This window comes from Misgurnus anguillicaudatus, chromosome 17, assembly GCF_027580225.2.
Source record: "Misgurnus anguillicaudatus chromosome 17, ASM2758022v2, whole genome shotgun sequence".
In the NCBI taxonomy this organism is placed as follows: Eukaryota; Metazoa; Chordata; class Actinopteri; order Cypriniformes; family Cobitidae; genus Misgurnus; species Misgurnus anguillicaudatus.
Genome location: NC_073353.2, coordinates 28309318 through 28430213, shown reverse-complemented (window position 1 = coordinate 28430213; position 120896 = coordinate 28309318). Strand labels below are relative to the sequence as shown.

Below are 120896 nucleotides of genomic sequence, written 5' to 3'. Positions count from 1 at the left end.
TCTGTAGGTTTTTCTGTTGCCATCTGCACAAAGAGCAAGCATTGTTGGGTGTACATGCCGGGCAGGTGAAGTGCTCTACACTGGATGTTTGCATGATCACAAGTGCAGAAATGTGGAGGTCTCACTGTAGGCAATAAACAGACTGAAAACAGAAGTTCAATAATTTGTGAGAAAGCATTAACAATGGGCACAGTAATATAGCTTAGAAAAAATGAGGCTGACAAATCACAAATAATCTGGTAGAACATGGATACCTGTAGCTGAAGCTTTGTATCTCTTCACTTCTGCTGCTTTTTAGTAGTGGACGTCCTTCAGCATTTTCTCCACCTATCGGACATTAAATGTACTCCCTTTAATGGCTGTTGCTTTGCCCTTGGGTTCCTCTGCCTTGCATAAAAGAAATTGTGCCTTGTATGGTAATACTGAAATACAGTTAACTCTTGGGCAGTTCACACAATTATTGCACTCTAAATCGCACACTTTAGAATTATCACAATACTGCAAGAACACAATCTCAACAAATATACTCACCTTGATTTGAGCAAGAAGCATGTCTGATATGAAAATAACACCCTTTGCTCTCCCTCTGTCTTGCTCAGCAGCCATTTCAACAATACTACATTGGTCAGACAAAGAGGCATAGGATAAGTGTTTTGGACAGTGAGAGAGAGAGTAAAATGAATAAAATTACAATACTTGAAAACAGAGAAGCTTGCGAAAGAGTGAGTGAGTGAGTGACCCTTTTACTGTTTGTACACAATGATGACGTGGCAACGTATGCGCACGCAGTTTGGCAACGGAAGCACGGCAAGAATCAGCAGTGAAGCAACACAGACAGAGAAAGTTAGTTTAAAAAGTTGACTTATCTTCTACACAGTTACCAAATCCGTGTACTATAGTGGAGTGGATAGAAGACGTTAGAAGATGGCCAAATACTAAACATATATTATATTAGTGCAACCAAATGCTACAACCAGACGTTTTGATGTGGGGAAATCGTTTTAATAAACTTTCTGAGTTGCTTACACGTTAGAACCACTGGGAAATAACATCACTTCCGTTGCCAAAATGCACACGCAGGCTATTTGATCACGTGGGCTGTAAAAGGGTCTATTGAAATGGCTCTTAAAAGAGCCGTTGGTTTTCTAAGAATAAGTATAAACTGTGGGTGATGTTAACAGGGAAGGGTGGTGGGTCCTGACCGGACCTGAGAAAAGAAAACAAAAACATGATTAATTCTCTTACAGCAAAGTCTCCTAGGTTTGTCATATTATATATGCAGAACTGTAAACAAAAAGGTAACAGTTATGCTACCTATAAATAAAGCATAAACTGCATAAATGAACAGTTGATCTGATGAGAAATAATTGAAATAATTATCTTGGTACATGAAGCTTGGTTAGATATGGTTACTGTAGTCAAACTTTTACACACTTTCTTCTGACAGATTTATTAACAACAATTACAGAACATAACACAATCAATTTTAATCCCTTCTAACGCTCAATTGACATAAATGTAACTGCACAAACTAGCCTTATTATATAAATAATATTAAATAATTAAATAAATCTATTCTGCTCACCAAGGCTGCATTTATTTGATATAAAAACACTTATAATGTGAAATATTATGGTAATCTGAATGTAATAATGTGAAATATTATTGTAATCTGAATGTAAGTGCTGCTGACGGTGTCAGCAGCGATCGCTCTCTGTGATCGATTGGTTCCGCCTTGTATGTTTAGATGAGCAGATTTACAATGAACACAATTATTCACTTAAAACGGTTATTTTTTTCATTTAGAGCTTATTTCATGAACTGTATTCCGCGCGAAATTAATAAAACTACTGGTTTAAAAACGCTAGAACAACTGTTTAGCAACATAATATAATGCAGTCACTGCAGCTTTCTGTGATTAATACATTAGCTGATTATCAAACAGTCATCCAATAATGTTTCTGACCTTAGTAACGTAAAAACCACTATAGATAACTCCATAGTCCACACACGCAAATTAAATGTTATGCTGCACCAACTTTAGGATTTCTTAAATGACCGCACCTGAACAAACAATTATGTCCTAAATATGAGCCAATTGGATTCTGACCAAACGCGTGCACTGACTTGTCTGTTGCCTTAGCGGTGATATTATATTGCTAACGTTGCAACAAAGACTTAACATAAACACAGGATTTACTCAATTTTAGTAACATTAATCACCAAATTTCCAAGAAAGCCTTACCCATGGAGCTCCAGAGCTCCAGAGAACGCATACACTGCGTCGCTTCTCTTGTTGAAGTTGTTGGCAATAAGAAATTATCGCCCCCTATTGGTTATCATCCTTATAAATGCGTGTCATTTTCACGCCTAGAGGAGGCAAAGCGTGACATTGACACGCATCCTCTAGTGGACCAGCGTGTCTATTACACGCTTTAGCGTGATACTGGGTTGGTATGGATGGAAGTTTCTTAAACGATAATCAAAACTTATAATTGGAGGGCCAAATTGCTATATTGCTTGAAAGTCATACACCTCAGCAACTTAGTTACTTGAAAGAATTATTAATATTAATACATCTAACACTTGCAATTGATATCACTTTTAAAAGCAGCAAGCAATAACAGGCAATCCATTAGTGATTTCAACACAGTTATATAAGTTTGTAACACACATTGCTCATTGCTTTAGTATGTTCAACATCAACATGTTTCACTGCCATAGTTCGGTCTCAGATTATCTCTAATGTCCAATTCCATCTGACTGTTAGGTCATCTTTCTCCAAACAGTAAAAACTGGCTTTGAAAAGCCTCCAGGCTTTCATTTACCATCTGTGTTTATAGAGGAGAGAAACAGCTCTCCGAATTCAGAGAGGGGAGCTGTTATTGGACCCCAGTTTTAGCTTCCAAAGTGCCCACATAACTTTTTCATTACTGGCACACACTGACTTTAGTATATCTGCCCAGGCTCAATGTACTGTAAAGGGATATGCCTCCATGGAGGTCCGAATTCAACGCTACATGTGATACGTGTGGACGGTTTAATATATGCACAAACCAAAACACATATGGCCATCTTGTCCTCTTGCATGCACAGTCACAAATTCATAAACAGCAGAACTAGCAAGAGGGATCAACAATGTCAGAGGACAGGATTTTACACAGAGCTGTGGAATTAAGTGGATTTGCCGGTGCTTTAACAAAGTCACAAATGCAACAGTCTCTCTCTCTCTTTTTCTCTCTCTGTTATGCAAGTTTAGCTCAGTGGTTCTATGGGTGGGGCAGAAAGATGCTGCCGCTTTATAAATTTCAAATTGCCCTGAGGATGTTGACTGTCAAGCCTCAGGTTTGTTTTTGTGTTTATGTGTGTGTGGAAATGTTTTGGGATTTATATTGCTGTTGTTTTTTACTGTAACTGGCTCAGTGTATGTTAAGCTTGCAAGGACTAAAATAAAAAAGCATGAGAAATAAGGAAAGAAAACTTTAGATTACAGAAGGGAGTAAACAAACGCTTTGTCAAAGCATTATTCTGAAAAGGGAACATTTTTTTAAAGAATGAACATCTGAATTTTTCAACATGACAGTTGTTTAGCTGCTCCGAGATTTCTGGACTTTCATGATGGATATAGGACAGCCAGGTCAACATATGCAGCAAAATGGACTCATGATGAAGCAGCCAGACTGTGTGAAACCACCAGTAAACATCACAGAAGAAGGTAAGAGTACACTCTTAAAATGCAAGGTTATTTTCAACCCAGCTGGGTCAGAAAATGACAAACCCAGCTATTAGAAAATGTTTACACACTGAAAAAAGTGAAAGGTGGATCTACTTAAAATAAAATACTTCAAATGGTAGACCAATTAAAAATATTTTTTTCAACTTAAATGTTCTCACTTTAAATGAAACATTTAAAGTAAAAACTTTTACAAAATTACTTAAATTGGCACATTTGTCACTTAAAAAATTTAAGTAAAGAAAAAAATCTAAGGTGTTGCCAATTAGAGTATTTTATTTTTGTTAATCCAACTTTTACTTTTTACAGTGCATTTGAGCCAACAATGGGTTAAAACAACCCTACATAGGGGTATATTACACTTCATTGGGTTCGGTTTTGGTACACAATCCTGGGTAACACTATAATAAGGGTCATAAATCATGATGAACTAATAACTAAATTAATTCTTACTATGAACTAGTGATGAGTTCAGGCATGCACTAATCATAATGAAGAGTCATCATTAAGTACACATTTTGTTAAAAAAAAAAAGTGGTTTCCTTCATCTCAGAGAAATACAATTTTGTGACTTTTCCTACATTATCTATCTAAACGTAACAAAAAAAAATGGGCTTGATTCGGATGTTCTGAAGGTATGTAATTTTTTTATCAATCTGGTCTTTGGGGTAAATGTGACCCCAATTGAAAATGAATGGGAAATGAAAAAAAAAATTCAATTTGTCAAAAACAAAATCAATACATTTTTCAGCATAAATCGGAGCGCACCAAAATACATTGTATCATTTTTCAGTTAGTGCGGTCTGTGTTCACATATATATATTTTTTACTTTACTCGAAATGCCGCACCGTACGCCACGTGACAACGGTCAGCGCTGTCATTGGTCTCTGACAGCTCTTACCGTCTCATGACCACCCCCACGTTTCCACGACAACCAGCCTGACAGGGAGAGCGCAGCTATCAAGATGTGGAGATAAACGATGCACGTCTTTGCGAAGTTTCTTTGCAAAATTGCGTAGCTGTTCTATTAAAGCCTTTCTCATGGAGCCGTTTGCTAAAAAGCCCGTAATGTCACTATTTGTGTGTGGAGGACAGCTATGCATTTATAAAATCATCAGCTCAAACGTAAAGGAGACAGCGAATCTCTCTGCAACGGACCAGATTGGCTTGTTTGTTGTTAACCCACAATATAACACCCGGCTCACGTCACAACGGAAGCCCAGTGGCTCAAACATGTGGAGAACTTCCTGTATTTGGTTCGGTCCGAGGTCCGGCAGTGTTCACACCACAGGTGGGTCGCCCCAGAGTTCGGCAACAGCCGCTCCGAGACCACCTGTTTAGAGCGGTCTCGGAGCGGCCGTTTAGTGCGCACCCGAGTGCGGCTGTTGTGTTCACACTGACCCAAACACACCGTACTCGGAGCGACACGTCATTTGGGCCGACCTAAACAGTGTATATGTGAAAACACCCTAAAACAGTAATTCCTTTAGGTTTATCTCTAACCAGCAAAAGGTGGAATTCTACACCTAACACCTAGATCAATATGGAGAAACAATTTAAATTAAATTTAGATAATCATCTAAGTGATTTTTTTTTCATAAAAAATCTATATTTCACATGCAAGCTAACTTTTGTGGTAACAAAAGTACTTCAAATCTCTCAAAACACAGCTTTATTGTATAGATGAAATGTAAACACAAAAATATATATTATTTGTATTATTGAAAATAATCATAATCGGGAACAAGGACCAACAGGAAACAAGGACCACTTGAGGGTTAAGTAATCTAGGTCTCAATTCATTATGATTCATGGACCCTTATTATAAAGTGTAACCCAATCCTAAATATTTTTCTTTCATTTTGTTATATTGTTTTTTTAACATCTTAAAAGGTTATTTCTGGGATTAAATCCTGATTTTCAATGCTTTTTTTAAACCCAGATGTATTCAGGTAAAGATTTACATTCATGCAGGTGTTCAACAAATTGCATTATCATTGCTGTTTTACTGGCTGATGTTTAATTTTCAGAGGACATGGAGAATGAAGATATGGAGAAAGAGACACCGGACAGGCGATACGCTTGGGAGCCCAGCATCTTCTATTCTCCTGGGAACGAGACCTTTTTCTTCACTGGGCAGGAGATCAGCATCCGAGAATCACTTGACTCTTTTGGTGCCGTCATCTGGCCAGGCGTAAGAAATCTTGTTGGCTTTTGTACAAGTATGTTTGAGAAAGGGAGCTTCTTTGGCTTACGTACTGATTTCATGTGTTTGCACGTGTGCGCAGGCTGTGGCTCTTTGCCGGTACTTGGAGAAGAACCGGGAACAGGTTGACCTGATGGATAAGGCGGTGCTTGAACTTGGAGCGGGAACAGGCTTGGTGTCCATTGTAGCAACTTTACTAGGTAAGATATGAAAAATATGTTGATTTTATTATTGACCTTTAAAGGGATAGTTCACCCAAAAATGAAAATTCTGTCATCATTTACTCATCCTCATGTTGTTTTAAAACTGTATGAATTTCTTTTTTCTGATGAACACAAAAGATATTTTGAGAAATGATGGTAAACACACGCATATAGGGCCTCATTTATAAAGCGTGCGTACGCACAGATTTGATCGTAAAGTGTGCGTAGGCAAAAATCCACGGCAAAGTCTATATTTATAAAAACCGTCTTTGACGTGGAAAAGTGCTTAGCGCCACGTCAGGGTCTGAGCAGACGTACGCACTTTTGCTTGTCTGATTGCTGCAGGTTTTTGGAAAATAAGCCATTCTTGCTGTTTGAAATTGTGTTTAAACCTTGACAAGCGCTTTTTTATATGTCTGACATTAATTACGCATCGTTTAAAAGCGGAGATCTGAAACTGCTCCTCTGCGCGCAGAAGTTCAAGTTAATTTGCCATTTCTAGATTTGAAAGGGGTACGTGCGTTTTCTGTGCGTACGTTCGGTTTATGAATCACACGTACGCATTTTTGATAAATGATCGTAAGATATAAAGTAGGAGGGTTTCTACGCAGCTTTTTATAAATGAGGCCCATAGTGTCCATTAATTTACATAGTAGGAAAAAATATTTTGGAAGTATTGTGATAAATGAAGAAGAAAATGTTTTGATAAATGATGGAAAGCACACAGTTGACGGTACACATTAAATGCCTTCATAGTTTTTATTCCTACTATGGAAGTCAATGGACACTATATGCTCTGTGTTTACCATTTCTCAAAATAGCTTTTGTGTTCATCATAAAAAAGAAATTCATACAGGTTTAAAACAACATGAGGATAAGTAAACGATGACAGAATTTTCATTTTTGGGTAAACTATCCCTTTAATGATGTATTTGACCAGTTTTAACCTCACTAACATTTATAAAGTTTCATCCATCCTTTGTTACACAAAGGTGCCTGGGTCACGGCCACAGATCTCCCCGATGTCCTGAGCAACCTAAACTTCAATCTTTCCCGTAACACACGGGGACGTTGCAGGTACACACCTCAGGTGTCACCACTGAAATGGGGTCGGGACGTTTCACGTCATTTTCCCAGCTCTGTCTACCATTACGACTACGTGATGTGTGCAGACGTGGTCTATCATCACGACTATCTGGAAGATCTACTTATCACCTTGCAACACTTCTGCAAGCCTGGCACCACCCTGCTGTGGGCGAATAAGGTCAGACTCGGTGTCTATAGGAGTACAGCACACCCTGAAGTGATATATAGCACAATATAAATCACACATGCTTCCCTCTGTAAATGGATACGACCACGTGTCGGTCATGTTATTTCAATTAACTTATATTTTTAGCTAACATACTAGTTTTATGAGAGCTGCCATAGCCTCTGTATAGTCACATAAACTATAAGTCAAAAGCTTGGACATGCTTCTATGAATTTAGACCCTTTAGATGTAAATATCTGAATAGACAAAATGTAAATTGAGCCTGCAAAGGAATTTCTATGAAAAACTAAAATTTTAGAAATTATAAAAAAAAGTGTTTGTGTGTGTGAAAGATAACTTATTTCCCATTCTTTCAATTGGCCTATGATGACTTTTAATATTATTCTAATTGAAATCAAATAGGAGATAGTAATAAGGTGTTTCTAAACAGATGCCTGGTATAGTATTAAAGGAATAGTTCATGCAAAAATAAAAATTACAATTATTTTTAATTATCATCCTCATGTTGTTATAAACCTGTATGAATGTATTTTTTTCTAATGAACACAAAAGAAGATATTTTGATAAATTATGGTATACAGCTAACCATTGACTTCCATAGTAGGAAAAACAAATACGATGGAATTCAATGGGTACCGTCAACTATGTGCTTAACATCAATTAACATAAATATCATCTTTTGTGTTTATCGGAAAAAAGAAATTCATACAGGTTTAGAACAACAGAATTTTCATTTTTGGTAACTATCCCTTTAAAGACTTGGCTGTCCATGTTTCATTTGCAATATAGGTACGATTTCAGTCTGACCTGTGCTTCACTGAAAACTTCAAAAATGCATTTGACACCACATTGCTGGAAGACATCCCACAGGAGGAGGTCAGGATCTACCAGGCCACAGCAAAGAAGTGAACAAAATCAAGCGAGAAAGAGAGAACCTAAAACAGAGAGAATTTAAAGGGGCAGTTCACCCAAAATGAACATTCTGTAGGCATTTCGTCACTCTCATTTTGCTACAAACCTGTATAAATGTATTTGCTCGGCTGAACACAAAGGAAGATATTTTGAGGAATGTTTGTAACCGAACTAATCAAAGGCTCCATTGACTTCCATAGTAGAAAAAACAGAATACTATGGAAGTCAACAGAGCCTCTGATATATTCCTCAAAATATCGTTGTGTTCATCAGAAAAAAAGAAATGAATACAGGTTTGTAACAACATGAAAGTGAGTAAATGATAACAGTTTTAATTTTTGGGTGAACTATCCATTTAAAATCCCATTTAAGATCCCAGCAACACTGAAGTGACGATGCTCCACCTGTGGGCTGGGATGCAAAATTACAATCAATGAAGACAACTGTTGAGCTTTATCACTTTTACTAAAGAAGATACCAAATGTACAATAACCATGATTCCTATGTATTTTTGTGTTTGATAACTTTAAAAATCCATGTAATTTAAGTCTATTTATTTATTAAACATTACTTGCATGTTTGATTTTAAATCTTATGTAAGTATCATACATACTTTCTTCTTTTTATTAAATAACTTCTTGCAACATGGTTTATGTAAGATGCTCAAGTTTTTTTAGCCTAAACCACTGCATTCATAAAAGGAAATAAAACAAATTCAAATGATAAAGAAAGCAACTGCAAATATTATGTATACATTAGGCTAGTCTAAACAGCCAAAACAGACAAGCCCATGGGAGAGGCCATTCAGGAAGTAAGGCGGCTTGTTTACACGATTTACATTGGAATAATGCAGAAATGAGAGCCGAAATCCTGAAGTAAACTATTGAAATGCTTATGACTGTGCACACTACCAAATAAGCTTTTCAGCATTTTAAATAAACTTTAGTTTATTAATACTTATTTGATGTGACTTTTTATTGCATCTGGCTGCAGTGATTTAGGTTAAAAATCTCCTGCTTAAATAATTATTTGCTTCTTTCAAGGGCCATTTCCATGGAAAAGGGAAAGCGTGTGTTCCCAGTTTTATAAAGCTGCTTTAAAGCAATGCAAAAAAAAAACGCAATAAATATGTGACTTGATAAAGGTTTTTCAAAAGGTTGAAAACTTTGTATATTTTAAACTTTGTATATTTAAAATTTTTAAATGTTTTTAAATGTTGTTAAAAATCCCACGTCCAACACAAATGTCCTAATTCAATAAGAAATGTGTGACTCTGTACCACAAATCCAGTTATAAGGTTTGTTTGGATAAGACATTGGCTGAGATACTATTTGAAAATCAGGAATCTGAGGGTGCAAAGTATTTAAATATTGAGAAAATCGTCTTTAAAGTTGTCCAAATTAAGTCCTTAGCAACACATATTACCAATGGTTAATACATTTTTATATACATTTATAGTAGGAAATGTATAAAATATCTTCATGGAACATGATCTTTACTTAAAGGTGCAGTGTGTAATTTTTAAAAGGATCTCTTGACAGAAATGCAAAATAATATACAAAACTATATGATCAGGGGTGTATAAAGACCTTTCATTATGAACCATTATGTTTTTATTACCTTAGAATGAGATGTTTTTATCTACATACACAGAGGGTCCCCTTACATGGAAGTCACCATTTTTGTGTCACCATGTTTCTACAGAAGCCCTTAAAGCAACACTAAAGAACTCTGGCTCTTTGCTCCCCCTACAGGTTAGAAGCGTAATTGTTCATTACCACTGTCGTAAATACTGCAGCATAGCTGGCTCTGATTGGATTGTAGGTCTGCCGTAAAGCAAGTTTTTGTAGTTTTCACTCGAACTACAGGACCGCTACCCGACGGTTGGAAACTTCTTTAGTGCGGTTTTGGCCGATAGAGGGCTGCAAAGCTAATGTGAAAGTGCCATTCACCCTGTTTTGTATAGATGAACCACTGAAACTTTTTTGGAAACGTTATTTTAAGGTAAAAAAACCTCTTTGGTGTTGCTTTAACGGACAAACTTTGTTGTCTCCAACAATGGCATGTTTGTCCGGTGGCGGCTAACGTAGCTTCTCTATGCGTTGTAAAGCCAAGGAGTGAGCAGTGGACTAAGCCGTTGGTTGCAATGCGCAACCTCACCACTAGATGCCACAAAAATTTACACACTGCACCTTTAAAGAGCATCTATTGTCCGATTCACATTTTAAAACTTCTTTTGGTGGTTAAGTGTGTATAAGTAGATGTTAACAATATGCAAAAGGTACAAACCCCAAAGTAAACAATGACGCGACTTATCGTCTCCATTTACTCCAAAGTAAATCTCTTTCCTTAAAATAAAACAAACACCCGGATTGTAGGCAACAGTTTACTTCCTGGGATTGGTAATGTAGACAAGACCGACATTATCATAATTTCTTCCGCTTCGGACTCACAGCCTGTAATTTAACTCCTGTTAGCAATCGAATCTTTTAAACATGGTAAGGAGCGTCATGTTTCCGGCTGACGTCAGAGGTATTCAGGCCAATCACAACATACGGATTAGCTGGCCAATCAGAGACACAGAGCTTTTCATATCCATGCGTTTCAGGAAGAGAGTGAAATCTGGAGCTACAAAAATGTACGTATGTGAAAAACAATGCGTTTTTTAACCATAAACCACACAAACACATTGTATTATACCAAATAAACGAAATAACAGGTTTTTTGCAATGAAATAGGTGCCCTTTAATATCCTAAAGATTTTTGGCATAAAAAACTATAATTTTGACCCATAAAATGTATTGTTGACTATTGCTAGAATACCTGTGCAACTTATGACTGGTTTTGTGGACCAGGGACACATATGTCAGCAGGTCAATTAAAAGCAAACTGGAAAAAACGGTTTTAATGCTGGTTAACTGTCCAAATATAAACCTAGTCAGACACAAGGCAAATATATAAAATAAAGTTTAATGAAATTAGTAGTATTACATTAGTGTCGCAAATAAACACATCGAGATCGAGTTCTTAAAACATTCTATATATTTAAATTTGAAACTTATATTAGATTACAGAAAAATTACTCTGAGGAGTCAGTACAAGGATTCAGTTTTTAAAGGAAATTCTGAAAGGGAAAACCAGAGACCTAAAGCCCATATCTTTTTAATATAGAACAATAATCTTACACGCTCCAAGATATAACTGACACAGGAAGGACACTAGACACAAATTCAGAAGATTTGTTGCATTTTTCCTATAACTGCTCGTAGGTACTGAAGTTGTCCTCTGGTGTCCCGAAGACAGGTTGGCTTATGAAGCTCAGAAAACAAACAAAGAAAAAGACTGACTTCTCAGAGTCCTCCAAAAAGAGGGAGCCAAACACACATAAGAGGAGATTCTACAAAAAATCATCAGGTTAGCATACGAAAGAGTCCACACATCCAAAGACCTGCCCTCAATGGGGCAAAAAATAGCAGCCGGCTTGGTAAGTTCTTCGAGTCGTCAGTCTGCCAAGCAGACACCAATCCCGAACCATCAGAATGCAAATGCAAGCCAGCACATTCAAAAACAAAATGATCATTCAAAAGAAGAAGAGAACTATTTCACACAGATATCACACAACACTTTCCAACAGGGTTTTCCATGGCTGTACGCGGGAGGAGGGAAGGTTTCGGAGCGTCACACACGGATAACATCCGACAGGAGGCGTCGCAACAGGAACAGCAACGCCTCTTTAGCAAAGTCCTTCGGCTAAAAACTAGAATTCCTAGCAGGCAAAGCACACAGCCAATGATGTGCCCGTCCTGAGCTCAGAAAGAAGGGGATGAAAACAACTCATCCCTTTAAAGCCTGTGTTCTTCAATGCCCTTCTCATGTAAAGAGTGAAATAAACTGAGTTGCAGAAGAGCGAAAAGGACAGTGTGGTTGATCGATCCTCGGACATGGCAGCTGGAAGAACTTGTGCACGATGGACAGGCGAATGAGGGGCGGGTTTAATCATCGTCGTCTTCGTCAAACTCGTCATCGTCGTCGTCATCCTCCCCCATGTAAGAGACGGGGGTCTCGACGCGAGAGCCGCTGTAGTGGGAGTCATTAGAACTAGAGGCCATTGTGGCATCTGCTCCAATATCACTACCAGAAAAAAGCAGTAAAATAAACGTTGAAAAGGAAAAACAGGCTTCCATTGAACACAATTAAGCCTAGTTAAAGAGCACATATTATGCTTATTTTTACTCTAATGTGTCTGAAGTTTTAGCTGAAAATACCCCACAGATCATTTTTATTGCATGTCCAAAATGCCCATATATGGCATTATATTTAAGCAATATCGCTCGAGTAGGAGTGTGATATAGCTCTATATCATCACGGCTGTGATTAGGCCAGAGGCACGAGGCCGTAGGCAATCACAGCCGTGATGATATAGAGCTATATCACACGACTCCGAGAGCGATATTGCTTTTATACAACAGTTTGACGGCACACGTTTGAAAAAAGAACTAGAAAACTAGAAAACAACAACGGAGTTATTTTAAAAGCCTCTTTGTTTGAGAACTACTTCTTCCACCACGGATTTGAGGGTGGCCAGAATGACAGGTAACACTTTCAGCTGCTTTGAATCTCATAACAACTCAATGGACGGAAAAGCCGTTTCTTTATATTACCGTTTCTTGGTTACAAAGTGTAGTTTTAAGATTAGTTCAGTCGAGAATGTATATGTATTATATTTAAATCTACAGTCGATTAGTAAAGATAGCGCCTGTTTGAACATTTGCTTAGTGAGATTCGGTACGTATGAGAACCAAAGCATGAGCGGACGTCAGTGTTCACTCGCCCCACTGACCACCGTGCTCTCTGGGCTACATCTCTGACAGGGATTCCCTGGCTCTCATGTCGACCTTGTTTGTTTTTGATGGTCAAAAATGAGATCAAATCAGCAGTATTTGGTGTCATGATCAAACTATTACTTGTTTTTTTATTCATATTTAGTGTATTTTGTGTTGTTATTGTTTTGGCGCGAGGTAAAAGTGAATAAAACTATACTTGTATAATGTTACTATTGCGTTCCCATTTACGCTTAACGCGATACGAGCACTCGATTATTATTAAACTTTGTTCTTGTCAGTACTATATAAAACGTTTTTTTATAAGTGTCAGAGAGATGTTTTTGCATGCTGCTTATAAATATATCAGTGGCGATATCTCATAACATGTTTTAATAGTCAGGTCACGATAAAATAAATGATCAATGTCCACATTTAAAAGCTGCGGTGCTTAAATGCAGTTCCACTGTGTTTTCGCGTTCTGATAAGAGATATTGCTCCAGAAAAAAATAGTTTACATTCCTCTTTCCAAGTGTTAATCGTCCACACGATGTGACAAGACATTACTCCCATTAAGTTTAACGTAGCATCCAAGAGCGCTGATCTTTGACGGAATAATAACTTCCGATTGAGATTCACACACCGATTCACGAGCTAGTGAACTAATGAGACACACGGAGAGTGATTCAAAACAGCGCGTTTGTGTGTGTCCGTGTGTGTGGGCAGTCTTTCCATTCAGAGATGAGCCTGTTTAGAGGACCTCCATTCACTAGGTGGCGGAATGATACGTAAGGTGAAGCGGTTACTGTGCCGTTATCAGTAGAATATTGCACGCCTCTTAGCCAATCAGATTCGAGAACCAGAAAGAACTGTTGTATAATATATTATATATAAGTTATAACCATTTTATATAATATTATATATGGCATTATATTATATTATATATAACCAATAGACAGTGAGCGCTTTCATTTAAAACAAATCTGCACTCTAAAAATGGCTGGGTTATTATTGACCCATAATGGGTCAATATTGGACAGAACACACCACTGGGTTTAAATTGACACAATGCTGGATTGTTTTAACCCAACTGCTGGGTTATTATACCTCATAGTTGCATAACAACAACCCAGCATGGGGTCATTTTTAGGGATAGTGCTCCCCAAAAAGTGATAAAACTGTCATTTATGGCGTTTTTTTCCATTGCATAGGACCCCACGGTTTGGGTCAGGTCAGCTCACCTCACTTTGACTTGGTTAGCTTTTCCATCAATTTTAGTTAATACTTCAAAGTGGGAGGGATTATAGGCGTGTCATTAAATTTGTCCCACCTACTGCTGTGACATCATACAAGTGAGAGCATCGTTGTACATTCCCATACATAATAATTTATTTCTCAGTCCAACACAAAATTAAAACTGACCACCACAAATAGATGTTTGCACATCGCGTTATTCACTACCTCTGTCTCACATGACAGTTTTTGTACAAACACCCGTGGCGTCAGTTGACATGCTCCCCTGAGCCTCATTTAAGTTGCATTTAAGCATATATGCGAATGTGCCGCCACAAACTGCAAGTCTGGAAAAAACAATTATGGTGTTCCTGATTCTCAACCTGTGGATGAATTTTATCGCTAAAGTTAGCAAACCACAGATGACAACAGGTTTACTCAAGATGCATAAAGGTAAAGATAATCTTTTACATTATAGCGACGACGCTGGTAGTGGTGATTCTTTCAGACCAATCAGTGATCTAGTGTTTTCACATTACGTTTTGGTATCAGCTCAAGTCGCTTGGAGCCCTGACCTAGGTGGTACTAAAAAAAGTATTGGGTACTACGTACTGCACCCAGTGGACAACCCCCCAAAAGTAAGCTGACGCGACCAATGGAAAAGCGCCATTAGTCACTCTCACACCTTTTCAAACTATTACTTTTTTGTTAAATTTTTCCTCATGCTTGCAGACAGTCTAGTTTTGAAGAAAATAAATAAATAATTTGTAATTGAATAGCCAGATTTCATATTTTTGTACACCTTGACATCCCCAACAAATAGTCTGACATTGGACAGTTGTTGGTATTTTGTGCAGGTGCACTCACTTTTTCCCCACTTTCTCAGCCCAAATGTGCATACTGATCATGTAGCTCAATTGGTAGAACTGCGCTTGCAACAAAAACATTATGGTTTTGATTTCCAGGGAATACACATAGTGATAAAAGTAATGCATGGATAGCTTAAAGGCACTATAAGTCACTTTGGAGAAGTGTGCCAAATGTGTTAATGTGCAATAAATGCATAACAGAAAGTAACTCACCTCCCGACATGATAGCGACCTCCATTAGTCGATGATGACCCTGTCATGTAGACATTACTGATGGGTCCCTGTGCCATTTCTGCGTGCAAACAAATAATGTTTAACCCTTTAAAAAAGTTTACCGTGAGAGGGACACTACATTATTTGACAGAAATCTTCATCAAATAGAACTCAAAAACATAAAGCTAAAGATGTCACATATATTTGGAAAGCTGAAATTCTTGTGATTTGAATCATGTAAACCGTTTTAAGATACAATCAACACAGCAGGTCCAATTTGTGTTTTTTAGGCATTTTTTTTAAAGCCTTTTTGAGGCATGCTAAGGGGTTTCTATATCACAGAATAGTAGTATATGTGACCATGGACCACAAAACCATTAGGGGGCATGCACACTAAAGCTTTTATTGGCCCCAGCCAGCGCATGTTTTCAATTGTTTCCAATTGTGTTTAATGGAAGCTAAGTGTTTTTCAAAAAAGCCAGCAGGCTAGCGGTTTTCTTTCGCGCTGAAAACTGGCATGTTTTGAAAAAATATTCAACTTTGGGTGAAAAGCTCCGCTCGTCAATGTCAGTTCTCACACGACCATCCAATCACAATGGAGGAGGGGCGGGACAATTATCACAACAACCAACTGGTTCACAGCTGAAGTATCACAGCTACCAAAGCGCTCAGCTGAAGAAAGCTGGTGAACAGCTGAAAAACAGTTGACATTCGGAGTCCTCCAGGTGTTTTCAGCCGCGTTTAAAAGTTTTGGTGTACACAACCCCTAAGGGTCTTTTTTTATTTGAGATTTATACATAATCTGAAAGCTAAATAAATAAGCTTTCGATTAATGTATGGCGTGTTGATCTATAGGACAATATTTGGCAGAGGGTGCAAATTTTCCAAATAAAGTGGTTTTGTGGTCCAGGGGCAAATAGTGTCCTATATGCTGTAATAATTGCTAGCATTTGGATTATCATTGTAGTATCTCTGTATTTTATAAGCAAGGTGGCACTAACCCGTGACATAGGGTTCTAGTGCTTTGGGCACCAAGCTCCTGGCAGTCTTCAGGTCCTCTGCAGAGCACTTGCCATCCTCAAGACCACAGGCCATGCCCATGCGCTTCAATACCTCAACATCATCGTGAATCTCAAACATGCTGTCGAAGTTAAAGAGGTACTCAAACCTGACCAGAAAAACAGAGGACAGGTAATCAGAAAGCTGGTGTGGAGTGAGGTGCGTGCTGACTATACTTCATACACAAGTCTACAGCAAGTGATTGGTTCCTGTCATGGTTTGACTTTTGCTCGTACTTGTCATTGGAGATGCTGCAGTCAATGACTGTTTTCTTGCTGGTGTTGACAATGATAAATGGCAGGTGGATGACCGAGTTGGCAGGTGGGGGCCTTTTCGTCTGTTGTTCTCTTTGGCGGTTTCGCTGTACAAGGTTCTTGAAGGCAATTTGCTGCAATTAAAAGAACGCATTAAATTTCAATAGCTTTTTCAAATGCAGGATCATAAAATATATATATAATAATAAATAAAAGGCCTACCTGTAAAATGAGCTCTTGGAGTTGTGACTGTTTTTGTTTGATTCTCTCCAAACGTCTTTGCCTCTCCACCTTAAGAAAAGAACATGCATTAAAACGACTGGTCTGAAAGGACGCCTCCAAACCAAACACAGGTGCAGACCACCCACCTCAAGGTTCTGACACTCCTGAGCAGAATTTGTGGGCAGGCCAATCCACTTTATCTCCTTTTTCTCTTTGGAGATAATGTTCATGGCCATCAGCACATTTAGTGCATCGTACACACGCCGTCGAATGTTCTTTTGGTCATAGACATGCTAAAAATGGACAAACATGAAAACTAAAGCATCATGTTCTGCACGAACTAGAAAGGTCTGAATCAATAGCTTACCGAATCATTCGGGGAAATATGATTATCACCAGAACTGAACTCGGCCACAAGCTCATCAGCAACCTCATTGTAAGTCGTGACCCCCTTCCTCTGGACCTTCTCGCAAACCTTCATGGAGAAATGTCTGAGTCCTTTACCGTTCTTCTCCCCCTTCTTACCCCTCTTCCTGAAGATAGCAAAGACCAAATGCAAATAAATACATTAATATGCTTGTATTCAAATTAATACAACACATGCATTGCTGCTGTTGTGCAGGCGCCTTCCTAACAAAGTATTAAAAGTGACAGTCTGGTACAGTGAGTGTACCAAATGTCCAAAAACACGATTTTTTTTGTGTGTAAATTTATAATGCCCCACAATATTTTATCATTTAATTCTGAGGTTCTGGTAGAAAAACCCAAAGCATTTAAAGACACAGAAAAAGCACCTGGTTACACCAGTGTTAATTTTATTGACAAATAATTTCCATCATAGTTTCGTTAATTATGTTTTTCACTAAAGAGAATTAGATGATAACTAAATAAAAACGAATCCATGATGACGACAACTATGACAAAAATCTATTGACATTTTCATCAACGAATATAAACTAGACGAAAGTGTCAGTGAGTGATAGGGCTGTGTATCGCCAACAATTTCCCGATACGATATGTATCCCGATACAATGCAACGATGCAATACACATCACGATACAAGATAATTTTGATTAACAATTTTGTTTAGAATTGAGTAACATTATTATTATTATTATTATCTGTTTATTGTACATTGAAGATTGAATAAGTGTTGTAACAGTCGTGATTTTGACATTCATTTATTATTTTTGGGGGAACTCATAGGAAGACATAAAATCTTAGAGCTACAGTACTTAACTGATGTTGTTTCAAAGCAGTTTTACAAAGATAGTGCCTTACTGTGGATTTACAACAGACGCGAGTTCAATGATTTGCGCAAGTAGATTACATACAAAGTTAATGCAAAAACGCGATCAGACACGTCCTCGCGTGGGGCGATGCGAATGACGCAATATGGCCGTCGCGTTTACCGCGAAAACACGTGCTATTCGCCTCAAACGTGTCTTTGCCCGAGTTGAAAATATTCAACTCAAGCGAAAAATTAGCATGACACGAAGATAAATCCTGCGAGTAATCTAGAGCGAGTAACGCAATGCCCCGCATTTGGTGTGTACGTAGCATTACTCTAAGCATTCTTCTTCTCTCATATTATTATTTTATATTTATGAATATATGTATAAACATGCATTCAGAATAAATACTATTTCTCTATAGAAATCAGATTATTAATGTGACAGCTAGTTAGCTTAAGTAGCTCTATATCTCTTCCCCTAACTAGACACATGCTTTTTTTACCTGCAGCTATTTTCGTGTTTCTTCCCAAATGCGTGACTATATTATAAGAGAGCAGGTAAAGCAGCCTGCGCTATATTGATTTTAAAATGCGCACAATCGCTTTATTATGGATTGCTTAGTCTTTTTTGAGCAACGCTACTATAACTTCATGACTCGCCCCTTTGCAGCAGTTTAGCTTTAGATATCTGCGCTTTCATACTGAACTGATTGAGAGGGGAAAAGAAAGAGAGAGAGAGAGAGAGAGTACATGGCGCGTTTATGCAAGGCGTGCAGACGCGTGCGCGCGGGAGAATGACACGGAAAGTCAAGTATACCCCTCTACCCATTACTCTACATACATGGGGTCACATGCATTCTTTCCATACAGATCAGGGATCAACTGCGATTCGTCGAGCTACCTTCAAAAGTGCATTCGAATCGATAGAGAAGGTGCTATCCATGCGCACATCGTCAGGAGTTCGTGACGATGTATTGTCGTATCGATATTTTGAACACAGCACTAGTGAGCAAGGGATAAAATCTCTGTGTGGTCACTGGTTTGGAGGTTAGGCACACACACACACACAAAATGAGGGACTTTATGCGGCGCTACGCAGGTCGATCAGATGAAATCAAAGTATTGCGAGAGCGAATAAAAAGCATATGGAGAAGAGTGGTCTCACTGTATTTTGATGTCAAGTTAGGGTTATGCTACTTTATCAGCTAACCTGAGCTGGCACATAACTTGATTTAAGCCGAAAATAAACCAGCAATGCCCTTTACTTATTGCCCAAGTAAGATGGTACATTATAAGAATGATTCACATGAAGATATTAAGTGTTTCACTGTCCACACATTTAATCAAGTATGCTATGTACTATAAAGAGGGATGCATGAGTGAAGAAATGTAGTGCACTTAATGTAAGATAGTGGTGTTAGGTACTACATGTGTTTTTAAGAACGGTAAAGAACTTAGATGTGGTGTTCGACAGCAATTTATCCTTTGATAGTCATATCTCCAACGTCTGCTGCACAGCCACAGCATTATTTCATCTTAGAAATATCTCGAAAATACGCCATATGCTGTCTGCATCAGATTCTGTCATCTTTACACTGACTACCAGTCAAATATCACATATAATTTAAAATACTATTAATCACCTACAAAGCCTTAAATGGCCTAGCACCCTCGTATCTTAAGAGAATTACTATCAGAATACAATCCATCACGTACACTGCGGTCACAAAATTCTGGTCTCTTAACTATCCCTACAATATCAAGTGTCTAAAGGTGGTAGATCCTTTTCCTACCTAAGGTGTGGAATGATTTGCCAACTGATGTCCGTGAATTAGACACAGTCAAACACAACTTTAGACTTTTTTGTTTAACAAAGCATTAACATAATTTGTCTAGTAAATGTACTTATCTCGCAATAGTTAGTCTGTACTAGTGATGCAACAATACACTTAGTTCACGGTTCAATACATATTTCGGTTCTTGTCCACGGTTTTCGATTTGGTTTCGGTTCTAATGCCTTGGACTATTAAAGTGACTTTTAATTATTCTATGCTTAGGTAACAGGAACAGTGAGATGTTAAGAAAAAAAAACTGGTTTTAATTGCAGTTCTCTTCATTTTATGTAAATGCAAAAATCATCTTACATGTTTCTAGTGTATTAATACAATAATATAGGATAATTAAATAAAGACATATAAAAATGATATCCTATTCAAACTGGGGAACATGTGAATTCACTACATTACATAAATTGGCCATTTTGTATACCTGTACCTGTAAATTGGCTTAGCACCCTCTTGTATACGATACATTATTAACACGCTCGCTTGTAACGTTTATCCAAAGCCGCTGTATTTTGCTACTTATGTTGTCTGTCGATTTTTCTGTGTTTATTTCTCTGCTTCTATTAATGTAAAGCTGCTTTGAAACAATTACCAATTGTGAAAAGGGCTATATAAATAGTTGAATTTAATTAAATGAATCTTTCAAATGAACAACTTTGTGTTTAAATATGCATTACCTCATATTTCTCGTTCACTGAATTCTTTCCCTCATTGGCCACGAAAGCTTTAATGATTTGAATAAACTAATACTGTTATTCATAGTCCAGTGTCCCCTGTCTGTCAACCTGAATACAACCTACTGGACTGTAAAACTTTTCTGAAATATTAAGGTTATTGTTGTTTTTGGGGGATATAACAACAGTTACATATTTGTCAGCATGGAACATTCAAGTACACAAAGACACTAAATTACATTTAAACCCATTTAATTTTAGTCAACTAAAATCTCATGGCATTTAGTTGACTAAAACTAGACAAAAACTAAAAACAATTCAAATTACTAAAATATGACTAAAACTAAATTGCATTTTAGTCAAAAGCCTATGAGTAAAACTAAATGTGTTATTATAGTCTGTAATATAACTATCCCTCTGAATTTAAGCTTACCCTGAAGACCATGGAGAGGCTTCTGATGGTTGACTCTGAGTGATAAACTGAGAGCTGGGTGTGTGCGGGCTGTTCATTAGGATCACATTGGAGCCACTGGGCCTTTGAGGTGTGCTAATGATCTAAAACAAAAGACATGATCAGGTTTAGATAAATAAATAATACTGGGTACAGAAATGGTTAATAATATTATGGTAACGTTTGATTTTTAAGCTGGTTATTTCACATTCTTGTATCACTGACATATGGCATCCATGAGTATACAGATGGGTAAACAGCAAGTGACAGTTGAAGAAGCCAGCCATTCCTGTTTACCCAAGGAGTTAAATTCATTTACAACTCGCTTTGAAAAGCTGGTTTCTGACCTTAAATTAAAAACAATCCCTGGTGTCAGATTTTCACTATGTGTGATCCTGTCTGTGAAATCCAGACTAAAGTCTTACAATCTAATTTTGAGATTTGGACCATGAATTTTTTTATTTCAGTTATTGATTTCAATCTATGACATGACCTTACTCAGACAATATTAAAGATATCAAGATTATATTTTCACAGAATGATCATGTAGGCCGATTGTATGTAAAAAAAAAAAACATGAAATCACAAAAAACACTTTACCTGGATTTTTACAGGCAGGATCACATTTTTAGGACTATTGGGGATTAATATCTGTTTGTTTTTTTCTTTTTAGTAAAAATCTTATCACACTTATTACATCTTATGATATAATACACATAATTGCTTAATTACATAGCACTATGAATGTAATGATCTAATTTATTTTCACAGTCAGTATTGGTAATATACATATACGATATAAAGACTGCATTCTCTCTCTCTCTTTAAATATTTTAATCATTTTTGGTCTTTTTTATGTCTCTCCCATCTTTACTAATAGGTATTTACTAAAAAGCTGCTTTGCAACAATTCATGAAATTGTGAAAATGCAATGCCAATTGTGAAAAGCACTACAGAAATAAAACTTGGAACTAAATTTGCATGTGGCTAAATTAGTATTTCTTTAGTTTCAGATCTATTACACACTGCCAGATTGTAATTCAAGTAGTACTCTTTCAGGACAGTGTTTTTTTTTTACATTCCACTGATTCTGTCAAATGATTTGTGCTGCGGGCATTAAAAAAAGTTTGTTGAGTATTCGCTAGAGTAAGGAAAAACAACATTCTTTGCAATGTCTATATAAATACAGAAACAAGGTTGATAGTTGGTTGCAAAGCCTGCACACAAAAATCAATAACGGTGTTGGCTGTGTTAACGTAAGTGTTACAACTTAACTGGGAATGCATTGAATGTTCGGCAACCAAAACTATTCTGCAGAAATTTTATTATTTTACTGAACAATGACGTTTTTGATGACATGCTTTATAAAAGCAGTAAACATGTCAGCAGCGTAAAAGCATTTTACTTTTACTGAATAGTTTCGAATGAAGAACATTTGCCACATCCCTAAATTTAGTGTGAGACATTAACCTGACCAAACTCAACATGATCACCGCCTGTTCAAATCTTACCATATGTGGTGTGATGTTCACGTTGGAAGGGCCCAGTGTTTTCGGCAACAGCTGTTTTCCCACTGCCATTGTCTGTGGATGCACTGTTACTAAAGACAGCACACCTGCAGAGGTGATATGTTCACAAAATTCAGAGATAATCCACTGCTGTATAAGTTCAAGCAGGTGTCTGCGTTACATAAAGCATCACTTTAAGACCTAACATCTTTGACCACGTAGCATCATAAATACAGCTGTCAAAGCAGCACATTTGCAATGACGGCAGGAACCTTGCAGATTTCTCTTATAATGTGTTAAACCAGTGTGACAACATCACACACTTATTTTTGTCTCACAGTTCAGAAACTTCTCGTACCTTTGCCAGGGCTCAAGTTCTGATCAATGAAAACCTTCAGCTCCCCATTGGCTTCAATCAGACCAGCCTGTGGAAAAACTCGACCATTAACTCATTGACTTGCACTCGATTTTCATTACACTTAATATAACAATACTCACATCTTTGGCCATGATCCCTGGGGCTGAGGACTAGATGCTTGGTCTAGCTGAAAAACCTGAGCCAAATTTCCACAACAAAATGTCTCTGCAACAGAAATAAAAACTGGTTTGGCAGTGACACAAGAGGCGAAGTTATTTGAGGACTGTAACTAAGGTTACAACAAAAATCTTGTGACTAAAAAGGAACGAATTCGCATGCAACATCCAACACAGGTCACAGTACACTTTCACAGGATGCACAACTGGATTAAATTTGAAACAAGTGGTTTCTTTATATATGATCAGCTCTGGATGGTCACCTCTTCTCTAATGTATGCATCAGGTTTACCCATATGCCTTTCACTAAAAACCCATAAGCAAGACCAAGCACCATCGAAAATGACAAATGTTTATAACTGTACCACAGACATATGCTTTATCAAGAGAAAAAAAATATTTTAGCTAAACATAGCCAACATTTTGGCTTGTTTGACTTATAAACATTTACTATTCGCCTGATGCTCCAAAATGATGTCTTGGTTGGCAGCTTACTGGGTTTTAAAAAAACAGCCATGGTTGATGAAAACGAGGCCCGCCGATTTGCTTCCAGTAGTCAACCAGCTTACATTACCAGACAAAGAGTCCTATCTTTACATCTCTTTAAAATGATATATCCCACTCGTGCATTCAAAAACAGCATCCAATCGCCTAACAATAATCGATATGCAACAGTTTGTGTTATTTTAAGCAACTTTTTTTGCAAAAGCAACGGCCTTTACACATACACTACTTGAACAATTCCTATAGCTGAATAAAAGCATGTAAACACTTGAAGCGGAACGAAAATATCGAGACGACTTTATTACTTCATTATTAGTGTATATTTTTTGTTTAAAAAATAATGCAACAAACCGTAGCCATATGTACTAGTATAAAGCGTGTTAGCTCAGTTAGCTAGCTGCCTTTCAAACACGTTTTGCATCGAAACCCTGTGGTAAATGTGATCAAAATGTGACCGTCCCGCTTATTTGCGACCACATGAAGTCTCGTGCACGTACTCGCATCGTTTTGCGAACGGATCGGACTTAAATGATCACCTGAAAATGAAGTATGTAAACTTTCCTCTCAACTTGCAGTGTTGAAACCCTTTGCCTTCTTAGGTGCTGTTTTTGTTGGCATAGCCAGTTAGCAAGAGGACAGAGGAAGAGGAGGTCTAAGCCCCATCTCTCAAACAGGAAACAAAGATTAATCAAATAATATTAAAGATTAAAACCCATGTGCTATCCTTGATCATGATGCTTTTGCAATGACCATGCACTTAGGATCTGTTTGATTATAAGATCATGGCACATGCATAAAGCCCAAAATGGATGCGGATGTTATAAGCATGCACATAATAATGCATGGCAGCTGCTGATGGTCGTAAAATGTTCCCATTTGGCTTCATACGGGGAATAAAATGATCCATATCTTTCATTAAAAGTTACTGCACGTAAACTTAGATAAAGTAAACCTTAATACAACATATGAAAAGAGACATTATACATAGCCTCACTGTTGACTGTCATAACACTTCTACTGAAGGGTAACAGAATCATCGGCCATTTCACGTCTTTGGGTGACTGAAAAATCACACAACTGAGGTAAATGAACGATAACTAACTGGTTAAAACTAATTTAACAGCCAGAAATGGTTTTGGTTTAATGCCTGGCAGCCATTTTACATGGAAGCTAAAGCAAAGCCATGCAGTTATGCTTTACTAGCTTGTTAGCTAAACTGACAGGTCCTATTCAACAGCTAAACTTGTCATTGTCTAATAAATAAACTACTCACCGTTGTGTATAATTAACAAAAACCTTTTCGTTTTGCAGAAGTATTTTAGGGAATCTCTTGAAAAAATAATTATAGAGCCTTTACAGCAGCCAGGCGAGCTGATAAGCTAACTTCCACTCAAAACGAGGTCATCTTAACAGATTTAAAATAACTCATCTGGATTGTACATTAAATCAACCATTACAAGCTACATGCAATATATATCTTTAAGGTAACGTTAGTGAATTTGTCAACATATAAAGATTCCGAACTATTTACCATTACAACACTGACAGTAGCTTTTGACATAGGTTAGCTAGCTAGCTAACTCAAGCCATTTGAGAGAATCACTTTCAATTTTTAACATAAATGATAACTGATTTAGAGAAATGCTAACAGGCAAAACCATAATGGTTTGTAGATCTATAATAGAATGCAGATTTACAGTAAAGTTGCTGCCTAGTCTTCTAGCAAACATACTTAAAACATTTGCCCGATAATCTTCATTTACAAACTCAGGTACAAAAACGTTGATTTATGATAGATTACACAATAATAGATGGTAAAAATATTTGTAAAAGGTGTAACTGTAGACTAAAAACCCCATGTCTCACTTACTGTCGATTGCATTCGCGTTCTGGCGTCTGCCTTCACTGTCTATCGTTGAATGAATAGGAGCGCAGACAGTAGAAACTGCTCCCTCTCTGGGTCTGTAAAACTGAGCTTGGCGGTGTCTACGCCACGAGGAATCCGATTGGACGATCATACACATGACGTCGAAGACGCGTAATAAGGAAGATACGCCTATAAGGCGTTCTGATTGGTCTGTGTTTTACGGTGACTGGCTACGGGATTTTTTCATTGGTTAATTTAACGGAATCCTTCCTTCACCAAGTCTAGGGGCGGAGCGTGCGTGGAAACGTATGTAAATAAACGGGAAATACATGAGTAAATGTTATATAAAAATATGTTATAAAGACTTAAAACACATAGGAATACTATAATAATCCACAAATATTTGTACTCTCAAGTAAAATGCGCTTTTTTTGGAGAAACTATCAGTAGCTAAATGCACTGTAGTGACCATTAGGTTTCAACCAGTATGCTATGTAGTAAACAAATTGAAATGAAACAAACCACACAAGCAAATTATGAAGGTATGTAATGAAATGCATATTTAGTGAATAAATTGAGTTTTTTTGAGTTAAAACCAGCTCAGATGAGAAAAAGAGAACATAGATATAATAAAGACAGATCACTTATGTGAAAGTATGTTCCATACTACATTTTTTGTGGACAGTAATGTCACATGCATATGTTCTGTTCAAGTTTCTGTAATTGGACTGTGTAATAAATACTAAAATCTTACATTATGTGTAATGAGGTTGCTTTGGGGCTAAGAAACTGTTTATCTGTGTGTATGATGCCAAAACACACAGGACATCAACTGTATGCTTAATACAGATAACAAAATGTTGAAAAAAGGGCGTCAGCATTTTTATGTCTATCATTCTCTAGTTGGGCATAAGCATATTTGAAAATGTTTTTTTGTGTACAAAAATACTCATAAATGTATGCTTTTCACTACTTTCAGTTAGAATTTTACATAAAAGAGAATACAATGTATGTAAAGTTTAAATCTAAACCAAACACTGAATCAATAAATTATATCACTGAAACCATATTCAAAATGCATTGCAACACCATTTACAATCACACACACTGCAGCATCTTAGCTTACCAATAACAGCACACGCTGTTACAACATGTGACACAAGCTGTTTGTGTTTATTTACTAGAGTTATCTGAACACTTTAAGCAGGCAGGTAACTTGAACTAAGTAAGAAAGATCTATAAAATAGGATTAGCAAATAATACAGCAATACCTGCATGTGAAATACACTTTAAAATCAGCTGGTTTTGCTTTACTCAAAACCTTCAACATTCTTATCCACTCAGAGGTTTAGTTATAGGACTGGTCAGCTGAACTTGCTTAAAAGTAGGTCAGCTTACCAGCTATGCTCTGCTTGTTCTGCTTTTGAAACATGCCAATAGTAGTATTAGCCTATAACTAAATTTAATTTTGCACTCATTTTAGATTAGAACCAAAATTTAATTCTCTGTTGGTTTTACAGTATTTATTTAGTGATTCCCATTTGTCTAACACTGTTGTAAATATATCATGTAGATAACGTATTGTAATAAAATACCATATATGTCTTTAATAATGTCAAGATGTGCTTTATAAGATTCCAAACAGTTTAAACTACAAAATGCAAGTGAAAATAAACTACAACCCCCACTTCCTAAGCGTTTTACCGCGCAGACTCGCTTGCGTTCTAGCGCATTCCCTTGATGCCTACACGCATGCGCAGTCGTACATGGGAGCATTGGGTATCAATTTGGTCAAACAGCGGGTGATAAAATGGTAGGTGACACAGAAATTAAAACATCTACTCTTGTTTTCTGCTTCTGTGGTCGATGGAGAAGATCTGACACACGTAAATGTTCCGCTGTTTGTACGAGTTGTTGTCTGTGCGTGTCGCACCGTGAATGCTCATAATTGTGTATATGTTTGTATGGCCAGGAAGGTCAGTTGTTGATATTTAGAGAGCTCAGCATGTATCGTTTATTTGATGATGGAGTTGAATCATATCGTATATAATGCATTTGAGAATCAAAGAACATTTTACTGTGCAATTGCCAGTAGTTTCGGTTAATGCATGCACCCTGCTACTCTGGTTTAGGATTTTTAGAGACAACCAAGCCCCTTCAATTTCGTTACTGACAATTAAAGAATTAGGCTTACATGTATACATTTTAGTAAATTTATTGGACCTGAATATAAACAAGATTTAAACTTCGTTATTTGTTTAAAGTTTAGGGTTTATTTGATAACACAGATATAAACATGCAATCAACTGACTGATACTTGGAAATGGCTATTACTATTTGTACACGTGCAGAATAGGGGTATCTGTGATGCCAAACAACAACACAGTTAGTGTCAGCAGAACAGAAGGGTTAATGACATCTTTACTCAGTCCATGAAATGTCAAACGTCAGTGTTTTAGCCCTGCCCTTATAACCCAGCCCCTAATAGTAGCCTGGTTATTTTCCAGATTACAGATAGGTCATCTGTTTATCTTTTTTAAACATTTGATGTTCAAAAACAAATTTTTAAGGTCGCCTAGTCAAACTGGTTCTTCTAAATTTGTTAAAAGAACTTGAGTAGAAACAGCTTACTGTGCATCGATGGAAATAACTGTCCAGTAACCCGGTTGTTTTGCACTGGCTGCCCTGTGCTTGCCATCTCATGTTACATGCCAAGCACAAGTGGCCTGTCACAGGTCCTCACATGCTTTGAGCTTCAGTCCGACTATTTCAAAGCTTTGCTTTAACCTGTAGAATGCCCTTTTGAGTTGACACATCGAACTGGACGTTTAGTCAACGTTTTGTTTATGGTTGCTCGTTGGATGTCTGAATGTGCGCATTTTCTCTTTGTATATTCGTTTGTGCTACTCTCTGTTTGTACAAACTGCTGAGTGTATTTCTTCGACTGTTTGAGGACATATCTTTTGTGTCCACACAGCATAAACTAAAATCTTCGCAAAAGGACAAGGTACGGCAGTTCATGTCCTTCACTCAAGCAGGAGAGAAGACTGCAGTGTACTGCCTTACACAAAATGACTGGAAACTAGAGGTGGCTACCGACAACTTCTTTCAGAATCCGGATTTGTACCATAAGGAATCCATGAAAAGCTCAGTGGACCGAAAAAAGCTGGAGCAGCTTTACAACCGGTATAAAGGCAAGTCTTTCGTATTCGTCTCCTTTAAAGTGTACGCCGTTCCCATGCTGGTTATTTAAATGTGGATGGTTTAATGTACCACTGTATAACACAGTTTTTACTCTTTAAAAAGTTTTAGTTATGAAGAAATAAATAGCACTTTGACTTTAGATTAATCGCGATTAATTGTATACAAAATAAAAGTTTGTTTATGTGTAATTTGTCTGTGCACTGTATGAAAATAATTACACGCATGCATGCATGTATTTAAGAGACATTTACATGTATATACATATTTATTTATATTTTGATATATTTTATATTATATATAAATTTAAAAAAATTCTTAAATTTATACATTTATATATACATAATAATTTCACACAAATATATTATGCTAACACAAACTTTTATTTTGTATGTGATTAATCGTGATTAATCTTTTAACAGCCCTACTGTGCCGGAAACGATCCGCGGCCTCCAGTCATTTCAGTGGCCTTGAAAAGCTATTTTATTCTACATGGAGCAGGTGTCCTCCTTATGGGGGCCACTATGTTGAGATCACATGACCAGCTGTGTTTTGGAAGTCAACTGTTACTAATAGTAGTAATAACAGCAGCAATAGACCGTTTTAGAGCCTATGTCACAATTATTTCACAGCGTTAGCTGGAGGTGGCCAATGTAAATCTGTATAGAGTTGGCTACACAAGGAACGCAAATTTTATCTTGTTGTGTTAGTACAGGCTCCAAATAAAAAATTTATCGCATACCTGCTGCCACTGACGACAGCTGTGGTGGTAAAACGCAATAAAATGAGCGGACTGGACAGAAACGATCATCAAAAATACTTCCTATCATGCACGTGCCCATTCAGCACATAGTTTATAGACATGTAATGATTTATACTCGTTCAATTTCTCTTTACTAAATGCTCGGTTTTAAGTTCAGGTTTCCCACGGGTCCTCGAAAATTTCTTGAAAGTTTGTGAATCTGGGGGAAATAATTCAAGGCCCTGGGAAGTTTTTGAAAATTTACATACATAGATACAGGTCAGTGAAAGTGCTTGAATCTATTTAGTTTTCTGGAAAAAAATCCATTTAATTCCCTGTGTAGTGTAGGATAATATCATAAAATTTATAGCCTTTTAAGCACACATGCTAAACAGTTCGCTTTAAATGCTTATATCTTCTGTATGCGAATGTTGATTCATACCAAAATGCTTTTTTGCATAGTTGTGTTTGACACATGAAAACGTCTTGGGTTACGTACGTAACTGTTGTTCACTGAGAAGGGAACGAGACGCTTCGTCTCCCTTGCCATACTTCCTGCTTCCCTGTAACGCCGTCTTTGGCAATATTTTAGATAGCGATATACTTCCTGGCTCCCGCGTCCCCCATGTCTTTGTTGTTAAGCCTCACCATTGGTTAAATTTGATATACACATTCAGACGCACTTTCCCCTGGAAGAGTCCCCAAAGTGTCACCGCAGTGACGCAGTGCGAGTTCCCTTGAAAGGGAACTGTAACAGTGTATCTTAAAAGGTAACACAATGTAACCTTGATTTCACTTGAAATGTGTCCCCACATTTAGTGCTTGAATTTGAGGGTATTGGACCTGGAAAGTCCTTGAACGGTCCTTGAATTTGAAGTTAACTAAGGTGTGGGAACCCTGTAAGTTTTCAAATGTATTGTCCTGCACAGTGTGGGACCTTACAATACATAGTCAGAGTTAACCTATACACAAGCATAAACAAATCAAGATGCAAGCAAATCAACCACAACAACAGACAATATACAATTGGCAAGTGTGCCAACCACCAGTCCAAAAAATAGAAGAATTAGTCAAGTTTTATTTATGTGTGTAGTAAGACACAGGAACAGAGAAAACACAAATTTCGTCTGTGCCAATAGGACTCGGTATAAATCCCAAGACACGGTTTAATAAGAGTCATCCATCAATTCCTTGTGCATGTTTTTTATGTTGGGTCACGAGAAATGCCTGAGCTTAAAAATTCAACGCTGGGGCCGGCAGAAAACATACTGCGTGTACTTTAAACGTTTTTGTTTATAGGTTACACAAACTAAAAGTGCTTTTTATTTTCAGATCCACAGGATGAAAATAAGATAGGAATTGATGGAATTCAACAGTTCTGCGATGATCTCAATCTGGATCCAGCAAGCATCAGTGTTCTGGTTGTGGCGTGGAAATTTCGTGCGGCGACACAGTGCGAATTCAGCAAGAAGGAGTTCATCGATGGCATGACAGAGCTGGGGTGAGCCATGTTTAAGTCATGTGCACTGTTGACATGTTTGGCATGTATAACAGCCATATGTAAAGTACATATTTGAGTTTCGTATGAACGAGCGACTAAATGAGGCAGTGTTTGGATAGAAGATGAGAGTGAGCTATTGATCTTTTCTATAGGTGTGATAGTCCAGAGAAGCTCCGAGCTCTTCTGCCCAGATTAGAACAGGATCTGAAAGACATTGGAAAGTTCAAAGACTTTTACCAGTTCACTTTCAACTTTGCCAAGAATCCTGGACAGAAAGGATTAGGTAGCACCATCTTTTTTTTTAGTTTCTTAATCATTACTTTTCGTTGAGGTTGACGTTCAGAGATCCTTAAAGTGAATAAACATAAGCTGCATGATTGTTTCACTTCTCTTTTCCCATTATAGATTTAGAGATGGCAGTAGCTTATTGGAACTTAGTTCTGGCTGGACGTTTTAAGTTCCTAGACCTATGGAACAGATTTTTATTGGTAGGTCCTCTGTCTTTGTAGTGTTTACATTTGGCCCTCCTCAGCACTGAATAAAATTTTTAAGTTATGCCAAGCAACACTTTAACTACATAGCAGAATTATTTCCTTTAGCAGTTAAATAAGATGCCCTTATTTTGAATAGGAGCACCATAAACGATCAATTCCCAAAGACACATGGAACTTGCTTCTGGATTTCGGCAACATGATTGCAGACGACATGTCAAACTACGATGAAGAAGGTAAGACTGTTTTTTATGTTGAAATGTATGCAGAAACTTCACTGAAAAGAATGGTTGCAAAATTTTAGTTCAACACAAAATGGCAAGGCTTTGTGTTCCTGTGTAGCTTAGTGGTAAAGAATTGTGTTAGCAGCACAAAAGAAGACCATGGGTTTGAACCTAGGGAACAGACATACTGATTTTTTTTTAAATGCACTGTAAAGGGGTTCGCACACGGGTTGCGCAGCTCAGCAGTGCGCCGTTCTAAAAAAATCAAACACATTGTTTTCTATGAGTATACGCACACCGGCGCCGCCAGGTGGCGCCTGTCCGCGCTGCCCAGCTTTGACTCAGGAAGTTGCTTAAATCCCTGTCACGCCACACAGCACCACTCACATAGTTTAACATTAAATAACATCATATTTGTCCCAAATCATTAATGATTAACATTGGCTGCTAACGTATATTTTGCATTTTTAAGTAGAATCGCGCTATTTAATGTGCACTTCCGGTTTACGATAGCTCCGAGTTGTCCGGGGCGTGACGCTGAGCTGCACGGCTGGTGTGTGACCCCCTTAAGTCACTTTGGATTAGTGCTGCCTCATGATTAGTCGCGGCTAATCGTTTGCAGAATAAACGTTTTTGTTTACATAATATATGTGTGTGGACTTTGTATAATAATTATTTACAAATACACACACACGCATGTATGTAATTAAGAAACATTTGCATGTGTATATACATGTTTATATTAACATATTTATATTATATATAAATATAAATATTTATTAAATACATATTTTTTTTCTTAAAATTCTCCATGTTTGTGTGTGTATTTATATATACATAATTCTTTTACACAGTACCCACACATATATTATGTAAAAAAACACCTTTTATTCTGCAAACGATTAGTCGCGACTAATCATGAGGCAGCACTACTTTGGATAAACCAAAACACAAATTTCACAATAAAAACAAATTTTTCATAAAATGGCAAGGCTTTTGGATTTATACTTTTAAAAGTATATTGTCACTTTTAAGTATGGTATCTCTGCTTTGTTACAGGAGCATGGCCTGTTCTCATTGATGATTTTGTGGAATACGCTCGGCCAATTGTGACGGGATCAAAGCGCAAAACTGTATAGTAATCCTACAGCTGGGCGAGAACCTACGCCTTGGTCTCCTCATTGACTTTGTAGTTTTTTTTAAAGACTTGTAAACATAATAAGAGAGAACTAGGAGAAACACTTGAAACCGACAAGCTTTGCAAAAGGAAAACAGGACGGAAAGATCAACTCAGACCTCCACGCGGGAAGGACAAGAGTGCGAGACTGCAGATTTCTAATAGAGCCATTAAATGCACATGGCCAGCTATTTGCACTGGCAACTCAAATCTAGCCTAAAAACCCTTGGAGATTTTGGGTGGATCACTTCGAACCTAGTACCTCATCTCCATAGCAACCCGTGTCACTCTAGGAGCAAGTCCTCATTGCCTACCCAATCTTCACGGTCTAAAATTATTGGAATAGTCTCAGAGTTCTCCAGTTTTGTTTTTGATGATGTACCCATTTGTCTGGGTGTGTGTCTCATGCAGGATTTGATGGTCATCGTGTGCACCGTTTAAGCCAGACGTTCATGGGCAGCACAGCATGCAGCTCACAACACCAGCACTATTGTTACAGTTGTAAAGTACTGCATCTACTGCAGCAGTATGTACAGAGAGAAATGTATTATCAGTAATGTTTTATTATATAAAAAAAATATGAGAGAAAAGAAGCGTGGTGAAAGTCGCCTCCATGCCATGTTTTTGTGTGAATTTAGGTCAAATGTGTCATCTGCCCTGTTGCAGAACTTGTAACAACACGGTTCAGTGTTACCCTTTTTGTTTACCAGATTTATGTTAAAAAAATAAATTATTGCTCTTTATGTTCTTTTCAATCTCTAACAGCCCTTTTTTTCTTCAACAGGACACTTACAACATTTTCTTGTGCACATTTGGTAGATGGTTTTATCCAAAGTGACTTACAGTGTGTTATCAGTATGTGTGTTTCCTGGAATCAAACCCACAGCCTTTTGCGCCGCTAACACCTCGCCACTGAGCTACAAGAACACTTACAAATACAGCCTTGCACAACAATTCCAGATCTTGCAAGCTTTCTCTTTCTTTTCTTTTTTAAGTGAAAGTGAAATGAAACTTACAGGTGTCAGTTTGTTTGTTTGACTATATATTCATAATATTTATGAGGTAAGTAATGCAACCATCATTAATTCTTTACGTAATAAAAAATCTACGAGAAATAACTTAATGACAAAACTTTTACATTTTCCTGTTAATCATTGATATATCTCATCAATATCACATTTTTGGCATACTGATGAATCAAGACAAGTGTAAAAGCCCCTAAATGTTTGATTGTCAAAGAAATATATATACAATTTATTAGATTATAATCCATGAGAACAATAAAATTGCAATAATACTATATATACTATATGTTTAATAATTTCCATGTTTTTCTGTTTTTTCCTTCATCTGTCTTGTAAAGCTGCTTTGAAGAAATGCAACATTGTTAAAAAAAGCACTATATCTATACATAAATAAATGTAACTTGATAAAACGATTAGTCAAGAATATACACTTTGCACCTATTAAAGGTGGGGTGCATGATCTTTGAAAGCCAATGTTGATATTTGAAATCACCTAAACAAACACACACCTACCCCAATAGAATCTGGACCTTATTTTGATAGACCCGCACACATATACGCAACCCAGGCAAAGATGTCGGTTGCTGATTGGCTACAAATGTGTTTTGGTACTCAGCCCGACTCCCTTTTTCAAAGTGTTTTTCAAAAATCATGCACCCTGCCTTTAAGTAATCACACAATACATCAAGTTAGCACATTCAGATTCAGGACAGTTGTACTGTCATTAGATCACAACATTATTCTTTCGGTCAGTGGTTCTCAAACTTTTTCGGCGTGCGGGCATCCCTAAGTGGCCCTACCAAAGAAAATTATGGCATAAAACATTACAAAACTTAATATTAAAACAAAACATGAAATTATACAATGTAGTGCTGTTGGTTAGTAGCCTTATTTTTATGAGATTTCATTACAAAGAATTGATGATAAATGTATTTATTTTATAAAATTTAATAAAACCGGGGGCCCCCTGGCACCATCTCAGGGCCCCCCAGGGGACCATGGCCCCTAGTTTGGGAACCACTGCTTTAGATTTTCATATTTGTCACATGAATTCAAGCAAACTGCAGGGATGATGTAATGATGGACGTTTTTAAAAGTAGTGTCCTTCTTGCCAAAGAGTACCAAATCTGGAAATCATGATGAAAATAAAGTGTCCATTGTACATATGTTTTAATTAATCATTGTAGCCTATACATTTTTGTGGGGTGGGGGGTCGGGGTGTATGTGTATGTTTATGTTTTTGGAAAACTACCGTTGGACAATGTCTTCTTGCCTGGCTTAGATTTTAATCCATTTTGTTAAACTGAACCATCACAGGAGCATTAAAAGCTTTGCCAGTAAACCGCCTCTATTCTTTATTGTCGGTTCATTTCAAAGTTACACAGACATCACCGATAGTTCTTGATCTTGTTGGTCATGATGAAGCGACTTCTCAGTTGAGCAAGGCTTGTGGGATTGAATATAGGTCTTCGTATTTTGATTTGTATTGTTATATATTTGCAAAACATCTAAATACCCATTTTAAATCCAATAAAGTTAATAAAAAAGCAGATAAGTATCATTTAAAGATGATTTATTTGACTGAAACATTTTGGAAATGAATGGCAGAACAGATTTTATGCGTGTTTGTGCAGTTAAATTTTACTGCGTGCCACAAGGGGGCAGCTTGTCAGATTTGTTACCGCCTAATGATGATTTCTTTAACCTGTAAAGTAAAATGTTTGATTTGATTTTATTTCTTTGTTTTGTTTTAATTATTTTACCTGTATTGTTTTACATGTTAAAAGTAAATATGTTCAAATAATGTAATTTTTTTTTAAAGATCTAATAAAAGACCCACGCCACTGTGACGTTTTTCTTGCACTGCAGATAAATTATTTACTTCAAAACACATTACTTTCGATATATCACATGGCTTCTTTACATGGGTAACTGTTAGATCAGTATGACTTTTTGTATGTAACGTTAGGCTATTTATGTATTTTTATTATGTTTTAGTTTGTGTGTTTTTTACCAAACATTTCAGTAAACCTGTAACAATTATATATTTTCACTTCAATCTGTTTTTGTTATTTATGTTATTATTAATCTGTAAAAAAAATTCAAAAATCCCCACAGAACCTTTCTCACACGTTCCGTTTTTCAGCACGGCGTGTTATCAGTGTAACACATTTTATGCTAACCGCGGGCTCTTTTCTGAATTCATAGGATCTGCCCTTCAACAATATAACAAACACATTTTTCATCTACCTTATATAATAAGAATGTCATTTTTTTGTATTTGAGAAACTGTACAATCAACATGAATCTTGACAGGCTTCGTAAAAGAGTGAGACACTACATTGATCAGGTAAGAAAAGTCAGTATAGTTAGCATGATCCTTGCTTAAATTTAAACATCAAATAAGCTTTTATTAAGCTTGTCAATATGACTTTTCATTAATGTAAAAATCGCAAAATACAGTTAGAACATTAAAATTTGGGTAATTTTAAGCTTTCATGCTTCCAATGTAAAGGCCTGTGAAGACTCACAAGTATAATTCCACTTTAATAACACAATACTGGGGAATAAATATGTGCCCATGATGCTTTAAAATCAATTCTTAGGAATTTATTGCCGTTATGCTTTGTGCACAATTTACATCTAAATGCAGCTCCAGTTGCAAAGTACAATTTTACCACCAAAGTATATCAAAATATTTATAAAGTTTCCAACTTTTGTTTGATCTGTTTTGCAGCAACAGTATCAAAGCGCTCTGTTTTGGGCTGACAAAGTAGCATCATTATCAGGTAAAAAGGCTTTTGTACCGTTATGTAAACATTGTTGTGAAATAGTATGGCTAGATTTGGTTTGGTAAATGTGCATATTCAGTACAAGCTGAATTTGTATCATTTGATATTAGACTAATCACATACTTATCATTCTTTTATAGATGACCCTCAAGATATTTATTGGTTAGCACAGTGCCTTTATTTAACAGCACAATATCACAGAGCCTCTCATGCTCTCAGATCACGCAAGCTTGACAAGGTAAGAGCTGTAGACTGATGATGGAGTAAAGAAAATTCATAGCAGCAGATGTACTTGGGTGATTCTCACGAAAACTTGGTTTTAAAAATGTCAAGCATGAAAATGTAAAAATTGCTTAAATTTACTTTTTTTTCCCACCAGACATTTGTAACATAATTAAAAAAATGAGTCCTAAAAATCTCATTACCGCAACAGTCAGAAAACATCAACAGTGACATATTTTCAAAATGACATGACAAACCTGAAAGAACATAATTTGGAGATTCTGCACATGCATTTAAAATCAAAGTATTATGCTTCTATAAATTAAATTAACATTTTATAAGCATCTGTTGCGGTAATGATAATCAAAATGTCGTGTAAGCATTCTGACAAGACAATATTTCAAATTAACTGTAAAAAAAATGATCTTACCTGGTAGCCATCTTGAAGTAACTGGTCCATGTGCTTGGTCACTCAAAATCAAACTTTATTAAAATTCTGTATGTGTGCTTAAACTGTTCTCAAAAAGTGTTGCGGAGGATGAGAACATCAGGCATGGACACATAATTTTCCAAATTTTTCTTCATTATTATTATACATGAATATTCAGTAAATATTTTTTCTGTCATTTAAAGTAGTCTAGCAAAACATCCATTTATTTTTTTCTTAATATTTTTGTGTTAATTTGATTAAATTACAACATATCGCATGTTCAAACACAGCCGGACACATTGCGGTTATGAGAATTTCAGCAGAAAATGAGATAAAATTTCCAATTATAAATTCTTATGTTGAAATCACACATTGTGCATTTTGTGGTTTTTATTAAATATAAGTATTTATTATATACATTTATTTTTTTCTTAAAATTATACATGTATGTGTGTGTATTTATATATACATAATTATTATACACAGTACACACACATATTATGTAAACAAAAACTTTTATTCTGCAAACGATAAGCAGCACTACATCTGAGAGTAAAGATAACAAAAATGTTAATTTTTAAGGAATGAAAGAAAGTAGTATATATGCTTGTCATTTATCCCTAAACTTGACTTTCTTTGTTTCTATTTTTAGTTGTATGGAGCCTGTCAGTATTTAGCTGCAAGATGCCATGTGAGTATTTTTTTATTTGTGTTAAAAAATACACACAGAGCAGGGGATTTAAAGACATTTTAGTTTTGCAGAGATTTGGTGGCTTGTCTATGGCCAGGTTTACACAAAATCGGCATGCCAAGAACTCCAAGATTTCCTTAGAATTGGAGTGCCTGTCATTAACAAAACCTCTGCTTCTTCTGTGTTTATTTACATATTTTTTAGAAATTTTATATAACAGCATTATGTTTTCTGTAACAAATAAACGTGTAGCACAGTAGCAGTATTGTTATCTCCATTTATCACATTTTGCAAGGCTTAAATCTTTTCAACACAATTCTGCAGATATTAACGCAAATCAAAGCAGAAAATGTGAAAAGTATGGAGATTCTGACTGGCCAGCTTAGGCTATCTTGCATGAGGAGGAAATCAGTGATAAATACACTATTAAAATGTGTGTATTTTGCAGTATGCTGCCAAAGAATATCAACAAGCTCTGGACATATTGGACATGGAGGAAGCAGCCAGTAAGAAGATATTGGACAGGAATGTAAAAGAGGAAAATGGCTCAAGGGAACCAGCAAAGGAATGGGAAATGTCTCCTGCCTCAGTGAGTTTTTTTTTTGTGGGAGGGTTGGTTTTGCCTTTTATTTTGCTTCTGGATCAGAGTACAATCGAAAACTGTTTAGTTGGATTTAAAGATGTTTCAGTGTTTGGATCTATAAGGAAGGGCAGTTACTCCATGAAGACAGCTTAGGTGTATGCTCAAAAATACGGTTGGTATTTGAATGCCATTACTGGTTGCATGGTTTTGACACCCTGTGGCCTTTTTCTCAGATCAACAGTTCCATCTGTCTCCTGCGGGGGAAAATCTATGATGCCATGGACAACAGACCCCTAGCAACGTCTAGCTACAAAGAGGCCTTGAAACTAGATGTTTACTGCTTTGAAGCCTTTGACCTTTTGACGTCCCATCACATGTTGACTGCTCAAGAGGGTGAGCATCATTTTCTGTTTTTTTTTTTTTTTAGTATGATTCTAATTAAATAAATGCCCTCAACATCATCCTGTCTTTATAGAGAAAGATTTTCTGGATTCTCTGCCCTTAAGTCAACAGTGTACAGAAGAGGAAGTGGAGTTGTTACGTTTTCTTTTTGAAAACAAATTGAAAAAGGTAAGAGGGCACTTTCCATGTCCATGTAAAAAAGATTTGAATTTTAAAGATGTGTTGCTGACTTGTGATTTGCATGCATGATGTGGTTTTCACGTCATACATGTTAGATACAGATCTTTATTTAGCTTGACGATTTCAGTTTTAAAAAGAACACAAATGAGCTATTGAGTATTTCAAAAACCTCTTTATTCAGTAAATGGTTCTGAAGTGTTGTTGTAGATCTAATTAGCAATTCTCCTTTTCCAGTATAACAAACCAAGTGAGATGGTCGTCCCAGATATAGTCAATGGTCTCCAGGACAACTTGGATGTTGTCGTCTCTTTGGCAGAGCGGCATTATTACAACTGTGACTTTAAAATGTGCTACTCTCTTACGTCAATGTAAGTGCATATGGTCCACAAAACACTTATTGTTTAAGAAGTATATGAAGAGTTTGGTTCCAAAACACGATAACTCCATTTAAAATAAAAAAAAGAGTTACCACCAAAATCAGTATTGTATCTTGTCAGTATTAAAAAGTAAATTCTTAATTTTACGCAAAATCTGATATATGCAGTGTTATTCTGTCATCTTTTTTCCCAAAACGCAATAAACGCCACTCCTCCTCCTTTGCAGAATGCAATAAATCTGCTCAACAAATCACAGCACACCATTGCACGCATTGTAAACCACAATGGCGGGGCGTTGAATACACACTGAATCCTACAGTAGTTTCCCTCATCTGCTTTGTTCTTCATAATCAAAAAACAAACAAAAACAAAATAATATTTTTGTTGGCATTAATAAACCTGTGGTGGTTTTCTGTGGCGGGGAAAAAACATAAGCCACACGAGAGATGGAAAAACGACAGCTGTTCTTACACGACAGCTTCTCTCATGCTAACACATTGACCACAGAGGATTTTATAAAAACTTCATTGTTTCATTCAAAGTCAGCGAAAATCAAGCAGGACCAAAACATTTCACAGCTGATCGCTGTCAAAAAAGTTTAGCAACGGCGTCCCAAGGATGACAGCAGCAATGACAGTGTTTTTAATATGACAAACTAAGTGTTTTGATTAATGCCATTAATGTTATTTTTTTAATCAGTAAATACCACTAGTCAACTAAATTAATATAACATGAAAAAGATGAATGCACATTTATATATTGATTCAATAGATTTATAGCATTTGAAAAAAAAAGTTTTTATAATAAATTCATGGACTTGAATTTTTAATGTTATTATAACCTAAAGATGCTATGTAAAAGTTTGTAACAGAAAATAGTGGTTTTCATCTTGTCACCTTCTTGGTATAGAAAACACATTTTACCAAAATTAGTCAAAATGGATTTATTGCGTTTTGGAACCAAACTCTTCATATACCTGATGCTCAGCAACATTTAGATAAAGGTAGAAATCATGTTTTGTTTACCTTTAATCCAGGGTTATGGTGAAAGACCCATTTCATGCCAACTGTTTGCCAGTGCATATAGGAACTCTTGTTGAGCTAAGTAAAGCAAATGGTATGACACAAATACTGATTTATATATATGCATATAAAACATTAATATTTAACATATATGAGGAGTTACGATGCAAAACCCTCTAAATGCGTCTGACATGTTTTCTTGTAAATGAGCATTTTTTTTATCAGGCTCTTAAAGGAATAGTCTACTCATTTTCAGTATTGAACTATGTTGTTGCCTTAGCTGGGAATTGTTGATACATCCCTCTATCATCTGTGTGCGTGCACGTAAGCGCTGGAGCGCGCTGCGACGCTTCGATAGCATTAAGCTTAGCCCCATTCATTCAATGGTACCATTTAGAGATAAAGTTAGAAGTGACCAAACACATCAACGTTTTTCCTATTTAAGACGAGTAGTTATACGAGCAAGTTTGGTGGTACAAAATAAAACGTAGCGCTTTTATAAGCGGATTTAAAAGAGGAACTATATTTTATGGCGTAATAGCACTTTTGGGAGTACTTCGACTCGGCGCAGTAACACCCTCCCTCTCCCATTATGAGAGTGAGAAGGGGAGCGGACTTTTCAGGCGAGTCGAAGTACTCCCAAAAGTGCTATTACGCCATAAAATATAGTTCCTCTTTTAAATCCGCTTAGAAAAGCGCTACGTTTTATTTTGTATTACCAAACTTGCTCGTATAACTACTCATCTTAAATAGGAAAAACGTTGATGTGTTTGGTCACTTCTAACATTATCTCTAAATGGTACCATTGAATGAATGGGGCTAAGCTAAATGCTATCGAAGCGTCGCAGCGCGCTCCAGCGCTTACGTGCACGCACACAGATGATAGAGGGATGTATCAACAATTCTTAGTTAAGGTAATAACATATTTTAATATTGAAAATGAATAGACTATTCCTTTAAGTTTTTATGTTCAGTAATATCACTTTAATGGCAATGAAAAGGTTATTAGTAATTGAAATGCCTTACTTTCACAAATGTCACTGTAGTCATTTCGTTAATAGTTAACAAATTTGACAGTTTTTCACTGCAAAACCCTCTAAGTGCATGCAAGGTTTTTTGGCAAAAACTTTAACTAAAAAAAAAAATCACTTTTTTGGACAAGACATAGTTGCAAAATCACTAAGGATGCAAATAAACATAGCAAATTATGAAAGTCAGAATGCGAACATGAAGAAACTGAACCACACACTAGGGGGTGCTGTGATCCATGGCACTGCCACATTTGGGTTGTATTCAGGTCCAAGTACCATGGTCGTTTCATTCATCCAATTCATCTTACGTGCACTTAAAGGACTTTGCTGAAAAATTGATGTGGTGTTTAGTGGATTCAGCCAACAAAGCTGTATTTCTGAATGGCCTCAGGCCAGGATTGCGCAGATTTGAAGCGAAGGTACTTAATGAAGATATAGGCTAATGCATTGGTTAATATCATCTCATTTTTAACAGAAGAGGCGTTTAACAGCTTTTGCATCTGAGTTCCTCGTATATATTTTGATTTGGAGTCATTATATTTTTCTCCATCGTAATGTATTTTTGTGTTTTTAGAGTTATTCTACCTGTCTCATAAACTGGTGGATTTGTATCCTAGCAATCCGGTAAGCGGAATGGGAATTATAATAATTTTTAATAATGCATGTTTACAACTAAATGTAATAAGATTTGTGTGATGTGTAATGTGTCAAATCAATGGCTTATCTGTAAATCTGTTCTTGTCTAAGGTTTCGTGGTTTGCTGTTGGATGTTACTACCTCATGGTTGGACATAAAAATGAACATGCGAGGCGATATCTCAGGTATGACTGCATTTAGTTCAATACATGATTAAATGTGATTACATTTAGGCATTTGATCCAAATCGTCACCATGTTAGTATGGTTTTAAATGTGTGTTTGTTTGAGAGGAATGTACAGGCCATGTTTTTGTCTTCTAAAATAACAGGATATGAGAGGTGCTGGTGCCATTTGCACATAGTAAAGAAAACAATTATATATTTAAGTGCAGATGCCAAAGGAAGCAAGTTAGCGTTTTAATTTCAGGAAACACCGTTTGTGTGGTAAATCTGGTAAAGGTTACACTGGTGAAAGGAGAACCATAGCTGCAGTCTTGTGAGTGCATGTGTGTTGTGGTTAACAGCACAATCTTTCTCCAGTAAGGCCACCACGCTGGAGCGCACATACGGACCGGCGTGGATAGCATACGGGCACTCGTTCGCTGTTGAGAGCGAGCACGACCAGGCCATGGCTGCATACTTCACAGCCACCCAACTAATGAAAGGGTGTGTAGATGTGCAGTATTTGTGACCATCAAGATTTTTTTTATTAACAGCAGGTGTGTGTTTCAAATTTTGTGGAAAAAAACTCATTGGCTTTCTGTTTAACCAGGTGTCACCTGCCAATGCTGTACATAGGTCTCGAGTATGGACTTACCAACAACCCAAAGCTGGCAGAACGTTTCTTTAGCCAAGCCCTAAGCATCGCCCCCGAGGACCCCTTTGTCATACATGAGGTAGCTGTGGTTGCCTTCCAAAATGGAGAGTAAGTGGTCTTTTCGGAAAATAACAAATTAATCTGTCCATCAAGAGTTTGTGGTTTTTCAAAGCTTTGCTTTGTTGCAGTTATAAAACAGCTGAGAAGTTGTTTCTGGATGCTATGGACAAAATTAAAGCCATAGGAAATGAGGTAACTATATAGTTGTTGTGTTGAATTTGGCAGTTGTTGGTCCCTTTTCAGCGTACTTAAATGCACGTTAAAATGTTAAGATGCTAAATTAAGTTTCGATTTACAGGTAACGGTGGACAAATGGGAGCCACTTCTAAACAATCTGGGTCATGTATGTCGAAAATTGAAGTAAGTTAAAATGAAACTGATTTATAAAAGTGCCTTAATAATTTTATTAAATATGTTATTTATATCTTCATAAATACATACACTGCACGCTACTGAATCTGATATGATCTCTGCTGAGGGGCTTCATTATACTCCAGTAAAATAGGAGGGATTTTGGCTATTGTGATGGTGAAACTGCGACTAAAAGCGTCAGTTTCTAAAATGATCTGAAGTGGTATTTTAATGAAGAGCATAAGAGAAAGACATGATTGCTTTGCATCGCCATTTGCTTGCTTTTCTCTGCTTTAATAAAGTGCTTGTTTTGTTCGTTCACCATAGTACTTGATGAATTATGCATTTTTACTGGATGTTAAAGGGCTCACAGTGTACACTTGAAGATCATTTAACTTGTGTTTACTGCAGCCCTTTAAAAAAATGCTGAATTTTCAGGTTTAGTGGTGATTTTTATATCTATCTATCTATCTATCTATCTATCTATCTATCTATCTATCTATCTTTTATATATTTATTTATTTATATGTATATAAATAAAAAAATAAATATTTAAAAAAAAATGATATATACATATATTTATATTTATATATATATATATATTTTTATATATATATATATATATATATATATATATATATATATATATATATATATATATATATATATATATATATATATATATATATATATATATTTATATATATATATATATATATTTATATATTTATATTTATATTTATATATTTTTTATATTATATATGTATATATTTTTTATATATATTTATATATATAATTTTTTATTAGGCCTAAAAAACACTGATTCGATGTTCATCTGCAGACCTTTATACTGCACAGTGAAGTGTAAAGTGAACGTTTGGTTTACTTGTGGCATCAAAATTTCCACTGCCTCTGTGTCTACATCTATTACGCGTGTCGTGGTTAAAAAAAAATCAGGTCGGTGATTGCTTTCAACTTGTTTGTGTAGGAAATATGAGCAGGCCCTCGAATACCACAGACAAGCTTTGGTCCTCATCCCACAGAATGCCTCAACTTACTCAGCCATCGGTTATGTTCACAGCCTCATGGGAGATTTTGAGAGTGCCATTGACTACTTTCACACTGTGAGAAAATCATGCTTCTGTGGTTTCGGTCAGTTTTAGTTGTGTTTTTACTCATGAACAAAATCTCAAACGTATAAACCATCTCCCTAGGCACTTGGTCTTAAAAGGGACGACACCTTTTCAGTAACCATGCTGGGCCACTGCATTGAGATGTATATCAGTGATTCAGATGCTTATATTGGTAAGACACCTATCCATATCGTCTTCATGCACCATTCAGTTTGAGGGGTCCTTTTGAATGTTACCTTATTTGTCACACAGGAACTGACATTAAAGATAAAGTGAGAAAGACCATCAACACACCTGCACTGATAAAGATGCTCAACACTTCATCTGATGGCAATGACAGCAGAGCACAACCAGCAGAGGAGGTGAACGTTTCTTTTAACGTTGACAAACAAACGGATGCCTTTCAGCGCTTCCTTTTAGAATGCGACATGCACGAGAGCGACATGATGTTAGAGACGTCCATGTCTGACACCAGCACGTGATCCTGACCTGTATGGGTCTTAGAGGAACTTTGACTTTGAGCTTGAGATGATGATGGAATTTGAGAATAAAGCGGACACAACAACTCTCCCTCTGCTGCCCATAATGTTGGACCCCTGTGGATTTTTTTTTACTATGAATAAATGTCAAGAAGTGAATGCAGAAGGTTTGAAACTAATGATTTAATCAATAAATCCTTCATCCATATTTTAAACAGATTTGTGTATTTTTCTTGCTGTGCTGTTTTGTGGGTGAGACCGCACAGAATGTGGTTTATAGATGCCAACCAAAACTATAACTGGTAAATAATTTCATGAATGATAATGGTGTTGTTGCATTAGCCATTTCACATTACTTGCATTTTGCAATGTATTCTGCTGCATTATTTAATACAAAAATATTAACTAGTTAAAGGGATATTTTAACTGCTGAATTATTTACTACAAAAATCTGAACTAATTAAAGTGGGGTAATTCACACAAAAATGAAAATTCTGTCACTATTTACCCACACCTTATGTTGTTACAAACCTTTATACGTTTCTTTGTATTGCTGAACACAAATTAAGATATTTGTAATCAAGCTGGAAACAGAAGCACCATTGACTTTCATATCCATTTTTGGGTGAACTATCCCTTTAAATGCGCATCAGTGAACATGCTTCTCTGTGTTCGTATTATAAGTTTCAGTTATGAATTATTGAATTTATGTTTAGCTGTAATAAGTGGGAAGAGACACCGCCCATCTGGATGGACATCCAAAAACGTCATGGGCTCTTATCAATTCGGCCTCTAAATAAGCAGAAAAGGGTCTTATTTATTTAGTGTCACAGAAATGCACGTGCCGTGCCTCTCTGGATATTCCTCAGATGGGAGCTGGTTTATAAAGTGCAGTGTCAGTCATGGGTTGCACACCGTCCAAAGCCGACATCACCTACTCGCACGTGCGAGTGAGCCGCGATCTAGACACCTGCTCCACATTCGTTCCCAGTTTAAAAACCTCCGTGTCCACGCCGGAGAGACCCTCACCGCAGTTCTGCGTCGAGACGAGCAGTGGGAAGCAAACTTTTCTCAGTGGTAAGAAATTATTTTTTTATTTCAAATAGGCAAGCGATCATGTACATCCAGGCGGTTGTTATCGTAAAATAACCCTGAGGTGAATAGGGCGCAGAATAGAAGCGTCTTGGATATTGCATCCCGCTTATTAAACTGCTATTTGCCCTATGAACAAATAAATAACTGCAGTATTAATATGAAATATTTTGTTAGCTGTAACAAATTTTAACCTTGAATAAGTAAAGAGACAGCGGAGTGATACATTATTATACAATTAAGTAGTACCGGTCTAGATGCTTTGCAGGTACTACCCGGATGAACGTTGTGTTATCCATTTTATCGGCTGTTATGACGCGACTGACCAATCAGAATCTATATATATATTAAAAATTAGCATATACTAATTTTTAAAAAATCCCAAATTTCAAAAATACTACTACAGTTTATCTATTTACAGTAATACTACAATATATATATGCAAATGCTCTAGGACTATTGCAATTTACATGCAGTTTATTAGTGTTTTATGTAGAGGTTTTTGAGATTAGTGATTGAATGCTTTCATTGGTTTGTGAGAATTCTGTATGCTTCTTGCAGTTCCTAGTCGTGACTGTTATGGGCGCTCCGTGAGTCAGCCCAGCTGCCCGGACGAGTGGAGTACCGTGACGGTAAGCAGCGGCAGCCCGTTCGGTCCAGCTCGAGCACGCGCGCAGCCAAGCTGCACTGACAGCGACTCTGAGGACGACGGCACATCACCCAGCAGTAAACGATGATAGTTATTATCGTGGGCCCATTACACTGCATTTTTAATGAAGCTATTTTACAGTAGCAGAGAGGACAGAGTTATTCATTTATCTCTTTTCTTGGATTTATAATTTTCGGAGTAGAATATGAGCGTAATATATAATTAACCAAAATAACATTTAGTTTAAAATGACCACCTTGCCGTTTAAAACAATGGAACCATCTCCAATGTAAATTCTAAAAGATCTAATATGGGGTTTTAATGGAAACGTGTGCTGGTGGGATGTTATCTAAGATCATGGGTAAAGCAACATCCTACTGGAATAGGACCAAAACAGACATAAACGAGTTTTTGTAGCTATTTGTAATGGAAAGCACTAAAATTCGAATATAGAAATGTTTATTTCAGCAGAATGTTTTATTAAAAAAAGTAACTTTATATTTTTGTATATAGTACTATAAATAATTTATTTAAAGCTGCGAATATTGTGCGCAATGTGCAAGTCTCGCGGTATTTGGCGTTGAATTCCGCGTGAGTTGGAGGATTCGGGACAAGCGAAGAGGGGGAAATGGAGATATGAGGTCTGAAAAGGAGCAGAGAACAGGAAGCAGGGAGAGAGGCAGCGTCGAGATCCAGTTCAGGGAGTGTCAGAGGGAGCAGGACAACATCGCAGTGAACCCGAAGCAAAAGGAGGAAAAGAAGGAGGTGTTCACAAAGGTAAATGGCGCAGTTAGGTTGCGTGACTGTAATGATGGTGGAATGCGTTTGGTGATGGAGGGAAAGGGATTCAGCACCATAGACAGCGAAAATACGAGCCGGAGAACAAAACGAAATGAGTATTCATGTATTGATGTGTTATTGCATCAATAATGATAATAGCCTATATTTGTTGCTTGTTTTCATGATTGCTTGTTTACATTGTGTTTAATTTAGCCTACATATAATTTTATACAAGAGCACAGATGATGGCGCAATAACAGATATGGGTAGTTGACGAGTAACATGGAAGATTATATTTAATTTATCTACATTTATTTGTATGGTTATACAATTTTAGAGAGATTCTAAAGAAAAGTTTCTAGTAAAATCCAACTATTAAAGTTAAAATAGTGACCCCTGCAATGCAAAAAGCTTTAAGATTTTAGGGGTTTATTTTTAGAAAAGAGTTAGGAATTAAAACTACCCAAATATAGGCTGTTTAATACAATGCAGAACCTACAAGCGGTGCTAAATAGCACTAGAAGCAGTTCTTGGCTCGTAATCATAGAGGAACCGTTTTTGGTGCTATATAGCACCTATGAAGAACCATACGGGGGACATATAGCACCACTATAGCACAACTACATAGCACAATATGGTTCTACACATGCATTTCATTGGTGCTATATGGCACTTAAAATGGTTCCTCTATGATTACGAGCCAAGAGACACACTTTTAGTGCTATTTAGCACTGTTTGCTTTTACTGTAGAAGCCACTAAATTGTACTTTTTTTATAATAGGTTGTCATACGCCGACTGCCGCCCAGTCTGTCAAAAGGCCAACTTGAGGAGCATTTGAGTCCTCTTCCAACTTTTGATTATTTTGAGTTTTTCCCTGCTGATCAGAGGTATGTATTCAGTTTGTCTATACAAAAATACATAAACACTGTGACCGTGCATTCTTGGGACCTTATACATATGCATTGTTTTCCTCAGCTTATACCCACATCTCTTTTCAAGAGCATACATCAACTTTAAAAACCCAGAAGATATCATTATTTTCCGAGATCGTTTTGATGGATATGTATTCATTGATAATAAAGGTAATTCATTTTAGATCATTTATTTTTCCTAAACTAATTCTATCCCAATGCAACTATAAGCTAATTGAATAATTTCTTTTAAAGGAATTGTTCAAACAAAAATGAAAATTCTTCTTCATTTACCCTCATGTTGATCTAACCTGCACTGTAAAAATATGCAGAATTTTTGTTCCTTTAACTTATAAAATCAAGTTGAAATTGAACTTAATTTTTTAAGTTATGTCAACTTTTCACAAGCCAAAACTTAAAATAGTAGGTTGAATTGACTTGCAAAACCAAGATGTAACTTCATTTTTTAAAAATGTGTATGCATTTCTTTATTCTGTTAAATACAGAGGATATATTGATGGTATGCACGTAATGATGGTATGCACACAGTTGACGTTACCATTTGAATTCCATAGTTTTTGCTGGAATGCAATTTTAAAGTCATTAATTTGATTTCCAGAGAATGCATACTAATAAACTACAATGCATCTGCTAGATGCATAAATCTAAATGTTTTATTTTTTATTTAGGCCAAGAGTTTCCTGCTGTTGTAGAATTTGCACCATTTCAGAAAGTTTCGAAAAAGAAGTTAAAGAAAAAAGATGCTAAAGCAGGGACCATTGAAGAAGGTATTTATAAAAAAGTGACTGCCATGTAAAGTATAAATTCCGTTACAAAATGTTATTCATTTTGGTGCTATTTTAATACTTTACCTCAGACCCCGAATACAAACGATTTTTGGAAAACTACTCTTGTGATGAGGAGAAGTCAATGGCCAACCCAGAAACCCTGTTGGGGGAGATCGAAGCTAAAACCCGAGAACTCATAGGTATGGTTTTTGTAAACTCTCTTAGTTCATAAGTCTTGGTTTATTTTGGATAAAACACATGAAAGCATATTGGTAGCAATATTCAATTTAGAATGTAATATGCAATATGGCAATGCAATATGTAAAATGCTATGCATTTCTGTATTTAAATGAACCATTTTCCATGCTGTATGTGCAATGTTTGGTGTGAAATGAAAATTTAATAATTTAATTTACATTTGTAATTTCCTACAGTCCTTTTTATCTACAGTTTTTAGTGCTTTATAAGTTGCACAATTAAAATGGAAATGTATTAGCCGAATTGATTAGATGTGTTTGACATGGTCAAGCAAAAACTACCAAAATGATCATTTAAATGTTATTTTCCTAAATACATTTACGAGCAGGACACGTTGGATTGCATTTTTATGTAAATAGCGTGCAATGGATTGAAAATGCATTACAAGTTGACCACGCCCCCGCCCTGTGAATCACTGCATCAAGGCGGGGCCAGCATCTCCCATTGCACCACTATGCTTCCATAAAAACAGGATGTAATGTTGTATAAAGTTGTCATAAATTTAACTTCCATGCATTATTTTTTTCTCTGTTATTTGTAGCCAAAAGGACAACACCATTATTGGAATACATTAAAAACAAGAAGTTAGAGAAACAGGTACTGTAAGGGCATCTGAATGCATTGTAGTTTTGTATAGGCATAATTTTATAACTCAAAGTTTTCATTTCTAGAGAATAAGAGAGGAAAAAAGAGAAGAGCGACGAAGGAGGGAGCTGGAGAAGAAGCGTCAGAGGGAGGAGGAGAAACGGAAACGCAGAGAGGAGGAGAGGCGAAAGCGCAAGGAGGCCGACAAGCAGAAAAAGCTCTCAGAGAAGGAGATAAAGATCAAGGTGTGACTCAAAGCCAATCTTGAATTTGACTGTTTCCCATGTGTCATTGTCAGTACTGGAATATATTAGTCCCCTCCTGCTCAAAACATTATGCAATGCAGTCCACCTCCACTCCAGATTTGCTATTTTACTACACTAAAAATTAGTGTCATTGCATTAAACCGACATCTTGACTCCTTTAGCTTTTGAAGAAGTGTGACAGAGATGATGATGTGGACTCAGACAGACTGAAAGATAAAGGAGACAGCGGAGAGACAGAAAAGAACAGATGGGAAAAGCCGCCAGGATACACCAAGTCAAAAGATCCTAAGGATAAGTAAGTCAATGTGTTATCATTGCTGCAACTAATACCTGTTTTACACATCGATCAATCTTTAATATCAGTCTCTCTTGATACTTCAAAACCATTTCTATAGGAAATATCAGGTGTTGTAATTTATAAAATGCTGGCTTAGAGATTTCACTGAGTGACTTCTACACAGTAGAGCTCCAATTGAAAACGACAAAGAGCAACGGGAAAATCACGGCCGCCGTCAGAGGGACAAAGAGCATCGCGGAAGAGACGAGGATCGCAAACGACAAAGGCATCACTACGAGTTCGATAAGTTCATGCGACGCAAAGAAGAGACCAAATGGGGCAAAGGCTATTGCCAGGACAGGGCCAAGAAAGACCAACATCACGGCTATTCCTACTGCCCGGATACAGGGGACAAACTCGGCAAAGATGACCGAGAAGACATGGGCAACAGAAAAGAACGCATTCGTAACAAGGTAAATAAACACGAAACAGCAGAGACATTTTAGCCGTAGCTTCAACAGGCAATAATATATCGAACATGCATGAACCGGTCTGTGTAGCCTAGGAATCCACTACAATGTTTACACATGTGTTAATTTAACATGCATCATGTCTTTGGGAAATACCCATGTAGCCTCCCACCAGGGGCTTTCATGCAGCCTACACTTAGATAGGTAGATAGCTATGATTTGGCTGTTATTTGGCAATATTGGGCGTATCATTGATGGAAGACAACATGTCTCTCAGTCTGTGTTAGTGCATCAGGACAAAAGGACTTCCCAGTCTGAGGGGCCAGACCAGATAGGAGGGGCTCTGCCAGCAAAGGTACAGCTAGTTTTTTAGCCTTTTTACCGGGAGGGGATGCTACACATGTCGTACACTGATAGGCCACACATTAAACAGCACTAGGTGCACCTGTTGACAGGAGAACGCTGTAGTTTTTGGCACAGATGGGGGAGTGAATCTCAAAATGACCTGAGGTTTAGCCATTTTGACCTCTACTATCACCACTATTAATATGAACCAGTGGTGGCCAATGCCTGCTTTTCTGAGGAGGCGATAAAAGAAATATGTTTTGGGGTGTCGCTCGTCATGTCAAAATATGTGTTCGGTGCGTCATGGGAACCTATGTGCATACAGGTCAAAAGGGTTCATGATAAAAGAGACACTTAAGTCTCGCAAGACACTTATTTAACCCTGAACTCAGATTACACATGAGATTAAGCGAGTATGTAGCAAACACGAGCATATCTTTTTTTCACAAACCCTTGCGAAGCATTTGTAGCAGGCACGTATTTTGACATGACGTGCAATGCACATAGGTTCACATGACGCGCCGAACGCGTGTTTTGACGTGATGATTCACTCACATGATGATGTTTTGACGAGTTTCGCAATCGTGCTTCCTCGGAAAAGAAGTCATGAGCCGACCACATGTATTGTTTTACATTTAAGCATTTAGCAGATGCTTTATCAAGAGCGACTTACAAAAGTGAGGAAAAACTACAAAGTGTACCATTTGAAAAGTGAAGCATTGTAGCCTCACTACAGAATTGAAGTAATACGTTTTTTAAAGAGGTTTCACAAACATTCCCCCTCCTTCCATTGGTCAGCCAAACAGTCCCGCCCCAATGTTTCTGTGTCCGGATGGTCGGTATTGGTTAATCAAACAGATTAGTTTTGATAGCACTAAAAGTCTTAATAAATAGTAAATAAACAATAAACTCTAAAATTACATTCTTGTAGTATTTTAACATCAGCAAATTTACTACGGGGTGGTTTCCCGGACATTAGCTTAAGCCAGGACTAGGCCTTAGTTTAATTAGGAAATATAACTAGTTTTAACAAACATGCTCTACTAAAAAACATTATTTGTTTGCATTTGAGGCAAAACAAAGGGCACTGATCACTGATGTATTTTAAAGGTGCAGTGTGTAAATTTTAATGGCATCTAGTGGTGAGGTTGCGAATTGCAACCAACGGCGTAGTCCACTGCTCACCCCTTGCTTTTGAAACACATAGAGAAGCTACGGTAGCTGCCACCGGACAAACAAGACAACAAAAAATTGTCCGTTAAGGGCTTCTGTAGAAAAATGGCGGCACAAAATGGCGACTTCCATGTAAGGGGACCCTCTTTGTATGTAGATAAAAAGGTCTCGTTCTAAGGTAATAAACACATAACGGTTCATTATGAAAGGTCTTTGTACACCCCTAATAATATAGTTTTGTATATTATTTTGCATTTCTGTCAAGAGATCCTTCTAAAAATTACACACTGCACCTTTAAAGGAAAGCATCGCCGTTTTTCAGTGTTTTGCTGTGTTCTTGCCTCAACATGGATAGGTGATACATACCAATATTTTTTGAGTGTCTGCATTTTTGATCTTTGTACAGCGCATTGTGAGTGTGTTAGCATTTAGCCTAGCCCAATTCATTCCTATGGCTCCAAACAAAAGGTTTTTTTTTGTGCCACCATACTCGTGTAACTCCTCATGTAACAGTCTTTAAATAGGGAAAACATGGAAGTGTTTGGTGGCTTCTAAATTCATCCCTGTTTGGATCCTAAGGAATGAATGCGGCTGGGCTAGATGCTGACACATTCATGAGGCGCTGTGCAAAGATTGAGTGCATGCATTGATAAAAGATAGGAATGTGTTGATTCGTCTGAGTTGAGGTAGGAACATAGTAAAATATTGAATATATCAGTTGTTTTCAGTTTAGACAGCTCTTAAATTTATTTTAGTCTAGGATTAGTCTTATCCCTGTCCGGGAAACTGCCCCTATATGTTTTTGTATGGATTAAATGAATTTTGAGGGGCTGTCAATAACTTGTTTCCTCTGTGCCTTGCTAAGACGTATTCAGAAACGGGAAAAAAATTATTAACATGCAGAAATAAGCATTTATCTGCTAGCAATGTTTGAAATATGTTAAAATATGAGTTGAAATATGAGTGCATTGCTTTTGTCTCTTTTTGTCTCTTGTTATTCATTTCACAACACAGGACCGACCGGCAATGCAGCTGTACCAACCTGGCGCCCGAAACCGCAAGCGCATGGGCTCTGGGAACAAGACCTTCGACTTCCCGCCTATTTCTCCTGATCACGGAGGAGAACACTACAAGTCCGTCATAGGGACAGGCTCAGAGAAAAGCGCTGATGAGTGAAAGCAGACCACAGCAGGAAAGAGTTAACTTGTAGAAGCAGAGGCCACATCGGTATGACAGGAAGAATGCTAAACTTCAACCTTTTATCTGTTTTCTCTGTAAAATGTGCGAGTTGAGTGCAACCCCACATACTTTTTTGGAGAACAAAGGGATACGTTCAGAAATGAATATTCTGTCAACCCTCTTCACCTTTACCCACCTTTACCAACACTTCCCTCGTGTTGTTCCAAACAACTTCTGAGAAACTGGATAGAGAAAAAAAATTATAACTTTTCTACAATAGCATTATAGACGTATTATAAAGTATGCGACTCGTGCACCATATTTAAGTGTTTTGATGCCTTTGTGTGAATTATGTGACCATTTCTGAAGTTCATAGTTTCAGCCTTTATCTTTATTATATAGAATAAATGGCCAGAAACATTTCTTCCTTTGTGTAATTCACATATAAAAAGTCAGATTTAAAAAGTGCACAAGGATGAGTAAATAAATAATGAATGAATTCTCATTTGACACTGATAACTTTAACTCAAGTCTTTTATAAACTGTCATTATTAGGTGCAAGTAGTTATAAATTGATAAGCTTTTACTTGTCAAAGATACCTGATTCGTATTTAAGCCACTTCATTAAGAAATACCTCATTATTTACAGAGATTTGTATGCCTTTTGTAGTGCAAATATATGGATTCCCTTAGAGAAGAGTATATATAGTATAGCCTAGAGATTTTACTGTACAGAAATGTGTCTTGTGAAATCTGTATTTTAAATATATGAACTGTATCTTTTGAGTTATAGTTAAATTTACAGAGATATTTTTTCTTTTAGAAATAAAAATCAGTGCAAGAGTGAAACATGTAAGCATGCAACATGGCATTTCACATTTTTACACTGTAATATGCCTTTGAATGATGCCTCTATTGTCCTTATCATAGATATTGTGGCTTTAAGTGTATTCAAATATATATATCTTATATCTTACATCCGAATATTGTTTCATCTGCGAGCCAAGAAGAACAAAATGAGATCAGATATTATGTTGTTTCTAAACAGTGTGCATGTTTCAAAGGAGTCATTCATATGTTATACGATACTTGGGGTCACATGCCTTACCTATATTTTGCACTTGAAGACCCCATCTATTATTTAATACAAAATTACAGATTAAGAGTTATTATTTAGTTAACTAAACTAGTGAACTCTGTAGAATACTTTGAAACTGTGATAATGTATTTTATTTCGCATTTGTGTACAATAAAGATATTATATAATGTAACATTTATTTATTAATATAATATACATTTACTCTCTGTAAAAGAGCTTTTTTAATTCTGATATCTGGAATTGTTTGATTAAATTTTTTTATTTAAACAAACTGGTAAAAAAAAAATGTTAGCATAAAATTGTAGCTGTTCTTTTAAAGCTTAATTGTTGTTTAAGGTAATACTAACACATCAAACTGCACTAACTGTTATTGCCCTGAAAGACAACTCAGCAGCATAAGTTTACTCATTCTGAGTCAACTTTAAACCAGAATCAGTCTGTGCAAACAAAACCGAAATGAACAGAATTAGCAGATTCTCATACTACACTTTAGTTCTCACACTTTCAAAGTGAGAATACAAGTCATAATGTTTTCCTGTGTCTTTTATCTCGTTTTACCTGATATAGTCATTTGATCACATCAAGTACTGCTGCCTTTGCCATTCTCAGAGAAATGTGGCATTTATTAACAGCATTTGATAAAATCATGTTGTACACGATTTACTGCGGAAAGCACAGTGGCATCTGGAAGAACTAGTCTCTGTCTTTACTTTAAAGTGCGTTTAAGTGTTTGCTTTCTTTGGGATAATACATTTATCAAAGCAGAACTCAGCATCTAAACCGAAAACAGGATCACAGGTTGGATGATGATATAAACCTCTACTCCAATTTCAATAGGTAAATATTCCCAAGAAATTTAAAACACTTTTTTTTGTACCAATGCATCAGCCAGGTAACTGCTATACTTGATTTTTTTGGCTGATCATCTAAAAAATTGTGTCCAAAACGTAAACCGTTAAAGGCTTTGTCTGACAATCGTTTAATTGTTGTTTTTGGTATGGGGACCCCTTTCTGCTCTTTTGTTTGCTTGTGAGGAAGGGTGGGTTCATTGTTTTACTAGTTGATGTGGCTTTTTGTCTTCTACCACATCCTCCCACATCTATTTCATAACAGTCCTTTAAAAATCCAATGTAATCCAACTAAGAGAAACTGCGTAGATTAAGAAACTTCCGCAATATTAAAGGCAACGGAAGTAGCAATTGTCTTTTCCTGTTGTGACGTAAGATGAAACAGCTTCTGAAATAAAAAAGGTAGGGCTTAACTTTTTATTCGTCCATCGAGAATTGATTGGATCGTTGGAAGTTGGGTCCTTCCGAGGCGCGCAAATTCAAAATATGTGTTCAGAGTGTTGTTTTTTGCTCGTCATTTCAAAATATGTGTTTGTTGCATCATGTGAACCATGTGCATCATGCGTCTTGTCAAAATATGTGTCTGCTGCTGCAGACCTTTCGAAGGTATTTATGATAAAAGAGACGCTCGTGTACTAGGGTGGCGATTCGTGCCGAACATGTTTTCGGGTTCGTTCTCCAGAAGTCGCGTTGGTCGACCGCATACGTCATCAAGGTTTAATATTTCGGGTTTGATTTCAGAAAAGCAACCGTTACATTTCAAGGTAAGAATGAAACTACAATGATTGTATGTCTTAAAAGAAATAAATCGTAATTTTCTAATGTATTTTAACTGAAATGTGAGAACCTTGATGACGTATGCGCGCGACTTCCGGAGAACGAACCCGAAAACATGCTCGGGACGTGTCCGGCGGAACTGGCACGAATGGCCACCCTATCGTGTACCCAAAAAAACTCGCAAGACGCTAACGTAACATTAAATTCATTAAATTGATTACGCAAACGCGAGTGTCTCTTTAATCATAAACCCCTTTGAAGCGTCTGCAGCAGGCTTGTATTTTGACATCACACGTGATGCACATAAGTTTACATGAAGCGCCGAACACACATTTTGAAATGACGAGCCACACGCATGACGGGCTACATACAATACACGTTTTGACAAGCTTTACATTGTGCGCCCTCGGAAAAAGTCACCGGCCGCCACTGGTGCCCATGTTACATGGCATATGGTGCAGTTATCAAATAAACATGGAAACTTTGCACATAAATTGTTCTTATCGACTGTACTGAACTTTTGCCCTAATGTTTATTATCTTCTCCCAACAGGAAGTCAGCCATTTTGAATTTTATGATAAGTGAAATGTGACTAGCTTAAGTACTTTTACGGGATTTATGTGATTGTCACCAAACTGGATCAAAATGATGCCAAGATATTGAAGATGGTAAATTGCGAATCGATTTTTGATATCTTCAGTAATGTTGTCATGGTGTGGCAACAAATTTATTGTGAACTCAGGAAACAAGAAGTGTCTTGCATCTTCTGCATTCATTGAGTGATTACACTCTGAAAGGATGTGTTCATTTTTTACACATCTTTTTCTGTTAAGCTTTTAACACATAATGTGTATTTTTAACACATTATTTGTCATTTTGTGTTAAAATAAACCACAAGTTGTGTTAAAAGTAACACTAATGTGTTGTTTTTAACACATCTGTTCTAAGAGTGTACAATTATACAATTAAACCTAAGCTGTATGTGTTAGAGGTCACTAAATTACAGACTTTAAAATAGTCCACTTATACCCAAGCTTTGATCTTGGTGATAATAATGTAGAGGCGCAGCTAAACATAAAATTGTTAAACGACTTGTGAGATACCTTAACTTTAATACCTTATTTTTAGCAGTTTTCCAGACTTTTAGGGTGCGTGTACACCAAGGCATTTTTTCTTTGGTTGTTTCCAATGGAAGCGCCACATTTTATAAAACACCAGCTGCTGGGGGTTATTGTTCGCGCTGAGCGCCAGCCCTCTGCATTTTTCAGCTTTGGTTGGCATGATACTTCAGCTTTGTTTATCAATCATTGTACCATACACCGGTTGGTTGTTGTGGTATTTGTCTCGCCCCTCCTCCGTGTTTTGGACATGTTTTGAAAAGTGACATTGACATACTGAGCGTTTCACCCGCAGTTGGCGTTCGCCCTTTTGTTTTCAACCACTTTTAAATGCTTAGGTGTACACGCATCCTTGGTCATGAAATTCGGCAGGCATTAGGAATGGACCAAAGCTTAGGGCATGCAGAGGAGTCTCTAGTAATAGTGCCAACTTTTAACTAAAGTGTTAGGTTTAGTTTTTATCTACAATCACCAAACGTGCTTCATGTATTGTTTTTGTAAACCAGACCAGACAGCTTTCACAATTACAGTAAGCAGGGCCGCCCAATAGGAAGTCTGACATTTTAGATTTAATGTAAACTTTTTGACAATTGCCTCTAGTGAACTTTTATACAGAACACTCCCCCTGTCCCCGAACTGGGTAAACATTATGCTAATAATGGATTTTTTTTTTTACTGTGAATACATTTTTTAAATATCAAACGATGTTGCCATGTTGAGGCAATATATATATTGCATACAAGGAAAACAGAAAATATCTCTGTGTATCAGGGTCAATCTGTATGTTTGGTCACTGGGTTTGATCACATGGATGTGCTATTTTGGGTCAAAGTCATATCGATACTTACTAGTAACAGGAAGTGTTTCACTTATAAAATATTTTTAAAAGTCCACTGATATTTCCCACTTCAATGCATTGTTTTCTGAGAGCGCCATGTAGCGATGACACTGTAAATCTTGACCCTGTCATCACTGCTTGCTGGTTTATGCTAACTTTTGACTCTTATGTTCTAAAAAACAAAGTTTTCCTCTAATTCCTTGGCTCATGCCAATTCAAATGTATCCTTATGACTCATTTCTGTTAATTTTCCCATCATTTTGAATGTATAGAATAACAAATATTAAACAACTCCTAGAGCATTTGTCCAATTTGTATGAAATGTGATATTTTGTCATAAATTCAATATGCATTGATATGGGTCATTGGCAACATGATCTGATAGTATCTGAAAAGTTTTAGACCGTTCCCCTACTAGTCAAAAGATTTGAGGAAATACTTATATGATTAATTCATATTGTCATGCGACTGCTATTAAATTTATTGGGTCATGCCAAGTACTTTAATACCAAATTAGTCATTGTCATTCTTTATTATATTACATTATCATACTTCCTGTTCGCCATATTGATTTTTTTATTAATACTGTACTTTTTGTACTTTTTAAACTTATGAAAAAGTTTTTAAAAGTATTTTTATTAATCATACAGTTTTTTATTAACTACAGTGACTGATTTGGCGAAACGACAGATGTTATAACTTTAAAAAAAGTAACCGTATGGACTTTAACTGGCCTCTCTGTTTAAGTTTTACTGTTATAAAACCTTTTAATTTAGGATATTTTGATGTGTACTACTAAGCTTGATGTTTGGCTTGAAATGAAAAGTCAGACAGCGTACTTCCTCCCTGCAAGAAGTTTCCTGGGTATAACAGTCATACTAGATTAACTGCCACCAACACGAGCGAGAGCACATGCTTCTTGAGGTATGTAGACCATCCTGAAATTACTTATTAAAAGTATTTGCTACAAAATCGTACGAATGTATTTGAGTCATTTAAAACTTTCAAAGGGCTTATGAAATGTACAATTTCTGATGTTGGTGAATGTTTATATTGTATGAATGTGTTTCGCTGTTTGTTTATTTGCTGCACTTGCCAACGTGAGACCGTATGGTTTCCCACCAGAGTGCCGACCACAAATATAAAATAAATCTCTGCTGATATTCTCTCTAGATCTGACAATTATTTAAAGTGTGTTGTTCAATTAAATCACTATTTAAAGTAATTACAAAGTATATAATAAGATGCAGTCATATTTTTCCTAATTAAATTCTAAAAATATCTTGAATTTATCCATTACATCAGGTTTATACATGTTTGCATGCATACAGAAACTAATGCCAGACGACCACAGCATCAACAGTGTAAGATGAGTCATGATGAATTGTACACAAAATGATAAATGTTCTGTAGCAATCCAAACAACGTTCCTTGTATCAAGTCACACATTTAAAATATAAAAAAAGATGTCCAATGTTCTACATAAGGTTTGATATCTTATCACATGCAAACTTTAAACTATAAGATGATTAAAAAATATCATACATTAATAAAAGTATGAGACATTAGGGGTTTGTAGCACATTTCTCATAAATGTCACTTCTTTGTAACATTTACATGCATTCATTTGAGTTCAGTATATAATTTTATTATTATATGGAATTTGAAAATTTGATCATATTTTGCCTTTCCTATAGACATCAACCTTCATGACATTAGCATGAATATTGCAAGGCTTGTCAGTTGGCTACAGGAACACTTGCTTAAAATATTTATTTATTTGTGCAATTGGTAAAATTGCAAATTTTTTTTATATTTTTTGGAAGTAAACGAGAAACTAGACACACCTCTTACTTAAAAGGGAACACTCACACTAATACAAAGTATACATTGAATGTACTGTAAGTCGCTTTAGGTGAAAACATCTGCCAACGGCATACATTTCAAATACTTTAATGACTTGCAAAAAATGTCTTCCAAAACTTGAATGACAACACAAACACATTTTAAAATTTTTTTTATAGATATAAATTTGCTTAAGCCAGGACAAGGCCTTAGTTTAATTAGTAAATATAATTTAAAAATAACTTGTGTGCATTTTGAGGTAAAACAAAGGGCACTGATGTATTTTAAGATACACTCTCAGAAATAAAGGTACAAAAGTTGTCACTGGGACAGTACCCTTTCAAAAAGGTACACCTTTGTACCCAAAGAGTGCATATTAGTACTGCCAAAATGTACCTTTAAAGGAACATACCTAAATGGTACATATTAGGACCTTTTTTAAAGGGTACTGCCCCAGTGACGGCTTCGTACCTTTATTTTTGACAGTGTGTGTCAGTGAAAGATGTTTTTAGTTTGGACAGCTTTTACATTTATTTTAGTCTGGGACTCGTCTAATCTCTGTCCAGGAAACCGCCCCTATACCTTCTAAATATTGAAACTTACTAAAATCAGGTGGTGCCAGTCGCAATCTGCTGCAATAAAGTCACTGCACTTTTACCACAGTGATGAACAAAAACAAGTGAAACTTATACAATTGACTGAATTTATTGTAGATGGAGACAAAGAGGTTAACATTATAGCAATAATAAAAATTAAGACAAAACAAATGGTCCTAAGCCTTAGGCAGTACCCATTAAAAAAGTCTGAATGTGATGGTACAAATATATACCTTTATGTTACTAATATGAACTCCTTAGGTGCAAAGGTTTGTTTTTGAAGGGAACCGCCCCAATGACAGCTAGGAACCTTTTTCTGGCAGTGTAATATAAATTAAATGGTTCATGGGTTTTGTTGGCACAATAAGATTACAGACTCGTATAGTACTACTAGTATAGTACGAGCTTGTGACACATTTTAACCAAATCTACATATAAGGGAATAAAAAAATCTACATCTTAAACAGATGTGACAGATTGCAGTAGGATGGTAGCATCCGATTTTGATGGCACGCGAGTGTTGTATCTTTAAAGAAATCTATGCGTGTGGAATTTATACATGTCTTTTAACGAGAAAAGCACACCATTTAAAAAAAATTCGGTTTAAGGAAATGCATTATTTTAGGTCAAGCCACTTCTAAAATTTCAATCTGTGCGAGACAAGAGTGCGTTGTCTGTAAATGACTGTACCAAATCTGACACTGGCACATGCTGTGGCATTGTAATCTTTTTTCACTTCCTTTGAAAAAACACAAAAAACTCCCTTGCTTGAGGCACTGTCCGTGTGAATCATTTCACTTTGTGAAACAGCTCTGAGACTTACAACAGGCAGTGATTTGTTGGTAATGTATGGCCTTGCGTTATGCGCCTACTGTATGCTGAAGCATGTTTTTGCACATGAAAAATCTATTTAACAGTGCCCTCACACTTCCTGTTCACAGAATTGCACCCACATCTATGTGAGAGTGCATGCTGCATCAATTTAAAAAAAAAAGCATTTTTCATTTCTTTCATCTAAATGTGCGTGTATGTGTAGGACTACAGGTCAAAAAGAGTCCTAAAACTACAAAATATGGGATTGCCTTTCTAAAAATGCACACCATATAACACTCATTCACATTCAAATCTGTGTCATGGGTATTATATAAAAAAAAAATTCTTAAACTGTGTTGTCTATAAAAATCTGATAAAATCTCAGTTGAATGTGCAACGTAAGAAGATATTCGAAAGGCGGATGTTTTTCAAAAGATTTGTGGTTAAAATGAAATGGGTCTTCACGCTTTAAGTGAAATCTCTTTTTTCCCTCGAAACAGGTTGAGAAACAACAATGAACATGTCACACGAGCAGAACTTCACCAAAATGGATGACGCCACCTTGGCCATGTTTGACAACACATGGGCCAGTAATCTTGTCTCAGCTATCTATGTCGTAGTGACTCTGGCCAACCTCATTGGTAATGGCCTCTCTTTGTTTCTTCTGCTGGTGCGCACCTCTCCGAAGACCCCGTCGATCATCTTCATGATCAACCTGACCCTCACCGACCTGATCCTTGGCACTGTGCTGCCCTTTCAGATCGCTTACCAAATACAAGGCTACAACTGGACCTTGGGTACGGGGATGTGCAACGTACTGACTGTGGTGTTTTACGCCAACATGTACTGCTCGGTTTTGTCCATGACTGCTATCAGTGCTGACCGCTATCTGGGCATTGTAAAACCGATGCGCTTCAGAGAGATGAGATCAAATAATAAATACGCAATCATTGCCTGTGTATTTATGTGGCTTCTGGTCCTTGCGATTCTGAGCCCTCTGGAAACCTCAGATCTGACATATTATGTAAGAGAGCGTCAAATCGTCACCTGCTTCGACGTGTTAAGGAAAAGCATGCTACCGACTATTGCCCACTGGGCGGCCTTCCTATTTGGGATGTTTATCGTTCTCTTCCTCTGTCCGTTCATTATAACCGTGTACTGCTACGTTAACATTATCTGTGTGCTGATCAAAAAGGCCAATAGTCATCAGAAAGGGCGCGCGGTGCGCCTGGCATGCACTGTTTTGTTTGTGTTCATATTTTGTTTTGCTCCCAACAACATACTACTATTGGCACACACAGTTACAAGGCTGTACTATAGCAAATCTCTTTATATCTACTATAAACTCTCTCTCTCCCTAAGCTGCATTAATAGTTGCATAGATCCATTCATATACTATTTCGCCTCCAAAGAGTTTCGTCGAAAGTTAAGGCAAATGCTGCGGTTGCGGACTCTCAGCACGGGAGAGACTCAGATGATCGAGGGTCACAGAGAGAGCTTTTTCTCCGCTCGCACCACAGGCAATGCACAGGAAGACTGTGACAAGTGTTAACATTTCTTTTGTTTGTTTTCCACAAGCCAAAAATAAACTCAAACCACCTGCTGAATTTGTCAGACCACATGCAACAACAAACCTATGGCCTGTGATGTAATTTTGATGTGTCTTACCATCAGTGTAATTCTTATTCGTGAGAATAGGGCTTATTATAACTTCACTTTTTTAGTTTCACTTGTTTTTGTAGCATTTTACGTTTGCTCTGTTTTAATTTCCTGGCTGAGCAGCTGAGGAAAAGCATGGCGCTCATGTGACCTTTCAAAACAGGGCGCGTGATGTTTTTATTGTATATTTTTGTTTTTTTGTGGTACAAGTAAACCAAGTTCCTCTTAACAAGACCTTTACATATTTTTAAACTGTTGAAAGTGAAATAGTTGGAACTGTAGCAATGCAAGTTTAAAAAGTGAAAAGTACATATGGCAGCTATTGTACAGTAGATGTATATTTCATCTAAAAGTGATTCACAGTGTGAAATGCGCTGCTTGGGCTAAGCTTTTTTATTATTTACTTACCTCATTTAACTTTAGCTGTTTATAATACGGCTGCATTACTGCATTACATATTGTTTCTTGTTTGTGTACTCAAATTGCACACTTCTGTTTTTCTTCACTCTAAAAAAACAAATGATGCTATATAGCACCAAAACTGTTGCCTTGGATCGTAGTCATGGAAGAGCCGTTTTTGGTGCCATATAGCACCGGTGAAGCACCAGTGAAGCACCTGTGTAGAACCATATAGGGGCCATATAGCACCACTATAGCACCAAATATGGTTCTACATAGCACTATATGGCTCTACGCAGGTGCTTCACCGGTGCTGTGTGGCACTGGAAACGGTTCTTCTATGATTATGAGCAAGGAACCACTTTTGGTGCTATATAGCACTGTTTGTTTTTAGAGTGTTTCTAATATAAAGTCACATGTGCATTTATCTTGTTTTTTTATTTGATAAATACATTTATATCCCTTTATTGTGCACAAATGTTACAGTGGGCAACGATTAATCTCGGAAAAAAAATCATACATTTAACAAATACATTTCAGATTTTTTTATATATATCATATATTAAATTTTTTTTAAATATATAATTAAACATATATACACACGTTAATGTTTCTTAAATACATACACGAATGTGTGTTTAGGCTATTTATATAATTACACACAGCACACACTCATATATTATGCAAAAACTCACTTTATTTTGTATGTGATTAATCGTTGCCCACCACTACTTATATTATAAAGTAAAACTGTATCAACTTGCTCTAACTAGCAATGTCAGGGCCAGGTCAAGTTTTCTTTCAGTTCCTTTTTACTGCATGTTGTAGTGGACAAACTGATTCTGCCAACTAGTAATATCAAAAGCTTCTTAGACATCATCATCATTTATAACAATATTGTATGCCACCTGAAGCAATTTTCCGATGTAAAGTGAACAGCAAATGAATGCTCTATCAAGCAAATACCCACACAAAGGAAATAGCTAGTTGCAAAAGTGTGGTATTTGTTTTTACTATAAGGTGTGATATGAAAATTGTAAGATGTTTCGTTGCTTGGCTACCATAGACAGTGAACAGTTATGAACGTAGAGTATAACTGTTGTTGGTTAGGCTATATAATAAAATAACAATGCAAAAACACCACAAGAAGTCACATGATTCAATGTATATGGTCCTTCAAAACATATTGCATAATTTCTAAACTGTGTGAAAGTTTATCGATTAAAGTAACAAACTTGATCAAATATACGTGAGTACCTGTTTTTGTGATAAATATGATTCCACTGTAAAGTAATACTGTTCATTGTATTGAATTAACAACTAAACGTCAATTAAGTTTTGAAAAAAATTTTTTGGGCCAAAACAATTAGCTATCTCTGGAAATCAATTGCATAAAACATATATTGCAATAAACAAAATGTATTACTTATATATGTTTCAAGAGAAGAAATGAAGAGTACAAAGAAATGGAGTACTTTTAAAATATGACATGTTTTCTGGGATTTTCCCCCCAAAGGGGTACTGTATAATTTGAAATCATTCGTAAAATGTCACAGATTAAATTTACAAAGGGAATTTTGTTTTGTGTGCATGGTACTGTGTAAATACAATAAATAACTGTATGATATATTGTTCATTACTTTCCAAATCATCTCTCACAAAATATAAAACACGTCAAATACACCAATTTCTACCACACGACCCAATTTTCTACTTATATAAATGTCCACATCTTTTCAAAATAGCTGCAAAATTCTTTTCCTGTCCACAAAATTATTATATGAAATATTAAGTTTAAATATTTCCAAAACATGTTTAACAGAATAAATTCTTCATAAAACTTTACCTGTGGTAAATCCATTGGATAAATCGCAGTAGATCGTGACGTTGTCCTTTGCTTACTGCGCATGTGCGAAAATAGACGCCGCCTCTCCGGGATCTCTGTCAGTGCGTGCATGGTTGTCGGAAGCGAAAAGTGCTGCTGACTTTCCAGGTAAATGAACGAAACACAAGACAAATAAACACTACATGTAGTTTGTGACATTCTGTTTTAAAGAGGCAAATAATGCCACTTATGACTGTATTATGGTAAATTTCGTTCTTTATCATACCAGGGTTTTACATGCATATCTAACGTTAGCTGTTTAACGGGACTAGCAAAAGTAACATATTTACAAATGCAAATTGATCCTGTAGAGAGTCTTGCCTGCTATTCTTCAGAAGGCAACGATAACCTGGTCAAACTCACCTTTAACCCATTAACTTACAAGGTTTCTGTCCCACAAATTGTCGGTTTTGGTTGTGAAGTTGCTTTGCAGACCGGTGGTCTGCGGTGCTATGTAATCAGGTCATCAGAGTCTGGCTGCCCCACGTGCACATGAACTCTATGACACATACACTGTTATGACATTTGAATGATTTTGACATGTCTTACATTATTATTATTATTTTCATTACAGACCTTTGAAACAAAAAGAAAGGGTGTAACATGTTGTTAAATCCAGTTATATCCAAGTTGAGTAACAAGCTTGTTGTATTGGCAAGCGCATCCCCGAGACGTCTGGAGATTTTGACGAATGCTGTGCGTATATTTATTTATTTACTTTTTGGTAGTTTATCGGTCTAAAATAGACAATGAACTCGTAAAATAATTACTGATTTCTGTTTTAATCCTGAGACAGGGTTTACGGTTCGAAGTTGTGCCCTCATGGTTTAAAGAAACCTTGGACAAGTCCTTGTTTAAAAGCCCCTATCAGTATGCAGTGGAGACAGCCAAACAGAAGGCTTTGGAGGTGGCTCAGCGAATGCCATTTGTGAGTTTAAATAATTTTTTTAGCTTTCACTTAATGTTTGTTTAGCTGTCATCAGAGTTTATTCAGTTTTGACTGAACTGTATCTGTGTTATTTGTATGTGTTGAATTTAGAAACACCTGAAAACTCCAGATATTGTTATTGGTGCGGACACTGTTGTTGTACGTATTTTTTTTTATAGTTTTTACACATAGTGTTCTGAAGTCTGCATCAGTAACCTTTTGTCTTTTTGTCTAACTTTACGTCTTTGCATTTTACCATAAGACAGTTGATGGTTTGATCTTGGAGAAGCCCACAGATAAACAAGATGCTTACCATATGCTGTCCAGGTGCTTTTCATTTCTGTCTTCTGTCCTGAATGAGAGCTTTGCATATATGCATATGCTGTATAACATCAGTTAAAATGATAAATGCTTTCTCATTCGTAAATAGCTTTGAATTGAAATTAAATTCAATCATCTGCTAAACAAATAAATTGGGGCATGCACCGATATATCGGCCTTGTATCAGCAGATAAAAGCATTTTTCCCGCTATCGGACATTGGTGATTATTTTGAGCTGGGTGACAATGACAACAGAATTGCAGTTTATAATTGCAGCATAATACTTTGAAATAATGAGTAAAAAGCAAAATTGTCAATATCTATCGGTATCTGTAGATGTCATTCTAAGTAATCGAATATCGGTAATCCAATATCAGTACAGATATTTTGTATTGGTTTATCCCTCGAGTAAATGTTATGTTAATATCCATAACAGTTTTGAAATCAATTGATTTCAGGTTGAGTGGCAAGGAGCATAGTGTTTTTACCGGTGTGGCTATTGTGCTCTGCCATGAGCAAAATGGTAAGTTGTTGTATTGTTTAATATTTGCGATCTTGAATTGGTTAACATTTTAAAGATAAATTGTTCTTTTCAGGTTCAGAGATAGAGTACAAAGTGGTTGACTTTTATGAAGAGACAAAAGTTAAGTTTGCAGACTTGTCTGAGGAGATGCTTTGGGAATACATCAACAGCGGAGAGCCCATGTGAGTTTATACTTTGTTAACTTGCATAATTTTAGTATTATACTATGACCATGCTACGTTTAACTGAATTTTAACTCGTTGAACCTTTGGAATTCGGACTTCGGTGAAGTTGTGTTGTTTGCTTTGACGCACTGATAAAGGCAGTTTCAGCAAAGTACATCCATCGATTTAAATGATGAGTTTACATTTAACTTTGTAATAAAAAGTCTCTTAAATTAATTTCTTGTACTGTTGGTGTTTGATCTTTACGCAGAACAAACAGTGATGCAACTCTTGACAGTTTTTTTTTTGTTTAACATGGACAAGGCTGGTGGCTATGGGATCCAGGCTTTGGGTGGTATGTTGGTGGAGTATGTGCATGGAGATTTTCTTAACGTAGTGGGCTTCCCTCTTAATCGCTTTTGCAAGCAGCTGGGAGTGATTTTTAACAGCCCACCAGAGAGTCCTGCCCTCAAGATCAAACGTGAAGACTCAAGAGCATCTGATGAGTCTTGGTCTGTGGCCAACAGCTTGTCGAAGTGTGTCACAAACGGAGAGTTTGAGCTGCAGGAAACCAACAACGGCAAAGGTGCCAGTCAGAAATCTATGCAAAAACAAAATGTGATGCACTCGGAGTGTGCTAAATTTGACAGAAAAGATGTCCCCCACAGTATCATGGAATTAATAGATGGCTTCAAAGTGTCAAAGGTACCACAACATTTTCTTTAAATTCAAAATGAAAGGTTACTTAATACTTAATAACACTTTATATTCAATTTTATATATTTTTTGAACATAGTTGTGTGTCGCCTGTGTGTGTACACAACAACCGTGTAAAAATACCTGCCCACTCCTTTTCAAATCTCTGTGAAACCTCAATAGTCTCATGGGACAAGCTGTTGCCGTTTTTTGACAGAAAGGATGTTCCCCACAGTATCACACACAGACCCCACCCACAACCATCCAAAGACCACAGTTGGGTCATAATTTCTATTTTAAATCTTTACATAATTCATTACTCCGTGTTCAAATGATCAAAGAAGTGCAGTGATTGTCTTATTAAAAATTGTGTATATTTATGGTATAGATCACAATAAACAGGGAGGGAAGCAGCAGCTCATTTGCATTTAAAGCCACACACACACAAAAACCACACTTTTTCCAGCACACCCAAAAATTGACCTTTTCAACATGGTTCACTAAACTATAGGGTATTTGGACCAAAAACTACACATATTAGGTGACCTTTAAATGTAGTCATTAATACATATTGCATAAATCTAAGTGTATATTTCTATATGCACGTGGCTTGTATGACTTATCGATGAAAGCAATGATCTTGGTTATGTTTTGTGTGTTTTATTTCTCAGACTTTATTCACAGCATCCAAACTGAAGGTCTTTGATGTGTTGAACATCTCTAATGGTCTGACTTTGGAAGAGATAGCAGGCCAAATCAACGCATCTGTTTTCGGCACGGAGAGGCTTTTGGATGCTGCTGTCTCAGTAGGGCTACTAGAAAGGGTTAAACACCAAGATGATAGCCATGGTAAATCAATTTAATTAGTACGGTATTTTCCTGTGCAGAAGTTTTGTCTCTAAACACGTTTCTGTCACTAGAGAACCATCATAACTAAATTTACTTAAGTTCTTTATTTATTGAAACACATGGATACATTTCCTTACATTTTACGTTACATGTTTTGTTCATTGTCCTATGTGAATGTAACATTGTTTATTGTCTGTAGCAGTGTACAGAAATACAGAACAGGCCAGACAGTTTCTGGTATCAGACAGTCCACTTTCTTTGCATGCTTACATCCTTCACTGCGATGGTATAGTGTGGCCCCTCTTCAGTCATTTAGAGGATGCTGTCAAGGAAGGAACCAGCCAACATGAGCGGGCATTTGGGAAGATAAATAAGGATATGTTTCAGGTAAACCTAAATTTTTTTGCTCATCTGTACTGTCATATTTGTAGTATATGTATCACCTTATTGACATCCTAAATAAAGCAAATCTGAGCAAAAATGTTTGTCATTTTATGCTAGGATGTCTACTACAGTCAGGATAACGTTAAGATGCGATTCATGAATGCAATGCACAGCATCGTAAATGTGACTGGGAAAGATGTGGCAACGGCATTTGATCTTTCTCCCTATAAAACAGCTTGTGACATTGGAGGTACATCTTTTTCTAGTCTCAAAGGTTTTTTGTTTTATATTTTATGTTGGATTGTAACATTGATGATCAAGGGCCACCTTTGCAACTGTTGTAATACCTCACTCTGACAAGAAATTGATTTTCACACAAAATAGCAGTTTAAACTGCTTTTCATAGGCATAATAGAGAGAAGAAGAATGCAATTGATTCAAGATGTCTTTTTGGTTCTAGTCAGATTTTTGGGAGTAGCATTTAGTCAAAACTGAAAAAAATCTGATATAAAACATTGTGCTGCACGATTCTTTCATGACTCGACGTGCGCATATGACCGCAAAAGCTTGAGATAAGGTCTGCAGAAACCGCCGTCTTTATATCTGTAGTTAGAGGTTTCATTGGAAGAGGACACAGCACGCACATTTTATTGTGAAAGCACTTGCTCTCAAAAGCTGCTTGTCTAGGTTCCGAGCTTGTTATGCAAATTTAGGTTTTACAATTTACTATGCGAGTTCTCATCGAGAGCTTTTTATACCAGGACCACTTGTATTTATTTTGTTTACCAAGTTGGATCTATATTTAGACTCATAATTTATTTCCTCCTGATACTTGTACAAAAATAATTGGCATTTACATTAGCTTAACACTACTGTAGATTTTAGACCAAGGTAAAGGCCATTTTTTTGTAATGAACACCTTGTTTGCTTGTAGTATAACATTGTGCAATTATCTTATTGGTTTATTTACAATTAGTTTAAGGTTTAGGACTGACTTTATTTATAATAAAAATGTTTTCTATGGTATGTGAAATGTTAAAAAGATCATGTTGTTATCACACAGGTTGCACCGGTGCCATGGCATACCAGTTTACAGAAGCCCACCCTGGATTGTCAGTTACTGTATTTGACTTGCCACAAGTCATTGACATGACACGGCACTTTCAGCCAAAAGCACATCATGATAGAGTGTCATTTGTTGCAGGTCAGTTAAATAGCCATCTGTTTAGTGTGAACTGTATATTGGTTTCCAAACTGAGGTATACAGTGCCCCCATGTGGTCAAATTTACTGTTACAGTGTAAGTGTATTCTGTTGTGACTACTGTAGGTGGTGGTGGTACTTGAATATTTCTTATTTTCTAAAACAGGAGATTTCTTTAAAGATGACCTACCTAAAGCAGACTTGTACATTCTTGCAAGGATTCTCCATGACTGGTCTGATGAGAAAGTTAATGCACTGTTGAGTAAGCTGTCCAAAGTGTGCACACCAGGTAATAGCCTTAAAATATAAATTGCAATCATTAATGATATATATAAATCTTAAATAAAATAACATAGTATGATTTAGCATGTCTTTTGCATATTGAACTTTTGAACTGTGAAAATTAAAGCATTATAATATGAGAATCCTGGCTGTTAGTGAACATTCTGGTCTGATTTTTTTTGTCTTCTGACTACGTAATGCACTAAATGTCTGCTTCTTGAATATATTAATAACACAGGCTGTGGGCTTTTGGTGTCCGAGATCCTCCTGGACCAAGAGAGGAGAAGACCAAGTCGAGCTGTGCTCCAAGCTCTCAGCATGACAGAGGGAAAGCAGAGGAGCGCTGCAGGATACATCGATTTACTTGAAAAGCATGCTTTTAGTGTCAAGCAAATCAAATACACAGGCAACCTGCTAGATGCCATACTCTTTATCAAAGAAGACCCAAATGACAAAAGAACATTATTAGTCGGTTCTTCAGCATCCATTGAGACTGCATAACTTGTAAATGTTTAGCATCTGAAACACTACACAATTGATTTTTATTCCTGCTCATAAATTGTCTGAATATTTTTAGATATATAGAAATACATTTTTTTTAAATGCTGCATTATTTTCAACCCAGTGTTGGGTCAAAAGGGTACAAACCCAGTTGTAATTTAACATGCTGGGTTGTGTTAGCCTATTTTGAGGTCAAATATATAAAACATTGGGTAAAGCACAAAACGACGTGTACATAATTAATGTTAATTACAGGGTAACTAATGGTAATTACAATTATTTATGTTATATTGTTGATGTTACAATAAAATAAATGTTTTTTAATCAAGAGACAGCATTTTAGTGTTCAATACGCATTCTATGTGTTCCAAACATGGGAGCATATAAAAATCTCGCGATAAACCTCGAGATTTTGTGCAGCCTATCCTTCTGCGCATCATTTTTCTCACTTTCCGCTCTCCTGCTCTTTCTACCAGCGGTCTTGAGTATATTTTGCTGCTAATATACCGAGCTAATATATTTGCGCTATCATGGCAGATGCTGCAATTTCTTTTGCTAAAGACTTTATGGCCGGCGGAGTAGCAGCGGCTATTTCCAAAACTGCAGTCGCACCAATAGAGAGAGTAAAACTGCTGCTGCAGGTGAGAACATGATGTGCATGTACACGATAGAGATCACACCGGCTCAAAATGTACTGTAATGCATGTCGCAATGCATCGTTTTGTGTCGTATTATTAGCTATAGGTTAACACGAAATACCCAGTGACCTGCCATTGACCGTGAACATCCGCATCCTGGGAACATCCGCATCCTGGGAACATCCTTTAGTCAAATGTCTCTCGATGCGGTTGTAACAACACTAATCGGGAATATTGACATTCATTGCTTGCATTTTTACTGACTGATGTGATGTCAGTAAACCAAATATACAGTAATGTAAGTGCGCACTATTATAGTGGCACATCTTGCCCCATGCAATGCAGTCTTGTCTCATTTTACAGAGACATGCATTAGGTTTGGTTTGAATGATGTTTCAGGGTCAACAATGCTGCCAAAGTAACCAGTAACTATAAATTAAAAATTAGAAAGCAATAGGTTCATTAAAACAAATGTACATTTATAAATGTAATATCTGGACATTTTCTAGGTTCATTTAAACCAGTGGTTCTCGGCGTTATTCCTGGAGGCCCACTGCTCTGCACATTTTGTATGTCTCCCTTATTCAACACACCTGATTCAATCATCAGCTCATTAGTAGAGATCCCTATGAACTGAACTGAATCTGTCAGATGAAAGAGACATATAAAATGTGCAGAGCAGTGGGCCTCCGGGAATATGGACTGGAACGGAGTTAAGAACAACGCGTTTAAATCAGTGGGTTTATATAGTCTATATACTCAACCGTATTTGAACAACCCAGTGTGTTGTGACTACATTATAAAGCTTTTAATAAATACATTTTATCCAAAGCAATTACAGTGTTTTCAAGCTATAAGCTACATTTTATCAGTACAGTCATCAAGTGATACATTTAATCAGTACCCAAAGTAGAGCATTACATGATGATTTTATGCAGAAAATCACAAACAATGATTAGGAATGGGCCACAAATGTGTAGCTTAAATGCACTGCAAGTCGCGTTTGATAAGTGTTTGTTCTATACATTTCACAGACTTAAACGATAAATGAATACATCATAAATAAATGGCAATCAAAATAGGATCAATGTCTAAATAATAAGTTAAAATAAATCATGAAGTTGGGAAAAAGCATCATTTCTGTTTTGAGAATCGTTGGGATCATGTCATCTATATACAGGATGCAGAATAGGACATTACAAAATTACTGTACACTTCAATTTTTACTCTCAGGAGGAAAAACTCCAAAATATTCATCTTGTTAGAATTTATTGTCCATTAAACACATTCTACTAGATTGTATTACCTCTGTCACTGTAAGAAAACTTTTTTATTCTGTTGACACATTCGAAAAAGTTTTTAATCAAGTTTATCCAAATATAGTTTTAAGGTTTTTAGATAAAAAAGATCTTTTCTAGTCTTACTTTATAATTAGACTTAAAGGCGCTCTGAGCGAATCTGTGCGACATCACTTTTTGTTGAGGTTTGAACTGTTTTCAAACAAACGGAGCGTAGCTAACTCCTCCCCCTCCCTCTCCCTTCCGTGCTTTCATGAACGTGCCCAACCCCCACCCCCAAATCCTTCTTGTCATTTATTGGCTGGAACACTTTGTTATGTTTCGTGGTGCTAGGTTTGCCACTGTGTTGTTATTGTCGTTTGTGGAGTCTGGGCTGTCTAGAGATTGCGGTTTTTTTTACAGTTTGTTCATCGGTCATGTAGCAAGCAGATAGTGAGGAGATGTTAGCTTTATGTAACAAAAAATGTTTTATGGTCTATTATACAACAGTTCTTTCTGGTTCTCGAATCTGATTGGCTAAGAGCTATGCAATATTGTCCTGATAACGGCACTGTAACCGCTTCACCTTTCGTATCATTCCGCCACCTAGTGAATGGAGGTCCTAAACAGGCTCATCTCTGAATGGAAAAACACAGACGCGCTGTTTTTAAACACTCTCCGTGTGTCTTATTAGTTCACTAGCTCATAAATCAGTCTGTGAATCCCCAATCGGAAGTTATTATTCCGTCAAAGATCAGCGCTCTTGGATGTTACGTTAAACTTAATGGGATTAATGTCTTGTCACATCGTGTGGACACTTGGAAAGAGGAATGTAAACACTCGGTTTTTCTTCTGGAGCTATATCTCTTATCAGAATGCGAAAACACAGTGGAACTGCAGGTAAGCATCGCAGCATTTAAATGTGGACATTGATCATTTATTTAATCGCGACGTGACTATTAAAACATGTTATGAGAATATCGCCACTGGTATATTTATAAGCAGCATGCAAAAACATCTCTCTGACACTTATAAAAAACAGTTTTATATAGTACTGACAAGAACAAAGTTTAATAATAATCGAGTGCTCGTATTGCGTTAAGAGTAAATGGGAAACCAATAGTAACATTATATAAGTATAGTTTTATTAACTTTTACCTCGCGCCAAAACAATAACAACACAAAAGACACTAAATATGAAAAAGAAAACAAGTAATAGTTTTATCATGACACCAAATACTGCTGATTTGATCTCATTTTGACCATAAAAAACAAACAAGGCGAATATCAGAGCCAGGGAATCCCTGTCAGAGATGTAGCCCAGAGAGGGCGGTGGTCAGCGGGGCGAGTGAACACTGACGTCCGCTCATGCTTTGGTTCTCATATGTACCGAATCTCACTAAGCAAACGTTCAAACAGGCGCTATCTTAACTAATCGACTGTAGATTTAAATATAATAAATATATATTCTCGATTGAACTAATCTTAAAACTACACTTTGTGACCAAGAAACGTTAATATAAAGAAACGCCTATCCGTCTATTGAGTTATTATGAGATTCAAAGCAGCCGAAAGTGTTACCTGTCATTATGGCAGCCCTCAAATCCGTGGCAGAAGTAGTAGTTCTCAAACAAAAAGGCTTTTAAAATAACTCCGTTGTGTTTTCTAGTTTTCGTTTTTCAAACGTGTGCCGTCAAACTGTTGTATAAAAGCAATATTGCTCTCGGAGTCGTGTGATATAGCTCTATATCATCACGGCTGTGATTGCCTCCGGCACTCGGCCTACGGCCTCGTGCCTCTGGCCTAATCACAGCCGTGATGATATAGAGCTATATCACACTCCTACTCGAGCGATATTGCTTAATTACGCGTGAATTCGCTTAGAGCACCTTTAAAGGGTGATTCCACTTTTTTTTTAAAATAAAATATGCTTTCCAGCATCTCTAGAGTTAAACATTTGATTTTTACCATTTTGGAATCTTTTCAGCCGTTCTCCGGCTCTGGCGGTACCACTTTTAGCATAGCTTAGAATAATCTATTGAATCTGATTAGACCATTTAATGGCATTAGCATCGCGCTAAAAAATAACCAAAGAGTTTCCAATGATATTACGCAGCAGCCGAAAATAGTCCCCTTGGTAACTTTCAATAGCAGGGGACTATTTTTGGGCAGTGCATATTATTATTGCGCCTCCTGCAGCCATGTTATGGCAGCAAAGTCCTTGATTATTACGCCAGAATGAGAGTATAGTTCCTAGCCATATCTGCCTAGAAAATCCAAACTTTTAATTTTCCGTCAGTCTTAGTAAACATTGTAACTACAGAAGAGTCAAGATTTAAATAGAAAAAATATCGAAACTCTTTGGTTATTTTTTTAGTGCAAAGCTAATGGTCCAATCAGATCCAATGGATCATGCTAAGCTACTCTAAAAGTAGTACCGCCAGACCCGGAGATCAGCTGAATGTATTCCAAAACGGCAAAAACCAAACGTTTAACTCCAGGGGAGCCGGAAAATAAGCATATTATCAAAAGAAGGAGTGTCCTTACAATTCTCCCCATAAATAAAGCATAGACAGACGTGGTGTTTAAAAGAAAAGAAAGAAAGAAAGAAAGAAAAGTAAAAATGTCTGCCAAATGCATAAATGTATATGTACTGTAAGTGTGATCCTAAGATTAAACGCCAGACTTTTGCATTGCTAATGCATGCTCTGCTACTGTAAGTACAGTAAACTACAGAAACACATGGTTGATGGACAGGATTTTTTCCAAAGTTGTTGACTTGTCTTACGTGGCAAAATCATGGTCACCCACATGCTACACAGAACATTATGATCTACAACATTAAGGTCCACTCATAAATCATCTATCCTGTGTTTTTGTGTTTCACAGGTTCAACATGCCAGCCAGCAGATCAGTGCAGACAAACAGTACAAAGGTATTGTCGACTGTATCGTGAGGATTCCCAAGGAGCAAGGCTTTATCTCCTTTTGGCGTGGCAACTTAGCCAACGTCATACGCTACTTCCCCACGCAAGCTCTCAACTTTGCCTTCAAGGATAAGTACAAGCAGGTTTTCCTGGGTGGCGTAGATAAGCACACGCAGTTCTGGCGATACTTCGCCGGTAACCTTGCCTCCGGAGGTGCCGCAGGAGCCACTTCCCTCTGCTTCGTCTACCCCCTCGATTTTGCTCGTACCCGACTAGCTGCAGATGTCGGGAAGGCTGGCAGCAGCAGGGAGTTCAGCGGATTGGCTAACTGCCTGGCAAAAATCTTTAAGTCAGATGGACTGCGGGGCGTGTACCAGGGCTTCAACGTCTCCGTTCAGGGTATCATTATTTACAGGGCGGCTTACTTCGGAATCTACGACACTGCCAAAGGTGCGAGTTTGCGCATCAAATATTCCTTTGATATATCTGTGATGTTACCTTCTTATTATCTGTCTTAATCTGACTTGTGTGTTTGCACGCATGCATTGTTGCATGCGCAGGCATGCTTCCAGACCCCAAGAACACACACATTGTGGTCAGCTGGATGATTGCACAAACTGTGACTGCAGTTGCTGGTGTGGTCTCCTATCCCTTTGACACCGTTCGTCGTCGAATGATGATGCAGTCTGGGCGCAAAGGAGGTACAAAACATGCATGCTAAAACACAAACACATGCACTCATTTGAATAACACGCTGTTCTCCATGAGGTATGCATTTATTTTGGCTGAAATATTTGCTTGTTGTCTTTCCAGGGGATATTATGTACACAGGAACCATTGACTGCTGGAAGAAGATAGCACGTGATGAGGGTGGCAAAGCGTTCTTCAAGGGGGCTCTGTCCAATGTACTAAGAGGAATGGGGGGTGCTTTTGTGCTCGTCTTGTATGATGAATTCAAGAAGATTGTTTGAACAATAAGTGCTAAGAGAAAGAAACAGCGTAGACTAGTTCTTACCACACAGTTTCGTCAAGCTTTAGCCAAACCCTGTACACTCCGCAAAAATGTGGTCTTGGTAGTGTTAAATGTGAGAAGAAATCATATTTTTCTGTGTTTTTTCTTCTTAAACACGATTATGTTGCTATACTTTATGTTTAGAGAATGCACTATGGACCTATGATAAAAATAAGGGCATGTTGAAAGCCTCACAATATTTTATCATAAAGAAAAATCTATATGTATTTAAGCGCAAAGACAGATACTTATATAGAAATGTTGTGCAATTGCTAATGAGCTGCTATAGAGAAAAAGTATGCATATAAAATTTAAACACAGTAAAAAATCATTTAAATTTGACTCCTTACCATAATTCTTCATACATTTGAGGCATCAGTAATTCAACTTCATGCACCGCAGTAACATGATACCTCCACAAGATGGCGATACACGGCTACCTATTTGGCCACATACATCGATGTTTCGGTTTCAAATCCTCTCATAACAAGGGTGTACAATATCACTGTTAAAACAAAATATGAAGTTTAAACGCCGCTGAATAATGTTCCGCACTTGAAACGTTTTACCCCTGACGAGTTGGACCTGACAAACGCACCAAGAGTTGGTGTCAAATGGAGTCATAGAGATATTAAATATGACGCTTTAATTCACTGCAGATTTGCCCTTTATCTGTCTCAGTCGTGAATAGAGACGCTAAAGTCTTCCAACAGAAACGCGTGGAGCCAGAAACATGACATTCATAGCCAGACGTGATGTGACATGAAAAGTGTATTTCCATGATTTCTCTTTTTGGAAGTAGGCATAAGTATTTTCCATCTTGGATAATGAGGGGAGTCATATTTTCGTGGTCATTTTCCTGTCAGCCTCAGTGTTCGGTTGATCTTGAATAAGTAGATCCCGCTTTCAAACGCGATGGCAAGTAAAGAAGGGCATTTTCAGTTCAGCTAATGACACTGAAACGTTATATTCGTTTTAAGCATGTAGACCTCTTGTAATCTTATGTCACACTATATGGAAAGGACTTACACACTAGTTGGCAATTGTATTTGAATACAAATGCTTGTAATGCAATAAAAGTGGACACCCTGCTCACGTTTCTCGTATATCTGATGTCTTCAGAATAAGTAATTTATTCGTATCAGACTGTTGTACAGTTACAAACTACTTTATTTTGCGATAACAACCGACTGAAAGTGCACTATCCATCTTATTACACTGCTATTTGCAACCGAGTAAATTATTAAACAAAATAAAGTATTTTTCATTTGAAAAGGGACAGCTGAATAAATAAAAATAAATATTACCGTTCAAGATGACTCGCAGTACCCGAATGAGCGGTGTGGCATCAGTTTTATCGGCGATTAACAGACCTTGAAATGTCATGACTAACCAATCAAGTGTAATAAAATGTATTATTATGTGTATTATATTTATTATAATTAAAAGTGTTAGTGGCAGTCCTTGATTCCGATTGGACAACCAACGATTCTGTGCATCACTGCGCAGCACCCTTTGCAACCACCCTCAGCAACGTAAAAATACAGTGCTTTTCACTGTCTGTCAGGGACTATTTTTTTCAGCGGAAGTCTTTTAGTGATTTTACTTTATGAAAGTTAAACTGATACATTTTATATATACGACTTTATTTTGCGATAACAACTGACTGAAAGTACAATATCCATCTTATTTCATATTTTTACATTTATCATTAATCTGTATATTGTGCTTCGTGTCGTGCCGAATAGCACCCTTCAGCCATGAACATATTCACGATACAACAGCCTTACATACCTTATTGCTTACCAAAAATTTGACTCATTGTTTATTTATAAAGCACATTTAAATACAACTCTGCAAATCTGCATGCTGTTCAGAGCATTATAATTAGCAAGAAATGAAACCGATTAAAATCTATAAAAAAAACATGCATAGATAGGACTGAATAAAATTAAATATTAAAAGCAACAATACATGAGTGATATTTTGAACCCGGATTTGAAAGTAGAGAGAGATGAGACAGTTTGGATCAAAACAGGCCATTCAGGCCCTGTTATCACAAAAGCTTGATCCCTATATTTTAGCGTAGACCTACAGAAAGAGAGCAGTCCAAGGTCACCAGACCCAAGTGACCTGGATGAGTTGTGAAAATGAAACATGAAATCACTCCGCCCAAGTAGCAGTGCTTCGCCTTCTGAGAATATAGTTCCCAGTATATATACTGTTAAAAGATGGCTGTGTCTCGTATGACCTTGTTATTTGTACAAGCTGTGACTATACAAATTACAACACCTAAATTGGAAAATGTTTGCATTATTTTGTCACTTATTGGGAGCAGTATGCTAGCTGGAGCCATTTACTTCCAGTCTTTGTGCTAAGCTAAGCTAGCGGTGGCTGCGTCAGACAGAGTTACAGAGATGAGAAAGGTATGTGTGGACTTATCTAACTCTGGGGGTTATGGTGAATAAGCTAAATTCCCCAAAAGTGGGCGTGTTCCTTTAAAGGTGCTATAGAATAAAAAAATTATATTTACCTAAATGAATAATAGCTCTGTTCATGGTAATGACACATCATGAGGCTCAAACGCATTTGTTTCCTCATTTTTATGTAAACCTTGTGCACATAAAAGACTGCTGAAAAACAGTCCAATCTCAATATAACACTGACTGTGACGTCACAGTGGAGATGTACGCCCCAACATTACATTAATTACAAGGTTGTTAAAATGCTAAAAACAAAGTTGTGACTGCTGAGTTAGCGTTACACGCTAAATAATTAATGCTATGCTAGCGTTTCGGCTTAAGTTCTACTATTGACGTTACAGTTACGTTTTGGAGGTCCATACTGGAAAAAACACAAACTTAAACTCAGAAACGACCAATTTTTTGCACTTAAAAAAAGTTACACACCTTCTGTGTAAATATCAACTAACAATTTAACATTATTTTAATGCATTCTTTGGCATCTTTGATAATTTAAATGGAAACACCACAGTTTTTCAATATTTTAATATGTTCTTACCTCAACTTGGACAAATTGATACATTCCTGTCTTTTTTAGTGCGTGCCCTTGACCTTTGTACAGCGCTTCGTGACTGTGTTGTGAAGTGCTGCAAACTATGCTCTTCTGCCATACAATTTAGTTCTCATTTTTATTTGCTTATAAATTGCCATGTTTTATTTTGTGCCACCATACTTACTCATGTAACTACTCATGTAACAGTCTTTAAATAGGGAAAACATGGAAGTGTTTGGTGGCTTCTAAATTCATCCCTGTTTGGATCCTAAGGAATGAATGGGGCTAGGCTAAATGCTAACACATTCACAACGCACTGTACAAAGATTAAGTGCACGCATTGAATAAAGATAGATATGTATTAATTTGTCTGAGTTGAGGTGGGAACATAGTAAAATATTGAAAAACGGTGGTGTTTCTCAGTTTACACTATTCGCAGTTTAACTGGCAGCCAGTGCAAAGAAGTTAAAATGGGATTAAGGTGATCAATTTAAGGATGTACTCCAAATAGCCTTGTATTCTGAACTCAACAGTATAGGCCTAGGTTGATAAACATGGATCTGTAGTAGATTAAGTGAAGCTATTGCTGTGTGTGCTTTTTTCTCTCGGTTCTGTGAATAAATAATGCCATAGGACATCCTCATTGAAACTTCATTCCATATGAATAATGTATGGATGCCGTAATAAGCATCCATTAATGGCCTTAATGGGTGAGACAGCAAAACAATTGTCTTTCTCAGCTAGAGCATTTCAAAGCCTGTAATCAAGGCTGGCCTACAATCTTAACTACAGCTGGTCATAGTCCCTCCATTATGTCTCTGATTTTGTTTACTAGTATTAACAGACAGACTTTGCAAGTCTTTATAATGAAAACCATGCAAGTCAATCAACTGGCAGAGATCAAAGGCCAATGTAATTTAACAAAATGGCCATAATACAAAGCAATCTTCTGTAATGCGAACTGCCTTGTCTGACTCCAAGCATACTGTACATGTCAGATAAATATTAAGTCATTTTCTTCAAATGCAACCTTGACAGGGGTTTGGAATTGCCAAGCTGCAAGTGATTATATTACTAGTGTTAAGTGCTTTGATATTAAAATGACTGGTTTAAAACCATTAGCTTACTTCAGATAACAGGAAATGTACAACTGTTTCCACATGCCGATACTTTGGAACGCTATGTGTTTATTGATAACATGTGACGTGAAATTAAAACATTATCCTGCATGAATTCATACTGTAAGCTTTGTGGACAACAGACACCAAAAGACATCTAAAAGCTTGCTCTTTATGGACATATTTTTATTACAAAAACATGAGTATAGAATATATTTATTCAAATCATTGCAAGAACAAAGCCAAGGTCATTGACTTAATTCATGCAGAAATTCATGCACTGAATGCACTAAGTCACGTCTGGAAATGCATAAACTACAGCAGTCTTAAATTGCTCTTCCTATTCAAGTATACACTTGTGTGTTCTCTAGCACTGCGTTTAGTATGCAGGCGTAAAAAGTCCACTTGATGGCACTGTTGAAATGGCAAAGTAGGAAACAAATGATTGTGTAAATCTCAGCTAGATGAAAACAGTCAATAATCAAAACAAGCATATTCAACAAACAATGCAAATAGCCTGTTTACGCGTAAGATCAAAAAGTATGGAAAGCCATGAGTGTTTGAATAAAAAAATCAGATTTTAAACTACAGAAAATCCATAGGATACATGCATTACAAAAGAAACATTTATTACATAAAATGAAACATCAAAATTAACATAGTTCACTTCAATGATAAGTAACAAACACAGGTCAAAACCATAATATAAGTAACTAACAAGTGCACAAATTGAAAATACGGCAAAAATAATGATTAAACAGCTGTTAACAATATAAACTTTTAAAAAGAATGAGCAGCCAAGCATGCGGCGCATAATGAAAAAATTATCAGGACTACACATTAATTGGTACATATTTTACAAGTTGGCTAATTCTTATGAATTAGCACGAAGTGAATCGATTAAAAAAAATACCAAATTTAAAGCCCATAATAATTTTTTTTTACATATACGTGAACGTATGCGCACAGTCGAATGCACAACCTTACAAAGTATAGTTTATTTGACTCGTACGTGTACGCAGACTTTCGGCCCATGCGCATTACAACAGAATGCAATGCATCTCACTCTAAGAAAGGATGTATTAATTTTTTACAAATTTTTTGTGTTATGCTTTTAACACATTATGTGTCATTTGAACACATTATGTGTCATTTTCTATTATAAGTAACACAAAATGTGTTGTTTAAATAAAAATGGAGGGTTTCAAAAATGCACATACAGTACGCACGCACTCTTCTGATGACGAAAATTGCATCATGCGCACTGTACGCAGACCCATGCATACGTACCCGTAAAAAGTGGACCTTACTTCGGCCTACCCTTAACCCCAACATCACAGGGGTATAAGTAAATTATAAAAAAATTACTAATGTGGTTGTGTGTGCAAACCACATCTACTAATTTATATTTGTTGCACTGAAAAAATGATTCATTCAATTTACTCAATTTTTTTAAGGTGATTGCAATCAATTTATTTAGGCTAAATTTAAACAAACAAAAAATAGTAAAATAAAATAAAATAAAAAACTTTTGTTTAAATGTAGCTTAAATAAATTGATTGCAACCACTTGCCTTAAAAAAATTAGTAAATTGAATGAATCATTTTTTTTTCAGTGTGTGTTTGTAAGAAACAAAATGATTTTTTTTTGAAAAATGCCATTGTGAAAAAATTACACCTCAGTGTAATTTTAAGGCCACTTTGACTTGTAAAATAAAGAAAACACAAGGCCTTTTACAAATATCTCTGGTAAAGCACAGTTATTTTATAATCACTCCCTGTGTTATGAGATATTAAATGTGACTGCTGAAAAGTTTTGAGGTATTCACTAGATTTATGGTTTGTTGTGGTCAAAGTCCCGTGTGCTTTAGCAGAAGCTCCAGTCAATCAATCCACAAGCAAACACTCATTGAGGTGTGGACTGTGAGAAGTCAAATATCTTATGACAAGGCTTTCATCCAGACCTCTGATGACTCTTTGTTGTTATTTCTGAGTTGTCCCAGTAGACCACTTTTACCTTGCAGTCTCCTAGCTATATCTCACCAGCACTCATAAACACACACGTACATACAAACGCTGATCGCTTCATATATCACCCATGGCATGTTCAGTCCCATTTCATACACCTTTATACTCTTTAATTCTGTTTGAAAAACAAAACAAGTATCTAATTTTTATGTGGTGTTATGCCCTTTATTTTATATCAGCACTTTTTCCATCTCCCCTAGAGTTAACCATTTGATTTTTACCGTTTTAGAATCCATTCAGCTGATCTCCGGGTCTGGCGGTACCACTTTTAGCATAGCTTAGCATAATCTATTGAATCTGGTTAGACCATAAGCATCACGCTCAAAAAATAACAAAAAGAGTCTCAATATTTTTCTTATTGAAAAGTTGACTCTTCTGTAGTTACATTGTGTTCTAAGACAGAGAGAAAATTAAAACTTGCGATTTTCCAGGCAGATATGGCTAGGAACTATACTCTCATTCTGGCGTAATACTCAAGGACTTTGCTGCTGTAACATGGCTGCAGGAGGTGCAGTGATATTACGCACTGCCCGAAAATACGCCCCTTGGTAACTTTTAATAGCAGGGGACTATTTTCGGCCAGTTCCTAATATCATTGAGCCTCCTGCAGCCACTCTTGGTAACTTTGGTTATTTTTTAGAATGATGCTAATGGTCTAATCAGATTCAATGAGTTGTGCTAAGCTATGCTAAAAGTGGTACCGCCAGACCCGGAGATCAAAAAGGTAAAAGTCAGATGTTAAACTCTAGGGGAGCTGGAAAATTAGCATTTTTTTTTTCAAAAAAGTGGAGTGTCCCTTTAATAGTTTTTTGTCAAATGAAACAAATTTCAAGCTTTTCGAAGAAATTGTGAGTCTAACATTCAGACTGTTAGGATATTTACATTTATTAATGTAGCAGACGTTTCTACAAACGTGAAACCGAAGAGAACTAAGGGTTAAAGTGATTAGGTTGTTCCCCATATTACCTAAATCTACCCAAATCGTAATTTTTAATGAATTATTTAATACATTGTTAACTATGTTAATCACTAATACAGGAACAATTCCTTCACACTATAACACTATAAAAATGCTGGGATATTTTCAACTCAGCACTGGGTCAAAAAAAAGGACGAACTCAACTCGGTGAGTTTTAATTTTATCGTCCAGTATATACTGGGTTGTTTCAACTTAAAATGCTGGGTTGTTTTAACCCATTTTAGGGTCAAATCTAAACATTTTCTAGGTTAACCCAAAGACTGAGTCTGCAACTTTTATACCAATGCTGGGTTAAAAAACTAGATTTTTAGAGTAAAGTTGACTCTGTATAGGTTGATGCATTAATATAGAATTCAACCATGTGCAGACACAGATGTGAGTATTAGTCATTTTACAATATAACATTAATTGTGAATCCGTTTTATAAAAAAAACTCCTTTATAGCTCAGATCATGGGTTTGAACCTAGGGAACACACAAATGTAAGGTATGTAAAAACCAAAAGATAAACCTATGCCTTCCAACATCAAAAGCAATTGTCTTTTCCCATGAAAAATACAACGTGCACTTTTTTTAAACACTTTTTTTTTAAACAGGAACTATGCAAACTGCACTGTGTGTTTTTGGCTGATAGTACATTGAGATACTGAAAAAAGTCTCATACATACCTTGTGTCTTAAAGGAACTGGTGGTTAACGTGTTTCCCTCATGATAAACATGTTTTTGTTCGGCAGCTTTTGTTTTTCACTTTGACCATTTGCAACAAAATGATGACCAAATAGATTACAATAGTTTTGTACAGTGTACAAAAGATTTTACACTGTACAGTGTCAGACAAAAGGTTTAAAACTTTAACTGTAAACTGTTGTTAGGGTAGTACCATAAGGTTTTATTATATATTTATTATATATATTAAACATAATACAATGTTGTACTTTTTTGGTTACATTACTGTACCTTAAAGGGACACTCTTTTTTTGAAAATATGCTCATTTCCAGCTCCCCTAGAGTTAAACATTGATCTCCGGGTCTGGCGGTGCACTTTTAGCATAGCTTAGCATAATCCATTGAATCTGATTAGACCATTAGCATTGCGCCTAAAAAATAACCAAAGTGTTTAGATAATTTTCCTATTCCTATTTAAAACTCTTTTATAGTTACATTGTGTTCTAAGACCAACGTAAAATAAAGTTGCGATTTTCTAGGCAGATATGGCTAGGAACTATACTCTTATTGTGGTGTAATAATCAAGGACTTTGCTGCCGTAACATGGCTACAGAAGGCGCAATGATATTTCGCAGGATCCGAAAATAGTCCCCTTAGTATCTTTCAATAGCAGGGGACTGTTTTCAGACACTGTGTAATATCATTAAGGGACAATTCATTGTGTACCTTTAAAGGTACAGTTAATTTACTTTTAACTGGTACAAAATTATTCCTTAAAGGTACACAAAAGGGCCATAAAGCTCCCGTTCTGTCTGTGTTTTTGAAGCTTTGATTGTGTTTACAGTGGGCAATATAACATGTGTTCATGCTTCACGTGTAAAAAAACGCAGTATTTTTCACACAATTTACTTATCTGTATAGCGCTGTTTTCACTGTCCTCAAAACAGGCTGATGTCTTCCTTGTTATGTGAATTCCCTCCTTCAGAAATACTTATCGAGTTCTGATTGTGTAGTTTGTTTAGTGTGCTGTGATTCGATAGCTGCTTAGCTTAGCAGAGCCGTTTGAGCCAAAGCTGGTGACTGACGTATTCATGTGGGCGGAGTTTAGTCAACGAACTGTTTTGCTGACGTCATTAAAGCAGGAAATAGTAGACTGTAGTCCAAACCGGCCGTTCGTTGTAGGCTTTTAAAGAGGAATTCTGTTGAAGAAAATATATCGCCTGGCGGTTTGTTGCAATTGAAACTCAATTGTGCTGTGAATTATTTTCTCTCTCTTTCTTTTTCTCTGCACTAAATGGCAGTGCTGTGATTAGATGCAGATTAAGGAGTGGTATTATTATAATAAAAGCTCATTATGACATCATAAGGAGAGCCAAATTTCAACGACCTATTTTTTCATGTGCTTGTAGAGAATGGTTTACCAAAACTAAGGTAATGGGTTGATCTTCTTCACATTTTCTAGGTTGATAGAAGCACTGGGGACCCAATCATAGCACTTAAAGATGGAAAAAGTCAGATTTTTATGCCATGGCCCCTTTAAGGTATAATATTGTACCCCAAAAGGTACAGATTTCAATGTTTTTTTTATAATGCAATGCATATTGGCTTGGTGTTTACATACAGCTCAATGTTGTGATTATTTAGGTAATAGTTTAAATTTAGCAGCTAACATTAGATCAGTTAAAGAGACAGGAATCTACAGAGCAGTTCATTTTTAACCTTGACCCATTTTGTTTAGCAGTTGACCACCATAAACATTAGGATACACACAGTCATGCTGACTTTCAAAAGCTGTTTAGTTGATGGTAAGTCAGAGGTCAAATCAATCAAACTGACTGTCTTTTCTATTGTTTGTTATGATGACTTATTGCTCTTGACATCTTCCATTGCCTCTGTTTAAAACCAGTGGTGCCAATTGAGTGTTCGACAACTGTCACACATCACAGTTCTCCGCTTTTAAACGCAAATCGGTGACCCTCCACCTCAGTTCCACATCTCTCTCTTCTTCTCTCTAGCAACAATAACAATCAATTCTTCAACATCAGAAGGTTCTGAAGAGCAACTTATAAATCATATGCATCCCCTGCTGGTCTCATGGCGGCCAAGTTGACTTTACTGAAGCGTTTCTTTGATCCTGCACTGCTTTGATTCACTTTTCTCTCACCCTTTTAGCTAAACATATCATTGGAATTTCGCTCTTTGTTCCTGACAGGTCTCGTCTTAGCTCGGTTGCTCTGCAGACATGCAGCCCTTCCCAGAGGAGGAGAAGTACTCCGCAGCCCAGACGAAATCGAGTGCTGCTCAAAGATTTATCGTCATCCTTTGAATCGACTCTCTTTTCCCCTTCACCTCCATACCTTGACATCTCCTGGACGACGTTTCATCCTCTTCAAGTGGCACAATTGGAATGACATGGTTGGTGTGGTCAGTGTCATTCAACGTTTTATAAACGCTGTCTCATTAATCTCTTTTACAAGGAAGACATACTGTAACTTCTGTAAAATGGGGGTTAGAGCTTTGAGATACAGTGACTTGATGGAATTGAGCTAAGATGATCCATATAGGCCTGTTTCATAGGTGAGAACTGTGACTGAAGGGGTTTGCATAATAAGGGGCTGTTCACACAGAATACACTTATGGCAATGGCTGGCGCCTTTTTTTAATGGTTTTCTATGGGCAGTGAGTGTTATGCATTGTTTATCCACACTGAATGCCTCGAGTTTTGGCAGCCTCCCGCGGCACGTGTTTTTGCAGGAGAAGCGGAAAAGCGTTTGACGTCATTCACGTTTTTCATTGTTAAATCGAATGTGGGGAGAGGCAGGCCTTTCGTTGTGGTGACAGAAATTTACAGTTGCTTTGATAAATCGGAGATTGCACTTATTCACTGTCTCCTGCATGTTTCACCCTCAATCAAGGTCGGAGCAGGCGATCTCTTTTACCGTGGGTTTACACCAGCAGTGTTTGAGGCTTCAAATTCACGTCTACCGCGTCTAGTTGGCCACTTTAACATTTTGAGTATACTTACTTCATTGGTGCGTGATAGTCGCGCGTGAAATTCTAGTCATCAAGACATTCACGCGGAAATTCGCGTCATGGGAGGGGCTTTAGCGACTCCGCTCGCTTCCTGTAATCACGTCACTACTAGAGCAAGCTCCTGATTGGTTAACGCGGCACATTTTTCCGCCAAAGTTTTATTTTTTCAACTCGTGCGTTTGTCGCGTTTGCAAACGCCTCATTCGCGCCATGAGAATTAACTTAACATTGAAATCACTCGCGTTTTACGCCTCTACCATGGCTGGTGTGAGCGTAGCATTAAAGTTTCTGAATAGCACTCACGATTCAACATTTGATTGACAGGATAGCTGCCTTGGTGGTTGCCTAGCAACATAATAAACCATGCTGCACTGTTTTTTTTAAGTAACCAAAAAAAGGCACTGCCACCCATAGATATGTATAAAGGCTAGATGGCGGAGTCTGTAACATCATCACCTGGCGGCCATCTTACCACAGGCAGCTCGCTCACTCGTAGCATTGAGTTTTAATGGTGCAGGTACTTTCAAATGACCACATCTAGCCTTTAAACACATCTATGCTGCCGCCACCTTGCGTTTCCATGCATTTATAAATACGTTTGGTGTGATCACCCCCTAAGAGAGTTTTAATAGATAAATAGATAGATAGATAGATATATACTTTATTTATCCCAAGGAGGGAAATTCATGTACCCAGTAGCATATGAAAAAAACCTAATAACACAATACCACAGTAAACAATCACAATACAAAATAATAAATAATTCAAGTTAAAAATAGAGAGTGCAAAAGGAGGTAAAAATTATAAAATTTGTCAAAATTGTCTGTAGTCCATTATTGCCCTGACTTAGAGCTGTTATGTAGTCTGATGGCCAGTGGGACAAAAGAGTTTTTAAATCTAATAGGTTTTATGCCTAGCTTCCATACTTCCTGAACTTCAGCCAGCTTCTTGTTTCCTGTCTGCCATTATTGGACAAACTGATTAATCCAGGTGTGTCTGATTATTGTTGTTGTGACTACTGTGGTCACGCACACCTGGATTAATCAGTTTGTCCAATAATGGCAGACAGGAAACAAGGAGCTGGCTGAAGTTCAGGAAGTAGTGCAGCTGGGCATAAAGCCTATTGTGAAAGGTATAGAATTAGCCTAATAAACAAAATTATAAAATAAGTATAAATAAAAAAATAAGTTGTGAAATTGTTTTCTACACTATAAGGGCTCTATCTTACACCCGGCGCAATGCAGCGCAATGCGCGACGCAAGTGTCTTTCGCTAGTTTCCACCCTAATTTTCACGTTTAGCGCCGCGTTGTTTAAATAGCAAATGCATTTGCGCCCCCTTTGCGCCCATGGGCGTTCTGGTCTGAAAAACGAGGTGTGTTCAGGCGCATTGTTGGCGCGTTGCTATTTTGAGGCAACTAAAATAGACTACGCCATTGACCAACAAAAACCTGGTCTAAAGTCTAAAGTCAATGGCGCAATGTGTTTTATGTTATTTAAAGAGCGCATTAGTAATAATATGCGCCTATAAACGGGAGGACAACGCGGGTTTGCTTATCGCAAAGTACATAAATGCGCAGCAGCACAAAAATGCTTTTAAATATGAAAGATTAAAGGATTGAATTTAAGAGATTATTATTGAGTCTCTTGGACATATTTATAAAGGAGGACTGATTATGAGACGTTAGAAGGCGCAAAGAGCTGCTTTACCTGCAGCCTGATAAGTAAATAAATGCTTTGCTTTAAACAAATGCACCTGTTTTTAAATGTTTTTTTTAATGCTACCTCACGGATTTATTGTATATGATGTACCTGTGGATATGGCAAGATGAGAAACATTTGTAAGTAATGCTTAAAAAAACTCTTTGCTAAAAAAAAACGCTGTCCAAAGTGCTGAAACGTGAGGAGAGCCGTTTGTAATTTCTTCATCTCCTGTTTGTTACAAATAAAGTATTTTTAGAGTACAAACCTTATCTTACATACTTGTAAATTATTTTTTGATTGGATAGCCATACATTTAAAGCAATTACAAGCCTGCTTTTTACTTCCATGACTAAAAGAAAACGGGTTTTAAAGGTTTTAATAAAAAAATAACAATTTCAATCTAAGGGAAAAACAACACAATTATTTAACATTAATCTTAAACTGGGGATCTTCTACCTCCGCTTAGTTTTTCAGTTTACAAAGTCCGTCATCTAAATAGGGATTAGACATAGCGCCAGCGCAGCTTGCTTTTAAAGGGAATGAGAGCTGTGACTCTCATTGGTTTACTGCACGTTACGCCCAAAATACTCCCATTACAATAGGACCTACCCTTTTCGACCATGCGCTGGCGCAAAAACGATTTTTCCCGTCGTTAAATTAGCAAAAGTGGATTCGGACACGCCCATTTAGACGTTGCGCTGTGCGCTTTAGACAATGCGCTTAGATCGTTAAAATAGGGCCCTAAAAGTTCAAGTGCAAAATAAAATCTTTGTTTTTATTCCCCATGAAATCAAAACAAAGTTATGCCTTAAAGTTATGCCTATTTTAGCCTAAAAGTCGCCATGAAACGGAAGTAGCGATTGTCTAATTTTCCTAGTGGTGATGTGTATCCAAGTGAAACGGCTACTGAAATGAATACTTCGGCATTGTGTCATATTTCCGAGTAAAACGAAATATCACACAAGCAAAATTGCTGGCTTCGCTTGTGTTTTCCACTGTGAATTGATTGAATATAGAAAATTATACAACAGTTCTTTCTGGTTCTCGAATCTGATTGGCTAAGAGCTATGGTGTGCTGATAACGGCACTGTAACCTCTTCACCTTTCGTATCATTCCGCCACCTAGTGAATGGAGGTCCTACACAGGCTCATCTCTGAATGGAAAAACACAGACGCCCTGGCGTTTTTAAACACTCTCCGTGTGTCTCATTAGTTTACTAGCTCATAAATCAGTTTGTGAATCCCCAATCGGAAGTTATTATTCCGTCAAAGATCAGCGCTCTTGGATGTTACGTTAAAGTTAATGGGAGAAATGTCTTGTCACATCGTGTGGACGATTAACACTTGGAAAGAGGAATATAAACACTCGTTTTTTTCTGGAGCAATATCTCTTATCAGAACGCGAAAACACCGTGGAACTGCAGGTAAGCACCGCAGCTTTTAAATGTGGACATTGATCATTTACTTTATCGTGACGTGACTATTAAAACATGTTATGAGATATCGCCACTGGTATATTTATAAGCAGCATGCAAAAACATCTCTCTGACACTTATAAAAAAAACGTTTTATATAGTACTGACAAGAACAAAGTTTAATAATAATAATCGAGTGCTCGTATCGCGTTAAGAATAAATGAGAAAGCAATAGTAACGTTATACAAGTATAGTTATATTAACTTTTACCTCGCGCCAAAACAATAACAACACAAAAGACACTAAATATGAATAAAAAAACAAGTAATAGTTTGATCATGACACCAAATACTGCTGATTTGATCTCATTTTGACGATCATAAACAAACAAGGCCAACATGAGAGCCAGGGAATCCCTGTCAGAGATGTAGCCCAGAGAGGGCGATGGTCAGCGGGGCGAGTGAACACTGACGTCCGCTCATGCTTTGGTTCTCATTCGTACCGAATCTCACTAAGCAAACGTTCAAACAGGCGCTATCTTTACTAATCGACTGCAGATTTAAATATAATACATATACATTCTCGACTGAACTAATCTTAAAACTACACTTTGTGACCAAGAAACGGTAATATAAAGTAACGGCTTTTCCGTCCATTGAGTTGTTATGAGCCTCAAAGCAGCCGAAAGTTTTACCTGTCATTCTGGCCGCCCTCAAATCTGTTGCGGAAGAAGTAGTTCTCAAACAAAGAGGCTTTTAAAATAACTCCGTTGTTGTTTTCTACTTTTCGTTTTTCAAACGTGTGCCGTCGAACTGTTAAATAAAAGCAATATCGCTCTCGGAGTCGTGTGATATAGCTCTATATCATCACGGCTGTGATTGCCTCCGGCACTCGGCCTACGGCCTCGTGCCTCTGGCCTAATCACAGCCGTGATGATATAGAGCTATATCACACTCCTACTCGAGCGATATTGCTTAAGTATACGTGGAAGAATACATGGAACTCGTAGCAGACTGACAGTTGGAGGGGGCGAGGTTAACAGATGCTCTTAACCAATCCGTCTAGCTGACATCATCAGTGAGGGATCACCACAATAGGAAGTACATTTTCAGATTTTATTTAAGATTATGAGGGAACATAAATAAAAAATATTACTTACACGGATACATTGTTTATAAAAAACACTGCAATATTCCATTAAAAATGAAGAATTGTCAGTTTTGATTTCATGGGGACTTTAAGGATGCATGTGCTCCAAATTCTTGACAAAATTCACATTAAGAAGATAAGATAAGCATTTAAAACGTACATCATTCTGCACTTCAGCTTCTAATTTCTGCTTCAGTGGATATTACGTCATACTGTAACTTTGAACGAAGCAGCATGAACACATGAAATTATACTGTGCACCGTAAACACAATCAAAGCTTTGAAAACACAGGAAAATCGGCACCTTTAACACACAAAATTTACAGTTGTTCAATAGTGAACTGACATGAGATTGATAAATGAAGACTTTCAATTACAGAATGAATCCATGAGTTCGATTTGTTCTTTTGACCTGGTTCTTTTAAATGAAACGTTTTGGAGCTCTGGTTCAAATGATTCATTATGGGTGTTGATTTAATAATCTAGGCACAAGTTAACCCCTCAACAGAGATTCAATGTACAATCATGTTGGCCTGTTTCTGGCTTAGATTTCTTCTTGCAGAATAGCCTATAAATAACATAAATTACCTTTTATGGTGTTTTGGATGATTTCTGCAGTCGTTGCATGAATGAAGATCACAGGGCCTTAGCAATCTGCAAACCACATACAAGTTAATAAATTATAACAGATTTTTACTTTTTGCTTTGAGATTAAAGCATTTTTATGACAGAATCATAACAGGAGTGTGGGTGTTGACATTTATGTTATATCATGCACATAGACGCAGTGACATGATCATTATCTGCTTTATGAAAACAGGCCTTGGCTTTTTGGGAGATAATTAATATCTGATATGTGCGGTGCAGTATAAACAAGTTTTTTATCTTATGCACATCGTATGCATTGCTCAGTGGCTGCGCTGAATAGCTTGAACACAGAGATTATTATCTAACTTTTTCTGTGGTTGGGGTTAATTAGAAATGTGACTCATGTAGTATCTTAAATTATCTGAAAGACAGCTTAAACAACCATGTGCACTTAAAGATGTTGCTGGTGTTACAAAAAATATTTATTATCATGAAGAGTCATATACTTTTGGGACAAGTTTTTTTTTAGTTTTCATTGTGAGACAGTCACAACACCATCTTGTGGCTAGACTTTGTGGTTGCTTATGAATCAGATTTAAATCACAATGCTGTTGTAATGTTGAAGATCCAAATGGTTAGTACATTTAAAATATTAAGTTAAAATATGTAATAACCGGGTCTCTAAAAGGTTGTTGAAAAAAATTATATTAGATTATCATGATTATCTGGTATTTTCCCACAGTACAGATTTCACTTGCGGGTTTTTTGTAATGAACCAAGACAGAGATTTCTCAGAAAAAGTCACCACAGGCTTTTGAGTACAGTACCTGGAACCAACCCCAAAGAACTCTTTTAGAACCTTTATGTTTGAGAGTTTATGAACATGTTTGTAAATTATTAACCTAAATCAGATATGAAATATGTTGATTACATTTGATTAAGTTGACTTTTATTTTAGTACATTTGAAGCTGTATTTTTAAATAATACACTAATAAAATAATCAGAATTCATCTAAATCAGATCGTGTTTTGATATTTCATGTTATTTGACGACTGTTCCAGCCTGATCTCACAAAACTAATACCAATTTGCCACCTTGTTAAACACGTATGAATTGCCATGAGATACCGTTGGCTATTCTGTGTAAAAATACTAATAATAAAGCATGCTGAAAGATTTTTTGCTCTTTATCATACACTCTTAAAAATTGTGCTAAATAGCACTAAGGGGGTGTGCACACCAAAGCTTTTACGCTCGCGGCCGGCGCATGTTTTTTTCCGCGCTCTGGGAACTCTGGGAAAAAAGCTGCGCTTGTCAATGTCTGTTCTCACACGGTTGTCCATTCACAGTGGAGGAGGGGCGGGACACCACAGCAGCCAACCGGCTCACAGCTAAAGTATCACACCAAAGCAAGAAGAAAGCAGGCACTCAGCGTTGTCCAGGCGTTTTCAGACGCGTTTACAAGTTTGGTGTGCACAACCCCTAAGAGTGTTTTACTAGCTCTTAATCGTATGGAAAGCGACTTTAAGTGCTATATAGCCAGTGTTGTGCCTGAACGAGTTCATTGAACGAAAGTTCATGAACTTGTTCATATTTTGGGCGAACGTGAACTGAACTGCCTGATGAACGTTACTGTGAACTTGTTCATTCTCGTGCTTGTGAACGGCACGCTCTCTCGGTTTATGTCGTTCAATAGGGTGCCAGATTTCTATAGAGTCTTCCAGGCGAAAACCCGGCTAAAACACACTGTAAACAGGCTTTAAAAAGTAGGGGAAAAACACCCAATCTGGCAACACCAGCATTTTATGGCTGCATGCGTTATCAAAACAACACTGACTCTGCACGCTGCTGAAATCCCTGCCGCGCCACTCACATAGTTTAACATTAAATAACATCATATTTGTCCTAAATTGTTAAGGATTAACATAGGCTGCTAACGCTTATTCTGGATCTTGAAATAGACCCTGACTAAGCTCATGCTATTGAATGTGCACGTGCGGTGTGCAATACCTGCAAGTTATCATAAACGTGAACGCCTCGCAGTGCTCCTCGCCCGATGTGCGACCCCTTGAAGCACCCGGCTAGCTTTTCAAGGTATATGCAAGCAAAAATAAAAATTAAAAGACAGTCAATGCTAATGTAAACCCTGGTTGGATAAGATTTAAAGTTGGATATGAAGATGAAATCTGAAGCATTTAGCTTCAGAGTTAAAACTTAAAATAATTGCTGTCTGTGGTTCTATATGGGGTATAATGGCAATCATTTTTTAAAAATAATATGGGAAAAAATAACTATTTATTAGTTCATTTTTTGGAACTGTGAACTAGTAAAAAATTTTGAAATATGAACTGAACTAGTTCATTTTAAAATTTGTGAACTGTGAACTGAACTAGTTCATGTAGAAAGTGAACTTTCCTAACACTGTATATAGCATCTATATAGAACCATAAGTGGTGCTATAGCAGGACCATAGCACCATATGGTGCTATAAGCACTTAAAGAGATAGTTCACCCAAATATGTAAATCATCTGTTATCATTTACTCACCCTCAAGTTGCTCCATACCTGTATACATTTCTTTGTTCTGATAAACAAAAATGAAGATATTTTAAAGAATATTTAAATTCTTTGTTTGTAACCAAGCAGATCTGGTGCACTATTGACTTCTAGTAGGAAAAAATATACTATGGAAGCAGTGCTTTAAGTGGGCCGGTACGCGCCGGTCCTCAGTACCACCACTTCCAAATATAGCTCTTGAGCGTACCACCACCTCTCTGTGCGCCCAGAACGTGCTTTTAGCGTACCGGTACGCTCATTTGCACATCTGTTTAAATCAGAGGTTTTAGACCGCTTTTCAGAGCGCCATTCACAATGAACGCATTTCTAATTCGTCCCACCGAGAGCAGAGACTACATTACCCATACACCCTTGAGTTTTACAAGTTAAAAGCGCAACCATATCTCGGTTAAAATAAAAAATAAATGCACACTTAATATGCCCTCCTGGCTTTAGACTCTGAGTAGTAAAAGAACAAGGTCAGAATCAGAGGACTTGCTGGCTGATATCCCACCAAGCCAGAATTATAACGCTGCAGGTCAGATGCAAACTTTTTCCAATACCCACGTGACAATCTCCGCTATCGCGGTTGTAAGTTTGGTTCCCCTCGATGCAACTTCGGATTTCCTCAGCCGGTGTGCGGAGTAAAAACATTCTTGAAATTATAATATACATTTAGTTTAATTGCTAAACTACAAGTGAATGAAATTTCAATGAATTTGAACAATGCGCACAGGAGTTTTACCACCCGCAAAATCAATGGAAAACAATGGGACAAAATAAAGTGATGACTTTCGAGTTAAAAATGACCAGTATTTTGTTATTCTTGAACCCATATGGTCTTGGTGTCATTTTAAAGTTTTGTTTAAGCTCTTTCTATCTGAACAACTAGTTTTAGCATTTATCCATGTTGAAAATTTTACTCACATACCTACCTTTTGGACATTTTTTTTATGTTCAATAGCTCTTTCTACAGTAGCTCTTTCTAAGGGTGTTTTTCAAAATCCTTTTGCACATTTTATTGATGTTCACAATTTTTTGTTGAATCAACTCGTTTTACAAGTCATTTCAACTTACTATTATTTATCTTGACTAGAGATGAGTTGTTATAACTACAGGTGAGTTGTTATAACTTATAAAATTAAGTTGACTTTTCTCAACTATATTTTATAAGTTGTGACAACTCATCTTTGTTGTTATGAAATTTTAAGACGGCAAAGTATTTTGTACAGTGCAGTAGCTATTTCTAGCTCAAGCAAATCCACAAACTAACAAGGTTGTCTGTTGACTGCTGTATATAAAATCTCTTCAATATAGTTGTTGGTACCTCAGGGAAGGAGACGAGTCAGCAAAAAAAAAAAAAAATACTAATAGAGTACCGGCACCTTTTTTGGGCCACTTAAAGCACTGTATGGAAGTGAATGGTGCCCCAGAGCTATTTGGTTACTAAGGTTTTTTTTATATCTTCATCGATTTATACATCGATGGAACAACTTGAAGGAATACTCAATTTTCTTAAAAGAAAAATCCAGATAATTTACTCACCACCATGTCATCCAAAATGTTGATGTCTTTCTTTGTTCAGTCGAGAAGAAATTATGTTTTTTGAGGAAAACATTGCAGGATTTTTCTCATTTTAATGGACTTTAATGGACACCAACAATTAACACTTAACTCAACACGTAACCGTTTTTTTCAATGGAGTTTCAAAGGACTATAAACAATCCCAAACGAGGCACAAGGGTCTTATCTAGCAAAACGATTGTCATTCCTGACAACAAAAACAACAAATATACACTTCCAAACCACAACCTCTCGTCCAGATCCGGTCCAGCGCGACCTAACGCAAATGCGTAGTGACATAGGGAGGTCACGTGTTACATATATAAAACGCACATTTGCGGACCATTGTAAACAATAAACTGACACAAAGACATTAATTAGTATCCGTTGACATACAACAACGTAGGAACGGTCCTCTTTCAACACACTTGTAAACACTGGGGCGGAGTTTCGCGTTCGTCTTCTGTGACCTCTTGATGTCATGATGTATTGCATGGGGTCACGCTGGCGCATCACGACTGGATCTGGACGAGAGGTTGTGCTTTGGAAGTGTATATTTGTTATTTTTCTTGTCAAAAATGACAATCATTTTGCTAGATAAGACCCTTATGCCTCGTTTGGGATTGTTTATAGTCCTTTGAAACTCCGTTGAAAAGAACTGTTACGTGTTAAGTGTTAATTGGTGGTGTCTATTAAAGTCCATTAAAATGAGAAAAATCCTGCAATGTTTTCCTCAAAAAACATAATTTCTTCTCGACTGAACAAAGAAAGACATCAACATTTTGGATGACATGGTGGTGAGTAAATTATCTGGATTTTTCTTTTAAGAAAATGGAATATTCCTTTAAGTGGTTACTTAAGAGTAAATGATGACATAATTATTTATAGTTGAACTATCCCTTTAAAGTGGTTCTCATATTATTACAAGCCATCGAAGCACTTTTAGTACTATGTTTTTAGAGCGTATTCAGTGGATCCTGTTTAGATAAGTGTTGAAAAGTTTGTGATGGTATAGTGTCTTCAACTCAACCTTTTCATTCTAAATTTGTTAGCAGAATAATATACTTTTTAGTCTTGTTAGGTTTAAATAGTTATTTAATAAGGTTAATCTCTAAGAGTTAATTTTTTTACAGTGGCATACAGCATGTACTGTACTGTACGTCTTGTCTTATTACATTGTAGGAACTTTCTTCTAGACCCTCAAAAACTCTTTTTGGAGCCTTTATTTTTTAATTAAGAGACAAATAATTACAATAAATGTTAATGATTGCATAGTACTAATATTAGTGGCGGAGTTGGAATTGAAGCTCCCCCACAGAATCGGAGAGAGTAAGTAGTGAGAGGAAGAAAAGGGGAAGTGGTTTAGGTGTTATAAATTGTGTCACCTGTTCTTCGATGCATAGGAGAATGAGAGCTCATCATTGAAAAGTAAATGAAAGAGGAACTATGAACAGCTGGCACTTGTGTCTTCATTTAATTCTTCCTCTGTTTTTTGCCCCTAAACTGAAGGCTGAGGATGTTGAAGGTAAGTGACTTTCACCCCATTACTCTTATGATAAAAAGCAATTCTTTATAATAACTGTGTTATTACATTTTTATGTCCAGAAAATGGTCCGTTTACCACACCTGGATTAAGCAATTACAGCGAAACTTCATCTGACGGTATGGACACTTTGGGTTGGTTTCTCAGACAGGGATTTGCTTAAACCAGGACTAGCCCTTAGTTTAATTAGGAAATATAACAAATATGCCTTACTAAAAACATTACTGGAGTGCATTTTGAGGCAAAACAAAGGGCACTGATGTATTTTAAGATATTGTTTTCAGTTTGGACAGCTCTTATATTTATTTTAATCTAGGACTAGTCTAATCCCTGTCCGAGAAGCTGCCCCTATGTTTTTGTTATTTGAAAAACGTTTTGTTTTGTTTAAAAGTCATACGCATTGTTATTAATTAAGTAAAAAACTAAAATGAGTGATGTTTAAGTCTTCTAAAACAATATTTATTTCAATAATTTTCTGCTTACATGTGGAAAAATACAATAATAAAGAATGAACTTACAAACATGTATTGAATCACACGAGATACAGGTAGTTTAAATACAGGTATGTGTCACGCAGAATACCCACTACCTTTCTATCTATCTGTGGTTGAAAAATATTTTTGCCCAAAGTAAAGAGCATAGGTCACATGTGTAGGAACAGAGCATGAAACACACATTCTTGCCAGTATATAGATAAACATCTGAGAATGATCACTTATACATAGCGTTGTGTCACAGCCCAAGAGCTGTTGAGGAGGCCACATCAAAAAGCCCAGAGAGGGGGAGATATCTGTTGACATGAGCTTGTACATCCTGTGCATTCAACATGGAAGATTTGTCAAAGTACATTCATTAAGTAAAACCCCAGTGATTGTACACTGAAAAAATGATTCATTTAATTTACTCAATTTTTTTGAGGTAAGTGGTCACAATCAATTTATTTAAGCTATATTTAAACTTTAAAACTAAATTAAAACTTTTGTTAAAAGGTAGCTTAAATAGATTGATTGTGACCACTTACCTTTAAAAATTTAGTAAATGGAATGAATGATTTTTTTCAGTGTATATTCACATTGTTTATTCAAATCTGTAAACTTGACATATAACTCATAAGTTTGCTATGCTTTTAAATGCTTAGACTTTACTGAGATTGTCCTGAACGAGATCGACCCGAAAGAGATGGACCTGAAAATTGACACATCACATGGTATTACTATAAAATGGAGGACACCAAAAGACTGGGATGCGTTCTGTTACAAAAGTGAAGTGCAATACAAGAACCAATGTGGCAAAAACTGGACGGTAGGTGATCACTGAAAAAAAAATTTCTAAATATGTACCCCAGCTGTCAACCTTTAGTGCTGCAACTTAAGATACCTAAATAATACCTTAAATACACATCATAAAGGTACATATTGGTACCAAATCTACATTAGGACCTTTTTACTTGTGACAGCTGGGTTACATATTTCGACAATTTTTTCTAACAGTGTACAAATGTGATACCTGTATGTGTTTGATTGCTTTGGATTTGTTCAGTTCAATGTTGGAAAACCTTAATAAAGCCCGCTTTGTGTTTTCTCATGTTTTGCAGACAATTGAATATGACAACAAACATGAGCTGAATGTTTTGAATCTGCCTACTCTCAGTATGAAGCAGAATTATGATTTCAGAATAAGAATGAAAATGGATTGTAGCTTTGATGGGGACTGGAGCAACTGGACACATATACAAAGTTGGGGAAATCAACCAGGTCAGGTCACTCATCATCTTACTCATCTTTGGATGTCTCATCTTAGAATATTGTTCTCTGTGTGATAAATTTGTACGTTGTGTTTTTTTATAAGGCGTTTACAGAATGTATGTTATAAATGGATGTGAATACATTTCCATTTTTAAGTTATTTAGATACATATACCAATATTTTTAATTTACTTTTATGTAAGCTTTCATTTCAGTTAGCAGTTTAGGAGCATACTTTTTGGGACAATTTTAATGTTCTTGTAAAGTTGCATTTTCATTGAAAAATTATAATTAACTTGGACCCTGATGTAATATCAGCTCATGTTAAATCAAAAAAGTGTTTGGAAATCTGTTCTAACACACAGCACTGTACATTAGAAGGTGTTCTGCTTTTTACAAAAAAAAGCACAGGTTTCTATCTTGTTTTGTACAGATGTTTTCAAACAAACCGGCTCTTTACTGCAGATAACACACACAAATTTTGTCGCACACAATAGAATTTCTAAGTTTTGACAACTGCACTGCTGTTCCTGCATTCACCAGTAGGCTACTCTTTAGACATGAGACATGATCATACAGACGACTAATTAATTTTTTTAATGAAAAATTATCTCATAATTCTGAGATAATTAACTCAATAATTCAGAAAAACAGAGCAAAAAACGTTTTATTCATGAAAATTTATCTCGTAATTCTGAGATAATTAACTCGTTAATTCAGAAAAACAGAGCAAAAAACGTTTTTTCCATGAAAAATTATTTCGTAATTCTGATATAATTAACTCGTTAATTCAGAAAAACAGAGCAAAAAAAGTTTTTTCCATGAAAAATTATTTCGTAATTCTGATATAATTAACTCGTTAATTCAGAAAAACAGAGCAAAAAACTTTTTATTCATGAAAATTTATCTCGTAATTCTGAGATAATTAACTTGTTACTTCAGAAAAACAGAGCAAAAACTTTTTTTCTATGAAAAATTATCTCGTAATTCTGAGATAATTAACTCGTTAATTCAGAAAAACAGAGCAAAAACTTTTTTCCATGAAAAATCATCTTGTAATTCTGAGATAATTAACTCGTTAATTCAGAAAAACAGAGTAGATTTTTGTTCTCAAGTGAATGCAATACGCTTCCGTTGTAAACCAACATTTCCTCCAAAAAAGCTGAAATACATTTAAAAATAAAAATAAAGAAATTCTTGCAGTCTGTAGAGCATTGCATTAGCAGCGCAAAAGGTCATGAATGGGTTTGATCTCTAAGAAGGAAACATATTAATAAAATGTCCACCTTGTAATACATTGTAAGTTGCTTTGGATAAAAGTGTCAGCCAAATGCGTAAATGTAAATATTTGGTTTGCAGATCCCTGCATCGAAGAATCATCTTCCAATGTATGGATTTATATTTTAATAACTGTTCTGCCATTGGCCAGCCTTCTTATCATTTGCCTGCTAACACGGGAGAGGTGAGTATAACTGATGCTTATAATATCTTACACACTCTCTGAAATATTTGTGACATTGTGACATCGGGAGGTTAGATTATTAAGTACACTGTCAGAAAAAAGGTTTAAAACTGTACTGTACCTTTTCTGTCACTGGAATGGTACCCTAAAGTTCCCTTTAGTACCTTTACTGTTATACAAAACATAGTTTAGCCTAATATTGTACCTTTTGGGGTACATTACTGTACCTTAAGGATCTATTGTGTACCTTTAAAGGTACTGTTAACTCTTTTGTACCCCTATATGTTCCTTAAGGTACACAAAAGGTCATTAGGGTATAGTATTGTACCCCAAAAGGTACAACATTTCAATGTTTTGTAAAGGTACAAAAATGAACTTTTGAGGGTACCACACCAGGTTTTTTTACCTTTTTTTCTGGCAGTGTATGATGACCGCTAAACATACTTGGTGTTAAACTTAGATGTGCATTACCACAGCTTTTGATATAGATACCCCAAATTTTGATCGAATTATATTCAAAGCTATTGTATAATGACTGTAAGTATGATTGGTTAAGGAAGTTGTAGCTTAATACCATTTGCTTATGGTAAAATACATGATCCATTAATGCAGTGGTTCTCAAACGGGGGGCGCGAGATTGTGCCAGTTTTATATAACCTTTGATAAAATACATAAATTTATCATAAATTCTGTGTAATTAAAGGCGGGGTGCATGACTTTTGAAAACACTTTGGGAAAAGAAAGTCCATCCGACTATCAAAACACACTTGTAGCCAATCAGCAGTAAGGGGCGTGTCTATTAATCGACATCATTGCCTGGGTTGTGTATGTGTGGGGCGAGTCTATCAAAAGAAGGTCCAGATTCTTTTGGGGTAGGGGCATGTTTGTTTAGGTGATTTCAAATGTCAACATTGGCCTTCAGAGATTGTGCACCTCGCCTTTAAACTTCAGAAAAATAAGGCTACTAACATTGTATAATTTAATTTTGTATAATTAAGTTTTAGAATGTTTTATGTCAGAAATATTCTTTGGGGGGCACAAATGGATGCACCGTACACAAGGGGGGCCACACGCTAAAAAAGTTGGGAACCACTGCATTAGTGCATCCACACCGTCTCAAAAATCCGAATGCTGATGACATTTTTTTGTCCTAAAAGCATTAGAAAACTGATCCTTCCTGCAGTACCAGATCCCAAACATTTCAAAAGTAGAATCATGGACATTGATCAGTCTCAAGTAAGACAGATGTCCATAATCTCATGAATGCATCTGACAGAAGACGATACGTTTATTAATAAGATAATATCGCATGCTTTTATTTTTAAGTGGTGGAGCAGCGTTGGACAGTGTTATGAAGAATGCAAAACAACAGACGTTGAGATTGTCAACAAAAGTGAAAATAATAAGGATGACCAGACTGTAGCCATCCCTGAAGAACACGACACAAACATGTACTGTATCTACCGGGGTGATAATACAGAGGCACAGTGCCCTCAGAGGGTATTTGGCTATATTGTTCTTTGAATATTATTTTAATTGTGATAGAGAGTCACTAAAATGGTACTTGTATTGGCATGCCCACTGACACCTTTTATATTTCTGTGGCAAGTGGATTGTGAATACAATGCAAAGTTATTTGTATCACTAAAATTATGTTAAAAAGTGCGTGTGTGGAGGATATACAGTACTGTAAGCCATTCACCTGTCCATTGGTCAGTCAGAATCATCTTCGACAGCATATATGACTTAAACTCAAAATTACATCATAATATTTTATGTCAAAAAAACTTTTACAGGAACAAATTTAGCATTTATGAATCGTAATTGAATCAGTGCAATTGTTCGTGTTATTTTATTGCGCATTATCTAATGTTAAAAGTTACAACTTTTAATTTTGAAAATGTATATATGATAAAATTAACATGAACTAACAATAATAAATGCTGTAGAAGTATTGTTCAATGTTAGGTCACGTTAGCTAGACTTAACATAGATTTAAAACGTGTAGATGTAACCAGGTTTGGTGTGTAAAAGCCTGATTGTGTTTCTATAAAGCCACAGAAAATCCTCTGATTGTATTTGCTTCTAACATCAATATGTGTGCAGTACAATCCTTTGACAATGGAGGGCACTCTGACTATCCTAAAGTGTTAAAGAGGAGCCAAAAAATATCAAAGCCAGCCAGGAACACAGTCTTCACAGCATCACAGGCCTCTCTTATGGGAGGATGTGCGTTAATTTGAAGACCGATTTAAAAGATTAATGCGATACTACATAATGGATGTGAAGTTTCAGTGTGACGATGTAACAAAGCCAGAGAGCCGCAGACACGCACACCGATCTGTTGTGATTTATGAACTGATGTGCCGCTGAAGGAGAAAATAAGCAAATAATCATTAGGAGACAGAACCAAGAAATCAAAAATGAATAGGCCTACATGCAGGTGAATAAATATAACCTGTGTCTGTATCTATTGCAGGCTATAAAAAAATAACCAGCATTGTTCCCAAGCAATGCACATACAAGGCAGGTCAAAAAGTGTGAGGCCTGTTTGAAATATGGGATTAGATTTATTTAAACCTTGAAAGGAGCATTTGTATTTTATGCACTGAAAAAAAATTATTCATTGAATTTAATCAATTTTTTTGGTTGCAATAAATTTATTTAAGCTATATTTAAACAAAAGTTTTATATTTTATTTTATGTTACTAATCTTTTTGTTTAAATGTAGCTTAAATAAATTGATTGCAACCACTTACCTTAAAAAAATTAATCATAGATCATTAAATAAAGAAGCAAATTTGTGATGTTAAAACACAAAAAAAGTTCCTGATTATGTTAAAAACACTTTTAACAAAAGTTTCTTTGCTTCCAGTGAAGCACACATGGATCATAAGGTAAAACGGGTATTGGAATCAGAAATTTTGGAAATCAAATTGTTTCTCAAATTGTAATACTGATTATATAAAATAATCCCAAACTGAACACTGTAAAAAATAGTTGGTTCAACTTAAACAAATAAGTTACCTGGTTGCTTTAATTTTTTTTTAAGTTAATTTAAGTTTCTAATTTCAGTTTAAGCTAAATATTTCTAAGTATTACTAAGGCAACCAGGTATCTTTTTTAAATTGAAAAAAAAAACAGTTTTTACAGTGAAGTGGGACTTTGAGAACATTCTGTGCATAATGCAATTCAATTATTTCTTTGAATATAAAATTAAAAACTGAATAATAGTAGCATGCAAAATGATTGATAATCAGTTCCAAAATTGACTTTTTTATTGTATAATGTATATGTACATATATATTACTTTATCATTAATTTCTTTCATTAAAGAAGCAAAAAAAAATATTCTTTGCTCTTGTAACAATATCAAATAAAGTGCTTTTGAGAAAAAAAAACCCTTCTCCTTTTACTTTTTTATGTAGTAAACACTTAGGGGCGGTTTCCCAGACAGGGCTTAGTCCCAGACTACAATGCATATTTGATCTGCCTTAATTTAAAAACAGATATATTATAACATATATTAATGCCATTGTTTTGTTTCAGTTTTTTGTAAGATATGTTTGTAAAAAACTACTTAAATGTCCTAAAATAAGTAAGGCCTAGTCCTGGATTAATCTAAACCCTGTCCGGGAAACTGCCCTTAAATTTTCATAACTCTAGACCTAACTGGAAAAGTGTTTACCTGAGTGCCAAACAAGGGTTTTGATTCTTGTGATAACAAAAACATTATGTTTTAGATGGAGTGGTGGGGAATTGCCCATTAGTAAAAAAAACAGAATATACCCACACTGTACTACTCAAAACAATAATTAATGAGAGATAAGATTTCTTGGTTTCGAATATTTACTATTACTCTTATGCATCATACGGAGAGTCTACTTTCTAGGAAGATGAGCTTGGGGGTTTGTATTTTTTTATGTGATGACACGCATGCATTCTCTCTTAATGTCACCAACTAACCTATTACAGTTTACACCCACACCAGTCTTCATACAATATCGTCTTCCGCTTAAATAGGAGAAGTACAGTTTGCTTGATTAATAAATTAAAAATGCTAAGTATAGCTTACAGTCATGTGTTGCAGCAGTATTTAACAATTATCAACAATTCAATAATTACATCTTCACACTTTTAATTATAATTAGGTTCCCTGGTGGATTGTTCACCGAAACATATACCATGAGTGTTTATCTGTGATGGTTTTGCTGTTAAAATACCAGGATACACACACACATCCTTGCTGGACTAAAATGTTTTATTTATTGTAATGTTTTAGTATGGGAAGACCCAGATCATGCATTCATTATCATAAAGGCCCCAAGACATTTTGCACAGTGAGATGAGATAGACGCATTATGCAGCACCTAAAGAAGAACATGCAGGTGGAGGAACGAGGTGCAATTCAACTGCGGCACGTGACAGAAGATGACAATGTCAAAGAGTCTCTATCTCTAGCACATAAACTGTCCCTGAAGCAGTCACTTAAGGGAGACGTAAAGCGCTACACATCTCTCTTTATTCTTTCGGCTGTGTTGTTTTCATTGTCATCAACTTGTTTTTAATATGCTACGTCGAGTGTGTCAGGCCCCCAGGCAGTAAATTATGGATGACAAATGTTACTGCAAGCAAAGCCACTGGAGGCTGACCATATTGTACCTATGTTGGTGCTTCTTTTTGTCAAAAGCTCAGGATTGCCTCTTTTGTCACCTAGCTTGTTCTCGGATATGTGTGTGGTGGCACGGTAAAAACAGATGTCGAGGATTCTCAACAAAAAAAATATATACTGTGGAGGCCTTCATCTATTCAATTATTTAGAGTTAAAGAAGAAAAGAAGCAGTAGTATCAACATGTGTCCTCTAAAGCCCAACATTTATGTGGTATTAATACTGTATAACATATTTATATAACTTGTGCCAAATAGCTGAAATTACTTTTTTGTCTCTCCAATAGCAGTTGTTAAATTGAGATTATTTCAAAACCCAATGCACGGCATTTCTGGTTGTTGCAGGTGAATATTTTTAGATCATTTACTGTATAGGGAGGTGGTGAGTATAAAAATGACTCCACCCTGTTGATATTTAATTTTATTAAAGCTTAAAAAACGTACACGACTCTTGCAGGCACGTCTTAACTCTTTGCACTTTTGCACTTGATAACATAAAAAGATGTCACTGCCAAGCGGTGGGGTAATGCATCTAATTATGTTGAACTCAAATAAATAAATGACTTGCTTTTCACCGGGTGAGGGTGACAGGTTTGCCAACAGCCTGACAAATGGAAGAATCGCTTGCAGATGCAATGTGTGTGTATATAGCGTACGGTGGTGGAAAGAGAGGCTAAGACATGGCGAGAGCTTGACAGCCTTTTATCCCCAACATTCTCATTGCCTTACTCAAAATAAAGCAACGTTTGAGGAGTATAAGGTCTGCATTTCTCTGCAAGTCTTCATTATTTGTGACCCCACCTGTAAAATCAAGACTCTCCTCTGTAGTTATGGAAGAAGACACCAGACAGAAAGATTACACAAACCCGAAGGTTTCAAAGTATGAAGCAAGTTGTCATTGGGTTGATGCATCGATTAGGATTTGCGTTTGTCTACAGTTTGAAAAAGAAAGATTTATAATTCAACAGGGACTTTCCACAGAAACCTATGTGTCTGTGGGCGGTTAGATTTGATTATACGTTTTTTGCCACTAGCATAGATAAGCGGAGGCAGTCTCGGTGGAGAATGAGGAGGATGCATGCTAGTGGGCGCGGAGCTGGAAAAGTGTTGATGTTGTGTACGGTTATCTCCAAAGGTCAACCTAAAACTGTACTGTTCTTCCTTAAGGATGAATGGCAGAAATTTATGTTATACTGTAGGCACTCTAGAAATGTAAGCAGAAATATGACAGGCGTGCTTCTGATTTAAATACAGCATAAAGATACCTTCAATATAGTTTATTATTTAAGAAAACATCTAAAAGTATACATAAATGTAGTTTGATCAAATTAAAAATAGACTCTTTTAGCCATTTTAATTGCATTTGACAGATACTTCCAAGGCAACTTACAGTAAGGTGCATTAAAATTCATAATCATTTTTATCATTATCTGTGTTCCCTGGGTTTGAACTCATGACCTTTTGCACTGCTAATACAATGCTATACAGGAGCACAGTTATTTGCGCATTTATGCCTTTTAGAAAAATCCATTGTGAGCTTAAAGGCGGAGTGCATGATTTTTGAAAAACACTTTGGAAAAGGGAGTCGGGCCGAGTACCAAAACACGCTTGTAGCCAATCAGCAGTAAGGGGCGTGTCTACTAACCAACATCGAAGGTCCAGCTTCTATTGGGGTAGGGGCGTGTTTGTGTGGGTGATTAAAATGTCAGCATTGGCTTTCGGAGATCATGCACCTTGCCTTTAAAGCTGTAATCCATAACTTTTCCTCTATTTCGCCATCTCTGTATGAAACTAAAAACTAAAACATAAAATTGTGTACCTTTACGTCTGCTGAAACCACAACATACTGGCATTTCACTATTGTGAACCCCAAACCCAGTCATAAGTCGCATGTGTTTATTTGTAGCATAGTCAACAATACGATGTATGGGTCAAAATTATAGATTTTTTTATGCCAAGAATCATTAGGATATTAAAGGGACACTCCACTTTTGTTTTTAAACATGCTCATTTTCCAGCTCCCCTAGAGTTAAACATTTGATTTTTACCTTTTTGGAATCCATTCAGCTGATCTCTGGGTCTGGCAGTACCACTTTTAGCATAGCTTAGCATAATCGATTAAATCTGATTAGACCATTAGCATTGCGGTAAAAAATAACCAAAGAGTTTTGATATTTTTCCTATTTAAAACTTGACTCTTCTGTAGTTACATCGTGTACTAAGTAGGAACGAAAATTAAAAGTTGAGATTTTCTAGGCAGATATGGTAGGAACTATACTCTCATTCTGGCGTAATAATCAAGGACTTTGCTGCTGTAACATGGCTGCAGGAGGCGCAATGATATTACGCAGCAGCCGAAAATAGTCCCCTTAGTAACTTTCAATGGCAGGTGACTATTTTCGGGCAGTGGGTAATATCACTACGCCTGCTGCAGCCATGCCACAGCAGCAAAGCCACTGATCAATACGCCAGAATGAGAGTATAGTTCCTAGCCATATCTGCCTAGAAAATCGCAACTTTTAATTTTCTGTCAAGTTTTAAATAGGAAAAACATTGAAACTCTTTGGTTATTTTATTGCCCAATGCTAATGGTCTAATCAGATTCAATGGATTGTGCTAAGCTATGCTAAAAGTGCTAGCGCCAGACCCGGAGATCAGCTGAATGGATTCCAAAACGGTAAAAATCAAATGTTTAACTCTAGGGGAGCTGGAAAATTCGTATATTTTCAAAAAAAGTGGAAATAATTCGTAAATATATCAAAAATGTATTTACCATTAACAATATGTGTTGCTAAGGACTTAATTTGGACAACTTTAAAGGCGATTTTCTCAATATTAACATTTTTTGGCACCGTCAGATTTCAGATTTTCAATAGAAAAAAATGGAAATAAATGGAAATCTTATTTATTCAAATATTAAAATACTTATTTATTCAAATACCCTCATGACCAGTTTTGTGGTCCAGGGTCACAATTGTACCCACCAGCTCAATATATAAATCGTTATAAGTACACCCTAAAAAAAATGCTGGGTTATTTTTAACCCAACCCAGCATTGGGTCAACAAGGGACAAACCTAATCTGTTGGGTTGTAATTTATTCCATGCTGGGTTGTTTTAACCAATTGTTGGGTCAAATATAAACATTTTCTGGGTACATTTAAAAATATTAAAAATAACCAGTTTATAGTGTGGTTTAGAACACTGATTTTTTTGTGCTTGCTCATTTGATTTCTGTTAATTTCGTTTGTCCTAAAAGAAGTTACAGATTGCAATTTAAACAACATGCTAATTCCAAACTCTACTGAAATAAATGGTGAGTAAATTCTCTTGTGAGCTTAGGGTGTAGTGCTATTTGTATGACACATAGGGTTCGTTTATAGATCATTCCAAATAAGTCATTTATGAGTTTCTATTTCAGTTCTCATGATGGTTCCTTAGAAGGCAGCTGTCTATGTAGGCAGCTGACAGCGCGGCAGCCCACTAGATGTTTATGATATCCAATCTGTTTCCCATATACAAATTAGGCTGTTTATGTTGTGGAAAAATATTTGAAAAGATTGTAATATGTGGGGTGAGGTTTTTGTAATGTGGTGAGTAAAACTCAAATTGTTGTCCCAGTGCTCCATTTAGGCACTTTCTAAAAATACCTTGGTGCAAACAAAAGTGTGTTGAGGTAAAACAAGCTAATGAGTTGTAATATGACTAATTGTCAGTATGTACACTAGTAGTACGACTCTAAGGGAATGCCATTTGCCAATATCAAATGCTGCCAACGTCAACAACCCCCTCCCAACCACTATGTGGACCCCCCCATAGACACACATAAGATATGGACACAGACAAACAGACACATACACACATCGGCCTTCTACTGAGAATATCTGTCTGCTCCAGATGTGTCATATTATTCCAGTACAGGAGCTGCGTGAGATGTATTTTTTCGTAATTATTAAGTATTCACATTTACAAACTAGCCCTGTTCACAGATGAAGTCTTACCTTATAAATTATAGATGCTGAAACAATCTCTAAAACATGTTCATTAAAGACAACGCTTTCTTTTATAACAAAAAAAGGTACCGGCTCATAAATATTTCTTAAAAGCAAATTTCCACACACACATACAAAGAAAAGACTCCTTCCTCGACATCTCGAACATGTGAGAGGCATCGCGTCAGCCTTCACTTATAGACATGCAGGGGACACGCACGCAGACAGAAATGCGACTGCGTCGTCTACGGCGGTGACGCCTCTCTCTTGGAAAAGCTGAGCTCACGTGCGCGCCCGCTCTGGAAGTGATGTTTGTGTGGATGACACGTATGATCCTTTAATCTCAGGCTCAGCTTGTTGAGCATCAAATTGAAATATCCTGAACAGATGTAAAAACACATGTGAGCCTCAACGCGCAAGCTGTGCTGAGCTTTGTTTCATCTGCTGATGATGGGAGCCTTAAGGAGATCTTTTTAAAATTTCATCACTATTCAAAAGGATAATTAATACGTACCCCCAGGCTTTGATTATGCTCCTCTTACTGTGTACGGCTGGTGTGGAGATAATGAGACGCTCATCAGTTGCTGCCAGAGCTCCCCAACAAACGCGCACAGTTTGCATAAGATACTTGAGATTCTGCAAAGGTAGAGGCGAGAGGTGCGCCAGGCCCCGTGTTAATTTGGATGGAGGTGAAGCTGAAACGTTCATGCACGTGCTGTGGGTGTTGTGTTTTCACGGGGCCTGGTGTTGAACCTTCATCTTTGGGCCTTGTGTGGCCCACTTCCCATTTATTTGAAAGAGGATTTACGAGTGAAATGCATTTGGGGAGTTTATTGGGATAGTTGGCCCATTTTCTTAGAGACCTTTGACCTGCATCTTCTTCTATGGTACATTCACAAGTTAACGCTTCTCATTTACGTTGAATGGGTGACGTCATGCGTTGCCGAACTGAATTGTGGCAGTCCCTGCCGTTGCTTGCCACAGAAATTTTTCATCTTTTCAAGCGCCAACGTAGGCGTCAGTCAATCGATCGCCTTATGCAAATATCCTAGTGCAGATGCTAACCAATAGGCTTTATGGCCAGCTGCACTACTTCCTAAACTTCAGCCAGCTCCTTGTTTCCTGTCTGCCATTATTGGACAAACTGATTAATCCAGGTGTGCCTGACCTCAGTAGTCCCAAACAAACTGATTAATCCAGATGTGCCTGACCTCAGTAGTCACAACAACAATAATCAGACACACCTGGATTAATCAGTTTGTCCAATAATGGCAGACAGGAAACATGGAGCTGGCTGAAGTTCAGGAAGTAGTGCAGCTGGGCATAAAGCCTATTACTATATGCAAGACCGGAGAACAGAGGAGCATGTGTTGCGGTCCACTGTGATTGGCTGTTGTCACTATGACAATCGTGTCGGGGCCACGCTTCAGACACGCCCTCCATCAATCGTTAACGCTGAGGTTTGTAATAGACTTATACTTTTTGCAGGATATTTCATAAGGCCACATTACACTGTCAGAAAGCGGTACAAAAAGTGTGACTGGGACGGTACCCTTTAACAAGGTAATATGTACCTTACTAAAAGGGTACTGCAACAGCTTTTGTAAATTTTTATTTTGACTCTCAAAGCTATAACTCGCAAATATGTTAAAGGGTTAGTTCATCTAAAAATTAAAATGAAGACTGTAAATGAAGCTTGGGGCGCACCAGATAACACGTCAGCAGCGTCGTACGTCAGCAGCGTCACTGCAGTGTCATGCACGCGGATTCGCAACAGCCCCGGAAGAGAAGACAATGCTGAAAGTCGTAATTTTTGTTATTTTTGGACCAAAATGTACTTTCGATGCTTCAACACATTCTAACTGACCCACTGATGTCACATGGACTACTTTGATGATATTTTTATTACCTTTTTGGACATGGACAGTATAACGTACATACATTTTCAATGGAGGGTCAGAAAGCTCTCAGACTAAATCTAAAACATCTTAAACTGTGTTTCCAAAAGATGAACGGAGGTCTTACGAGTTTGGAACGACATGGGGGTGAGTCATTAATGACATAATTTTAATTTTTGGGTGAACTATCCCTTTAAGATCTCCTTTGAAACTCTAATTTTGGGTGTAAAATTTGGAGCACTTCAACCTCGGGCGCAGTACCACCATCGCTCTTGACTTCGGAAAGTTTGAGCAAGAGGGGGAGTCATGATGTTACTGCGCCTGAGGTCGAAGTGCTGCAAGCTAAGTGCTCTTTTGCCATACAATATAGTTCTCATCTTTTATCCGCTTAGAAAATTGCCACATTTTATTTAACTACTCATGTAACAGTCTTTAAATAGGGAAAACACTGAAGTGTTTTAGGTGGCTTCTAAATTCATAATAAATTAATGGTGCTAGGCTAAATGGACACAAGCTGGACAACGATTAAGTGCACGCATAAAGAAAAGAGAGGTATGTATTAATTTGTCTAAGTTAAGGGAAGAACATAGTAAAATATTATCCAAAACAGTGTGAAATATTTTTCCAGATTTGCATGTTTGCACCTACCCAGTCTCATAAAATTATGTACCTATAGTCACAATTTTTTTTATTCTTTTTTGTGAGACTATCACGAATTTCCGTGTTTTTTTTTTGTGATTATATCACAAATTTCTGTTTATGTGTCATTGTCACATATTGGTTACTCAACTGCTTTTTCCTATTTCCTATTTTTAGAGTTGGGTTTGAAAAGGATGTCATTTTATGTAAATCTAACTGAACCTAATCTAAACCAAAGCGACAATGATAAGAAAATAGGACAAAACAGTTGAGTAACCAATACATGACAATAGTCCCTTTCACACATACAGTCTTTACTGGTAATTTACTGGTAAATTGCCGTTAACATGTCATGTGTGAACAGAACCTTTCCGGTAAATCAGTGCTCCCAATTTACCAGTAAGACAGGTTGTAAGATTACCAGTAATTTACCGGTAAGCGCTATGTGTGAACGAAAATTATAGGATTACCGGCATTTAGAACGGACGACGTCAGACCGTGCTGACAGCTTCGGGCCAATCATAGTGTTTTAATTCAGATGACGCGTTTATCCCCGCACTGTTTACGGACGTTTCCACACACATGCTGCTTGAAAGTTAAGCACACCTGAAGTTTACGTCCACATTTCTTCACAAAAGTTCTTTAAAACAGCTTACCGCCGAATTGCCGACGTCCTTAGCACGCCCTCTGTGAAGCCTAACGTGCAAACAGTAGTGTTGTTAAAAACGCATTTTCGGTTTGACGTCGTCTCATTCAATGTTGTTTGGTCATGAGCAACTTCACGACTGTTTACCACAGACGTGAAAACAGCAAAATACGGACCGTGGATATGAACGACGTGGATTGTTTACAAATAACGTTACAACACTGAGCTCGCCGCGTGCTACAGGTACTTCCGCTTTCTCAACGAATTTACCGGTATTTTGATACTGATGTGTGAATGATGTCTTACTGGTAAAATAACGGAACGCCACTGCGTGTGTGAACAGCACATTTTTGTATTTACTGGTAAATTCATTCTGGTAAATTCATGGTAATTTACCAGAATTACTGTGTGAAAGAGGCTAATGACACATAAACAGAAATTCGTGATACCATCACAAATAAACGCAAACATTCGTGACAGTATCACGAAAAATAATAAAAAAATTATGTGACTATAGGTACGTAATTTCGTTTGACTGGGTACACACTTCCAAGTATAAATCTCAGCACATCTACTCATGTAAAAGAAACATACTGAATAAATAAAATAAAAAATCAACCTTCTTAGCATGCTGTCCGAACATACAATAGACACCTCTCTTCTGTAAAAGCCAGGCTAATTAATTCCTGTGGGTTAAACACACACACAAACACACACACACACACACACACACACACACACACACACACACACACACACACACCAACACGTACACATGATGGCCAATGAACATAGACATTACAACAGATGCCTAGAACACACTAGCACAGATACACAAATACCCTAGTACACATACACACAAACCCTGCTGTGAGCTTCCTCTCCTGCTGGTGTACGAGGGCTGGCTGTGTGCTAAAGCAGTCATGCAGCTCTCATCCGTTCACAGGGAAGAGGCTGGCACAGACAAAGGCCTGCCTGTAGGTAAACTGTACACCACATCAAGGTGCTCCAGTGTTTTCCTGCTGTGACAACTACAGTACTTTGGAGCAATGATCAGACTGAGGAGCCATTTGCAGGTCCACCTCTGGGCCTGACACAACACCAGTGACAGAGTGACAATCTGAGTTTGAGTGCTTTTGTGTGGGCACTGGTTTCAAGATGGGATCTGGGGACACCTGCTGTAGCTCAGCGTAAACAGCAAATGCGTTATGATGCAGAGATAATGCAGTAATTGCATTTTTAAATTTGGAAAAATGTCATTGATGAATCATTTACAATAAGACTGGCCCCAATTTTGGCCCTTAAATCGTAAATATCAAACCTGTTAAACCGGTAAAAACCAGTAAAAGCATGGTTTTATAGCTAAAGTGACAGAGTATTGAGAAAGAAGATTGATTTGTACCATTATGACAACAGTGCAAGTGACTTTAAAATGTGTTGTGCTATCACGATTGTTTTCTTATGTAGTCTTATTTGATCAGATTAGATGTAGTGTCACTGTAAATTCAATAATTGATTCAACAAGGTGCTGAAAGCATTCTTTAGAAATTTTGGCCCATATTAACAGAATAGCATCTTGCAGTTGATGGAGATTTGTGGGATGCATATCCAGGCCACGAAGCTTCCGTTCCACCACATCCCATGATGCCCTATTGGGTTGAGATCTGGTGACTGTGGGGGGCATTTTAGTACAGTGAACTCATTGTCATGTTCAAGAAACCAATTTAAAATGATTCGAGTTTTGTGACATGGTGCATTACCCTGCTGGAAGTAGCCAACAGAGGATGGGTACATGGTGGTTATAAAGGGATGGACATGGTCAGAAACAATGCTCAGGTAGGCCGTGGCATTTAAACGATGCCCAATTGGCACTAAGGTGCCTAAAGTGTGCCAAGAAAACATCCCCCACACCATTACACCACAACCACCAGCCTGCACAGTGGTAACAAGGCATGATGGATCCATGTTCTCATTCTGTTTATTCTCTCAACAGAAATCGAGACTCAGGCAACATTTTTCCAGTCTTCAACTGTCCAATTTTGGTGACCTTGTGCAAACTGTAACCTCTTTTTCCTATTTGTAGTGGAGATGAGTGGTACCCGGTGGAGTCTTCTGCTGTTGTAGCCCATCTACCTCAAGGTTGTGCGTGTTGTGGCTTCACAAATGCTTTGCTGCATACCTCGGTTGTAATGAGTGGTTATTTCAGTTAAAGTTCCTATCAGCTTGAATCAGTCGGCCCATTCTCCTCTGACCTCTAGCATTAACAAGGCATTTTCGCCCACAGGACTGCCGTATACTGGATGTTTTTCCCTTTTCACACCATTCTTTGTGAACCCTAGAAATGGTTGTGCGTGAAAATCATAAAAAAATATATACAGTATATACACACAATATATACACTAACACATATTTTTAACCAGCCAAGGTGGAATTAGTTTTAAAGTTTGTACTTGTGCATTACTACTGACGTCCAGTAAAAAAACAACAGATTTGCTGACGCCTCTTGGTACCTTAATGCATTCTTTTGTAAATTTGCTGGGTTGAGCCTGAAGAAAGCTTCAGTCTCATCCATATAGCTGCTGGATTCTCCCAAGGTGCTCCTCTATTATGCCTTTTGCAAGAGGCATCTGCAGCAGCCACACAAGATGCACCATTATGCCTCCTGTGAGAGGCATCTGCGGCAGTCACATTTTGAAACTTCACACAGCCCTTTTAACACAAAAATAATTTGATCCAAGCCATCTGCCACTCTGTGATGGATACATGTGTAGAGACACAGGTTTCTGACAACACTGTGTCTTCTCTTCTCCAGACAGATAATAGCGTGTCAGAGACACTGGCCAAGGGGCCACATGTTAGCAGTCGGCTGAAGTGACATTTGAGATGGTCTTGGGACCTGTTGGCAGTGGCAGCAGCCATCCAAGTGTCCTACAATTCAATTCGGTGCCTGACAGTGTACGAAATTATCTCGAGACAGATGAAAGATTGTTATAGGACTGAACATTTCCTATGCAGGGCGGACACTCAAGGACTTCTGGGCGTACTGTAGCAATGAGCTTTAAATAACTATAAGCAATGAGGCATGCATCTTAACTTTAAAGCACGGGACTGTCTGCAAAGCGAACCGTTTCACCATTGGTCTGTTGCAGGCTCGGGTCACAATTTCTTATAATTTTCGTTCTGCACTTCTCTTAACCTGAGTGACAAACAGCATGGCACGCCTACGAGGTGTAAGCTCGATCAGCCGGAATACTCCTACCCCACCCGCTCCGGTCAATGAGTGTCAATCAGGCCTCGCCCTCCGCTCGCATTCGCAACAAGTTCCTTATCCTTAAAAACAATTATGATTCGGCTGTTGTGAACATTGATCCCCGGGTTGACGAGCTCAACGCACACATTCTTCTCTGGCTGGTGGGGTCCTGCCATGGGAAGCAATTACTGCTGGTTGCCAGCTGACAGCCTCATTCCAGAGTGAGTCAGGGCTGGCTTGATCCTCGGGCACTCTCTAGGCAAATTGTATCCTCGCACTCATCTCAAACCTCTTACCAACTGCTGGCTTCTATCAGGAAAATAGATTGTTCCCTTTGTTCCCAATGCATGTTGGGGAATGGGATAGACATGACGTTTCAACAGTAAGGAGTTGCTTTAATTTTAATAGGCCGCACTGTATGCTGGGATGGATGGGGCTTGGTCAGAATACAGGCTTCTGCCTGCAGACCTGGAGGAGGCCGGAGGATGGGACCTCCATCAACTTGACAGCTATCATATCAGTCTAACAGTGAAGCGCAGAATTCACGTCCCAGTTTATCGGATAGTTTGAGAGTCGAACGGTTCTTCTAGCCCACTTTGGCACTGATGGCTCGCTCAAGGTGATATTTGTCAATTACAGACTTTCTGGAAAGTTTTAGCCTGAACAGGAAACTGATACTATGCATGTCTGATTTAGCTGTAAAATCAACTGTTTAATCAACACTTTGTGTTGTAATAGTTTTATAGTGCACACAGATCCTTTTCGATCAAATCTCAGTGAGTTCCAAAGTCTCGTCTGTCAATTTTTGGATGAATTTAATAAACACATCAAGAGACTGCTCAGTCAACACTTTAATCATTGTAATTAATGCATGTAGCTGCATTTCTCTCTCTCACTCTGAAGCACGGGAGAATAAATAAATTAAAATATATACAGCCCACGACTAATTATCATGCAAATACAGCAGCAACAAAGCATAGAGGGCCCGTTCATCTTTGCCAGAGCGTCGATGCAATTCCCAGATGTGCTTAAAGCTGTCCGGAGCACAATTAGAGACGGAGAGAGATGGCAAGAGAGCGACAGAACAGAAACGTCTGTCACTTATTCATTGTCAAATTAATTCAGTTTTTTCCTACCCATGTCTTCAGCAAGCAGCGCACGGTGTCACCTGCCACTCATGAGAGTATCTACGTCATTGATAATAGGAGGAAAGCTTACGCCCACCGGAACAACTGCATACTTTCAACACAGTAGCCTATGTGAAAATTGGTATGTTTAATGAAGAGCATGTCTGTATGCAAAAAATAGTAGGCTATGACAGAAACACCCATATATTTCTCAGGATGCATAGAATTGACACTTCTCTATCCCAGATTTCAAAAAGTTAAAGGAACACGTTATTACCTCAACTTAGACAAAGTAGTACATACTAGAGCTGTAATCGGGCCTTAAAAATTAAGCCCGAAATGACCGGAGCCCGACAGAATGCAGCCCGAACCCGAACGTACATTTAGATTGACAGCTTTTTAAAAGCCCGAACCCGTTTACAGCCCGACATTATTTAAACGTGCGCACACACACAGCTTTTGTCAAGAATGAGTAATTTACACAGGTTTTAACATTATTTATTCATTACTAATAATCTACACGCAAACTTGGAAGTTGAAACAAAGAAATAAAATAAGTCATCTGTAACATTGTAACATCTCATTCTAAATAGGCTTATGGAATACACCATAAATAGGCCAATAAAAATATTATTTCTTAACGAATTAAATTAAGATAGTACATTCTGAATTAAGATGGGTATTTGGCAATAACGAAATTAAGAGAAAGGCTCCGTGGGATTTGCGTCGGCACTTCTCTCCATTACTGCCAACATTAGTCTATATCCTCTGTCTAAATTATGTATTTAAAGGAATAGTCTACTCATTTTCAATATTAAAATATGTTATTACCTTAACTAAGAACTGTTGAATCATCCCTCTATCATCTGTGTGTGTGCACGTAAGCGCTGGAGCGCGCTGCGACGCTACGATAGCATTTAGCTTAGCCCCATTCATTCAATGGTACCATTTAGAGATAAAGTTAGAAGTGACCAAACATATCAACGTTTTTCCTATTTAAGACGAGTAGTTATACGAGCAAGTTTGGTGGTACAAAATAAAACATAGCGCTTTTCTAAGCGGATTTAAAAGAGGAACTATATTTTATGGCGTAATAGCACTTTTGGGAGTACTTCGACTCTGCGCAGTAACACCCTCCCTCTCCATTATGAGGAGAGGAAGGGGAGCTGACTTTTCAGGCGGGTCGGAGTGCTCCCAGGAGTGCTATTGCGCCATGGAATGTAGTTCCTCTTTTGAATCCGCTTGGAGGGGCGCTATGTTTTGTTTTGTGCCACCAAGCTTGCTCGTATGGCTACTCGTCTTAAATAGGAAAAACGTTGATGTGTTTGGTCACTTCTAACTTTATCTCTAAATGGTACCATTGAATGAATGGGGCTAAGCTAAATGCTATCGTAGCGTCGCAGCTCGCTCCAGCGCTTACGTGCACACACACAGATGATAGAGGGATGATTCAACAGTTCTTAGTTAAGGTAATAACATATTTTAATATTGAAAATGAGTAGACTATTCCTTTAAGACTCAATTAATATTTAGTTATACATTGAAAAACCTTTACTCACCAAGATTAGGCTACATGTTTTTGATGAGGAAAATTATTAAATAAATGGCTTCAGCGCGGTCCTGCGCTACTGAACTTGACTGCTCATTTACCTCACAAAGCCGGAGCGGAAGCCCGAGCCCGCCCCGAGCCCGTGTAAAATGTTAGAAATGAAGCCCGAACCCGCCCGAGCCCGTCGGGTTCCGACGGGTCCCGTCGGGTTCGGGCAAAGATCTTCAGCTCTAGTACATACCTACCTTTTTAATGTGTGCACTTCATTTTTGCACAGCGTGTTGTGAATGTGTTAGTGTTTAACCTAGCCCCATTCATTCCTTAGGATCCAAACATGGATGAATTTAGAAGCCACCAAACACTTCCATGTTTTTCCTATTTAAAGACCGTTACATGAATATTTACACAAGTAAGTATGGTTGCACAAAATAAAACGTGGCATTTTTTTAAGCGGATAAAAATTTTGAACTATTGTAAGGCGGATAGAACTTTGCCGCACTTCGACCTTGACGCGCAGTAACATCATTTTATTTTGTGCCACCATATTGTACTCATGTAACAGTCTTTAAATAGGGAAACATGGAAGTGTTTGGTGGTTTCTAAATTCATCATTGTTTGGATCCTAAGGAATTAATGGGGCTAGGCTAAATGCTAACACATTCACGAAGCGCTGTGCAAAGATTAAGTGCACGCATTGAAAAAAAAATAGGTATGTATTAATTCATCTAAGTTGAGGTAAGAACATAGTAAAATATTTTTGGTGGTGTTTTCCTTTAATAAATCAAAAATACACTAAAACAAAAATGTAAGTAGATGGCTCTCTTCAAGTGCAAGTAATAGTTACTAAAACATTTAGGCTACTTACAGTATATGGGAGAGGCTCTTAATTTTAATACATTTCTAACGCAGTTTGTATGCTCTCTGGGATCGAACCCATGTCCTTTGCAATGCAAATGCAATGCATTAGTTACAGGAACACGTTGCTTTGTACTGTAGCCTACTTGTTTGCCAACACCGAATATATAGGTCACG

The 120896-nt window shown here is 36.9% G+C and overlaps 9 protein-coding genes and 1 long non-coding RNA gene across 19 annotated transcripts; 8 read left to right on the top strand and 2 right to left on the bottom strand.

The window, feature by feature from the left end:
- The first annotated feature begins 3101 nt into the window (after positions 1–3101).
- Positions 3102–8584, top strand: mettl21cb (methyltransferase 21C, AARS1 lysine b). The gene is made up of 6 exons (XM_073855290.1): positions 3102–3345; positions 3584–3715; positions 5765–5928; positions 6023–6140; positions 7136–7407; positions 8206–8584. The coding sequence occupies exons 2-6, from the start codon at positions 3616–3618 to the stop codon at positions 8323–8325; spliced, it is 774 nt and encodes a 257-aa protein (XP_073711391.1). The 5' UTR covers positions 3102–3345; positions 3584–3615; the 3' UTR covers positions 8326–8584.
- A 2698-nt stretch (positions 8585–11282) lies between these two features.
- Positions 11283–25772, bottom strand: tfdp1a (transcription factor Dp-1, a). Of its 3 annotated transcripts, none has more exons than XM_055215861.2 (12): positions 25618–25772; positions 23208–23292; positions 23068–23134; positions 22713–22816; positions 21184–21305; positions 17366–17531; positions 17145–17291; positions 16999–17067; positions 16759–16910; positions 16465–16631; positions 15464–15542; positions 11283–12459 (listed from the first exon to the last, which is right to left on the bottom strand). In XM_055215861.2, exons 2-12 carry the CDS (start codon positions 23217–23219, stop codon positions 12321–12323), a joined length of 1224 nt encoding a protein of 407 aa, XP_055071836.1. In that variant the 5' UTR covers positions 23220–23292; positions 25618–25772; the 3' UTR covers positions 11283–12320. The 3 variants fall into 3 exon arrangements, with proteins under 3 accessions (XP_055071836.1, XP_055071837.1, XP_055071838.1); XM_055215862.2 differs by lacking the exon at positions 25618–25772 and adding an exon at positions 24284–24426; XM_055215863.2 differs by lacking the exon at positions 25618–25772 and adding an exon at positions 24099–24117.
- A 1532-nt stretch (positions 25773–27304) lies between these two features.
- On the top strand, positions 27305–33693 carry dcun1d2a (DCN1, defective in cullin neddylation 1, domain containing 2a). 4 transcript variants are annotated; one of them, XM_055215868.2, is made up of 7 exons: positions 27305–27427; positions 28592–28808; positions 30890–31058; positions 31211–31341; positions 31464–31546; positions 31689–31785; positions 32833–33693. In XM_055215868.2, the coding sequence occupies exons 1-7, from the start codon at positions 27425–27427 to the stop codon at positions 32910–32912; spliced, it is 780 nt and encodes a 259-aa protein (XP_055071843.1). In that variant the 5' UTR covers positions 27305–27424; the 3' UTR covers positions 32913–33693. The 4 variants fall into 4 exon arrangements, with proteins under 4 accessions (XP_055071843.1, XP_055071845.1, XP_055071844.1 ...); XM_055215870.2 differs by having other exon boundaries at positions 27401–27500; XM_055215869.2 differs by lacking the exon at positions 27305–27427 and adding an exon at positions 28239–28485.
- A 2415-nt stretch (positions 33694–36108) lies between these two features.
- Positions 36109–45397, top strand: cdc16 (cell division cycle 16 homolog (S. cerevisiae)). The gene is made up of 18 exons (XM_055215857.2): positions 36109–36325; positions 36713–36764; positions 36908–37005; positions 38072–38110; positions 38559–38699; positions 38927–39086; positions 39169–39263; positions 39510–39643; positions 40689–40768; positions 42280–42329; positions 42453–42526; positions 42883–43008; positions 43115–43267; positions 43348–43411; positions 43518–43579; positions 44559–44694; positions 44785–44875; positions 44956–45397. Exons 1-18 carry the CDS (start codon positions 36278–36280, stop codon positions 45183–45185), a joined length of 1833 nt encoding a protein of 610 aa, XP_055071832.1. The 5' UTR covers positions 36109–36277; the 3' UTR covers positions 45186–45397.
- A 675-nt stretch (positions 45398–46072) lies between these two features.
- On the top strand, positions 46073–55227 carry upf3a (UPF3A regulator of nonsense mediated mRNA decay). 3 transcript variants are annotated; one of them, XM_055215859.2, is made up of 12 exons: positions 46073–46259; positions 46836–47700; positions 48485–48591; positions 48680–48786; positions 49305–49403; positions 49493–49603; positions 50203–50258; positions 50333–50491; positions 50674–50807; positions 50977–51262; positions 51537–51614; positions 53792–55227. In XM_055215859.2, exons 2-12 carry the CDS (start codon positions 47560–47562, stop codon positions 53951–53953), a joined length of 1440 nt encoding a protein of 479 aa, XP_055071834.1. In that variant the 5' UTR covers positions 46073–46259; positions 46836–47559; the 3' UTR covers positions 53954–55227. The 3 variants fall into 3 exon arrangements, with proteins under 3 accessions (XP_055071834.1, XP_055071835.1, XP_055071833.1); XM_055215858.2 differs by having other exon boundaries at positions 46075–46259; positions 50974–51262; XM_055215860.2 differs by lacking the exon at positions 51537–51614 and having other exon boundaries at positions 46074–46259; positions 50974–51262.
- A 4259-nt stretch (positions 55228–59486) lies between these two features.
- Positions 59487–64375, top strand: p2ry8 (P2Y receptor family member 8). Its single transcript, XM_055215864.2, has 2 exons — positions 59487–59560; positions 62391–64375. Exon 2 carries the CDS (start codon positions 62405–62407, stop codon positions 63440–63442), a length of 1038 nt encoding a protein of 345 aa, XP_055071839.1. The 5' UTR covers positions 59487–59560; positions 62391–62404; the 3' UTR covers positions 63443–64375.
- A 261-nt stretch (positions 64376–64636) lies between these two features.
- LOC129452174 (uncharacterized) lies at positions 64637–79061 on the bottom strand. Its single transcript, XR_008647005.2, has 3 exons — positions 78844–79061; positions 71091–71197; positions 64637–66332 (listed from the first exon to the last, which is right to left on the bottom strand). It is a non-coding gene; the product is annotated as an uncharacterized lncRNA (long non-coding RNA).
- On the top strand, positions 65810–72013 carry asmtl (acetylserotonin O-methyltransferase-like). 2 transcript variants are annotated; one of them, XM_073855288.1, is made up of 14 exons: positions 65810–65941; positions 66408–66529; positions 66630–66761; positions 66873–66920; positions 67024–67088; positions 67541–67605; positions 67679–67788; positions 68088–68474; positions 69137–69314; positions 69517–69701; positions 69816–69948; positions 70762–70902; positions 71067–71189; positions 71421–72013. In XM_073855288.1, the coding sequence occupies exons 2-14, from the start codon at positions 66437–66439 to the stop codon at positions 71681–71683; spliced, it is 1923 nt and encodes a 640-aa protein (XP_073711389.1). In that variant the 5' UTR covers positions 65810–65941; positions 66408–66436; the 3' UTR covers positions 71684–72013. The 2 variants fall into 2 exon arrangements, with proteins under 2 accessions (XP_073711389.1, XP_073711388.1); XM_073855287.1 differs by having other exon boundaries at positions 69514–69701.
- On the top strand, positions 72097–78631 carry slc25a6 (solute carrier family 25 member 6). The gene is made up of 4 exons (XM_055215866.2): positions 72097–72324; positions 76488–76974; positions 77085–77225; positions 77338–78631. Exons 1-4 carry the CDS (start codon positions 72214–72216, stop codon positions 77493–77495), a joined length of 897 nt encoding a protein of 298 aa, XP_055071841.1. The 5' UTR covers positions 72097–72213; the 3' UTR covers positions 77496–78631.
- A 19556-nt stretch (positions 79062–98617) lies between the features above and the next one.
- On the top strand, positions 98618–104569 carry crlf2 (cytokine receptor like factor 2). Of its 2 annotated transcripts, XM_055215852.2 has the most exons (7): positions 98618–98871; positions 98952–99008; positions 100028–100191; positions 100484–100643; positions 101993–102095; positions 103253–103331; positions 103422–104569. In XM_055215852.2, exons 1-7 carry the CDS (start codon positions 98793–98795, stop codon positions 103617–103619), a joined length of 840 nt encoding a protein of 279 aa, XP_055071827.2. In that variant the 5' UTR covers positions 98618–98792; the 3' UTR covers positions 103620–104569. The 2 variants fall into 2 exon arrangements, with proteins under 2 accessions (XP_055071827.2, XP_055071828.2); XM_055215853.2 differs by lacking the exon at positions 103253–103331 and having other exon boundaries at positions 98621–98871; positions 103422–103564.
- The last annotated feature ends 16327 nt before the right edge of the window (positions 104570–120896 follow it).

What these genes read in the sequence shown, in the direction of transcription:
- upf3a (XM_055215858.2), top strand. Translation starts at nt 47,560, where the DNA reads ATGAGGTCTGAAAAGGAGCAGAGAACAGGAAGCAGGGAGAGAGGCAGC. An exon ending in AGCAGGGACCATTGAAGAAG is followed by an intron (nt 49,404 to 49,492) that starts GTATTTATAAAA and finishes ACTTTACCTCAG; the next exon opens with ACCCCGAATACAAACGATTT. An exon ending in TAAAACCCGAGAACTCATAG is followed by an intron (nt 49,604 to 50,202) that starts GTATGGTTTTTG and finishes TGTTATTTGTAG; the next exon opens with CCAAAAGGACAACACCATTA.
- crlf2 (XM_055215852.2), top strand. Translation starts at nt 98,793, where the DNA reads ATGAACAGCTGGCACTTGTGTCTTCATTTAATTCTTCCTCTGTTTTTT. An exon ending in AATGTGGCAAAAACTGGACG is followed by an intron (nt 100,192 to 100,483) that starts GTAGGTGATCAC and finishes CATGTTTTGCAG; the next exon opens with ACAATTGAATATGACAACAA. An exon ending in TGGACATTGATCAGTCTCAA is followed by an intron (nt 103,332 to 103,421) that starts GTAAGACAGATG and finishes TTTATTTTTAAG; the next exon opens with TGGTGGAGCAGCGTTGGACA.
- cdc16 (XM_055215857.2), top strand. Translation starts at nt 36,278, where the DNA reads ATGAATCTTGACAGGCTTCGTAAAAGAGTGAGACACTACATTGATCAG. An exon ending in CAAAGTAGCATCATTATCAG is followed by an intron (nt 36,765 to 36,907) that starts GTAAAAAGGCTT and finishes ATTCTTTTATAG; the next exon opens with ATGACCCTCAAGATATTTAT. An exon ending in CCATTGACTACTTTCACACT is followed by an intron (nt 44,695 to 44,784) that starts GTGAGAAAATCA and finishes CCATCTCCCTAG; the next exon opens with GCACTTGGTCTTAAAAGGGA.
- p2ry8 (XM_055215864.2), top strand. Translation starts at nt 62,405, where the DNA reads ATGAACATGTCACACGAGCAGAACTTCACCAAAATGGATGACGCCACC.
- dcun1d2a (XM_055215867.2), top strand. Translation starts at nt 28,484, where the DNA reads ATGTGCGCATTTTCTCTTTGTATATTCGTTTGTGCTACTCTCTGTTTG. An exon ending in GATGGCATGACAGAGCTGGG is followed by an intron (nt 31,059 to 31,210) that starts GTGAGCCATGTT and finishes TCTTTTCTATAG; the next exon opens with GTGTGATAGTCCAGAGAAGC. An exon ending in TATGGAACAGATTTTTATTG is followed by an intron (nt 31,547 to 31,688) that starts GTAGGTCCTCTG and finishes TATTTTGAATAG; the next exon opens with GAGCACCATAAACGATCAAT.
- slc25a6 (XM_055215866.2), top strand. Translation starts at nt 72,214, where the DNA reads ATGGCAGATGCTGCAATTTCTTTTGCTAAAGACTTTATGGCCGGCGGA. An exon ending in GAGTAAAACTGCTGCTGCAG is followed by an intron (nt 72,325 to 76,487) that starts GTGAGAACATGA and finishes TGTGTTTCACAG; the next exon opens with GTTCAACATGCCAGCCAGCA. An exon ending in AATCTACGACACTGCCAAAG is followed by an intron (nt 76,975 to 77,084) that starts GTGCGAGTTTGC and finishes TTGCATGCGCAG; the next exon opens with GCATGCTTCCAGACCCCAAG.
- tfdp1a (XM_055215861.2), bottom strand. An exon ending in GCCTCTCCATGGTCTTCAGG is followed by an intron (nt 17,532 to 21,183) that starts GTAAGCTTAAAT and finishes TGCTATCTTCAG; the next exon opens with GAAGAGGGGTAAGAAGGGGG. An exon ending in ACTAGAACCCTATGTCACGG is followed by an intron (nt 15,543 to 16,464) that starts GTTAGTGCCACC and finishes GTTTGCACGCAG; the next exon opens with AAATGGCACAGGGACCCATC.
- asmtl (XM_073855287.1), top strand. Translation starts at nt 66,437, where the DNA reads ATGTTGTTAAATCCAGTTATATCCAAGTTGAGTAACAAGCTTGTTGTA. An exon ending in ATGGCTTCAAAGTGTCAAAG is followed by an intron (nt 68,475 to 69,136) that starts GTACCACAACAT and finishes TTTATTTCTCAG; the next exon opens with ACTTTATTCACAGCATCCAA. An exon ending in TAGAGTGTCATTTGTTGCAG is followed by an intron (nt 70,903 to 71,066) that starts GTCAGTTAAATA and finishes TTTCTAAAACAG; the next exon opens with GAGATTTCTTTAAAGATGAC.
- mettl21cb (XM_073855290.1), top strand. Translation starts at nt 3,616, where the DNA reads ATGATGGATATAGGACAGCCAGGTCAACATATGCAGCAAAATGGACTC. An exon ending in AGTAAACATCACAGAAGAAG is followed by an intron (nt 3,716 to 5,764) that starts GTAAGAGTACAC and finishes TTTAATTTTCAG; the next exon opens with AGGACATGGAGAATGAAGAT. An exon ending in GTGCCGTCATCTGGCCAGGC is followed by an intron (nt 5,929 to 6,022) that starts GTAAGAAATCTT and finishes ACGTGTGCGCAG; the next exon opens with GCTGTGGCTCTTTGCCGGTA.